The sequence below is a fragment of the Fundulus heteroclitus genome, chromosome 19 (genome assembly GCF_011125445.2).
Source record: "Fundulus heteroclitus isolate FHET01 chromosome 19, MU-UCD_Fhet_4.1, whole genome shotgun sequence".
In the NCBI taxonomy this organism is placed as follows: domain Eukaryota; kingdom Metazoa; phylum Chordata; class Actinopteri; order Cyprinodontiformes; family Fundulidae; genus Fundulus; species Fundulus heteroclitus.
Window position 1 is genome coordinate 22,363,146 of NC_046379.1, and position 129,077 is coordinate 22,492,222.

The 129,077-nt window shown below is 42.0% G+C and overlaps 3 protein-coding genes across 4 annotated transcripts; 2 read left to right on the top strand and 1 right to left on the bottom strand.

Moving 5' to 3' along the window:
* Positions 1-321: 321 nt before the first annotated feature.
* crip2 (cysteine-rich protein 2) lies at positions 322-30,210 on the bottom strand. Its single transcript, XM_012871554.3, has 8 exons — positions 30,039-30,210; positions 13,978-14,072; positions 7,383-7,440; positions 7,019-7,150; positions 4,178-4,246; positions 3,954-4,048; positions 1,383-1,440; positions 322-1,141 (listed from the first exon to the last, which is right to left on the bottom strand). Exons 1-8 carry the CDS (start codon positions 30,202-30,204, stop codon positions 1,074-1,076), a joined length of 741 nt encoding a protein of 246 aa, XP_012727008.3. The 5' UTR covers positions 30,205-30,210; the 3' UTR covers positions 322-1,073.
* Positions 30,211-46,298: 16,088 nt separating this feature from the next.
* Positions 46,299-100,354, top strand: mta1 (metastasis associated 1). Of its 2 annotated transcripts, XM_012871582.3 has the most exons (18): positions 46,299-46,425; positions 63,846-63,913; positions 67,726-67,819; positions 79,635-79,761; positions 82,754-82,817; positions 84,749-84,866; positions 86,191-86,293; positions 88,085-88,184; positions 88,290-88,478; positions 90,434-90,508; positions 90,624-90,682; positions 92,718-92,872; positions 93,039-93,190; positions 93,422-93,611; positions 93,710-93,799; positions 94,631-94,786; positions 98,644-98,793; positions 99,471-100,354. In XM_012871582.3, the coding sequence occupies exons 1-17, from the start codon at positions 46,398-46,400 to the stop codon at positions 98,751-98,753; spliced, it is 1,878 nt and encodes a 625-aa protein (XP_012727036.2). In that variant the 5' UTR covers positions 46,299-46,397; the 3' UTR covers positions 98,754-98,793; positions 99,471-100,354. The 2 variants fall into 2 exon arrangements, with proteins under 2 accessions (XP_012727036.2, XP_036006493.1); XM_036150600.1 differs by lacking the exons at positions 63,846-63,913; positions 67,726-67,819.
* Positions 100,355-106,313: 5,959 nt separating this feature from the next.
* On the top strand, positions 106,314-126,349 carry tmem229b (transmembrane protein 229B). The gene is made up of 2 exons (XM_036150990.1): positions 106,314-106,613; positions 125,046-126,349. The coding sequence occupies exons 1-2, from the start codon at positions 106,447-106,449 to the stop codon at positions 125,686-125,688; spliced, it is 810 nt and encodes a 269-aa protein (XP_036006883.1). The 5' UTR covers positions 106,314-106,446; the 3' UTR covers positions 125,689-126,349.
* The last annotated feature ends 2,728 nt before the right edge of the window (positions 126,350-129,077 follow it).

The window sequence follows — 129,077 nt, forward strand, 5'->3', positions numbered from 1 at the left end:
AGACTTGAGACTGGGGTGGATGTTCACCTTCCAGCGAGTCGGTGACCCTTATCAGCCAGAGCTTCCAGGAAACTGTTCAGAACAAAGAACCTTCCTGTGTTACATTGGCCTAGTTAAAGTCCAGAACTAAATGCAGGTGAAAACCTGTAGTAAATCTTCCACTATTTTGCTACAATGCATACTTTTATTTATAAAAGTGATTTTGAAAACCGCATTGCTACTTTCATTCCTATTCACTATTATCCTCTACAGTAAAGCTTGTGGTTGTAACGTCACAAAATGTGAAGAAAAGGAAAACTTTGGCCAGGCACTGTATTCTGACCTTGGTAGTTGGCTTTATTCTCCCCAAGTGAAATTAAAACAAAACTCTTGTTTTGCACCATATGTGACAGGTAAGAGTCACGTGTGAAATGCTTTCTCCCCCCCACCTTTTTACAATATGTTCAGACTTCATTCCCCTCACAGCAGGAATGTGGTCAGATGGTCAAACTACAAATACAGCCTTTCTAAAATAGAGATTTATCGATATAGCGCTCCATTCCTGAACACCATCTGTGCGTGCAACAGGCTCCCAGGTTGAATTTCTCAGTCTGTCATCAGGCAGCAGTAAAGACGCACCCGAGAACCCCTTATCGTCTGATTTTTATTTCCTCACATTCATCCTTGTGTAACCTTAAGGACAGATTCAAGTTTTGCTGGGTGAAATTTTGAAATTTAGGGTCTGAATAGTTTCCTGTTATGAAATTGCATGCGCTCACATACATGAACAGTGCAAACGTGGCAAAACTTTTGTTTTGGTGGGTGGAACAAAAAAAGGGGTTTTGTGGGAAATTTCGATGCGTTTTCCGCTGTGTAGGAAGCATCTGAGTTCAGTTAATATTTATTCATGCTGCCTAATATGATCCAGGGGAACAGGAGAAGAGCAGGGAGGGGATCCGCAGCCGACAGGACAGCTGCCTCAGGTACGAACGCACATGTATGGAGGAGAAAGAAACACTTCAGCACATAATACTGCGGGCGATGGTCAGTGTTGTGTTGAGAAGAGGAGGGGTGAGGCTGAGGGGGACAGAGGTTCAAGGCTGGGTCACTGCACTGGGCTCCTTGTCATAGACGTAGCTGCCCACACCGCCGGTGTTGACGCCTGGAGAGACCAGAGGGAGAACAGTGGGGAGGGGGATGGGGTACAGTTAGGAGGGTAGCAGAGAGGAGGGAGGGGGGTGTAAGGTAAAACATAAGCAGGACGGGTCTCTAAACATTTCCTGTACAGCTGGCTTTCAGAGCGGTGGAGCTGCATACAAAGTCTTTTCACAACCACTCGCGTGACATTCTCTTTCAAGTGTTAGTTGGAGACTGGTGGGTGGACAGCACCCCCTAGCGGTTACCTTTGGGTCCGAAGAGGACGGCGTAGCAGGGCTTGTGGCAGTAGGGCTGGCCGTTATGCTGGAAGGTGGGGAGGGAGGGGGAGAAAGCAACAATTAGTCACACAGAGGGCGAGGCTGATCACTTTAATGTCTCACGGGTTTAGCCCAGTTCAACTGAAAAAAAAAAGAAAAAAAAACTTCATAAACCTCCTCACAGAGGCAAGTTAATAATGCTGCAGAATGGATAGAAATCAGCCTACAGCTGATATTGGCCTCTAAATATGGTAACTAAAAGCTTAGAAATAAATTAATATGGACGTTTTAGAATATCTTTTTATCAGACCTTTGAATTTACAAATTTATGAGTCATTAGATTATTTCAGATTCAGTAATGTTTTGCATTTTCTTTTGGAAATTGTAAACGTTTCAAAAACTACCATTCTGTGTATTTTTCCCATTAAAAATGTACACGGACAGCAAAAACACGGCTGGGTAATAATAGAGTAATGGATGCCCACCATGGGATGTTACATAATACAAAGTTTTTACAAAGCACGCTGATAAACAACCCTCCCCTGCTTATTCTGCTTTGTGTGCGTTTGGGTTAGCAGCTCAGCATTCATTAGCAAAGATCATGGCAAATCAGTGATTTTTGACAAATTTCTGGAATAAAAGAGTCTCAACATGCAACCCATGTAATGAACCACTTGCTTTTTTTAATCATAAATTGGCTTGAGATGATCACAGAAGGTGTTTCATCATGAAATCTGGCCAATCAGCCCTCCTCCTCCTCCTCCTCCTCCTCATCACAAAGCTCTTTTATGCGTTTTATTGTTACAAAGTTCTCCTGAATCAAGGCAGAGCTTCCAAATGTTTTCTTCTATCCCTACAGAAACACCTTAAAAAGAAGGAATTTGGTTAAAAATGGGATGTGAAAACAAAACCTAGCAGCTTCAGCTTTTTTTGTTGACATTTTAAGAATCTGTGTAGGCAGCTAACGTTTAGGCGGAACAGTGGAGACATTCATAAAGCTGATCAGCAATAGTGATTTAAAAAATTAAAAAAAGTCTATTTTCGAGGGTATAAATAACTTTAATATTCCATTTTTTGTTAAGATGTAAATAAAAAAAGAATATTTTTATTCCAAGCAAATCTTCTTTTTTTACATTGCTTTTTAATCTTTTGGGAGATGTCCGTGTGATTTTGTACCAGAAACAAAACTTATTGGTTGAATGAAAATGATGTTTAACATCTAAAAATGCTAAAGCTGGAGGCTTTTAATTGAATGTAGAATATAAAAATGTTCGAAAGACCGGATAAATTGACATTTTCAGAAGGAATTATAAGTTAAAACAGCATGAGGGGCATGATAAAACTACACTGAGTGTACTTTTGTCATTTTTTAAACCAAATGTTAAATTTTCTGCACTATATTTAGAACTTGCCTTGTTTTTAAAGTTTTAAATAGACTTGTTCCTCTTTCTTTAATGGATTTTATTAATCAAAAAACAAGTAATAGAATAAACACTAGAATAAATAGAATAGAATAAAAGCATTGATCAGAGGAGACTGCAACGTACAAAAGCACAGGACTGAATTTGGCCAGATGGTGGCGCCCATCAGAGGTACGCAGCTATGGACCACATTGCCAGCTCATGTCAGGAACAGTGGCACTTACTCCAGCTTTAAAAACACTCTGAAACATGCATTCACATACATGATTGTCCGTTTCCCTGGACTTGTTTACTGACTTTACTGTAAATTAGTGTTATTGGTATTTTGTCTGCATGCACGTCATCTGTGTTCTCTTCAGTATGTTGTCTCCTTTTAAGTTAACGGTCCTGACCTGCCTTAGGATAGTGGATGAAAACTAACTCTTGTGCCAATTCCGGCATATCTACATTGATGCTTAAAGCTGACATGTTAATTAATGTGCATTTTCCTAATTTAAATAAATAAATATCCCTTTGCTTCTACATTTTTAATTTCTTAGCATGTATGGATCGTTTTGTATGCTCTGACATGTCAGAACAGATAAGGACGGTTTATCGAGGCTCTTATTGTACAGCACCAGTGCTGTGCAAAAACACACATGTGGGTTGATGGTAGAGTTCAACATTTGACCTTTGAAGACTACTTTTTTTTTTTTTTTACATGATTGACTTGAACTAAGCAGTTATCCACAGTGTCCCTAAACATTTAAATTCAGGAGGGAAGACTTTCGGGTCAAACTTTATGCAGAAAAGAGTCGCCCTCGTGCTGTGTGCATGTTTAACGTATTGCTTTAAACGGAGCACAACATCGACAGCTTGTTAGCTGGCTTAGATTGTTTTTGTCCCATCATAAATTAAGTGATTATTTTATTTTAGATCATCATCTGATGTCTTAAGGATTTGATAATCTGAAACATAAAAAAAAAAAAAAAAGACGAAATGGAAGAAATCTGTAAGTGGGCGATTATTTTTTCACAGCACTGTACATCCATGTCATTACACATCGGTATATTAAAAGGTTCTTATTCAATTATGTATGTATATTATAAGAAACATTTTAAATAGCACTGCATTATAACTATATGTGATCTGCTGTCACCTCTGCGTGGCTGCCAGGAGCCAGAGTCTTGCTGCACCTCTCGCAGCGCAGACAGGGTCGGTGCCAGTCCTTGCCCAGGGACGTCACCTTCTCGGCTAACGGAGCAGAAAATTAACACGTTTCATACATCTGCGAGACGCCTTTGCAAAACATCTTGCATGTTCGTGCCTTTTACTGTGGCGTTCTATCTGATTCTGGTTACCCGGAGGCGTTTAACGACTTACCGAAGTACACCTTCTTGTTGCATCGGGGACAAAGGTTGGCCTCGCCGGAGAAAGTGGTGATGCTGCCAGCTGCAGAAAAAGTGACGCAGAACTTTTAATAGAGGCAAGTCTCTGAAGAACAAATGCAAATAAAACTCACTTTAGTGAAAACTGGTAAATGAGTATTTGTCTGGGGCCAACTAGGTGTGAACGCCAACAGGGTAATAATAAAAGGACATAAAATCTGTGAAAAAACAAAGCCGAGAAATACTTTTACGTGTTTCAAGGGAAACTCGTTTAAAAACCCAGTTTTGGCCAAGTTCAAACACTTATCTCATTGCTTCCTATAGGAGTCAATGATAAAGTGTGCTTAGCAGCAGTGTGAAATGACAAGAGACATGCTTTAATTAAACTGCAAATTACATGTTTTCCTCTCATTTATGGGGCACAGCAGAACAACAGACGCAAAGCCTAAAGTATTCACACTCACAGGACATTTCCACATCTTATGTTACATGTGACAGACCAATATAAAGTAAAGTGTAAGTCAAAATGTTAGGACAATGATAAATGCTTTTACAAAATTCATCACATCTAAACATCTGCAAGGTGCGGCCTGCAGTTTATTCTGATACCCCCTAAGTTCAGAGCAGACAATTAACCCCAGAAGGGTAACTGGCTGCACCAAATTTACTAATTAGGTGCCAAATTAGGGAATAAAGTCCACCTGTTTGTTATTAAAACTGTGTAAAGAGAGAGAACATTAGTGAACAAACAGCATCGTGAGGACCAGGGAAGATAGCTGATAGATCAGGGATCGAGGTATGGAGACAGTTGAAGCACGGTTGGCTTAGAAAGTGATATTCCAAAGCTTTGAACATCTAACAGAGCGTTGTTCAATTCTTTATCCTACACAGAAACAGTGACATGTCAAAACTCCAGACTGTTCTCTAAAACTGACCGGCTGCGCAACAGCAGAGTTAATTAGAAGAGCAAAAATGTGGAAGAAGGTTCTCTAGTCAGATGAGACAAAGTGGTACCTTTTGGAAGGCTGGACCATAATTCAATAACAATATATATCGATTGATAAATGTATAATGATGATAGAAAAAAAAGGTCAATAAAAGTTCAATAGAATAACAGTTTTCCTTCATTTTGCATTGTAGCCTATGATGTAGGTTATATTAGTCATTACATCCTCCCAACCAATCACAAACGCAGACCCAGGAATGCTCCACCCCCCAAGCTCCGCCCCCTTCAAAGAGTTTAGAGAGCATGTTTTTTTTTTTTTTTTTTTTTTTAATCCTTGAAGTTTTGATAAAAAGTTGGCTGAATAAATGGTTGAGTTCAGTGTTTGTGTGTCCTGTATCTAAAAATAGGTCGCTAAGCAACAGCATAAAATGGCCAGGGCTGGACTTAAAATATATGTTTTGAATTTGTTGATAATTATCGATATCGATCAATACGATTTCTACTGTATCGATATGTCCAGGCCTACCTTTAAGCCTACATGTGACAGAAAACTTACACTTCCCTGAATATGCTCCCTTCACTGTGAGAGATGGTGGTGGCAGCATCCTGCCATGGGGATGCTTTCATTCAGCAGAGATAAGGAAGCTGGATGGACCAAACTACAGGGCAGTCCTGGAATAATCTGTTATAGAGGCTGCAATTAAACCCTGGAGCCTGGGGTGGAGGCAACAGCCGTAACCATCCAGCAGGAGTTACCATGGTGCGGTTTAGATCAAAAGATATTCATCTGTCAGAAGGGCCTAGTCAAAGTCCAGACCTAGATTTGCATGAGAATCTATGGCAAGACTGGAAAACTGCTTCTCACATAAGGCCCGTTTACACTACACCTAAAAACCGAGCCATGCCAAGACCGGTCCGAGCTTGGTCCAGTTAACTGAGATAAATGCAGCCGTTTACACACAAGAGTTATCTCGGTTTTTTGTTCCTTGGTTGCTCCTCGCCCCCTAGTGGCGATCTGCGGTACTACCGCTCTTTGGGATCGAAGGCGGGACCGAGCAAATCAAAATGGCGGCACCCGTAATATTCAGGATGTTATTGTTAGACATAGAGTCGGCTTTTGGGACGTGGATGAGACAAATGAACGTCTAATAAGGATTTACAGACGCAGGAAACAACAACAGACGCTGAGGTTCATAAGCAGAGTCATCACTGGAAACCGTGTGGCACGGTAAGGAAGCTAGTATTATTATGAATGTCTGAAATTTGTCTGAATGGAGTGTGAATCGGGACGTGCAGCCAGACACGCCGGGAAACCCGCTGACAGTCAGCTGACTGTAAGGGGATGACGCGGTCTGCTCATGCGCCCCTCGTTATCAGGGAACCGGGCTAAAAAAAACCAGTCCGAGACCTGGTGGGGAACTGGTCTGCAGTTAGCGCGGTCCGGTTATCGTTAGCGCGGTCTGGTTCAGTCTGCTGACCGTTTACACACAAGAGTTATCTCGGTTACCGAGCTCGGACTGGTCTCGGCTCGGTTAAAAAAGTGTAGTGTAAACGGGCCTATATGCTCTCCATTGAACTTTGAGTTGTTTTACTGTGAAGAATTGGCAAAAACGTCCACGTCAGAGCCGAGATGGTAAAGACGCAGCCCAAAACATTCGTAGCTGGGATTGCAGGGAAAGGAGGCTCTACAACGTATTCATTGAAGTGGCTAAGTACCAACGCTCATCACACTTTTTAGATTTTTATATGCAAAACAAAAAGGTTTAAACTTTACACTTTACAGTTACTATGTGATGGGCTGTCACATAAACTCAAGTTCGAAAATTAAAAAACACTTTTACACTTAAAACCCACAGCTGATTTTTTTTAAATGAACACTATCTGATGTACCTTTTGATGGCTGCTTTGGTGCGTACACGCGCTTCTCCTCAGCTTTAGAGGCTGAGTCCTCGCCAGTGGGAGACGTGTTGTTGTTGGCTGGAGCGTCGTACACATAAGAACCTGCTCCACCAATGTTGACACCTTGGGCAATTTAAGAAGATGTGACAAAAAAAAAAAAGAATGAACAAGTCTGTAAATAACACTTATTTGATAAATGATCTGCAATAAAATCTTGCAGCTGATGTTTTAGTATTAAAAATACCTCTGTAAAGAGCTAAACATGGAGAGTTTTATATAATCAGCAGAGAAAACGCGCATAAATAAATAAATGGGCTTTTAATAATGCAAGGACGTGAGAGGGCATGCAGTTCACCTTTTGGCCCAAAGAGGGCAGCATAGCACGGTTTGTGGCAGTAGGGCCTCCCGTCGTGCTGAGGAGGACAGAAAATATCATGAGCACAGACAAATACAGCCATCTGAAGCAGAAGTGAAGCTGGACATGATGCTTAGGTGAAGTCATGATGTTTAAACAAGTGCTCTGGTGCCGGACGGAGAAACGTGTCCGAAAATGGAGCAGATGTTCCCGTTTTTTTTTTTCCCCCCCTCCTTCCTCCATCTCACTTCCACCCAATGGTGAAGTCATTGTCACAGGGCGGTTTAACCCAAAATAATGAGCACGGCTGTAACCAGGGAACAGGTCTCTGTTGATGAATTCACACAGTTTCAATGGGAGCTCTGTGCCTGCACATGTGTGACAGACACAGTGTTTCCACTGGGGAGGGATGCAGGGAGGGGGGGGAGGTCCAAAGCATGACATAAAAGGACTGAACCCGATGCACACTGGGAATGTGGCAGCCGCTGCGGAAGCATGTGATTGGCTCAGGGATCTGGGCTGAGAGGCATCCGTCCGTGTCCGGTCTGGATGCCCATAGATGAGTAAAATCAGGGGAAAGGAGTTTAAGTGGGCAGGTGGCAGGACCTGGGTGAGGAGTGGAAACTCAGCCACTCTGCACCCTCTGGTCACTTTGCCTTGGCCACCTGAGCTCTTTTTTTTTTTTTTTTTTCTTGGACGACAGCGTAGCAGGAAGAAAAGATCGTTCTCTGACTTTAATAATGCACGACCTGTCACAGGATCGGCTGCTGTTGAGGCAGCCACACACTCCTCCTCTCACCCTCATGTCCGACTTTCATGAGATTTGCAGAGGTGCGACTGCTGGATGGCCGGACTCTGACTCTGCACTGATGACTTTCTCAGGACTCGCCATGCAGCTCTACAATCTGAGGAGAATCTTAAAAAAAACAGGTTCTCCACTGAAGTTAACCTGCGACACCCTCAGCATATTTAAGATGTGCTTTAGCCCTGCGCTCTGATTTCTAAACCACGGTCCACGTTGCTGCTGGGACTCTGGGAGACACCTGAACAGAAATAAATCGGCTCTGAAGGGTTAACCTGGTTTTCCTCTCCTTCGTGTTGCGTTTTATTTCTGCGGCCAAGCTCAGACATGCATTTAAGGATGAGTTATTGTTCCACAATGCTCTTATTTACTATGTTAAAGTTCATGTTTTTTTCAAGGATTTCCTCTATGTTTGGCCTGAAGAAACCTGGAATCAGCAGCATTTCAGTCCAGCAATGACCCGTCAGGCTATGTAAACGAACTGGACCGGATTTTACCCCCTGTATTGTCTACATTTATTCATTATATTCATTATGGGTGAGGTTCATTTGAGGGCAGCAAGCTGTTTTTTCCTAAACTGTTACTAAACGGATTTTGACTGACTTGAAGTAAGCAGCTCTAAGTTGTATCAATACTTAGCAAAGTTGATTCAATTCAATTCAATTTTATTTATATAGCGCCAATTCATGAAACATGTCATCTCAAAGCAAATCTCAAAGAGTTGAAGCATTTAGACACCTGGAACCTTTTCCCACAGTTTGTCATGTAACAACCACAGACCTCTGTGCATTTTATCAGGGTTTTATGAAACTTCCCCATTCCTGCTAAATGAAAGCATCCTCACAGCATGATGCCGCCACCACTATGCTTCACAGTGGAGAAACAGTGGTGGGGATGCTTTAAGGGGACGCACAAACAGATTAACTTTGTTCATTAATTAATTGGTCATTTAGATGCCTATTTTACTAATTAGGTGCCTAATTAGTCAATTGCCCCTCTGAGGGCACTGGACTTAGGGGGGCTGGTGCCCCCTAAGTCCAGTGCCCACTTTTCACATTTGGAATACAAATGTGTAAATAATTTTGAAATTAAATAATTTTGAAAACCATAATTTCCCTCCAACGTTTCAATGACGCGACCCTTTACGTTGGTCTATCCCGCAGAAAACAACCAGGATGTCCTGCATTAATCGCCAATTGTTCTTTACTGAAATAATTGAATGCTTTCCTCCCCCTAAATAGCCTTTAAAGAGAAGTGGAGGAAACCACAGGGTAGACAGCAGGAACCGCCTTTGTTTCTGATGCTGGTCTGGACGACCGGCTGGCGGAGTGCTTGGCGAGTGGCGGCGAATCAGTTGAACTGTTAACGCCAACAACACATGCGCAATAATAAAACCACGCAGTGAAAAGGTGCCGGCAAGCACGAAACAGACCAATTAGAAGCAAAAGGTAAAAAGAAGAAAAACACCAAGGGTGCTGGTTTTATGGGACGGGATGACTGATTCCTCAAAGACGACAAGGACAAAAATTCCTGTTATGAAACCCATTAAATCTCCAAGTTCACATAAATGAGTGAACATGGAATTTCAGGAACAGGACAATTAATGCAATAATGAACACCAACACTCATTCTAAAAGGAGACGTCGAAAACAGAGAAAAATAAATAAAATCAAATATTTTTGCAGGAGTAAACCAGGTGGTAAGAGGCTGCTGCGGTCTGGTTGACTTGAGAGGGACCACAAAGATACAAAACTGTTCAATTAATTGTTAAAAATGCAAAAAACTTTCCATCTTTTCTTTTGGATAAAAGTCACCTATTTCATTTATATCACCTCTTAGACCTGCAACCTCATTGGCAACATTTTTAAGATGGATCCCATTGCTCACTTGTTAAAAATTATAATAAGTCACTTTATTGTTAATGATCTCGACGTGGATCTTTGCACAGACCATAGAACTGGATTATGGAGTCAATCTGTACCAACCTGTCCTTTCTGCTAAGTTTCTATTTTGTGTTTTTTACCTTCATTCATAGCACAGACTAAATGTATCAGCAAAAGTATTGCAATTAAATGGTCTAAAATAGAAAGGAAAGTGGGATCTTATGAGGATTTTTACCAGCAGAAACGTTTTCTTTTTCTTCTTTGACGTCTCATTTTAATTGTGATTTTTTTCTTCTAAGGTCTAGAAATGGGCTGGGTCGCAGGAGGAAGTAAAGAAACCCTTAGCTTGCCCACCCATTGCTGCACACTACTGGTCAGCTGGCTGAAACATTTCAGATCACAATATTCAAACTCTAACCCTTGTGGAAAGTAAAGGAGCGTCATCCATCAGTCTTTACCAAGTCAACACCACTTTAAAGCCATTGGATCCCGTCGTTTATTATTGTTTGATATTTTTGAGTGAACATCGCGACGCCTAGGAAACTCCGCTGCTTTTATTTGCCTAAGTATTTTTAAATGCCTATTTCTATTTAGGAGACAACAAAAACATTGTTTATTATAGATTTATGTTGCGTTTAGACTTTGCAGCAACAGACGAGCTGTCCATGAATGTAACACCGCCATGTGCATGACCCATACTGGCAGTTTTAGGGCATCATCAAGGCCCATTAGGCTGATGTGAACACTGTAGACCCCTAAGTGGTGCCCTGTGGCGCAGCTGACCCTGCAGCAGCAAGAGCTCGCCGGCAAAGGACCAAAAACGGAGACGAGGGGCACATTCTCAAGTCACTGTAATCGAAAGCAGCCACCAGTAGCTTTTATTTCATGTGCAAGAGAGTGAATAGTCGAACATAAGCGTTTGACGTTAACCGGATTTGAAGCCGTTAAAGATTAAAACAGGCATTTAAACCAGCACGCGTGCCACTTTCCTGACCATTAGGATTTATAGACGCTAACCGAGTCCAGATGGTTCTGATGTTTCGGCGGTTTGCCTTTAACGCGCCCCCGGCGACGTGAGCAAAAACCTCGCTGGGACAAATAAAGCCGTGCTCTTTTAGGGTCAGCGGCGGAGGCTCGTCATGTCGGGTCTCCGAGGTCGCCCGCGGGGAGCGACTGCCCTCGTTTGGCCCACAGACGTCAGGCCGGAGTGGGCTGCGTCCCCGTCCCTCCGTCTCCTTTTAAAGCAGCAGTCCTCGTCCCTCTGAGGTTCAGAACCTTCCACATACCAGGCCTGAGAGGACCAACAAACAGCCTCCGCGGACGACCCCTTTTTAGACAGACTTTCATAAAGGGACGTCACACGTTTCCATGACGACCATCAAGCAAAGAGTTGCGGCACGGCGCTTAAGCGTGGGGAGGGATCTGGACGCCCTCCACGGAGCGGAGGATGGAGGAGGAGAAGCAGAGGATGGCGGGCCTCAGAGAGATCGTGTGCGACTGTGTTCCTGTAATCATGCAGAGATTAAACAGCAGACCAGCATCCTTTGGGGTCAGCAGGGGGGGGGGGGGGGGGGGGACTGCTTTTGTGTCTAAAGAGGTTGAGATCACATGTTATTTGACCGAAGACAAAAAAGCAGGAGATCAAGAAGAGTGTATGCGTTTGATATTCATGCCTGAGTGTAAGTAAGAAAAGAAAAAAAACCCTGTCAGCCGGGTCATGAAAGGCTAAATCAAAAAGGAGAAGATAAGAGGAGAGTTTGGGACAGTGAGCGAATAGTGCGGTCTGATTATGCAGGCCAGAGAGGAAGGATCAGAAAACAGCTCATCCTGTAGCGCTAAGGGAGTAAAACATATTGACAGACACCACGAGACGCGCAAAAATCAGCCCGGAAAAAGGAAAGCAGACACAGATATATCCTGTGAAAGTTCCCCAAGGACTGTGACATATCGTAGAGCAGAATGAAGGGAAAAGCTTCAGAAATGTCACACCACTTTTAGATGGAGACTACAGACCGACTTTACAAAAGAGTCAAGGTTCAAAAGGCCAAAAGTGAGAGATTGTGCCTGTAAGTCAGATAGTCGCCAAGCAGCCGTGCATTCCACTTTTTATTTGTTACAGAGATGCAGGAATACTAAAGTCCTTAGTAGACATCTCATACTGTATGAAAAACCTCTGATCCATCATCTTTAATGATAAACATGGTGGGATGTCTTTCCCCGATATCCTAGAGACCCAACTCCGTCCGTCCGTCCGTCTTCTTCCGCTTATCCGGGGTCGGGTCGCGGGGGTAGCAGCTTCAGTAGGGAGGCCCAGACGTCCCTCTCCCCGGCCACTTGGGCCAGCTCCTCAGGAGGAATCCCAAGGCGCTCCCAGGCCAGCCGGGAGACATAGTCCCTCCAGCGTGTCCTGGGTCTTCCACTGGGCCTCCTCCCGGTGGGACGTGCCTGGAACACCTCTCCAGGGAGGCGTCCAGGAGGCATCCTGACCAGATGCCTGAACCACCTCATCTGGCTCCTCTCGACGTGGAGGAGCAGCGGCTCTACTCTGAGTCCTCCCCGGATGACTGAGCTCCTCACCCTATCTCTAAGGGAGAGCCCAGACACACTACGGAGAAAACTCATTTCAGCCGCTTGTATCCGGGATCTCGTTCTTTCGGTCACGAAAGAACGAGATCCGATCCTCGGCCGCAGAAGCTGGCTCTTGGGAGACCCAACTCACCTCCTTATATTAGTGCAGCAAACATAGAGCGGTCACACTGTCTCCACTCCTTTAACCAGCACCTTCTTTGTTTTAGTTTTTTCTCCATTAAAATCAGTCCACAAACTATAGCCGTTGTTCTCCCCCGTCATCCATGTTTATTTACTCTGAACTCATGTTTGATCTTTAGAGGTTTCGCAAGATTTCCGATTTGATATCCGAATGATCCCGAGTGAAATCTGTCAGCGTGTGGTGTGTTGCATTTGCCGTCTGACCGGACACCACACACTGTACGAGCGAACCCGTTTTATCCGAGATTTTTATCCGAAATTTTTATCCGAGAATTTTTTTAATCACAGGCTTTGAAAATTGCCTGACAATTTTAAAATCCTGCCGTATGAACCAGCCTTTAGTCAGGCTATCTGCTCCAGTACTGAGTACTGCAGTCTACTGATATATGTTATAGATAATGGTATCATAATTGTAATAATCAATGTTATGTTTATTTTGTACCAGTTTAGTTAATATAGTATATTTTCACTTTTCATTTTTGTTTAAATCCTACGAGACTGGGGTATATTCACTCCAGGTTAGCCCCACTGTAGGAAACTGTTTTCTATGAAGCCATAAATAAATGCAATGTAAAAGCAGAATTACATCTTGAATATGCTGGAGGGGAAAAAAAAGCTTTCTTCACTGATCACAGTGCGCCCTTCAATCAATGATCATCATTGATTTCATTAATAAGTTTCTGATGGGATTTTTAATTAGCTCTTTTTGATGACTGTACTGTTTTTTTGTATCGTGTTGGCTGTACCTTGGCATAGAGCTGTAGATTTAAAGAGTACAAAAAGAGAAAGAAAGTTCTATTCTTTGGTTTTTCATTCTGTTTGAGAGGAATATTTTAGGTTTTTGTTTTGTCATGTTGCGTTGGTCAACTATCGTTTTAGACTATATGAAAAGAACAGGCTAACTGGACGTTTCATTCCCAAACGGTTCATCGTAGTAACAATCAACGTAGAACTACCAAATGCTCTTTTCTCCACTCTGTCCACACAGAAACTAATTTGAGGGGGAAACAAAGAGATTTCTTCCTTTCAGTGTGGCCCAAAAAAAAATCCACATTAGTAATGGTTACACTGCCTCTGTGTGGAGGACTTCCACACTGATGGAGGTTCCTCTGGGCTCCGTTTAGCGTTCGATCCCACTGACCTCTGCGTGGCCTCCTGCATTCAGCAGCTTGTTGCAGCGGTCGCATTTGAGGCACAGCTTGTGCCAGTCCTTCCCCAGCGAGGACACCTTCTCAGCTGCAAATCAAAGACAAAAGACAGAAAGACGTGGGATCAGTGCAAACATTCACAGCAGCGTGTGTGCAGATTACTGTGAATAATACCCCCTCCCTCCCCCCCACCACCCCATCCATCGTGTATGTTTGTATCACAGTGCGCCCTTCAATCAGTCACTGCAGGGAGGAATGACGTCCCCCATTGCTTCACTATCTACAATAATGATTGGTCTGTGCTGTGTGGCCTCTGGCCTCGATGGGATCCTGTCGTCGTGCCAGCGCAGGGATTGTTTCCTTGGAGGCGGGAACAGTGGGGTTGCCTGTGTACAAGACAGGATACTGCGATGATGTCATAGCTGGGATGACTGACGGCGTTAACCCCAGTCCAGTTGGAACAGCGGGGGGGAATCCACCTAATCCAGATCCGCATAACCCAGATCTGATAAAAAACACCAAACACACGCTCCCATCCCCCCCGCCCTGATCCAGACGACCCATCAACCCCCTTTCCGTCCACTTTTTCTACCGCCGCCCCTCCAGACAGGCCCGGGACCCTAAATACACCCTTTGAACAACAGATCGCCACTGCTCCCACACAATGGGCCCCAAGGAGTCGTGCTGGCAGCAGAGGAAACACCTTCTCTTATCAAGGCACGGCAAAAATAGCCGGATACTTGAGTTTGTTTCCTACATGCCCCGACTCCAAAAACACACAAACACGTACGCACGCAGGCAGACATGAAGGCATTCCTCTAGTTTATGCACTCTTTAACATAACTCCCAGCTGAAGCTACTAATCCTGTGTTTGCAGTCAAAGAGGAAAAAAACGACAAGAGCCTTAGAGGGAATTTACATTTTTGGAGTGAATTTTTTCCGACGAACAATTATATGAAAAGCAAAGATCCAATTTGTGTTCAATTTCTGATCTTTGGATTATTTAAAAACTTGACCCGTTGATACCGATTTTAGTCGATTCTCTTTAGGAAGAATTAGACAGCATTCAAAATATGTCTTTCAAGCTTTTATGATTAGCTGTCGCTTTTAAAAAACAGGCTTTTACTCATTTCAAAACAATCTAAAACAAATCCAGACATGACATTTTAAAATTCCTGTAGCAGGATTCAACGGCCTCTGTGTGAACAACGTAGAGCTTTATTCAAACTCTGCGATTTCAGGCTGCCCTCATTTTCAAATCCATAATTTTCCATTAAAAACTGAGGTTGGGAACTCAAGAGTACAAACAGGGCAACTTTGCTTAAGGAGTTCAAACCTCCTGATTTTTCCACGACAACTTGCCCTTTTGCTAGTTTGGTTACAAATTGCTGTCCCATGACAGACGGCTCCATTTCATACCTAACAAAGCGCGGCACCGGAAACTGCTTAAGAAGGGAAATGACCAGCACCGACCACAGGCTAGCGCTCCATCAGGCTAACATACTGGATCTGCCCCACCAATCTAAATGAGGGTAGGTTTTTTTTTTAAACAGCTTCCGACACCTCTGCACTTCTCTAACCTCATTTTGAAAACACCTCACCGATACGTAAAATAACTAACTTCGAGTCTTCCTCCCTCAGTAATCACTTCCACACTGCAGACTGTTGTGATTAATGCAATCTGGTAGCAATCCAGTCACCAGTCAGGGCAGAATGAGATGGAAATGGTGAAAGCTGAAGATTTTCTGGCACATCTTTAAAAAGAAAAAAAAATCCCATTGATCGTGTAGAATTGTCTCTTGTCCTTCAGTGTCTGAGCTTTAGCTGTACTGCCACATGACTTCATTAATCTTTTTCTTTTTTGGGGAGGGGGGGGGGGCTCTTCCATTAAAAATGCATTAAAACATTCAATAGACTCACGTCACACTGCTTGAATTAACAAAATAAGCAGACTTATGGCTCAACCGTGTCTCCTTTCCCCAAGTCTCTCAAAGGCTTCTTTGTATCTTTCCTTGCAAACCAGATTAAATTAACTTCAATCTTTGGGTAATCCAGTTACATTTAATATGAATCACAAAGAGATCACATTAAAGCACCAAGTGGGAAAATGCCCGCAGGGTTGCTTTGAGAGATCTGATTTTCCATCTCTGCCAATTACAATAAATGGAAGAGAAGACTTTGGAAAAAAAAAAAAAAAAGACGCCCACCGGGTGAAGAAGCGGGGTCGATGTGCACTGAGTGACCAAGTTGTCTTGTGTTTACTTCCTTATCCAAAGCTGAGAAAAATGACATGTACAAGCAAAGGTAGCATGTTGAAAGCAAACATACTTACTGTGGAACTCGCCAATTAGTTCAGCTTTAGCTTTAACAAGTAAAAAGGGATGTTTTCAGATTCTTTTCATATGAGAGCTGTGTTACATTTCCTCCCAAGTCTGAGCTCAACCACAGGCTCGAGAAAAACCCTTCAAATGTCGAGAGCACTGCAGAAATTGAGCTGTGGAAAACTAAGTTACCTATAGTTCATCTGCGACATCCATCTGCCAATGACTTATTCCCAAAAAAATGACGCAAAGATTGAGAACTCGGAGCATGAATGGAAACAGACCAGAGGGAGTGCTGCTTGTTCTCAGCCCTCTGTCACAAGTAGAAAAGGACATTAGTCTACTGAGAAGGGTGGCCCAGATAAACAGAGTCACCTTATGTCCTCATCATCCTTATTTAGTCCAGACTAATGCATTAAGACAGAAAAATGTGTTATATAACAATAAAACAGTCACAGTGGCCTAAAATAGTACACACACACACACGTGGGAACAAATGATGCAAATGGAAACGCTCCCGCCTACATCTGTGTGGCGACAACGTGAGGGTGAGTGGCCCCCACTGGTTCTGGCTCGACAGAAGCTGGAGTTTGCTTTGTCAACATTGGCGAGGATGTGCCAGGTCCTGTCTGCCCTCCACTAAAAGCTCACAAGAAAAGGGATTCCTGCACAGTTTGGTGTAAATAAAAGGAGCTCTTTCAGGAAACAAATCCCTGCTGAAAGGTTCTCATACATCTCACCTGACCTCCCCTGTCAGACAGACGGGGAATAGAACAGATCAGTCTACTGGGCATCTCCTTATTGTCCCCTTTTTATATAAAAACCACAAAGCTCCATCCTATTGGATATCCTACATAAAATATGCAGCAGGATGAATTTAATAGCGTAGATCATTGTAGGGGTTTTTCACACAGGATGGATGACATTTAAACAGTCCAAAGTGTTTCATGTGGGCCCGACAGAGAGGTGTATGGATTTGAGAGAACGTTGCCGTTTTACGTAACCGAGATCGGGCGTCTGTCAGGAACGAGAAAGTCGGCGCTGATTTCAAATCCTGACTGATGGAGACTGCAGAGGTCGACACCAGAACCGTACGATACCTGCTGCCCCTGAAAGCTGCTTAACTTCATTTGCAAATTCCTGATCCAAGCTCTTCAGGATGCGGCCGGAGTGTCGGTGTGGGTTTAAAATCACACGGCCAAGCGGCCTCTGACTCAGCCTCTCCCTATCAGCGCAACATTCACAGCACCTAACAAAAGTATTCACACCCGCTGAACCCATTCACAATTTGTCATGTTACAAAGGCGCCCTCTTCATGAGGGTTTTATGTGATAGAGCAGAACAATGCAGTGTAGAATTTCTAATTCTGAGGAACATTTTTTTAAAATCTAAAAACAACCGGACCCCTTTTACTCATTTACCACTCAATAAAATCCAGCACATAAAAAAAAAACAACCTCTGTTTTAGAGGTTTGCTTAAGAAACCAAACCAAGGAACACACCAGACAGGCGAGGGATGAAGTTCAAAGCAGAACACGATGGTGGCAGCATGATGCTGTGGGAAGCTCTTTTCCAGGAGAGACAGGGGAGGCTGTTCAGAGTTAATGGAAAGACATGGAGCTAAAAGCAACAGTCGTAGAAAAGCCTGTTGGACGGTGTAATAGACTTTTCTATGGTGACACATCGATTCTGTTCCACAAGGGTGGTTAAGGGTGGGCGATATGGACCTATAACCATATACGCTGGATAACGAGAAAAGTGATGATAAAAGTCTATTTACAGCTTCTTGCAGTCTTTTGCAGGTAACTGTGCGTCTGTATGTCAAATATGGCCCGATAAGCACAAATACTGTCCCTAAAAAAAAAAACAACAACAACATTATGTTAGATAAAAAAGTGTTATATTAAAACAAAATTTTAAATAGGTTTGGTCAGGACACTGGTTCCATAAAGAAGTGTAATTTGTATTGCCTAACTGCACACAGTAACTGTATTTAATTATGTTTTTGAATTTATTGATGCTCTTAATAAACCAACAGTGGAGAAAATTGTAAATATAACCATCCTGACAAAACTGGCAGTTTTCAGACACCGCTAGTTAGACTTTATTGTTGCGAAGATAAATCCAAATCCTAAGAATTATTTACGATAATAATAAAACCATATAATAAAAGGTGTGTGTGTTTTTTAATATGGCGCGTCGGATTCTTGTTTTGGAGTCGCTCTTGATGTCCAAAGGGAGAATCAGCGACATATAGCTCTTCGACGCTGTTGGTGTTTTTTCTTATAGTCAACTTTGCTGCCTGGAACACTTGGAGAGCCAGGCTCCGACTACAACGTGATGTGACAGGTTTGCTGCACTTTTTCAACGTTCAACGTCACGGAAAAGCCCGAAAAGGAGCATTTGAGACTGGGCCACGGGTTCCACTTCCACCAGACTGACGCCAAACTTAGAGACGAAGCTTCCAGGTCAAAGCTTCTTCTGGCCTGTCACATAAAATCCCAATAAAAACACATTGAAGTTTGTGGTTCGAGCCTGAGCAGCACGATCTGCAGCGAACATCACAACGAAACCAAAGCATCTGCGTGTCACTAATTTAAAAAAAGGACAAACAAAACTCCCACAGTTCTAGAAATATATCTTACATAATACTTCACCAAATGGTTATTTCTGGCAAACTGAAGTCAAATGATTTTAACTGAGGAGAATAAAAAAAAAAAAAAAAAAACATTCAACATCAAACGGATTTGGCATCAGCACACATGAACGACTCGTGACCGGATTTCAGATCGTATCCATCCCCTTTGCATCAAAGAAAGCCTCCTGCAGATCCTAATTAAATTCGCCCGGCTTGTTTTGGTTACGAGATGCGCTTCATACAGTCTAGACTGCGTTCAGACTGGCTTTCCACAAAGACAGCAGCTTGGGGACAGACCTGCGACAAATGGTCTGCAAACACAGCGTAATTGGACAGAAAACAAAGAAACAGGACGCTAACGAGCGTCCTTCTGAGGGGAAACATTAGGCCTCATTGCTGCGAACGACTTAATTACCTTTGCCTGATCGTCAGCAGCGACGGAGAGGCTGCACTGAAGCTGCCGGTGGACTTGGGAGTTAGGGGGTAAATTAAGACTCCGGTGTTTCTAACGTTGGATAAACAAGCACAGAACATTTCTTGAAGCCTGAATTCTCAGCATTTAGAAATGACAGGAAGCTCCGCTGGGAGGTCTGGTTTTAGGAACCTCATACGGGTGTTTACATATCACTCAATAATTCGATCAGGGCGCAACGGGCGGAAATGTAATTTGCCTGACAAAGAAGAGGAGCCGGTTTCTAGAAGGGGAAAATCTGTTTAGCGTTTGGATTCGTCAGCAATCTAATTGCCAGATAAAGTCCCCCATGATACGCATGTGCAAATTCTCAGTTGTCAGGGTCGTCGCGACAGCAAACAGGTCTCGACACCTATCCAGGACTCCTTTTCAGAAAGAACTGAGCTAGAGGCCGGGTGCCTCTGACTTAAGCCTGTTTGCTGCCCCCCATGATGTTTCTGCCGTAACCGAAAGTGCTGGAGATCAAGGCTGCTTTGTGTGCCGAACTGTAGCGGCTTCTGCTCACTTGGACCCATCTGTTCCGCTTTTTCTCCAATAAACCCACCCAGCACACAGACACACAGCCGCCCCTTCGTCCTACTGGACACAGCTGGGTCCATGTTGGCGTTTGGGATTTCTGGCTCGGCTTTTCTGTCCACACACACACCTGAGTAACAGACTCAGTTTGAGTCCCTGGAGAAAAGAGAGCTACCAAAGGAAAAACTAAGCCCCCCTGTGTTTCTCCTGCCTGCGTCCTCCTTCTCTTCCGCTCTCTGGAGGAAAAGAAAACACCCTTAAGGACTTCTGACCTTTTCCATGACATAAAGACAATGGGCATTCATGCACCAAGGGAAGCTCTCAACAGATAAATATGCAGCGAATTTACCACGTGTTTTTTTTTGTCTGCTCGTTTTAGAAACAATCAAGACGCCAACTTGGTACGGAAACACCAGTGAAACCTTTTCTGTTATTTAAGATGATATGGATGGATTGGCAGAATCGTTACATGACAACACCAAAGTGTTCATTTTCTAGAAGATCTACTGTCCAAGTCGGACTATTTAAAATATTTTCATCCTTTTAAATAAAGGCTTCCCTCACGTTGTACAGAAACGTTGAATTTTCCCTAAACCTTCCCGTTCTTTCTACACATTTTCAAATATAAAAGAGAAAACTACTGCTAATTTCCGGCAGATACTGCAACAGGCTTTAAATACAAAACCTGCACAAAGAAGGAATAAAAAAAAAAAAGGAAAAACAGGAAGGAATAAAGGAAAGACAAAAGGAGATAAGGATGGAAAGATACAAGGAATAAAACAAGGACGATGATGGATGGAAGGAAGGATGGATACCAGGAAAGGTGATGAGAAGAAGGGCTCAAGGATGGACTAGGCAATGATGGGCGAGAGGAAGTTCTCAGAAAAACAGATGGAAAAAAAATGAGGAAGGAAAGAAGGAAGGACACAAAGGAGGGAAGAAGGAAAAGAGGAAATACAAAATACAATGAAGAAAGGACGGAAGGTATAAGAAAGGAAAGAAGGACATATAGGAGCAAGGAAGGGAAAAAAGGAACAATATATAATATCCAAAATGCTGCGGCAAGAGTTCTGATGAAAATCAACAAGAGGGATCATATTTCTCCAATTTTAGCTTCCCTTCATTGGCTTCCTGTTAAATCAAGAATATAATTAAAAATTCTCCTTCTAACGTATAAAGCCCTTAATAATCAAGCTCCATCATATATCAGAGCTCTGATTACCCCGTATGTTCCTAACAGAGCACTTCGCTCTCAGACTGCAGGTCTGCTGGTGGTTCCTAGAGTCTCTAAAAGTAGAATGGGAGGCAGATCCTTTAGCTATCAGGCTCCTCTCCTGTGGAACCAACTCCCAGTTTTGGTCCGTGAGGCAGACACCCTGTCTACTTTTAAGACTAATCTGAAAACTTTCCTTTTTGACAAAGCTTATAGTTAGAGTGGCTCATGTTACCCTGAGCTACCTCTATAGTTATGCTGCTATAGGCTCAGGCTGCTGGAGGACATCAGGGTCTAATTTTCTCACTCTACTGATTTCTACTGTTCTCCAGTTTTGCATTGTATTACATTGAAATGACTGTCGTCATTTCAGCGTTTAACTTTTTGCTCTCTCTCTTTTTCTTCATAGTAGGTACACCTGGTCTGGCGTTCTGTTAACTGTGACATCATCCAGAGAAGACGGCTCACCTGCTACTACCATCTAATGTAGAACAGATTACTAGATCAATGTGTGCTTCTGTGCTTTTTGTCTCTCTTGTTGTGTCTCTGTTCTGTCTTCTCTAACCCCCAGTCGGTCGAGGCAGATGACCGTTCATACTGAGCCCGGTTCTGCCGGAGGTTTTCCTTCCCGTTAATGGGGAGTTTTTCTTCCCACTGTTGCTTCATGCTTGCTCAGTATGAGGGATTGCAGCAAAGCCATGTACAATGCAGACGACTCTCCATGTGGCTCTACGGTTCCCCAGGAGTGAATGCTGCTTGTCGGGACTTTGATGCAATCAACTGGTTTCCTTATATAGGACATTTTTGACCAATCTGTATAATCTGACCCAATCTGTATAATATGATTGAACTTGATTTTGTAAAGTGCCTTGAGATGACATGTTTCATGATTTGGCGCTATATAAATAAAATTGAATTGAATTGAATAATATAAAAATATGTCTTTTCTAATCGCCCAATGAAAGAAGGAAGGAAAGCATAAAAAGGAGGACACAAAGAAGGAAGAAGGGAAGGTTGGACAAAGGATGAGCATGAGACCAGACAGGATGCACTGTATAGGAACATTATAAAAACCTAGCATGGACCACCACTGCCTTCATTTGTTAGTGTGTAATGAAATGTCAATAAGTTGCATTAATTTCAACTGATGTGATAAAGCAATTATATTACAATTTCCTGTAGTCACAGATCTTGGAAGGAGAACTGTGAACCTTCAATTAACTCAGAAAAATTAACGCAACGTAATTTTTGTCCCATCTTTTAAAAAGGTTCTAATGGATGGCAATGTGGAGAATCACTCTTGTAATTGTGGACCAGGAAACAAAACAAACCAAAAAAAAGTCATCAGTCAACCTATACTAGAAGTTTAAAAGAAAACCAACCAAACAAAACAACAACATAGAGTCAACTCATTCAGGAAGGCGTTATTGCATCAGGCAGACATTAAGGACATCTGGAAATCCCCCTCCGTTTGTGTTTAGTCAGGCGGCCGTTTTGGGACGCCGCTAACTCTGGTCCAACCAACAGCGAGCTGACCCTGATGCTGGTGGTGACCGATTGATTTCTCGGCAGCGCGGCTCACTGCGAGCCTCACAGTGACGGTGGTTCTTCTGCTTCACGGCTACAAACAAACAAACATCTTTTTTTCAGACCCGGCTCCCTCCCTGTGGCCGATGAAGCCTCCCAACAAAACTGGCTCTGGAGGTCGTCCGCTGCCTCAGACAAGGCCATGTTTTCTCTCCGGACTCTCCTCTCCCTTAGCGCATAGGAGAGGCAGACCTTGTGAATCCAGCTGGTGGACGTAAATCGACTGCAGCCAACTTACATCCTGCCTGTGCTGACCAGCAGACATCTCTCTTTGACTTCGTTCCTTTTTCTGAAGCCGTCAGCCTGCTGTCCCTGCGCCACGCCTCCGAGGAATGGGGACACTGTGTCCAAGCTGCACGGCCTCCAGAAAGATCTAGTTGTGCCCCCACCCCTCCCCCCAACAAAGGAAGCACATCCGTTTCTACAACTTTGTGCTCTGCACCTGATTGCTTTAATTTGATAATCAGTCCCTAACGGGGAAATCATCACACGAGAGACGCTATAGAACGTGACCGAGTCTGCATGGCGGGACGGTGCAGTGGAGACGCTAGAGTCCAAAAGCTGAAGTTCTAACTCTTACTCCAGTTTGATTTCTTTAAAAAATAAATAAATAAAAAAAAGAGGGGAGAAACTGAACAGAAATACCTTCATCCACTTTTACCACAAACAAATCACGTTCTGTTCTACAAAAAAAAGCCTGCACTCCAAAGACAAATTAAAACCTGGCGTGTGGAAGGTGGTGTGTTCCCAAATTGATCTTTCCATGCGATCGATTGGATGCTTTGTTGTCGTGTTTGCAAAACGGGCTCCTGCTATTTCTCTTTACGGTCATCGATAAGCGAGCAAAACGGGGAGCAAAACACAAAATATAAAACCAACACCCACTTCCGCCTGGCTTATAAAGCGCCTCAAAGCACGCGTAGGAGACCCTGAATAGCGATGCTTGGGTTAAATCAGATTTCACCTCTTTTCCATCCAACTCATTTTAGCGGATTACAGAGCCAGGATGTTCGCAGATGTCGTTCCCAAATGATTTGTGCAACAGATTTCATTCTGGTAAGCCGTTTGTCATCTCGACGTCTCATTTAGACACATGAGAAAAATTGAGGCTTTGTTGGAGCTACATGCTGATTGGCTGATTAGAGACACACGAAACAACAGAAATACACACAAAATTAGCATAAAAAGCTCATAGAATTCTGGGTAAAAATACTGTGGCTCCGAATATTCTGTCCCGCTCTTTGCCTTTGGCAGCCTGGAAACCATGGAATCTGTTTTTTTTGGGGGTTTTTTGTTTTAAAGATGCTAGATGTATACATTTCAAGTGACTTGTGTTGCAGTTTTTTTTTCCAATTCAGCAAACCACTTCTTCTGCTGTTCTGAGAGTAAAATGGAAATTCTGGGGAAAATATGGAGGGAGCAGCATATATACAGTGCATTATTCTTATACTTATACTTAAAATTATATATATATATATACATATATATTTTTTTTATTTCAGTTGCATATCAGAAACATGTTCTAGAAAGCAAACCTTTATTTGGGGATGAATCCTTTGTTGGGAAAGTAAAAAGTTCTGCTAAGAAAAAGCGGTTCTGACAATAAGTTTAAAATAAATGTCATTGAAACTTTTTCAAATTTATAGTTCTCTTTTTTTTTAGGTCCACTAGAGCTTCTCAGCACTTCTAGTTATCAATCCGTGACTTCCCGTTTCCCTGGGGCATAAATATGACGTGACGCAGCCTTTTTCTTTCAGCCACTGGCACTAGGCATAATTTGTCGAGGCATCACACAGTAAGGGAGAGGTAAAAAAGAGCATCCTTGATCTCCCACGCTAACAGTGAACATCCAATGAGTATCTAAGGGTGGCCGGTGTGGAACACATTCATAGGAGGACATTTTACAGCATCAGAACAGCAGTTTGTTTGTAAGTCAGCGTCACTGGATACCGAGCTCCGCTTCTCAACAGGAAGTCTTGACTTCAAGGGGTGTTCAAGTTTATTTTCCAACTGGGTAAAACCAAAACGCACCCCAACGGGGGTCACCAAGTCTCCATAGCGACTGGATGCAAAGGTAACAGACAGACGGATCATACGTGCCCACCTGGTTTGTGTGGCGAGTGATGCCAAGAAAAAGGCTTTTCTATCAAACCATCACAAACGTGGCGATGTGGAGTTTACTAAACTCCGCCGGGAGTTTAACTGGAGCCAAGTGCTTTGAGAACAACGTCGAGCTTTTCAGCAGCCAGCACTCCGGCTGGCAGGAAACACGGGAGGAGTGCGAGGAGAAGCCCCTCAAGCCCACCGTGAAGTACGGGGGAGGCCCCGAGATGCTGTGGGCCTGTGTCCCTGGGATCCTAGCTGAAAATAGCAGGAGATTTTAAAAACTGGAACTTTTAACAGCGCAATGATCCAACACATTCGGCCAAACCAACACTAAAAACCCAGAGTCCACGGGGATTTCAGTTCCCAGACCTAAAGCCAATAGAAAACCGGTGTTGTTTGTTGAAGATAAACGAGGTGGGTCAAAGAGGAACGTAGAAAGAAATCCCTCTCTGCATCCTCCCACCTTGAGAAATTTGAAATGAAAAGTCCTGTGGGTAGAAAAGGATATCAGCGAGGGTACCAATATTTGTGCCGACCTCACCTTCCTCTCCATTTCACCTCAAAACAAGGAGAAAACAGTACGCATTAGGATGAACGGAGCGCTGTGTTCCTCTGCGCTGTTGCGTAACAGGTTAGACCACAGCAAAGGCTGCACCTGTGTGGGAAGCGGTGAGAAAAGAGGAGCTTTCAGCGCCGTGCTTAATGTCATCTCCATTAGAGGATCATATTGGTGCCTCAAAAAGGCAGAGAGAGAAAGAAAAAAAAAAAGGACCCTCGCTGACTGGCACACAGGAGCTGGTGGGTTATGCAATTCCTAAAAGCAAGAGGGGAAAAAAAAAAACTCAAGAAAAGATGTTGCATAACCGACAGGGTACATTCACCCAGGCTGATGTGAAGCCAGGCGGAAGACAGGGCGCTCTCGCTTTGACAGGAAAAACGAGGTGGGATTTTAAGAAAAAGGGGGGGAAAAAAAAGAGAGCGTATTGTGTGAATGTTATGGGATAAAAGTGGGAATAAAAGAGGAGAGGGTGGTGGGAAACGGACCGCTGGCCTGTATAGCCAGACTGAGGGGGACAGAGGACGGCACTCGAGCTCTCTAGAAAGACAAACGTGCCCAGAGACAGAGAGAGCCCTGTGTGAATAGAGATGTCGCTTCTCATTAGAATGCATGAAGCACTCGGAGTCTCCGCTTAAAGAAAGGCAAAACCATCTCACCCCGCCCGCCTCAGTCCGAGCAGTCACAGGGGAAAGGAAAGAGGAGGTCCTGGGCCGACCCAGAGATGGAGAGGAGTCGGTAGATAAAAAGGAGAAACCCACAAAGGAGCGCCATTAGTTCCCCATTAAGTCCTCGTTTATTCAGTTAGCCGCACCAAGACGGATTGCTCCCGTTTGCTGGGCAAACGGTACTGATCAGCTGGAATCGGGAGATGGACTCCCATTGAGGGCCACGAATTTCCACAGAGCCGGGCAACATGTCAGTTCAGAGTCCCCCGTGTATCAGTACAAGCTTTTCTGTCCCCCAACAGATGTGAGGTCACACTGTGGACATGTGGAATCTGAATTCAACCAACCAACCATACCCTCGTCACAATCCCCCCCAAGACATCCACATTCTTTCAATTCCAAGTCCGAGGAGGGATTTCCTCCCCTCCTTCCTGGCATTTTCTTTTTTTTTTTTGGTCCCTGAAAGCATATCCGCATTTTAGGTCGCAGAGACTTCAGAAGCAGAAGTAACATTTTCCCTGCAAGTTGCAATTAAGGCTAAAACGTCAGCGCCCCATAAAGCTGCAACGGAAAACCATAGGAATTTCCATCCCAGCCGTGGCTCACCGCCGCCCTTTGAAAGAGCATTTGTTTTTAAGAGAAAAAAAGAATAAAAAAAGAAAATGTTAGGAGTTAAATAATGACTCTACTGTTGCTTCGTTCCTATACCGAGGGACCCAGCTGCAGGGCCAGGTGGGTTTCTGCGGGGTGCGCCAGTCGCTGCTCCACAGAACACGCCCCAAACCACCGACGTGGTGAGGAGGAGAGCAAGGCAAGATGGGAAATATTTCCACTGAAGGCGCAGTTGTGGAGACGAGGGAGTCCGGGTTTGGTTTTTGCAGACGAGGTGGTTCTGTTGGCAGCTAAAGCCGGTGACCTTCAGCGTGGACCGAAGCAGTTCGCAGCTGAATGTTTAGGAGGCTACGATGGAAAATCTAAAGTCATGGTGGTGCTCTCTGCTTCGAGTGGTGGACTTCAAGTTCCTTCCTTCCTCGTGTGTGCGAGTAATTGAGGTTGCTGAGCTGAAAAAGAAGCAAACCTCTTGATTTATCCGTCCGTCTGTGTTTCAATCAAACAAGATCCTGAATGCAGACGGCTGAAATGAGACGCCTCGGCAAGGTGGTCGGGCTTACCCCCGGACAGACGATGGAGAACTCCACCCTCAAGGGGGAGCTCCTGAGAAAGACCTAGAGGAGAAAGCGAAGCTCTCGACCTTCCCATCCGTCTATGGTCTCGAGGTTAGGACCGCGAATGAAAGAATGAGATCCAGAACACCTGCGAATGAACACCCCGCCAAATAAGGTGCTTGGGCTGAGTTTAGTGTAGAACCGCTGCCCCGCCGCATCCGACGGAGTCCGTTGAAGAAAGGGCCGAGCCAAAAAAGCGAAGCTCTCAATTTACTGGTCCGTCTAAAGGCCCATTCATACTCTACGTTTGGCCTACACGTCCGTATGTCTGTCTGTAAGTTCTATCCGTTGACTCCTTCATACCTCCGTCCGTTGAGGTGCACAATAACCAATATTTCCTCTAGGTGGCAGTGCTGGGCGCCAATGATTCGTCACTGATCAAACATGGCGACGGTCCAAGACATGATTTTGTTGTATTTGCTCCGTAAATAAACTTTTTGTTTGTCCCTGTGCCCCGGACACGACACATCATATGTGTGGGTAGTAGCGGACAAGCTCCGAAAGTCGTTCCTCGAATCCCGCCATTGTTTAAAGCCCAGAAGTCTAACTTTCGTGATTTTGTTTACATTTTGTACTACAAACTCAATAGCGCCCCCACCGTTTCCGGTAGTATTGCTCCGTATTGATCAGTTTCGTCCGTAATCGTAAGCTCCCAATTTTCGTGTCAAAATACGGACGAAATCGACGGTTAGAACGTTTGAAACACCGTCTTTTACGTGAGGTATGAATGGGCCTTAAACCCTCACCTGTGATCACAATATCCATGGATCATGACCAGCAGACACCTGGGGTTCACCTTTCCAGGTAAGGTGAAGATATCCATTATCTTGGGGTGGGGGGGTGGGGAGCTTGAGGTAGAGCCACTGCCCCTTCAAATTGAAGGGTCAACTGAATAGTTCTGGGTTTCTTATTCAATGGTCATGAGAGAGGAACGCAGTGGACAGACGGATTAATCATCACACCCACTCAGGCCTGCTTTGTGACTTCTGCAGACCCGTAATAACCCCCCCCTCCCGGCACTGAACGCCTCACATCTTTCAGGGGCCAAGTGAGTGCAAGAAGTCTGTGTGAGAGTGCGTAGGTAGCGCCGTTGAACCCATCTTGCAGTATCCGGCAGTCATTAGGCGTCCCGTTGATGACAGATGTTCCTCCCGCCCTGCCCTCTCCCCACGCATTCCACAGCCTCCCTCTAAAATAAAAAAGGCCCGAGACGTTAATACAGTCATGAACACCTCCCTGCGCTCCTCCGTGAACTCCTCATCATCTTCGCCGCTTACTCCGCCCCAGCTGGACACGCCTCACCCAAAAATAACTGGCCGGCACCAAACTAACCGTCTTACGTAAAGAAAAGCTCCACAGAGGAAGCGGGTGACTCGCCCGCTGCCGTGCAACGAGAGTACTCATATCTCATATGTTCGAAATCTGTAAATAAATCGCATTTGTAGGGGATATTATCCCGCGCCAGTGACTCCCGCGACCCAAAGGATGAGGGAGCAGCTGGGACGTGCGCTGCGGGCCGCTCCTGTTACGCAACAGTCCTTCCATCCACTCAAATAATTGCTTTTGACCCCCCCGCCTTTCTGATGTTGTGCTTTCTATGTGGTTTTCCCAACACAAACAGTGGATTACAGCACAATTCAACGTGCACCAATGCACGTGAAGCGCAGAGGATGTAAATGACTGTTTACGTTGAGGATCTGAGCTCCTTCTGATGTGGGCACACCTCCAAACCGTGAGCATCTCTTCTATGGAACAGAGCATATAAGCAGCAATCATCCCTGCTGCAGGGAAGCAAGAGTCAGAGCCTTCCTCACGTGGGTGTTTTGATTTCTCAGCTTCGTTTACAAGGAGAAAAAAAAAAAAAAAAAGGATGCACATTTCCTGGTTGCCATCCCACTTGACGCAGCGTGATGTTGCTGCCACACTCTTCAGCAAGTGGACACTCTCAGCATATGGCTCTCTCTCTTACTCTCTCTCTCTCTTGGCAGTGGGTCTCTGGCAGCTCCGATCCAGAGCCAACCCGTCGCGCCTGGAGCTTTACCAAACACAACAAATTAAAAATGGCACAGATCGGACTCGGGGTGGGATAAATCCTTGGTGTGATCTGCAGCAGACGGCAGAAAACGCATCACAACTGTCCCCACTGATCCACCCCTTCATGATGTAATGAGGGAGCGCTACTTGCAAAAATAGAAAAAAGGAAAAAAAAATCATAAAAAATGTTTGTTTACTTTTTGTTTGTTCATTAACCCCCATGAATCTCCAGCTTTTGGGTTTCCCAAAGTTTGCTCCTGTGAATCATTTACTTGTCCCAGTGACTCTGGCCCCTAAAAAAATGGCTCAGTGAAAGGATTGTTGGGGACTCAAAAGGAATCCTTTGGGGAAAAAAACAAAAACAAACAAAAACTAAAAAACAGGGAAAAGTTAAAATCTTTCCCACCACTAAAATGATCCTTATCACATCTCAAATATGTAGGAGCATTGTGTGGAAATATTGTTTAAAAAGCAAAGAGGGAATCAAAGTTTCCCTCTCATGTCAACTTTATTTAAAAAAACAAAAACAAACAAAAAGACAACATCAGTAGCCCATGTCTCTATAGTCCACATCTATTATGTTTCCCTAACACCTAACAGCAGCACTGCATATACCGAGTTGACCCAAATGCTTCTTTTTTTCCCCCCATTGATCAGAGAGACTGCCAGTAAAAGTAATTTTGACATAATTAGCTCCACACAGTGTGCATCACTCACCGAAATACACCGTCTTGTCGCACTTGGGACACTTGGAGGCCATGCTGGATCCGTGGGAGCTGTGGGTCTCCTGGTTCTGTTGGTCCACGCGGGGTTTCTGCTCTCCTCGTGCTCTGTTTCTCTCAAAACAGCAAGTGTCCCGCCGACCACCGCAGCCAGAGAGCATCTATTCAGGCGACCGAGTCCTCATTTGCATATCCCCGCCCACTTCTCGCAACGTACCGCGATGACTTCAAGGGCTGTGGGAAAAATGACCACTTGGCAGCAAAACTGTCCGGAAAGCTCCTCTTTCTGGGTCGCAGCGGTTGAAGAAGTGGTTCAGAATTGTTATTATTATTATTATTATTATTTTTAATAAGGTTGTGTGATAAAGAGTTAATATCTAGTATAAATCCAGTCTGAATAATCTTCCTGTGTGAATCAGGACCCAAGATGCAGTTTAAGCACCTGTGCTTTTCATTGCAGATGCAATTTTCTGGATTTCTTTGAAGTCTCACATGCCAAATCTGTCTTTTGTTCAGCTTTAAGATTCCATACCTTGTTTCTGTTGTTTCGTTTATTCTGAACAAAACTGAGACAGAGACCTAATTCGGTCAAATTAGCCGCCTACTAAATACTGACAAAGCCGGGGGTTTGTTCTGCAACAAGCAAGCTGCATATTTGAAAAAGGACTAAACAGCCCCTCGGCAGAGTCAGCTGAAGGTATAAGCAAACTATGCTCATGGCTTCCAAGCCTACACGGGGCGCCCGTGAGCCATATCAGTGACAAAACTTAAATCTACAAGTGAGACAAATTTGTTTATTGAGTGACAATTGGGCAAAACACTCCTACCCAGACAAAATGTTATCAGTGTAGTTAAGGATTTTAAGAACGGGATGGAAATGCTTAATCTGACTAATTCGGTTTATCACATATGATTTAATAATGACCTTTAAATGACATCATTGGTTGACACAAAGCTACAAAAACTGGAAATTTATAATTCTTTGACCCTCCTGTAGTGTAAGATTATCTGGGACGATGTGAGAGAGCAAAAACAAATACCAATGGATGTTGCCCAGTGATATTTTGGGTGCTGCTACAAGATAAACACAACCTGTACAAAATCGATTCATAACAGTAATAAAATTTATGAACATTAGGTTTTTTTTCTGCGGTTTCCTTTCAGTAACGTTCAAGCCTGCCGAGCAGTACTTGAAAGCATCACATCTCCCTGTGTGCATCACAGGGAAATCTTTAGGCCAGACCAATGGTCCAACTCACTCCCACTTCCTTTTTCCCCTCTTCCACAAGAGGTGTAGGCAGCCTTCGGTTGAATCACAATGCTCTCTTTCAGAGAGAGGGACTTGTAGGAATTTGTAAGGTAAAACAAGACGCTGAAACTTGGCTCTGCTGGATCTGCTTTCCTCCCTCCAAAGCTTTACTGGCGTCTACACAAATTGGGCCTTCTGAGAGAGGCAGGTGGCGTTGGAAATCAGGTTCTGAATATCTCACGATGCAGCAGTGCGTGTGACTGCTGCATCGACTCACGCCTGATTAAAAGGTTGAGAAGAGACGACGGTTTCCTCCAGCAACACAGTCTGCCTCTTTCCACTGGGCCTGTTAAGAGAGACCGAAATAATCAGTTTCACACATTAGTGCTGTCTGCTCTGTCTGTCTCGTGACACAGAGCAGGTCCAGGAACAGCCGAGCTGATAAATTCCCACATCTGTACAGCAGCTGATTAAGCCCCGTCAGCGTTTATATCTGCGACCACTTCCTCTTTATCTCAGAGTGCACTTTTTTGAGAAGGCGTCAAAGTAACGGTCGACCGGAGTCTGAGAGGGTTACTGAGGGCAGCCAAACTGTACGCTGGACAGTTCGAGTGGATAAGCTTTGAGGTTTCGCAGAGTTCATTACTGTTTTCCTCTTCAGCTGTTTGCTGTGGTTGCAGGTTTGTTGCCAGTTCAGCTCCAGACCTCAATCAGGCCTGCAGCAAGGATGTCAGATGTTCTACCGAGTGAACCTAAAACCTTTGGCTCACTAATCTCCGGTAATAAAGACATATATCGAGTGTATATTATTCCAAGCATACACCCGAGAGCACATTATTGTGACAATTAATAAAAACAAATACACAAGGGGAAAAAAACTTTGCTGAAAATACATTCAGAAATATGATCTTAATATTAATGGACAACCCTGAATGAGTTAGCAACATGTTTTGAGGTTTTTGGGGACTAGATGAGCCAACGCTGCTAGTTGATCTGCAGGAGGAGGGAATATCACATTGTTAGTACGTAGTGGCAAGGTTCAGAAAAAAGTTGCTGGTCCAATACGTGAGAACTGACACTGCATTCCAGTCCTCTCTTATGTCACATTGTATGTGGAAAATATTATGTAACAATCGCAGGCATTGAGAGCAAAAGTTTTTATTTTTAGAATTTGTCTGCAGGTTTATCTTTAGCTAGATTAGGTGAACACCTGAGAGTACATCGAAAAGTACTCTAACATTCAGGGTGAAATTCCCAGCCTCAGGATTTTAAAGAAGAAGTGTCTTACTTTTAGTCCAGAGAGTCTCCACTTCAAGTTCAAAGACTGAAATCTAAATTTTCACTTGAAGTCAAACATCTGGCATAATCAGTGAGCAAAAATCTATTTTATCAAATTTGCTTACAACTTAAAAGTAAAAAAAAAATCTAACTTTATCCCCACTGGTGTATTGTTTGTGAGCCTTTCAGTTTTGACTGTAAAGTGAAATGAGTGCAACTCAATGAGAAAATGTAACATACTTCATTGCTTTGTGACACCACAGCCTCAACATGCAGTGTCTTTCTTTTCAAAAGAATAAACCAAATAATTGAACTTAAAGTGCAACAGGACACTGTAGATTCGGAACAACTTTGGAAGCACAGCTCTTCTGAGGACTTTAGCACAGGGAGAGGTTTCCAGAAGTGCTAGCTGGTGTTCTCTACGTTTTGTGCGTCTCACTAATACTTAAAGCTTGAAAAACTTCAATCATGACTTCTTTGCATGTCTGGCTAATAATGTACACACCTTACAGAAAGCGATGATGTACTCATTCATTAATTTATCGTAGTGCTGCGCTGCGTTCAGGTCACGCCCACACAGCTGAGTATTCCCTAAAAACAAGGCATGTCTGGAATGACTTACACTTTGGTCTGGATCCGGATCTGAGTTCAGACTTAGAACAGCTGCTTTACTTGCTAGGCGATCAAACACTTCTCAAGGCAGAAGCCCAACTTAGGATCAGAAATCAGCGAGACCCCTTGGTCAGCAATGTCTCTTCTCCAGGCCACATTCGGTCTGCACCGTGACCGACTGATGTAGTAAGAGACGATGTTCAGAGACCTGTTCCTGCAACAGATCCTGGACAATGACCCTATTAGATCCTCTCACTATCCTCTGCGGGGCTAACCTAACTCCGCCAGATGGATTTGCTCCGCATATCCATCTGGAAACCTTCCGTTGAAGTAATTTTGGGAAGGGGCGAAAATACTGGTTAGCTGATTGGCCTATGTTGGTGATAGACGGGCCAAATAAACCAATCAGATCAACGAAGCATATGACGTACTAACAGCGACGACGAAAACACAACCACAAGCTCTTGCCGAAAACAGTCGGGTGAAGAGCAAAAACATCTTTTCCTCTGAGAAAAGCCTCCAGAGCAGTGTTTTGCTCTTCTTTCAGTGAAGAAATACTCTGTAATTCCGATAAAACTTGCTCGATAGCCACGCTAACACTAGTTTCATCGGCTGAAGCCAACATGTTCTTTAGACTGAACTGTCGATCTTCTCGTTGCGTCACACCTCAACCCGCCTCAAAGCCAACGCTGATTGGACGTTCGTTTGGTGAACGGCTCCAAATTTTCTTTAACGGAGAGTAGCCAGACTGATCTGCGAGTGAAACCTTGAAAGCTCGCGAGATCAGGAGGGTCTCACGAGGCTACAGCGGGGCCTGCAGAGACGAAGAACATCAATGGTCTCTCCATCTGGGTGCTGTTGGGAGAACGGCAAAATTACGTGCTGTCGGAATTTTTTCCGATTTTCTCTTAAATGTGAAAAATAAAATAAAAATAATTCAGTGGTATATTTATTTGTTCATATTTTGCTATATATATACGTAAGGTTAAGTCAAACTGATGTACGCTTCATAACCGGTTTAATTCGCTTTTTTTTCTAATTCTAAGATTAATGGGAAGTAAGCCTAAGGGCGACGCTAGAGGGCGCCCCCAACACATTTGTCGCCCTAGGCAATTGCCTAGCTCGCCTATAGCAATTGCCGGCCCTGATCGTGTGACTTGGGTCAGATGAATGAATGAAACGATTGTGTCTTTTTTTCCTGATACGTGTCAGAACTCCAGCTTCAAATAGACCATCACCATAGGCCGAGTGGTAGAGCTCCATAGGCAGGCAGGGCTGCCCTTGTAATCTCCCTTTTGAGTCAAGTAAAGTGAATTTTAAGATTTTTTTTTGGTCTTTATAAATAATGTTTCTGTATAATTCATCTGTGCACAATACACTTTCATTTGCTAGGGGGAAAAACATACAAAAATCAAGCAACACCTGTGACTTTTATCTCACCCTGGGCTACTTAGGTAATCAGGTTTATCAGGGGAGTTAGTGGGATTTCTTGTTGATTACCAGCGTCCCTCGAGTACTTCTGATTTCTGAGCTAATTTTGAAACGTTTCACAGACATTGACTCAAACATGAAAGCAGCAGAACAGAAAGCCTTTGAAATCTTATATCGCATCACGCTCTCAGTAGGAACCAACTTCTCCCAGCGTTCAGCCTTTTTATCCTCGTCAGGACAAACCAGCTGCAGAGATGTACCGCAAGAAGCAGCAGGAGGGGGTTGTTTTCACATTGCAGCAGGACACCTGTCTTAAACACAGCTATTCCAAACATCCTACACACGGCGTGTCCCCGTCAAGGTCAAACAGGTGCCAACAATGGCCCACGGCTGGTGAAAGTCCCGTGTCTCCTCGTTTATGTCCTTCCTTTTCCTTTCGAAAGGGATGCAAACGGCGCCATAATCCACCAAATGCAGAGGAGCCTGCGACACAGCTGGCCCCCGAAGCGACGGCGGGGAGCCCGCCTCTTCTGGCGAATGGACGCCAGAGGAAGAGAGCAGCAGCCGCACGACTCAGTTCTGAGGCCTCCGTTTAAAAAGGCACAAACACGGATACTTACAGGACCCGCCACAGCTGTGGGTCTTCTTTAACAGCTGATCACGCGTAACACGTGATCAGCTGGGGGAACACGTGCATGTCCTTCAAAAAGACACAGCAAAAAAGAAAAAAAAAACAGGAGCTTTAATTAATTATTCATGTGTTCCCACAGAGTACAATCTAGAGGGATTTCTTTCTAGAAACAGAAGTCGGCGTTTATCGCCGCTGAGAGACAGTGGCAAGACGGGATGTTCTCAGCAGATGACAGAATATAACCATTGTGTGGGTACCGAGCAGTCAAAGTGACCTTAACAAGCTTGGGTCTATATCTGCAGGATGGGACTGGGGCTGTTTTATTTTTATCCTTTCTTTATGGCTCGGAGGAGGATGTGATTTTTGGCTGTCTTGTTCTTGAGCCACAATAGAAAGTGGTTCACAGGAAGTGAATCATTTGCCCTTTGCTCTAAAATTTCCTGGTTGGATGGCTGCATTGACGCTGGACTTCAAAAGACTCCGTGGACCAACACCAGCAGATGACATGATGCCTCAAACCATGACCGGCTGTGTAAATTTCACTCTGGCTTCAACCAATGTGGATTCTGTGCCTCTTCCCTCTTCCTCCAGACTCTGGGACCTTGATTTCCAAATGAAGTGCAAACTTTGCTTCAGTCCACTCCTCGTGAAGTTCCCCCAAATTTATGAATGGTTTTTACTAGACAAACTTCTCATGTCAGCGTTTATCCCTGCTGCTGATGTACGTTTTTCTATCATCCTTCTTCCTTCCACTCAACTTTCTATTAATATGCTTGGATACAGCACCGTTTAATCAAGGACCTTTTGTGTCTCGTCCTTCTTGCAGAGGGATTTAATGACTGGTGGACAACTAACAAGCCAACAGTCTTCCAAACAATTGTGTAGGCCTTAACATGAAATTTATACCCAAAACAATCAGTTCTTTTTTACAGTTTTCAGAAACATTGTTTTGGGTTTTTTAAATACATGTAAGCCATAATCAGCAACATTGGAAGAAATATATTTTTTTAATAACTCACTCTATATTCACTCTTAGTCTATATGTGTGATTTTCCCTCTCTGAAATGAGTGACGGAAAAGATTGAACTTTTTCACAATATTAAATTTTTTAGAGACGTAGCAGTAAATGGAAGACAGACTTTTCAGATTGTCATTAAAAAAATAGATACATTTCCTTTAACGCCACAATTTTGGTGAAATGTTCCACTGAGTCGGTCCGTGATATAAAATCCCAACTTGACAAAAAAAAAAGCAAAAAAACTATCAATTTTCTTGCAGCTTTGTATCTGTGCTAAGTGATACTTCATATATCACTGGGATTTTTACATTTTCAAATTAGTCTTACCTTTTTTTATGTCAATAGTAAAAATAACTTGTGTTGAGTAAACAGAAGGAAAAAAAAAAAGACTTAGGTAATAATAACTGAATTGGCCAGTCTTACATATAACACAGAGTTTTTCCCCAGTCTCGTTGACCAAAACAAACACTTGTATACTGTTATTAAATTAGAGTAACAGTGTGGTAGGGATATGGACAAAAACATATTTGTAAATTTGCTCTGCATTTAGTCCCAGTCTAAATTAAGGCTATTTAGCTAAGGCTCTGTCGTTAAACATTCAGATTTAAGTCAGTCTATGACGCGGTTTACTGATAAAATTGGTTCCCATCACCTCCAGGCCAACCTTGTGTGACACCCTCTCTGAGCTGTTTAACCTTCACACATCACTGTGTGATCACTCTAGGTTATGACTCTAGCCCAGGAGGTGCATATTTGCAGACAAAACTTGTTAGAAAAGCTTTTAAGTGTAGAAACGCAGAGCTCCACAGTGTCTTTAGCCTTGGACAGTCAGCTTGGAAGCGTTATATTCCCACAGTGGGTGTGGGTGGATTTGGTTCCATCAGAGGCTTTTTTTAAGTGACACGGGCACGCTGTTTTACTTGGCAAATGGCTTTCCAAGTTGGTTCATACGCTTTCCCTGACATCCCCGCGTAATTCCATAGGCTTATTTTTAGCACAGCATTTCCATTCAAAAATGTCATTTTATTACCCGTGTTTGTTATGAGTATATTATACGGTTCTGGAGGAACACGCGGCACACTGAGGCAGGGCGCATACCCAGACAAGCCCAGCCGGGGCCCCTCTGTGGAGAGCGGGTGTGTTGGAGGCAGCTGGCAGAAGGTTTTGGAGGTTTTGATCCTCCCTTTTATGGTGCTCCCCTTTCATTTTCAAGGGAAACACATGGGAGCTGAAGCCTAAATGCGGAAAATCCATGCAGCGCCGTAGCATATTGAGCTGGATAGGCAGTGGATAAAGTATTTTATTTTACAATTGTTATGCTCTTTGAGGTTCTAATGGTTTTATATGATCCGGTTCCCCAAACGTCTGAGTAATCAAGGTTTATTTTTCTGTTTGTGCGGCAGCACACTGGCAAAGTGCAGCTGATCAATAAAGCCTCCGATGCATTTGTGCTAAAACCCCTCATTACTCAGCAGACGGCCCAGTGCTGGATGTGTTGTTTAAGCTTCCTTCATCAGGCAGCAGTAAGCAGACTCATCGTTCAGCTGGGAAAAGACATTAAACTACATAGCCAGTGCATTTTTGGCATGCTGTCTTTAGGTTTCTGTTCCAAAAAGCCATTTAACACACACACACAGACACACACAAATAAAAATAAAAACAAGTATGATTTTTTTGACATATTTTAGGGAAAATTTTCAGATTTCATGTATTCATGGTCTCTTTGAACAGCTATGTCCAAGAGAACATGAAAACAACGTCCTAGTTGTTTGAAAGACAGTTTGTTCGTAAATGATTCCCTCTGTGATCCATCTATTCTTTAGCAAGTTATCTTCTGACAGGAGCTCCCATGATGAGATCTCCACCCACAGGAAGCATCAGTCACTGTGACAACCACTTGCCTGCTTGGCTTTTTAGATCTCATCACGGAAATTTTAGCATTGAAAATGTTAGTTTACCTCAGCAAGTACCCCCTCCTTCCACATGAGCCGGATCAATAGCCTCCACTGCCATCCACACATGCGCACAGATGTGTGTTAAACAAAGTGGCCCAGATTCGAGACAAGAGTCTGAAACGGTTCACATAGTTCCACACTGCAACGGCAAATTTCAATCTGTTTTAGTGGAATTTCACACCACAAGTCGAAAGTTTGACAGCAAGATCAAATTTCAAGAGAAATGTTGGAACGCTTTGCCGCTTTACATAAGGCAGGCTTCACCCCTGGCCGTTTTTAAATCTCTTTTAAAAACAGGCCTTTTCTCTTGGCCTTTTAATATTTAATGGGGTGTTGGTTTTATTTTGATCATATGGTGTTTGTTATGTTAGTGTATGTTTCTATATTTTCTCATTTTATATTTTGCTTATGTCTGTACAGCACTTAGGTCCCTGTGTTAGGTTTTGAGTGCTTTATAAATAAAAATGGATTGGATTGGGGGGGAGGGGGGGGGACTCATTGTCTCATTTTAGTATACTTTGTAACAAAATAATAATAAAAAACCTTTATTACAAAAAGACTTACTTGTCAGAAGAGTTTGATTATAATTATAGGCTAGGGTTTAGGTAACCTGGTGTATATGCAATATGCACACTGTGATTTGTGTGTGTGTGTGTGTGTGTGTGTGTATGTGTGTGTGTGTGTGTGTGTGTGTGTGTGTGTGTGTATTGAGCGTAGTAATGGAAACACGCAATGATCATGCTGCAAATGCTGTATTTTTGCAAATACAGCTGCAAGTTTCTGTGGTATTTCTTTGCAAACTTTGCTCACCCAGAGACTGAAGGTTTGTGCATTGTTCTTCGCAAAATAAGAGTTTGTGAACATCAGATTTCAAGTCATTAAAGGCATTTTAATTGCCCCCCCCCCCTATCAGCAAACAGGGGGCGCCATCTCCTTATTGGCAGCACTAATAAAATAAACAGAAAACTTGTTCAGCAGATTAGCTCTATTTCGTCATCAGGTGTCTAAGTCCCTTTTCAACCCTTTCTAATGATGCCCATATGGACCACATTAGGTACCGCCTCTATTTGCTAGAAATTCTCAAATGGATTTAGGTTTGCTGTTTCTCCTACATACCTAGATGCAAACTGCATATAGTAGTTCATGGCTCTTTCATAAATAATATTTGTGTGCTGCAAAACTGATCCTCTGTCTTCTCTAACCTCCAGTCAGTCTAGGTAGATGACCGTTCACACTGAGCCTGGTTCTGCTTGAGGCTTTCCTCCCTGTTAAATTGAAGTTTTCCTTCCCACTGTCGCTTCATGCATGCCCAGTATGAGGGATTGATGCAAAGCCATGGACAATGCAGACAACTGTCCACTGTGCCTTTACATTCTTTCTGTAGGAGTGATTGCTGCTCGTGAACACTTGATACAATCTACTGGGTTTCCTTAAATAGGAAACTTTTTGACCAATCTGTCTGTATGAATTGATTGAATTTGACATTGTAAAATGCCTTGAGATGACGTGTTGTGAATTGGCGCTATTTAAAAAAAAAATTAATTGAACATACAGCCTATTTGTTTTTTTTTTAGCTCTAATTTTCTTGCAAGTTTTTTAACTTGATGCTTCCAAAGCTTTATGTGAAATATATTGTATAATAACCTATAGCACTCTTTCATTTATATCTATTATTGTGTGATTTCCGACGCTCTACGTGATTAAAAATGATCCATAAGTTGTAAAACAGCAAGTGTTCTAACAAAGGAGACTAAAATCTGCTTCATGGTGCGTTCCAGGCGTCCCCCCAACCAACGTCTGTGGGGTCGCTTTCCACCCCACATGGTACAGACTTCTCACCACTTGGAAGTGGCTTTCTAAAGATGCAGACCCACTTGGTCATTCCCCAGCTGTCCCCTCCCCCTCAAAAAAAGAGAGAAAATGTGACGCTCTCATTTGGTATTTTGGCACACATGGTTGAGGGCTTAAACCTGCCGACAGGATTCCCGGGCGAGGTGGGGCCTGGGAGGAACAGAGGGCATCTTTTGGGGTGCCACACATTCCAGTGTCCGCATCCATTTCTGACATTAAATTCATCTTCCTCTCACTGATGCTTCTCTTTCATATTGTGGAGGTCAGAGTATCAATGACCCACAAATATAATATGGTTAATCCCTTTGAATTAGAGCCAAGGGTTCTGTGGGTGTGTGCTTCTCAAAGCCATGTGGCAGATGGCAGACTGAGGAGCTGTAACAGCAAATATGCTCAGATATCAATACCAAAGTAGGCTTTGATGAAATTATTCCATTATATTATGTGTAAAAGTTGACAAAAGTAGAAATTGTTCATGCAAGAAATGCATTTTTCTCTCCGGGAAAATAAAATTAGAGAGCAGATGAGAACAATGGGAAAATCTCTGTGCATAGTGACCCCTGCTGGACGAGTGAAGTCAAGGCAACCCAATCTTATTAGTTTGTTTGCGGTATTAAGCAACAACAAAACCCAAAAGGACCACCTCTAGGAATGAATTTGTAAAATGAATATGAATATTAGCGCCACATTGGCAGTAAATTCATAGATCCAGATTTCTCTTTGTCTTAACAGGTTTTCTTTATTTGCGAAAACAGAGACAATACTTCCCTCTGCTGACGGATTCATATAATTACATCCTTACATTTTTTTTAATCCCTGAAAGAGTCATTTTCTTCAAAAACAATATGACCAGTTGCTGTTGCGGTCAGATATAAGGCTACACAAGGGGGAGCTGTATCCATCCATCCATCCATCCATCCATCCATCCATCCATCCATCCATCCATCCATCCATTGTTCCATGAAAAATAAGACAGAATTTATCCTTAAACTATTTTCTTCAGACAAATCAGAGGAAAACAGAGGTAAGGATTCAAGAATTTAAACCTGCAGAGAGACTGCCTTGGTGCAGGAATCAGCCCTTTATAAAGCAACCCCTCAGGGGTTGTGTCACATATTGTGCTTTAATAAAAGTAATCACATTTCTTCTTCGGTTAATTAAGAATACACCTAATTGCACCAAGGTGTGCTGGGGAAAGTGCCTTGGCAATGGTCCCTTTATTGCCACTTGCCTCTAGTGTCTGTATGCGTGCACCGTCCCCTCACGAGGGAAGTAAAAGTACAATGAAAGCTACGGTTTGGTTTCTGTGGGGGAAACGGGACTAATTGATTTCCTTTGTGTCTTCGTCCCTCCTGCCGAACGGGAGGAAGGTGAGGAAATGGGAGAGAGGTGAGGAGAGAGGAAGAGAGACGGGACCACCTGAAGATGTGCTGCATCCAGAGCCAAGCTCTCCGCACAGACCGGGATTCAGCAGGGAGAACACCTGCAGAGCACGGCTCCAAACAGAGCTCTGCACTGATGCTCATCTGCTTCATCACCCTGCCTGCAGAACATCTGGCAGAGGAGCGATGGATTCAAATTCAACATCTGCACTGCAGCACGCTGCCAAGTAAACAGTCCTAATAAAAGCAGGAACAGCTCCCAAATACAACACCACAGCTTTACAATCCATTTTCCTTTAATTGGGACCATATGAAGGATTGGCAGTGGGTTTTTGTCCATCTAATTAGAGAATGTTGTAAAAGCAAAAAAAAAAAGAAAAGAAAAAAATACCACACTTGTACACATGAGGGAAATACCCTGCAATGTGATGCTTGTTACAGCTTTATGCTGAGTACTGTTAATTCAAAAAAAATATATATAGATTAGTTCATATAAAAAGATCATAAATCAATTAAGCAATCAATCTTCCACTAAGATTAAGATGGGAGGCAATGAAAAACAGCAAGAAAACACACAAAAATCCAAAACAGAAATACAGAGCTAAACAAGGCTAATTGTGGGGAAGATGTAGAGAAATGTGTTTTTAACAGAGGCGATGCTTGTTCGGGGGACATGAGGAGGAGGAGGAGGAGGAGGAGGAGGAGGAGGAGGAGGAGGAGGAGGAGGAGGAGACATTAGAGGTAGATGTAAAAATTCTAGGAAGCAGATGCTCTAAAATCTTTATGTGTGTTAAAACTAAAAGGAGGAATGAAGAATGAAAACCCAAAAAAATAAATAAATAGATAAATAAATTACAACTAACAGAAATTTTGTTAAAAAAGAGGTATCAAATCTAAAACAAAGGCACAAATCAGGAACATAAAAATTTAACTAATTATAATTGCCAATAAATTTATTATAAAAAAATATAATCTACATATGATTCAAACAACAGCACTTTCACTGGAGCAAGCCATTAGGCTTCATTGATAACTACCATAAGACAAAACAAGTAAAGTGAACGCTATTATTCATAATCTGTATAAAGTGAGACTGAAAGTGCAATAAAAACTACTTGAGATCAGTTATTTCAAAATTAGTTCAAAAATGCATATTATTGACTCCTAAAGGTCAGCGAAAATACCAATAAATACCATTTTAAGTTTGCTTTTAAAACCCCTGAGGGTCCCATCTGCCCTCAGGTCTTCAGGAAGGCTGTTCCCCAGGCGAGGGCTGTAAGAGGACGTCTCACTGCGGGGTTTTGTTTAAATATTGGGTCTTATAAACAAAAGACCTGAGGGTCCTGGATAGCTTATACTGTAAATATGTGGAACTAAGAGCCACATATCAATGGCTATGAAAGCAAATGAAAAGCAGTTCTAAAATGCCCATGTACCCAATGTGGGATAGGTAAAAGTGGAGTTATGTGAGAGCCTTCTCACTCTGACAAGCATTTAAACTCACGATCATTTCATCAGAAATTCAGTGTGTGGCCAACACTCATGCAGAGAAAACCCACTCTTTTTGTCATGAAAGGGCTGCAGGATACAGCAGGATGGCTCCCAATGCATCGCTCTCACAACACTGAGACTGCACAGCAGTAGGAGTTCATGCGGCACAAGTGCCCACGATTGGCCCGCAAGAGTCACGTGACTGCAGACCGTAGTCCCCTGTGTTAGGCCACAGTAACTGAAGCTCCCATATGGTATAGATCAGATGGAGCTTTTAACCACAGCATTCCTGCAGCAAAGAGGCTCCACGCTTGTAACCCGCAATGAAAACTGAGCAAATGCATGTGTGGATCACTAAATTATATTCTCTTTTTGCACTGGCACAAATGTTTAACACCTCTCACTAAGAAATAATGGCACAGAAAACCCCTCTAGTGATTTTTTTGAGAGGAATCTTTTTTTTTATTATGATAAAATTATGCAGCAATACTACATAATCTAAGTAAAGAAGCAAAGCTTGTTTATTCATAAAAAAACAAAAAAAAAAACATGTCTTGCTGTATAAGCCACGACTAACCACTAATTATTTACGCACATGTTTGCATTTTCTTGCAAATAACTGTACTGTTCAAAGCCAAAGTCTTAAAAGACCCAAATATGAAATGTGTTGCAAGAATTATGCGTGTCCCAAATGATTATTCCACGAGTCCCTGTGAATTTCTGCCTTCACTAAATACTCTGGATGCAAGTTTGTGCACAAACTGATATGCAGCTATAGTATATACTCACATTTTGGGTCCTACTTGAAGAACTACAGTCTTGAAAATCTAACTTCTACTACAATATTTATTACAGTATTTATTCTCCTCTTTCAGAACAAAATCGAGCACACAATTACAGAGTGACTGGATAGAAGAAAGATATACAGGGAAATTCAAATAAAGTCCATAGGTTAAGACATCTATAATTAAAGTTCCCTGACAACAAGGTAGTGCTAGATTTTATCTTCAACAATAACACATAGAAGAAGTGGAGATCCTAAAAAGATGGTGCAGGGGTAACCACTTCCCCCTGAGTGTCGGCAATACCAAGGAGATGCTGGAGGACTACAGAGGGGCAGCATCCTTGTTCTGCTCTCTCCTCCATTCCGTAGAAAAGGTGAGCAACATCAAGTTCCTTGGGGTTCGACCTGAAGATGATCTCAACGGGTCCACCCACATACACGCTCAGGTCAGGAAAGCAGGACAACACCTTTGCCACCACCGTTGATTGTAGATGGCCTCTTTATCAAGGTGATGAAAACCTTCCACGGGAGCTGCTGCTGACGGTGTTCGGTCCATGAGCATCACACCGTGGGTTGGTTATAGAGCTGTACAGGACTGTTAACACCTGCAGAGAGTGATCAAAGCGGCCGAGCGCTACATCACATCACTTCTCTCGTCACTGCAGCGAGCTGTCGAGCAGAGCCCTGCGCTGGTCATTCTCACACGTCTTTTCCTATTAATATCATTTGTATGCCCCTTTTCACTCTCATCTGCTGCTGTTTGTTAATTATTTATATGCACTTATAATTTTAACTGCTCCTTTTTTTTTTTTAGAAGGCATATTTTCAATACATGTACAATCTAACTCTAGTTGATTTTTCTGTCCTTTTTTATTGTTATGTGCAAGCTGTTCTGAACAAAACAGGTAAATAAAAACGGGTTTAGCGCTTTGCCAGCGTGTGGTACCAAAACATGTCGTTCATTCAAGCCATGTTTGCTTATCTACTGGAAATGTTATAAAGCTGTAGGGTAAAATAGAGTTAATAACAAGCCCCGTCAGAGCCTGTAATTCTGTTAAAATTCATTAATGCGCAGGAACACGTATAATTTTCTGTAAGCACAAGTTTCAAATTTGGATGTTCATGCAGCTTTAGAGATCTGGAAAGCCCTTACAACTGCTAAGACGAGGAAGCAATTAAAAACAAGAAACAAAATAGAGTTGTTTTCATATAGTTCAACAGCTGCTATGATTTAAGAACAAAGTAAAATAACTCCAAACTTTGTGGTAATGTGCAACAAGAACAGATTGTATATTGAAATAGTCATTAAACTACGACTGATGAGTCTGTTACTGGAGGAGTCACAATTTATAACTTATGGCAATGCACTTCAAAAGTAATTAAAATGTATTAAAGAAATACAAGAAATTAGCCGGCACATCTTTTGGTTTTGAAGTGAGGGGAGGAAGCCTTAGAGTCATAAAACATAACCTGCTACCCTGGTTTATTACACAGCAATTACGCTCCAAAACAATGTTAATATCCCTGCAAAGTGAGAGGTACGTTAAACGGCCAGGCTATAGTGGAAGGGGAAAGCCCACTCACGGTTTCACAATTGAAACACATATTTTAGCAATAACAGATTGTAAATTCCTCATTTCTGCTTTCAGCTGTCTGTGGAGATAATGGTAAAATATTAAGAAATATACGGCTAATCGTAAACAAGGTCTCAGTTTTCTAATGGGCCGATTGGACTCTTGAGCAATGGAGGAAGCTTAGGTGGTCTAATGAATATAAGTTCACCCTGTTCCAGACTGAGTTCTCTTGCATTGTGCCTTTGTCATTGCAGCAATCCCTCATACCGAGCATGCATGTAGCGACAGTAGACAGGAAAACTCTCCTTTAACAGGAAGAAACTTCCAGCAGAACCAGGCTTGCCACGGCCAAGTGGGGGTTATAGGGAAAACAGAGCTTACACACAAAAAAAGAAACACATGAGTGCTGATTCAGGAGTGCTAAATTTTTAAGAAAAGTAAAAAGTTAGTTGCCAAGCCAGCTGACCGCTTTGCCTGGGTGGTCCCGGGGAAAATGTGTCTTTAATGGGTCTCTATTGTTGACATTCGGTAGCTAAAAAAATAATGAAGATTTACCATTTAAAGACTCGATTATTGCATGCATTCTATCTCCTTCTTTCTTTTGCCATCTTCTCCCATAGTAGGCTACTCTCCGCTTCCCTTCTCTCCGTGTCTTTGCATTTAACACTTCACATTGATGTGTTTGGGAAGAGGTGAGGAGAGGGGATTCATGGCAAGAACAAGTAGGGAGAACTTAAAATATCACCTATAGTGATCGGTGAACTGATGTAAACACAATTATAAATCAAATGTATGGTGTTATGAATTATTTAAAAATGAAATAAATTCGAGGCTTGTAAAAGGCGGCTTCCCTGGTTCCATACGGAGACTACTCTGGTTCCTGGAAAAAAAAAGGTTCCTGCAGAAACGCGCCTTTTGTTTGGATCCCTCACCCCCGCCAAAGTCGGGGTTGCGTCGAGGTGTACTGTCCCTTTAAGAGCTCTCTGCCTCTGTTTCGTATTGATCAATCCTCCATTTTCCAACACACAGCGGCGGCAGCGGGAGAGAGAAGAGAGCCACCCCTCTACCTGGAGAGGAAGCCAGGGACCGGGGGCAGTCATGGCAGCGAATATGTACCGGGTTGGAGGTAAGGCTGGAGGATTACATTGTTTTACAGCGGCATTCTCTGAAAGTCGCCCTCGCCATGATTCGCGCAGACTCGTTTTCTGTATTATACAGAGCGTGGTCCGTCGTTGCTTGCCTTCGTTTTTTTTTTTTTTTATTCCCCTAAAGCTAAATAGCTCACTGAGATGATGGTGAGCCTGTGAGGAGGAGGAGGAGGATGGCGATGAAGACTAAAAACTGCTCCAAAATGTCCACACTTCCTTTGTTTTGTTTTTCTCCCTTTAATTGAAACTCGGCACTAGCGCGGCCAACTTAAATACGGCGAGACGCACAAAGTGTTCATTGCTGTCGGCTGCTTTTGTCTTAAGAAATTACGAAAGTTTCGCCTTCGTTCAACTATTTTAATGCAGCGTTAGGAGCACTTCACTGACCTGCGGGAACCGCTCCTGGCTGCAAGCATCCAGCAGTGCAGGCAAGAAAAAAGGCGACAGGGGCGCAGAAAAGTTGAAGGCTACACTTAGTTTTAACGGATGGAAACCAGGGAAAATGCCCCCCCCCCCCTAAATAAATAAAATAAATAAATAATCCAACATCCTTCCGGATCCTTTGCACATCTACAACTAGGATGTCCTCCTGTTTTTTTTTTATACAGGCGATCACTTCTAATACCTAATTAAGATTCCTGATTCCTCCTCCCACTCTTCCCTGCTACATCCTGATGCAGCTCAATAAAAATACTCCTGAAGGAAGTTCTAGTATATATATATATTTATATTAGGGCTTCAACTAATTATTTGAATAAAAGATTAATTAGTCAATTATTTTATTAATTAATTGGACCAAAAAAAAAAAAACAACAACAAAAAAATAGAACATTTGGACTGATAGAGCAAATAATCACACAGAAAACAAGTTGCTACTTAGGTGTTCTGTTACAATAATATTAGGTAAGAAATAATTTTGCTTCAACAATTCCTGTTAACTAGATTGTAAGTCAATCATTTAATAGTCAATGTTGTCTATGTGAACAGCGATTTAACACAACAAAAGTGTAAAACTGTAAAACTGGGGTGTTAGATGTGGTTTTGTTGAGCACCTAGGGGGAAATAATTGGGCATAACAATGCAACCAGTGCAGAAACATCACTTCTGATAATCAAATAAACCACACAGCAGCACAAGCTGCGTTTTATGTAAATACCACATGCTGCATTTGGTATATATTTTTCTTCCAAGGATGTTGATTCTATAAGTTTTTCAAAAATTTTCTTTGAAGAGTTAAAAAAGGGCGATACATTTATAAAAGTGTCCTTTAGGATTGCTTATGTCTCCTTTTGTCTTTAAGTGTTTTGAATCTTGGGTCTGCCTCTTATCATTCTGAGTGTCTCAACAAAATGTCATTATGGTTACGGAACAACAATAGAGACTCTTGAAAAGTTAGTTTAGAGCTCCGCTCCTCTTCCATACAGTACCTTCGCTCAGACTTTGTCAGCAAATGAAAATCAAGAAATGATTACCATCAGAATAAAACTATTCTGACTGAGAGGACTGGTTTATGATCCATACTCGGATCAGCGTCCATCTAAACACTTGTTCTGATGAACTCATGAACTTACAGCACCTGCATGTGGAGGACGGGGGCACACAGCGCTGTGCAGCACACAACATTTTGGGAGGATCATCGTTTTCTCCCGCTCTCTCACCAGCAACAGCGGCAGTTCTCCACCATCACAGAACCTGGTGCGGGTCCATTCTGTGCGCTCAGAACCGTCAGAACCAACGCACCTCTGCGCTTCTTTCAACACGAAGAAGTATTAAACTTCTGCGGCTGTTTTATGGAAATTCGACAACTCTGCTAATGTCAGAGAGTTTCTACTTTGGATAAAGCAAAAAAACGCACGTCGTGGTTGGATTATTATTTGATTTGTGAGCCCATATAAACGGCGCATTCAGAATACTTTGTTTTCCTTTTAATCCGAACACATTTTAATCCGATCGGAGAACGTTGCGCATGTAAACAAGCTCCCGTCATTAACCAGCTAACAGCCGCGTTAGACGAGCTACCAGACTGACTTTAAGGCGGCAACCTGAAGCAGGACTCCGCTCACAGCCAAGAGCCAAGCGAGTTTCCTCACTTTGAAATGGATCAAACGTCAGATATAGGAACCACTTACCCGCCTCCGCCTCTTAGCATGCGCCGACGCAAAGAACAAAAACCCGGCTGATTCTACTTTTTGTATGTTTGGGCCGATGACGTCGCAACAGGCAGGGGAATCGAGCTGATTGGCTGACGGGTACTGTGTTCTGGACTTTAGTGGGTACAAATCTGATGTATTTGGGTTGGTTAGCTTTTGTGTGTGTGTGTGTGTAAGGTGTGAAAATGTATTCTCCTTGTACTTGCCTAAATGTCGCACGATTGCCTGTATGATGGCACTGCATGTAGGTTGAACTTGTGTTATTTAGCCTACCCAAACAACTCCTGCTGCATGATGGGAGGTTTTTTTGTCTCTGGTGTTGACTGGAATCATGGTGATATTATGGGCTGTACTGCAGGTGCATGCATGGTTTGGATGACTGGTGCAGTTTTGTTCACCTTCAGTCTGGCGATCAACTTTTGGCGGAAATAGCAGGTGATGCTGCAGCTCTGCAGACAACGGAACCGGCTCCCTGTGTTTTAAGGGTTCTGTGGTGTCTTTAAAGGTTAGTTTTGATCATCAAAACCTTTACTGTTTTTTTTTTTTTAGTAAGGTTACAGTCTTCAAATGGTCTTATTGCATGTTTAAGTAATTCAAATCGAAGCATTCTTACTAAATGAACCGCTACCAGCTCCTCCGTCATTGGATAATCTAATTAACGTGGTTTGGTTTATAAGCAGTGACTTGAATAGTTGGCTTAAGCCCTTTGGTTGTAACCATTTTGATGCATACTTTTTTAATGTTAGAACGTAGGGAAGCACGGTATTCGGAAAAGTTGCAATATACGATAATATTGGTAAATGTTGTGATAACTGTATAGCCTACAATAAATACATAAAAAATTAAAGTGTTAATGTCTCTCTACTTTAGGATCATTACAGACATAGACCCCAGATAAAGATTCATCATTTCCATCTCAAACACAAGGTTTTAATGAAAAGTTCGCCTCTGTCCGACTTGTGATGTTTTAGCAATGAAACAGCTTAGCTGTAGTTTCTTATGGACTTTACCACCTCTTTATCTCCTCAAACTTTTTATGTTACTTTAAAAAAACTAAACACATGTCACCAAACATATAGAGAGCCTGGCTGCACTCAAAACCGATTAAAAACACCAACATCAGTTCTCACTACCTTACATATTATTCATCTGAATTTGAAAATAAAGTTATAACGTTTTTTTGTAAGGGAAGTTGGTCCTCTATTTGAACAGTTTGCTAAAAATATTTAAATAGAACTTACTGGAAGTAGCAGTAACCTTGTTTCTTGTCGGGATATTTCCCTGAAATCGCACATCGTGTGACTCAAATTTTCATCGCAGCCAGACACAGTACACCTTACCACCTTATTAAAGGAGGAACTGGATGAATTAAACTGCAAAAAAGAAGAAAAACGAAAAGAAAAGTACAAATGGATACGCTCATAAGAGGCCCGATCGGTTTCTCGCGCCTCGTGTGATGTCACCAGAGGTATGTGCCTGTGGAAGCTTGTTTTTTTTGAAGGCTTCGTTTTATTTTCATTAGGGTTCGACTGGCCGTAAATGAGGGGACAGACTTGAAGTGAAAAAGGTCGTTTGGCCGTTTAGGACCCGTTTCCATTCGACGGCTGACGACGGTGAAACCGGACAGCGGAGACCCTGTGCTCGGCTCGGACACACGTAGTGAACGCCACGAAATTAGGATTTGAGCCTTCTAGATGAGCGAAAAATGAACACCTCTCCGGCCACGCATTGCTTGAATTGCTCTATGTCTTAATGCTGCCAGAAAAGCTGGATTCGGATCTCCTGTGGCAGCTTCTGTCTGCTGTGTAGGTTTCCGGTTGTGCTGTTCCGCTGCACGTCTGCGACTTTTAACACAGTTAATGAAGAAATGCTAAACTGTTTTGAGTAATTCTCTTGGTTATTTATTTTATAGGACAGCAGAGACGCACCTCTCTTCCCATTTCCACTTCATCCGCTGTCATCCGCAGGTCGAATATGGAAAACAACTTCCCTTGTTTCATAAAATGCATCAAAACTAAAAACATTTCAGTCTATTAACACATCAACCAGTAGCTTAAAGTTTTGCGCTGCATGTTTTTCTCTTGTTTTTGGGTGTTTTGGTCCCTTTCTTTTTGAAGGTAAGTTCTGAATTGGCAGATCAGGCCTCAGAGAAAACCAGAACCCAGCGTCAGCCAGAAACGTCTGGTCGGTGCACCTCTCAGCGTGTTTGGTCTGTATGGGAAACAATGGGATAACTACATAGAAGTATTTGGATGGAGCTCAGGTTAGGCCTAAGAAGCAGATTTCTATCCGCGCTTTGCCAGTTCCCAGCTTTCTTTTCTTCCATTTCATACCCAATCATTGTATTTAAGCCATTGGGTATTAGTTTATTTGGTAGTAGTTTCAGCCATTGTGGAACTAGAAGGCTCAAATCTCAAAAAGTGGCCTCCTGCTGTAAGATACAAGTTATTTTGTTTACAATAAAATATGAGTAGATGACAGAGAAATACTTTTTAAAAACCAAGGTCAAAAATAGGTCCTGTTGAAGACAAATCTTTTTATTCACCCCGAAAAGTCAACGGCTGCAAAGGTAGACAACGGCTAATGGGACGAAACGAGAAGCACCCACGCCTCATGACTTCCTCCCTGAGATCATCTGAACTTAGCGCGTGAACAAAGCCGGGTCCCCGAAGAGACGACCGTAACGGGGCGAGACAACAGGACCCATCTTGGGAAGCCAGCGGCTCCCCGTTGAAAGAGAGCAGCGGACAAAAGCCGGCTTCTTAGGGCTTGATGTCTTTGTTTTGTTCCCGTGCCGGCCGCACTCTTCTCATCCGGCACATGCAACGCCAGCGCTGGTGCTTGAAGCGACAATGGCCAACAATGAGCTCATACAGCCAATGACTCGTCATCTCATGGGAATTAAAGGTGGCCATGTTAGGTTCTCACTGGGTGGAAAGAATTTCCTTGTTTTATTTGTTAATTTTTTACTTTTTTTACAGACAAACATGCAGGAACTGAAAGCATGATGGGCTTGTTATCCGAGTGAATGTCTGGAGTCCATGAACAGCTGTTTTGAGGTTTTAAAGTCAGACTTAATATGATTCGGGTTTGGACTTTGACTGGGAAATGTTGCCACGTGAATATACTCTGATCCGAACCGTTACATGTAGCTTGGGCTGTAGGTCAAGGATTGTTCTCCTGCCGAAAGGGCAACCCTCTCTCTCCACGCTCGTCCTGCGTTTAGCTCCACCTCACCAACGCTCACCAGCTCCTCACCACTCTCCGGCCACGGTGACATCCATATACACTGTAAATTAAAGTGTATGGTTGAAAGGTGAAAGTGGATAAATCATTTTACAAGGACAGTAGCACAGTGTTTCTTAACCCTACCACTTTATTATTTTTGCCAAAGTGACAAAAGGAATCTCCGAGTGACGTCTACCAACAATTGTAACCTCTCTGGTTTAGAGCCTAAAGCTGAGCTGGTTGCCTCCCTGTAGATCGATACTCGGTCCCTTCCGCCGTCATTTTATCAGGATGCAGGATACGTATTGGCTTTGTGACCTGATCTGATGAGAAAACGGTAACGCAAGAAGGACCTCCACGGTTTTTGGCGAGTAGAACAGCGTCTCATGTGACAAACAGCTGAGAGCGGCGCTCTGAAAGCCTCACATGAACCAGACGATCGTTGGCTCCTTCAGTCGATGGCCGCATTACAGAAGTTATTCCTTCTTGAGGGTTCGCGTTTATTGTTCATTAATCCTACACTTGAGAGACTTCGGCTACTGAAGATTAGCTCTTTTAGATATGTGTGAGGAACAATCCTGCATGTGGGCCGGGCCCCTTTGAAACCATTTAACAGGGAATTCCTAATGAAGCGGGAGGAACATTAACCAGTAATGTGGCTTATGTGTGAATGAATAAAAGACAATCACTTCGCCTTGAGCGCTGCTGTCGTCTGATGGGAATGCGTGGTCAAACCGAGAAAGCATCGCTTGAGTAAAACTTTGATTTTTTTTTTTTTTACCCGATTAGCTTTCAATTGAGTTTTGTCCAAGGCTATAAAAGTTGCTTCAATTTAAGACTGCACAACGTATTGCGCAATATTTATGGTCGTGGCAATGTTCATTTGAAAAATGGCTGCAAAAAACTAGTACTGGTATAGTATTTACAAAATTATTACCCATAATGCTAAAGGTAACAGAGTGATAGAAGCACATGTGAGAAGTGGAAGAGAAAGAGGGGAAACATAGGCATATATACTGATACTTTCAATTTAATTTAAATGATAAGTAACATTTAATGATAGTAACATTAAGCGTAACCATTAACAGTCAGCCGGTCAGTACTTCACGAATGTTTGAAAGCAACATAGAAAGTCCAGTAAAGGTGCATCAGCGCAGCTATAAATCTCCCGGACAACGTAAGCTAACGCTAGCTGCCGTTAGCTTGATGAGCAGCCTTCTTCGTGCGGCGCCACGCTACGCTCTGCTGCGTGAATGTATCCAGAGAAGCAGCTCAACTTCCACACGACTGGACTGTTCTGGCTCTTCTTGTCAACACCTCGATTTGCTGTGCCCTATGACTTTTCTTCTTTCAGGGCACTAATATTTATTTCCTCCCAGCAATGTCCTTACCTGTAACCGAAGTCAGAAGCTACAGCTGCACTAACATTAGCCGTTAGCACATCTGGTTCCTACTGTACTGTCTGTATCAGCCTGACTTTGCATGGCTCTATTGCCGCCACATGATTGGTCGAGCGCGGAGCAACTATTATTACTATTGGCTATTCATCTCCTCTGTATATTGAATGTCTGTATTGACCCTTTCTATTGAGGAAAAAATATTTTGTGCTACATATTGCTGTCGTTTTATCGGCCAGCTTTACGTCATTGCAGTATTTACTAATAATATTGCCATCATAGTTTTTTTTATTTTTTATATATATATATGTCATGCTGACCTGGTTTATCCTCCCATGGCCTGCATTGTTTGTGAACTATGGATCCGTGTTTTACCTTCTGTTTCCCCCTGTAGCACTACGAACACTTTCAGGCTTCCTTTCTGCTCTTGTATTAGAACGTTTCCGCGGGTGAAAGTGGCGGGAAAAAAAACCAAAATAGTAGATGTTCTGTGCAAGGTAGACATCTAACCTGCCCTTTTTGTATTTTAGTAAGGACAGCGCCAAGAAAACAAAGTATCTACTAGACATGTACCGATCAGTTACTGATTTCTGTTTTCTGATTTGTCGATTCGGATTTTCATTCCAAAGACTTGGATGTTTACAAAATTATTTATGAACTAGTTTTTTTTTTTTCTTTGCAATTTAACATTTAAATGCTACCAGTGTTTCTTCATTCTGGAAAAGTAGTTAATTTAAGTATTCTGCAGGTACAGATAAGTTAATATCAGATTATATTTCCTATTCTGTCTCTCTGTCTACCCTTTTATTGTTTCATCTATCTGTCAATCTAGCAATCCATCCACTCGTCTGTGCATCTGGCGTTCTGTCCATCATTCTTTTTGTCTAGCCCTCTGTCTATCCATCTACTGTAGCTGTAGTGCATGGATGGATGGGAGGTTTAAACCCCGACACCTCTGAAAATACCTGCCTTAAACTCAAGGTGAGATTAACCATTTAAATAAATTGGCTGATAAAGGATTGGAAATTTCGGGTCTGGAAACGCGTTGGAAGTGTGACTTGAGCTCCCGTGTAACAATGATCGACCCAAGAATAAAAGGAAAAGCCAAATGTTCTGCAGGTTCCTTGCTAGGGGTGGTAATTCTGGACTCGCCTTAAAAGGGATGAAGAGATTATTCCCGTCTATGCATTAAAGTGCACGTCCCACAGCTCTTCCTGATTTCACTAATTGCAAACAGAGTGCATCAGTAACATGTAATTTAAGGATGTGTTTACAAGCTGAACAATTGTAGGCTTAGGATATTGGTGCATTTATTAAAAGCAGTGGAAAATGAGAGCGATCAGTATTGGTCCGGCCAGTTAAGGGAAAATCGGCCGATTGATTTGGGCTTCCCCAGCAGGGCTGTGAACAGCTAGAGCTTTGAGAGGAACGGGCGAACGTTTATAAAAGAGTACATGCTCCGGCTCGGCTTTTATCATCGGTGCGCCGCTACTCGCGCTTTCTGAACCTGTTCTGGTCGGTTGTGAGAGAACCCCGTTTATATCAGAACAAAATGTCTCACAGCTGGAAGGCAGCGGCGCTGCTCCGAGTGGGAACGTGGGCTCCAGCCAGAACAGACATAAGAAATGATTAAAGCTCGCGCGAGCCGTTCAGCCGTCACGCTGTGAATAAATACTTTTGTGTTTAGCTGGTTGAATTGTAACAAACGCTGCTGTAAGTGGGCTTTTCTCGCGTTCTCCGAAGGCTTGCTCCGCGTTTGCTAGCTGTGATTCATCTGGTGCGTGGAGTTATTTCCTGATATACGAGCTGATTAAGAGGAAAACTTTGACAGAGCTCATGCTGTGCTCGGCTGACGGCTGGTGTTAATTTCCCGCGCCGGCAGTCGTGCCGGTCGCTGCGCCGGGGGGGGGTGGGGGGTTCGCTCGCAGCCGTGAAAGTCGGAGGTTTCATCGGGGCCTTCCAGCCAAAATCAGGACAGATGCACAACAGCAATCGCATTCTCTCTACAGCGTGGCCCCATCACTGCATCTCAGAGGCCAAACATCCATTTCAGCTGTAAATGGCTTTAACCAAGAGCTAAATTATTATTTTTTTTCTTCACTGACAGGAGCAGAAATATTTCAAATTTCAGAACAGCTCTGCTTTGCAATAAGCAGAAGTTTGCAGATGTTTCTTTTGTAAACTGAGCCATCAGGGAGAACGTTGTTGGCATTTAAGTGTGGAGGAGAGAAAAAAAAGTAGTTTTTCTGAATATTACGTCTACCAACTATTACCATAGGAACCTCCATCTGTAGGACGACAGCCGAGGCCGCAGCCTCATCTGTGGCCGCCGCCCATGTCAGCAGACGCACCTCGTCGTGGGAGCAGCAAATCTGGGTTAGGGGTCGTGGACCAGCGAGGGCAGATCGTCTAGCTCCTCGTTTCCTGCTCCTCAGCCTCCCTCCGTACGTTGGCCCGGCCCAGCCCTCCTTCTTAGTTCCTCGGGATGCTTATTTCCGAACGCAGCACGTTTATTTCTTCCATTTCTCAGCTTAGAAAGCATGAAACTGCGCTCGTCTTTGCCGACTGCTAACCGTCGAGGTGTTCGTGTCCTTGAGCTGATAGGTCTCTCCTATCAGGCGTAGCTGCTGATGCGACACACGCTGTGTTGTGGCTTTTAATTGGAGCGACGTGGTCGGGGGGGGCTTCTGGATCAACCATCTAAACAATACCAACCCAGCTGTTACACTCCCGTGGAAAAGTATTTGCACCCTGTATTTTGTGCCGCGGAGCATAACTGTGATGTGGAGGGAATATTATACACGGCAATTAACCCATAAAAATCTGAAAAAAAGCTTCATACAATTGTACTCGGCTCCTATTATTCTGTTTGCCTTAAATGAAATCTATCGCTTCCAACTCTCTTCAGACGTCGCCTTATTGGTTAAATGGAGTCTAGCTGTGTGTCCTTTTTTCAGTACAAATGCAGCAAGGGGCCTGATCAAGAAAGCAACAGAGAGGTAGGTCTGGAAGAGCAGCACACTGCAAAAAGAGATCTGAAAATAAGTCAGATCTCCAAGAAATTAGCTTATTTGTCCTTGTTTTGAGCAGCAAAATGAGACTATTTGCCTACGGAATAAGATTTTTGCACTTAAAATAGGAACAATTCATCTTCATCATCTTATTTCAAGTGCAGTATATCTAATTATCTAATTATAGGGGTAAAAATACTCATCCCATTGGCAAATAGTCTTATTTAGCTGCTCAAATCAAGGAAAAATCCAAAAATTTCAAGAAAACTTTACTTACTTTTAGTTCCCTTTTTGCAGTGCAGAGACCCACGGCTCAGGTGGGAGAAACTGTTGACGTCGTTGTCGCCTGTGCGCTCCAGATCCCTGGACCTAATGAGACCGTAGCCATAAGATGTCCTGCTTGTGGGTCGGAACGATCCATTTTAATGGGAAAAGGCAAACATGCGGGAGAAGGCGCTCTGCTCAGCTATACCTGTTGGAGGGAAGACGTCAGACTGAGGCGGACGTTCACCCTCAAACCGACCCTAAACGTGCAACCACAGCTGCAGTGGAACGGTTTTAGGTAATTTAACGGGTAGAAGATGAGTCAAGATCCAAACGCTACTGAGAATATGTTGGAGACCTTAAAAAGTCTTTGGGATCTCCCTCATTGGGTCTGACTGACTAGATAAGTCTGTGAAGAAATATGGGCAAAAAATTCAATTAAGGCTCCACGATATATCAAGAATATATTGTTATCTTAGTCTTGCTGTGTCCTTTATTCATATTGTAAAGGTTAGAATATGCTGGCCAACATATTCAAACCTGCATTTTACACGCTGAGGTAATATTAGGCCAGGTGGACAGAGTCTTCTGAAAGTTAATCTCAACAAACTAAGTCGTATTTTATGGTTGTCACTTGGAAAAATGTGTGTTTGTGTGTGTGTGTGTGTGTGTGGGGGGGGGGTTCTAAGGGTGTGAATACTTTTTGCTACATGGTGTATTTAATCTAGGGGCCGCTGTGTTTAGTGCCACACATCCATTCATTTTCTCTACCTGTTTAATCCTACTCAGGGTCATGGGGGTGGCGGGCCTATCTTTAGCAGCCAATGGGCAAAGAGGAGCGGCGCGCAGTAAACAGGTCGCCGGGCCACTGCGGGCTATTAACCACCTCCTTGTGTAACCATCGGATGAGATAATATTTGAACGTACGCATAAGGACTTCCAGCCGCCGTCGTGGGAGTAGCTCTGTTTGGGTGTAGCTTTAAAAAAAAGGAGAAAAAGTAAATATCTTTGCAGATTGATGTCAAATGCTCTAATGTGGGCCTGCAGGATCTTGCCACCGCAGTGTAATTGTTTTAATATTGCAATCCTGATTTTTACAATTAACCTGCATTTTCCTGACTCTTCTTCCTCTCCCCCCCCCCCCCCCCCCCTTTTAGGATGTCCTCTCTCTGTGAGCTTTAGCATCTCAGCCTCTAGAATCTGTACCAAGTGTAGGGAGAGTTCATCCAAAGGCAACACAGCCGAACAGGCACGAGTCCCTGCTCTGTGAAATCTAAAAGCCACCCCGAGCTTGCATCTGATCAGTACTTCGCAGTCGCGGTATTTATTGTATGCGCTGATGGTGTGCCGGCGATTCCGTAAATCGTGGCGATTTCGGAGAGGCCGCGATTAACGGAAAGGCGTCGTTTAGTTGCACCCCTGGGTGTCTGCGGATGTTTGGGCTTTCGTCCCTCTGCCGTCTTAAGGGGCAGACGATGCGCTGTGCTTCGGTTGCTGAATGAGTGTGAAGGTTTTATCGAGCGCTTCGTGGTACGTAAATGTTTTTCAGCAACCGGGAATGCTGGTCAAGACAAAAAAAAAAACAACAAGGTTCTTTTGTCTGCAGTCTCCTGGTGTAGGTTTCAGTCTGAGTAACTCATCTGCTATGGCTGACTTGTCCTCCAATGAGCTCTCTACTTCCATATACAATAAATGATTTCATATAGTTGCATATGGTTGCTTCATTTTTTTTTTTACAGCCTTTGCCAATCTACCTACTTTTTCAAATCTTCGTGGCTCAGTTCCTGCTGGTTTTCCCCTCTTTCCTTTAAATGCATCTCGGAGTCTGCGGGTCTCTCTCTGGCCTGGTTTCGATCAGGCTCGCTCTTTTGGGGCTCGGGGGGGTGGAAAAGAGAAAAAAAAAGCCTTGATTGGCTCTCGCAAAATTTGCCTGCACCGTGACATCACAGCCGCCGGAGCCTGCTGTTTGGCTGACGCTGGGAGTGGGGGATGGATGGTCGGGCGGTTACACGCTGGGTGAGGCGGCGGGAGGGCCCACGGGGAAAACGGAGAGACTGAGCGACGCTTGCTCAGTGCCTACAGGCCCTCTCTCCCTCGCAGTTGCTCTCATTTTGAGTTCCTCTCCAGGCTGTTCTCCACCAGGCTTCAACTCCTCTCATGGTGGAAACTCTCAAACAGCCTTCTCGCTGACGGTTAACCGTTTCCTTACTGGAGCTGCGTTTACCGGGGGGGAGGGGAGGGGAGGGGGGGAGATCAAGTTTTAATCCTGAAGGAGGATTACATTCTGGGTAACTTTATTCTCTCTGAGCCGGGGGAAAAGGGAAGACGTCCAGCCGTACCCGAAGTCTCCCCGTCTTTAGCTGTAGGCGGAGACATGCTGTCGCCGTCGTAGGATGCGTGGAGGTAACTTTGGCCCTTCGTCACGTCAGAAGTTTAAAATGCGGTCCTGCTCCACATTTAAAAACGCTCCCCGACACGTTTTTGGCTCCGCGTTAATGAGCGGCAGAATTGGTCCCCACAGTTGGTAACAGCGACCTTTCATGATGTCGCCGTTTTCATAGCTCTAGGTCTGTCACAGAGGTGTGCAATTATCACAATGAAATTCACCTAAACTAAGCACGTTCCCCCCGTGGCAGATTCATCATCACTTATATTTTTTCATGGGCTGGAAAAAAATTTAATGAATCTGTTTTTTACGTGCCAGGTCCATGTTTGTTTGGTAGCACAAATTATTTTAGTTTAGAAGGACTTCCGTGGTAAAATGTAATTGTATGAGCAGCAAATGGAAACAGGGGCACACTAAAGATAAGCAGTTTATAATAAAATAAAACATGGCAGGACTGAATAAAAGGGAGACATGTTGACACATCTTGACAATAGGTGGCTCTACCAAGTCAAGATCCTATACACTAAAGGTTTGTGATCGCGTGAATACTTGGGCAAGGCAGCGTGAAGCTTTCTGGCCACCTAGTCTGTTTGGAGTGGCGCTCTTGGGTTAATTAATTTGCCAATCAGCAGAGAAAATGACCTTTTTTTTTTTATTTCAACAACGTGAAAACATCTTAGATCTACATCCCGATCTTCTATTTTCAGAACATATTGCCTTCTGTCCAGGCAAGGCAAGGAAAGGCAAGTTTATTTACGAAGCACTTTTCAGTAATAAGACGATTCAAAGTGATGTACATGAACAAACCAAAAAAAATAAATAAAAGCATTACAGAGACAGAGGTAAAACATTGCAGAAGCAAGCACATTGCATTAAGACAAGTTGGACTACAAGTTTCAACATTAACATTTAAAGGCAACTCTAAGCAAATAGGTTTTTACCCTTAATGTAAAGGAACTGTCCGATGTCCTGACGGCGGCTTCGCTCTCACCAGGAGCTAAGCCTCCGTCAGGACATCCTTTCACTTTTGTATTTTAGGATAAAAGTCTCCCATCCCGCAGACCTTCAGTCTGCCGCCTCGCCTGGATGTCTGAAGGCGAGTTACTCGAATATCTCGTGATCGATTTCCACCTCTCCAGCGCTCCGTTTCACCGCGGCCCGTTTGATATTCAGCAGCGTGACGAAGATGTCATAGTGACAGCGGAGTCTGATAACAAGCTGTTACAGCGCGAGGGCCGACGGGCCTCGTGTGCACCCCCACCCCCTGATGTGATGCAGTGATGTTCAGCAATGAAAAAAAAAAGAGTCCCTGAGAGGAAAGTACGCTCTACATTTCTTCTGAATCACTGCTGCTGAGCTCACAAAGGGACGTTATTGGTCGCTGCATGGAGGATTGTTCAGTTAGATTGCTGCTGCATTCTTCTGATTCAGTTTGGGCTGCATTAATTGAAGATACTTTTCCTCTTAGATTTTCTTTTGGAAACGTTTTTGGAAACGTTTGTGGTTGAATGGGTGAAATAAAAATTGGCCTAGTCAAAGCAGATTATTTCCATCTAAGAATCTAAATACATACTAACCTGACTCTCGCCTGATGGGTTTCGTTCCGCAGAGCTCCACACATCCATCTGGGATCGCTCCATTGGAGATGTATTTCAGAAGGAGGGGCCTTATCAAGTCCTTGCATATGACTGGATAAACCACTTGCTCATTGTCTTTACTGTTTTGCTACTTCAAACACTCACATCGAAACCGAAAACATTGTTTCCACTAACAAAAGCCTTCAAAGCTGTCCTCTGGTGTTCTTTTACAGAGAATTAATATTCGGTAAATTGTACAACACTGATGAAATGGCAGCATCAGTGTTACCGTGGACGTCTCTGATTTTGCTAAGTGGGTGGAGGTTTTTTTTTTTTTTTTTTTTTTTTTTTTGCCCTATCTGCAACGCCGACGGGGTGGGGAAGGCGCGTTCGGCTCAGCTCTTGTACTATGCCAGGACAGCGGCAGGACCGGGTAAATACCTCTTACTGTGTTACACTTTTTTACTCCGTCATGATGCACTGAAATCGGGGACGTTTCCGGGGACAGCTTTTGCTGGGGACAGGTCATCCAAAACGGGGACACACTCGGGGACGTCTGGTCACCCTTGCTTCCGCGCTGCGAGCCGCCATTGTTGTCTGAATCCAAACAGTTGCATCTCTGATACGTCACATCAGCAAAAGTCCTGCCCGGCGATCCTGATTGGCTCGTCCATTTTATGTGGTATTGAAATCCCTCCCAATGGCAGCGAGTCCAGATGGATGTGTGGAGCTTGGCGGATCAAAATCCATTTGACAAGAGTCTGGTAAATTTATCTAAGGGTTTAAGTATATATTTTGTACTTTTTGCAGGACTTTTAATTATAATGATTCTGATTTAAAATTTTCTCTTTTCAAGAAATCCTAAACTAAGAAGTCCCAATTTATTCGTCATGACCAAGAAGCAAATTCAGACAAAAGCCACTTGGATGTACTTTAATCATAATTTTGAAATGCTAATTTTTGTAAAACATCAAAATATAAGTGTAGTTTTATATCAATTTGGGCCACTTCCATACCTAAATAATGTGACCTTCATTCTTGCTGCTTGCATGTTTGCATCCCAGATAAATTAAAAACACAGAAATGTGCATCATGGGAAAACTGCAAACTAACGACGAGCAAGAAGGTACGACTACAGTCATCGGAGGGCAAGAAGTTTTCCCAAGGAAGTGCATGATTAGGAACTGCTTGTTGATGAGGGTCTCCTGACGGGCAGAGCTTCCTTATTCCAAAAATGCATCTAATAGAAATGCACGCAATATCTGACAGCTACGTTAGATTATCGTACTGTAATGGATTGTTTTGCAAACAGATAATTGTCGAGAAAAACACTTAAATTGTGCAGGTTGTTGGTTTTTCACCCCGTCCAGTCTGATGGTAGTTTAAGCTGCAAATCCCAGGGACCAGCAGTCTGCTCGTCTCAACCAGAGCCGCTGTTTGTGTTAATTAATGGCTGCTCCATACAGGAAGCTGGATGGGGACATTGTTTTGGCTTCCAGCACTTCCTTGGACCTGTAGCATCTTGGGAAATCTCATCTGTCAGGTGTTGGCGTCTACGGCAGTAATTATTCACACCCCTGGCGGATTCAATTTTAACATCATTTTCATTCAGCCAGGAGGCCCCTGATAGAAAAGACTGTATATTTATAAAGTATTATTACAAAAATGTATAAATTAAAAAGTTTTTATTTGACGTTTAAAGAAAAATTGACTTGTTTATTATTTTAACTCTTCTCAATGGCATTATAGCAGTTAAAGCCGTCCTGTCATAGCTGGTCAGCTTTGTGCATGTTTCCATTTGACCACTAGACGAGCCTCCCAGCCATTACCCTAATCTTTAGCTCCATCAGTAGGTTCTCTGTCAGATTCAACTCTGGGTTATGGTTGGGCTCCAAAATGTTTATTACTTCCAGTCAGAAGAGACCAGTAGTTTGAATAGTTTTGGGCGAAAGGAGCTGGAGAGTCTTGAGTCGCTGCCCCGGGTCTGTGGAACCAGCTACCAGATCACTTTTTCTTCCCTCCGTCGCCGCCTTCATGTCCAGGCATAAATCCGATATTTTCTGCAAATTTTCCCAGAAAGTTTTCCGGCTGTTAATTTTCTTTTTCTTTTTTTTTTTCCTTATATACTTGCAGATTTTAATTCGATTGCTTTACTTTCATTACTTCCAAACGGATGCCGAGCTTAAAGCGCGTACCTTCCTGACGGGTTCAGTCTCACGCTGACGTCGGCTGGATCTCGCCTGCGGCTCTACTCGACGGTGCTTGTTAATCAACGGGATTCCGCTGACCTAAATCTACTGGATTTAGTCTATTAAAAATAAAATTAGAACAACAAGGAGGGAACGTTCTTTCAGTAACGAATTTTGTAGCCGTGATAATTGTTTATGTTCTGTTATAGGTAATTATTTCAGTGGTGGGTAGTTAGTTTTTTTATATACTTTCCCATCACACCCTGTTTATTCTAATGAAATCTAGTCCAAAAATACCAGAACTGGGGACGTTTTTATTTATTCCTGGCTCTTTGGGAATTTAATTTAATTTAAGGATAGTTTTGGCTGTGAGTGTTTGGTGGGTCGGTGCCTAAACCAGTTTGCATTGGGACTTTTCTCACTGCGCGAAACACAGGCAAGAGTTTGGGGTCTATAGTGGTTTTGCTGGTGGAAAATCGTCCGATCCCCTGGCCTTGGTGGTCAAGAGTCCAGCACCTGGGGGTGTGGCGATATGCCACGGGGTTGATCCAGAAAACGACTGGAGCCGAGCTCCAGAACCAGGCGGCTTCCCAAGCGCTGTGTATAATCTGAAAACACTCAGCCAAGACACATGCAGGGCTAAGACCAGGCACCCTACCAAGACCGGGGCCTGCGGGGACGTCCTGGTGAGAGAGCTAAGCCTCCGATGGGCCTGGAGCTGCGCCAGGAGCCACACACACACACGCACACACACACATGTTGAAGCTTATACAGGCCCTCATCACACCCACACAAGCCCAGACCCAGTGCGCATGCAAACAACACTAAACAGAAGGAGAGTGAATGGAGCTGAAGACAAAGAGAGCACGAGGGTTTGAGGGAAATTCAAGGTTTTGCCGGCTGAATTGAAGGTTTGCAGCGGCAGATTTGTTTTGTGTTTCCATGCGCGTTGCTGCGTCAACATCTCATTCAGCCGGCCTCCGCGGCTACAACAGGACCTTCTGTGTATGAAATGAGCCTAATCGAGTTAAAGTCACATTTCGTAGACATGTCTGGACACTTGTCACGGTGTCCAAATGGAGACACCCCGTGTAGCTGAACGACTCTGTAATGCTGATTGACTTTTCTTTTTTTATTTATTTATTTTTTTACATCTTTTCTTTCTTTGTCCTCTTTCTCTTCCTCTTGTGCCGCAGATTATGTTTATTTTGAGAACTCATCCAGCAACCCACTGCTGATCAGGAGGATAGAGGAGCTGAACAAGGTGAGTGGGTGTCAGAGGTTGAATGTTCACCCTTGAATGTGGCGCTAATCCCACCGCCGTGCACCGGTTGCTGAGGCTTCAGCCTCAGTGCAAACGACGCAAATCCCTTTAACATCATTCGTTGTCTTTCCTTCACCGCCTAAAGAAAATCCTGGCTCCAATGCATGTGTGGAAACATGTTTTTTTCTTTATGTAACCTGTTTATTGTTTTCAGTTTAAGAGAGTAATAGGAACTGGAGGCTGCTGTGTGAGACTTGTAATAAAATGTAATGAGTTGTGTTTCACTGACAGCCGTCTGGTGCAGAGGAGGTCTCACTAAAGAAAAGGCTTTAATTGCCGTAACGTTCTGTGCAAAACGCATGGCTCGCTAGGTTGCAGCTAAAATGATATTGTGGTAGTGCAACCAAAGGGACTCACTACTACTACTTCTAGAGTGTATTGGGACGGCGGTCAGATTCCTTGTCTTTAAAAATCTGGACAGGCCAACATATGCTCCACAAGGCAAGGGAAAGAAGTCTCCCTCAGTAGGGCTGAACGATTTTGGAAAATAATCTAATTGCGATTTTTTTTTTTTCTTAATATTGCGATTTAATGCGATTTTTTTTTTTTTTTTTTTCCCCAGTTTAATTTATCATGTGTTTTTAAAATATATACAAACAACAAATCAATTTGTTTCCTCGCCATGTGGATTAGTTGCTAAAAGACCCACAGCGTCTAAACTCAGAGCAGAAATTATTGCGTTCTGCCTACAATATATTTCAACCAAAATTGCAATTTTGAATTTTCTCCGCATTAACCACAAGCAACAAAGATGGCCTCTAAACAAAGATGTTTGTAAACAAGGACTATTTTAAACATGAACTTTTAATGTTTCTATTGATCAGAATATTATTCAAGAGAACAGCTTTTAATTTAATTGGACATCAATCCTTGTTGAACATAAAGTGCAAAGTCCAACCAACAAGCAAGTCTATGTATTAAACTGATTGACCTGTACTTAATGCTTTGTATGATTATATAAACTCTAAAACAAGTAATAAAATTAGATTATCTCACTGCTGCAACTGTCTTCCCTTCCATGTGGAGGTAAACCCACTTCAAACATTTTACCGACACCTAATGGACGTGTCTAATTCCCTGATTGTTACATAGCCAAAATCTGCAGACCTCTGCGATTTGGAAATTGCGTTTTTTTAAATCACGATTATATTGAAAATGTGATTAATTGTTCAGCCCTATCCCTCAGCGCTGCAGACGCAAAACTGACATCTTTCTTTTCTTGCTACCCTGGTTTGGGAGTTCCTGCTGTTTGCTCTTGACACAGATCAGGTCATAACAAACAGGTTCTAATTTTGTTTTGTCCGTGTATGACATGAAATGGGTCAGAAGTTTAAAGCAGGTGTTGTTACTACACTGATAAACATTGCAGTGGGGGGAACCTACGACAACTTCCCACAACTTCTGGACTTACGAAGTATGAAATGTCCTGAGCAGAACTTTATTCTTGCTCATGTTACCTCGTGGAAAAGGGTACATTTCATCTGTTCTTGCAATGGGTGTAATAGACATTTTCGGTTCTTTAATTTGTTCAATTTGTTGCGAAGTTTATACAAATGGGTGTTTTAAGGAACACTGTGCTTTAAGGCTTTATAAACCTAATTGCCTAAAATGCTGTTAGCTTTGCAGCTTGTCTCTTTATAAATTGAATATGGTAAATTAAACTATCAATAATCACTAACCAAAAGATTTTCATGTAAATATAAAAAATAATTGCAACCTGACATTTAAAATCCTTGCCATTAAACATTGTGTGCTTAAATTGGGTTTATCTGATTTGCACTGAAAGCAGTAAAAACTGTTTTATATTAAGGACGCGACTGAAAGAGGGCAGATGGATGTGAGCCGGGAGTTTTTGACAGGAGCCTGGTGTGGAAAATGTGGAAGTTGTTTATGTTTTCTCCACATCAGCCTTGTTTTCTGTCGGTGTCTTCGCACTAAGGATTGGGAAGTTCAGGGAGAAATATCCTTCCAAGTCAGACACCTGCTCAAAACCAAAACTGAACTAAACTGGATGAATCCGCACTCCCTTTATATAAGACATAAAGATAGCTTTGAGTATGTTTTGGAGAAAATGACTTAAAGTAACATTATAAAGTTTCTTTTTTGATGAAGTTAAACATTTTCATCTAAAAAAAATAAAGTAACCTGGCTATTTATTCACGACTCTCGTTTCTCATCGACGACGTTTAATTTCCGGTGCTTTAAATCACATCTTCTATTAGCAGCGACACATTCTCCAACTGTAAATTAACACATTAGAAAACCATCTCCCCTACATACAGCTTATATTGGTTATATCCACACATTTTTGTTTTATATTACTGCCTAAAAACCTTCTTGATCTTGTCCGTTTCTCTCTGTTTGCCTTCCTTAATTATTTGGCAACTGTTCAAGTCCATATACCGTAACTTGAATGCACATTTTTATTAATATTTTTAAACTCCCAGGTTAGTTGTAAGATGGATTCCTTTATGGAGGTCCGCCATTGTTTTATTTCAGATGTTTTGTTGCTTGGATGACAGGCATTTAGATGTCCCTTGTGTTTTTGAAATTCACAGTCATTGTCCAGGTATTTAGTCTATGACCCCAAAGAGATTTCTAATTTTTCTTTACAGACAATTATACAGAAAGATTTAACGGTACCATTCAAATGTCTTTTCTTCTAGCCTTGCTGCTGTAAGCAGCCATTATTTACATTATGAGCAGAGATTATGTCACCCTGAGAGAGAGAGAGCGAGCAGTTTATACACTAAATCAGTAATGAAATACAAGCTAATCTAAATAAGGTCCATAGCAACAGAGAATTAACTTATCAGAAAGGCAATATTAAAATAAAAACAGAGTGTTGCACAATTATTGAATATGGCATATTCAGATAAAAAAGAAAATAGTCAAGTTAAACAGAGGAAATACAGCAGCTGAAAGGCTACCAACATTTCCAAATTCAGCATTTTTCATGACAGAAGGAGGTTAATGGCTCAAAAAGAATAAACAGCAACTTTGCTGTCATCTGTTCAACCTTCCCGTTATCTGCTGTAAGTGTTGCTCTCTCTCGCTTTCACGCAGACTCAATAAAGCCAATGAGAAGGGCTGGCGTTTCATTTTCTTTGCTCAGTAACGGCATCCACACTGAGGAATGTTGTTACAGTGACCTGGTTTTGTTTGGAAATGGTACATGAACGGATTCTGATGTCGGACCGGCCGGTCCTGTAAGAGGATGTTAAAGTTAAGTTTGCCCTTTCTGCTCACCAGGATCTCTACTGTCTAACGTGCAGCTTCGTTTCAAGTTACATACTAAGAATGGTTTAGTTTTAACTTTCTCTGCTGGTGCACAGGAACCAATTATTAAGTTTAATGTTCCTTTCTTACATTGAGGGTTCTGTAAAATAGGATTTAAATAATTCAGTGAATAACAGAGAGTGCAGTCCTCCTTGCTGGCAGAATGCTGACAACTTCCCCATTCAGTAAAAGTTCAGAATTTGATTCAGTTACTTCCTGTTTTAAGCTTTTAAAACATTATTCAGCCTCAAATAATCAAAACACGAAACCATTCTATGATCTCTGTTTTAGATCCCTTTGTTTTTTAGGGAAATTTGCTAAATAAAAAAAAAAAACAGGGCTATGGTCTTATTTTTTGTTCTTTCTAATTTTCTGTGTGTGTGTGTGTGTGTGTTCACACGCCTATGCGTGTTGGTGTGCTCTGTGCGGCACCACTTGTTGCCTTGGTAACGCCGATTGTCTCTGGTTTGCAGACAGCCAATGGGAATGTGGAGGCCAAAGTGGTGTGTTTTTACCGGCGCAGGGATATCTCCAGCACACTCATCGCTCTGGCAGACAAACACGCAAGTGAGTGACCGACCGTAACCCAACCAGCAAGCATCAAAAACACGTCTGCCAGCCGTGGCATGATCGTTCTCCCCTCCGCTGAAGACCCTTTGTCTTGTTTTTACCCCGCAGAGGTAAAAACCACTAACATTAAACCGCGCAAGCTTGAAGTCAAAAGGTCTTTTACTGCACTGGTCCGGTCTGCAGACTTGTTTGTAGGGACAATTGTTTCTTGTATGCTTTGCAGTGTGAGGACCACTCTCTGTGTGTGTGTTAAGTGCTGAATAGTTCATATGCAGCTCTTCAAATGCAGGAGCTGTTCCCAAAAGCAAGTTCAGTAATCCTCAGTGCAGCCCTACCTCATGCTGCCTCTCAATGTTGTCGTTGATTGGATATTTTTCTGGGAGACAGGTTGGCAAACGGGGATGCAAATGACCTTAAAGGGAAGGCTGTTTAGCAATGTGGCAAAACCAACAGGAGGATGTGCAAAAAGAAAGATTTGTGACAGAAGACTTTGCTGCAGGTAACAAAAACCTGTTGCTAAAAAGCCAGAACCAGGCTGCCGTCATCGCCAGAGGAGGTCAGTTTTCCCTCTATACTCAGTATTAATCCTGGACTAGGCACGTGCCAGTATGAGGTTCTGATCATTGGATATGCTTGAGTAAGAATACCACCATATTGCTAAATTATACATCTATAATATGAACTTCATGCTTTATTTCAAACAGACAAACCACGATAATCCTACTGTTGCTTGAACATTGTTTAAAGCAACAATCATTTATTATTGGTGCTATTATTGTCACTATAATATTAGCGATACTTATCAGTTGTTAATTTTTTTTGACATGCAAACCAATTTGCCTTCGTGGCAGGTGAAAACTATATCGGCCGTTTTCAGCCAGCTGACAGGCAGTGCACAGCAACAGGGGGGCAGCGCTTTAGAAACAGCCACTCACTTTGTCGCTTTCTCTAATCTAATTAGAAAAACGTTAAACAGTAGGAACGGTGTGATGAAAGATTTTAAAAGCGTCTATTTAAAAAAAAAAAAACTGTGGCCTGCTCTGACACTGACGACCTGCCCATGCATTATTCTGCTGTTGAGCTAAAATAGAGACGGCCATAGATGGTTTGAAATGAAACGGTAATCTGGGTGCTCAGTGTCCTACTAATTTTTGTCTGTAGGTTGAACATTTTGTTTTCTTATGGGCAAACCGTTTCTGGAAGGATTGGTGATTGAAATGTAATTTTCTATTTTCTTCCTATAGAACAACTCGCCTTGTTTGGAGCTGGCTTTGACTGTAGGGACTGTCGCTGCTTTCTTTCCATCCTGGCATTGTTTCAAAACATTCAGCTGAACATGACCGTCAAACGCTTCTGAGTTTATAGGAAAATAGAAGAGCCACTTGGTCACCAAAACCACTTATCCAAGTGTGCATACAGATAAGGTTTCGACTCTATGAACTGGATTTTAAAGGTAAAATAAAAATAATGGAGTGCATTTATTTGATGGTGAAAACATGTACTTTAACAATTCAAGCATTAGTCAGTTTTCCTTCAGTTTTTATTAAACAGTTTAATATTTCTTTCTTTTCTTTTCTTTTTTTTTTTTTGCTTAACTTTGGCTCGGTTGTCAATTTTTTTTGTGTTAAGACCCAGATCCCTATTTAAGTTCATCATATGTAAACCCTTATAGCTTAGCATTAAAGCTACACCCCCAAAAGGTAAATACTTCTGAAATATTATATGATAAAATTCTGAATTCAGAGTCAGCTTTAACTCAGTTTACCATTTCCAGTAATTGGAGCTGTCATCCACACTCTCAGACACGCTGCCATCAACTAGGGGAGGATTGCGAGCCAACTTCTAGACTCCGGCTGGGTGTGGCAGCCTGCGTTGGCTCGCAGGGTGTGAAAGCACTCGTGTGAGTCTGAAAGAGACCGGCCGGGCTATTTGGACCGCGCGCTCTTATATAAATACAAGTTTCAACCGCAGTGTCCACAGAGGAGCCACGGGGGCATATCTTTTCCAGAGCAAGATTGTTTGTTTTTTGCCGGATCACCCAGCGTTGGGTTGTGATGCAATCAGTACGTGGCACTTTATTGGCTGAGCTGTTTATGCAGGTTTGCTGTTCAGACTGTTGTCTGTCTGGGAAGAATGAAAGGGTGTTAAAAGCAACAAAAAATAACTGTTTTTTTTTTTTTTTTTGTAACCGCTTTGGTAAAAGTCTAGAGAAAAGGTGCGGGTTAGAAATTATTTGTAGTAAATACTAAAGTACTCTGCAGGATCTGAGTAGATTGGTACTTGGTTCAGATGCTTATGTGACAGCTGCAGTGTGCTGATGGGCTGTCCTGCCAATTTCAACATTTCTTATAAAAAACAAAAAGAATGGCAAGAATTGCACCCTACCACATGGGCGTGGGTAACATCCCGTCTGCATTTCTGTAGCTGCAACCTCACATCCTGCAAGCCAAGTCTGCAGATATATACCAGAGCGTGCATAATAGACTGGAGCTGCTGCCTCTAGGTGCTGCCACGGGACTTGAACCTTTCATTTTAGTTTTGCAATGGATCTGTAGGGAACAGTTCTTCGTGGTCTGTTCGTAAATGTAAGCCCGGGTGTCTGATGTGAGTCATTGATCAAGTATTTCGCTTTGCAGAGTGCTCCTTCAGTGTGAGACTATCAACTCCAGCTTTAGTCCCTCCCTGTGAGTCGAGTCGGGCTCCTGAATGGACAGCCTCTGTGGAGAACTTGGCATTTTGGCTCTGAGGCTCCTCCTTTCAAACGCATGAATTTGCCAAGCTTTCTTTTTAAGGTGGTGCCGTCTTCCTGTAAGCTCTGGTCTTAATGCTAGCTGTAAAACAATTCACAGAGGTAACGCTGGTAAAGCTCACACCGTTGAAAACAACCCAGTTCTGCTTTTGTTTTCACATTTAAATTGTGTTCATCATCACTGGGGACTGAAAACATTGTAGAATTGCTTGTAGCGCTTGTGATAAAGCGTTTTCTGCTCATACAGATGAATGTAATGGAAGATGACGGTTTCAATATTTTCTGTTGAGGGAGTCAGCCCGCAACCAAAACCTATATGCAAAAAGGTAATGCAAACAATGTAGATAAAAAGGATCCTTTATTAGTGCTGTCGTGTAATTTTTTGTTCTCTGATTGCTGAAGACGATCCTACTTTACAAGCCAAGACTGAGAAGTTTCTTTTGATTATTTATTTATTTATCTTTTTATTTGAATTTGAAATTTAAGGTATTTTACTATTTTGCGAGGCACAAGGCAACAAGCTTGTGTCCAATCAACAATGAACTATTAGTCTGTTCACTGAACAGGGTTTCGTGGCTATATGATCTTATGTCAGCGGTTAGGTCAGTTGGCACGGTCAGTTTCACAAACTGTAAATTGCAGTTTCTGCATATTCTATAAATAATGTAGATCCCTACCTTCAGCTTCAAGGAAGAAAACAAAGCAACTTAGATGTATCCCGATTCCCGCTCAGCCGTCCTGTTGGTCAGTGAAGTGAGCTCCAGGTCAGTTCCTCAATGCAGGTTAGAATTGAAGACCTGGGGCAGACGGCCCACTTTGCTGCCTGGAAGTTATGGTTTGTAACAAAGATTGTAAAAGTATTAAAATTGCAAAAGAGAGAAAATACCAACGCTCTCTAACTTCTAGGTCTGTGTGCCTTAATGAACGACCAACATGCCTCCGTAGACCGTAGTGACGTTTCTGTTTTTAAACACGCCAAAGTTTGTGTTAATACACCTACTTCTGTACCAAAGAGTGTTTTTGGCTAATGTGACCTGTTGGATATGGTGCATTCAACAAGTGGAAAACATCCAATTTTGTAGTTTCCATTATTCATTTTTAAGAAGTAGAAGTTTTATATGCTTGTCAGCAGTCCTGCCACATTAGCACACTGCATATGGAGTATGGCGAGTTCATCAAGGCAATAAATGTCCGCTGAGCTCTCCTCACCCTCAGGCCTGCTCCTTTCTCTCCCACACCTCCTCCTCCTCCTGTCTCTCAGGCCAGTAAGGCGACCCATTCATCAATAATTGATAATTGGCCGGGACAGTTGAGACGGAGAAGCAATTTGTAGAGAGTATGGTGTGGGTACATTGCGAAGTCGAGGACTCGCAGTGAGGCGCCAGCTGGAAGGTCCAAACTACCGGCGGACTAGATACTCCCGGCTTGTGTGTAGGTCTGTGTATAAAGTCAGTAATGCGCGCATGAGACAAGCATCTCATACTAAAGCGCTCCTGCCTACTTGATGTACATGGGTGTCTTTTGAGTCATGTTAGGGTTATTTAACTTGTATAAGATCACAATAGACTGAAAAAAACACTTTAGAAAGTGCTTTAAAGTTTTTCCTTGTCTCAGCTGGTAGCTGTCATCGCTCTAATTTTATCGGCACTTTTACGTTTGGTTAATATAAAGTTTTGCTTCAGTCATTTCAGTCTTGTATTTCTGTTACAGACCTGAGGAGGGGATTCTAACTTTTGTGACTGAGAATGTATTATTTTCACAGATGCAGTGAGAGATTAGCTGGTGACAGGAGTTTCTATGCCAGACCAGACATGTCCAGGTTGTGCTGACGCTGCTTGGTGTGGTAGTTTGGTCATTATTTCCATGTGAAGACGCCTCGTGTAGCTTTTAATACCACCAGTATTCAAACAGGAAGTCCAAGGAAGGCCAACAGCTGTAAGACGTGCTTAGAAAGGAAACTCTATTTTCAATGAAGGCCTGTTGGCTGCTCAGACGGCTACAACTGAGAGTTAGACGTCAACAGAGATCAGGAAGTTGATGGTATTACAGGAAAGTTGCTTTGTCTTATTCTTTGGGTGATTTTATGTGTCGTGCAACACGCTGGATTAGGAAACGCAGACACTCTTCTGGAAATCTGTCTGTGTCAGCATTAGGACTGACTATTATCGCTGCAGGGGAAAAATACATAAAGAACACCATTATAAGGCACTGAAGACGGATTAAAATTAATTTTATTTGAAATGATAGTGAAATTGTCTTTAAAGGCAGAGCTGTGTAACACCAGCTGCTCTCTCACACGTGGCGTGACGCCACCACTGGTTCTAATAAAACTATGAATAACTGAAAGGCTTCATGACTGTCCTGTATAGCTGCAAGAAACAAATAAACCATAAGTAACAATTTAACACGTGATGTTCAACGAAAGGACAAATCTTTAAGAACTATGTGTCTAATTTATTTTAGACTGGTTTTACGTTTACTGATAAGTCTCCATAACCTGGAGGATTGTAGATGTTCAGTAATACAGGAACAGGTTTATAACTTCTCCTATGAGCCGATGTGGCAAGTGAATTTCTCCAATGTGAGATCAATAAAGCCCATCTTATCTTATCTTAACTTTGGGCTGTTTTTTTATTCTGTAGTGATAGTTTTGTTGTAAAGACACACAAGTTTCCAATTCAGTAGGAAAAAAAAATCTAAGATTTTGAAGAGAATTGCAAAAAAAAAGCCAATGTGATAGGTTAGAGTGTTACAAATTCAACCAATGGAACTTGGCTAAAAGATCTGACTGGTGCATCGCAGGTATTTTAAATTTCTTTTTTACTTAAAGGGCCTTTCTGCACATTTAAACTGCTTTATTTTGCCACGGTTGCAGCTGTTTGAGCTGTTGCCTCAGTCTGCGCGCCGCTAGATCCAAGGTTTCCGAGCGCTGACCGCCGCCTGCGACATCTCAAGTTTGCATCCGCAGGGAATGATCGGCGCATCTTGGTCATCTTCTCCGTTTTGAGTGAAATCGGTCGGCTGCGTGCAGAAGAGAAGACGTCATGAGGAGTAGAATCCCAACTTTATCTGTTTACAGGATTTCCCTCAGGTTGTTTGATTCAGCCTGGCAGGCGGGGTCGGCTGTAGCTTAGTTTACATTGCCTTCGCTATACCTGTATGCCGATAAATGGAGACACAAGAGCAATGCTCTGTACCTCAGATAAACACTTTGATGACGGAGAACTAGATGCGTTGACATCTGCTGGCTCTTGAATGTGTGCGCTTTCATACAACCGTGTTCCTAAGTAAATATGGGACCTTTCTGGTATTGTTTCATAACCAGTTTCTGACAAGCTGCTCATTGGAACAACACATGCATGAAGAAAGTAGTGGTTTAAACAGACCTAAACTCTGGGCTAAAACTAGGCACTCATTGGCTCAAATCGCATATAAGTTACACTTTAATTTACATGCATAGTTTACATGCAGCCTGCAGCCCTGCGAGGCAGATGGTGGTGAAAAGCCACCCAGTATACCAATGCAGGAAGTCCGTCACATTATAGCCGTATTATCAGTTGCTTATATCAGTATAAACTGTGTTGTATTGAATCTTGGTGCGTATTGCTGCAGAAGTGCAGGTAGTGTTGAAATCATTTTTTTTTCTTCACTTCTACAACTTCAGCGGCTGTGTGCGGCATCAGTATACTGCATGCGCGTCACCCACCACCGCATACTCATTTTGAAACTGGAAAATGTTTCTACAGACTGAGTGCACGGCTTTCACCGCGTAAGGGTCAGCTTCTGGCAGATTGATCAGTGCCAACGGCTGCAGCAAGGTGGGCTCCTCTTCGTCTCGCCCCTGTTTCTTTTATTTCTTTCTTAATTGTTAATCAGCTGTAAATATTTCACCATTATTCTGCCGGCGCAGCAAGCGGCTGCCCGTCTTCTAATTAGTAAGAGTGCGTTTGAAAATCGCTGCTAAAGAAAGTAGAAGAAGCCTGGGTCTGACTTCTTCCCTTTGAGTCATCTGGGGGTAAGTTGTAAATAAGTTGGTTCAGTTTTAAAGTCAAACAGCAGAAATGGACTACACTTATTTTGGCCCTTTTCAGTTTGTCACTTAAAAAAAAACAACCTTTAGCATGACGATCGGAGGAGGGGAACCTACATAACTCTGCTTGTTGTTCCAATGCACACTGGGATTTGTAGTTTGTGCTTGTATGTGTACTGAACGAGTCAGGTTGTTTTCAGTACAGATGATGGGACAGAGAAAGTTGTAACACGTTGTAACCAGACGTAAACCGCAGGCCTTTAGCTTGCTTTATGCTACTTTCTTAAAGCTTCATTAGATTTAAAGAGGAAACATTTTTCTTTTATTTCCTGTTTTTTTTTTTTTTTGTGAAGGGCCTTTTAATGGACATTACACTAACAACAACAAACATGTTGAATTTTCTTTTTTATTTGCTAATTAATTTGTGCCCTTAGAAAATTAGATTTGTGAAAAGGAAATTAACATTAGCCTGTTGGCTGTTGTGCGTGAATGATATGTGAACTGCTTAAAATGTATATGTTCTATGCTCTCAATACTTGGTTGGCTCTGCTCTTGCCTCAATTGCTGCATCATCGTGGCACGCAATGAGGAGATGAGCCTGCTTGAAGCCCAGGTTGCTTTGATAGCTGCCTTCAGGTCAACTTCCTTCTTGGGTCTGGTTTCTCTCGTTGTGACAACAGCCCAGAGATCTTCTACAGGGTTCAGGTCAGGGGAGTTTGCTGGCTAATCAAGAACAGGACCACCATGGTCATTGAACCAGCTTTTGGTACCTTTGAGAATGTAGGCCGGTACCAAGTCCTGCTGGATAATTAAATCAGCATCTTTGTACAGCTTGCCAACATGAATTGCTCTAAAAATTCCTGGCAGATAGTGGCATTGACTGTGGACCAGAAAACCCAGTGGTCCAGAAACAACAGACAGTGGACTCCAAACCATCACTGACTGTAGAAACTTCACACTGGACTTCAAACAACATGGATTCTGTAGCTCTCAGCTCTTCCTCCAGACTCTGGGACCTTGATTTCCAAAAGAAATGCAGAATTTACATTTATCTTAAAACAGGACTTTGAACCACTGAGCAAAAGTCCAGTCTGTTTTCTCCTTAGCCCAGGTAAGACGCTTGCAGCCCATGTCTAGTATTTGTCTGTGTGGTGGCTCTTGAGGCACCGACTCCAGCCTCAGTCCACTCCTTAAGAGGTTCCCCCAAATTCTTGAATGGATTTCGCTTGAGCATCCTCTCAAGGCTGCGGTTCCCCCTGCTGCTGGTGCACCTTTTCCTACCACACTGCTTCCTTCCACTCAATTTTCTATTTATATGCTGGGATCCAGAACTCTATGAAATTTTCATCAGCAATGGCCTTTTGTGGTCTCCCCTCCTTGTGAAGGATGCCGATGTTTGTCTTCTGGACATCGTTCCAGTCAGCAGTCTTCCCCATCACTGTGTCGCCTACTGACCCAGAGTGAGAGTGCGTTTAAAGGCTGGGGAAACCTTTGCAGGTGTAGTGAGTTGATTAGGTGATTAGGCTATGACGCAAGTTTCCAATAATTAACTTTTTCACAACATTCTAATTTTCTGAGACACTGAATCTTGGATTGTCATTATCTATAAACCATAATCATCTAAATACAAGAAACAAAGGCATGGAATAGATCACTCTGTGTCATACTTTATTCCCTGATTTCAATATTTTTTTTATTTTTTAGGAAAACTATGTAGCTATTTTTCTGTTGATTTGTATTTAAATGCTGTCTTACGTTTGATTTGGCAAATTACATAAGTATTACTGACAGAATGCACAGGTAAATGTACCCTTATTTAAAAATGACTGCCTTTTTTGGGCCTTGGGGCTCTTTTTAGCCATTCCTTGTGGTCTTTAAAGTCTGGTGCAGAGCCCAAACCAGCAAATTAAATTTCTTGGAATTTTTCTTACAAACAAAATAATGGCTCATATAGTAAACTGCTTTGAAGTATTTCCATTTCTTGTTAAGATTTAATATTAATTGTGTAATATATTTTCATATTGAGCTGATCTGAGTTGGTGTAAGTGCCAAGAAAAGCAGCAAAATAGCCTTTGACTGCTTGTCTCAGTCAGAAGCTGACGGCAGCTTTGGGTTGTGTCACGATTTGTGGATCAAAAATATGACAACATCAGGTCAGGTTATGGTTTGTTACCGCATGGTGGGAAAATATTGACATTTTAGTCCGGAAATCTGAAATGGTAAATTTGTTGTAACCTTGACTGGACACTTCCTGTCATGTTGGCTTGTATGTTTCCTGTGTGGTCCGTGGTCCTTCGCCTCCACAAGAAAGCTGAAGAAGAAGAAGAAGAAGAAGAAGCAGCGAGGCCAATGTGGAGTGTATCCATGAGTGAGCGCTGCTCTTCCTAACCATTGATAGTGATTTGGCTGGCTGCTGAGTGCTGAGTGCTGGGCAGAGTGAGGGAGTGAAGAAGTACTTATTGATTTTGGCCACACATCTCTTCTCCTGAAAATCCCTTGATTGCTTTTGTTCTGCTCCCAGTCTCCATCTCTCCCGTCTCCCTCTCTCTCAGCCTCCCTTCCTCTAATGAAACTCCAAATGAATTGGAGCACCTACTGACTGTTCTCGTGCTCTTCGTTTTCACTTCTCCTTTCTCTCAGGCCTCCTTCCTCTCTCATTATGGCTGTCTCTCACTCTGGTCAGTTCTTTACACCCACTCTTCATTTCTCAGGATTTTTATGCCCTTTTGTTCTTGATACTTTCGTGGTTGTTGTGATTCTTTCCCATGATTAAAAAAGTAGATCTATCATTCAGGTTCTTTGGTTGCTACCCCTCTTTTCTATGCTTGTCTTCCCCGTTGCTTTCTTCCATATTTATTGCTCATAAACTAACCCATAGAGACTTTGTTTACAGTGCATGCTGACCAAAAATAGAGTAACACTGATTAGTCAAATAAAACCCCCGGGTCGTGGGGCAAACCTGTCCAAAAGACAAACCCAGATGTCCCTCTCTCCAGCGACATCGTCCAACTCATTCTGGAGAACCTCAAGGCAGTCCCAGGCCAGACGGCATTATGGGTCGTGCATGGAAGACCCCCAAAGGGAGGCACCCAGGGGGTATCCTTGTCAGATGCCCAAACCACCTAAATTGACTTCTTTCGATGCGGAGAAGCAGTAGCTCTACTTTTAGTTCCCCCCAGATAACAGAGTTTCTCATCCTACCTCTAAGGATGAGCGCGGCCCACCCAATAGAACAGGGGTCACCAACATGGTGTCTGCGGGCGCCACGTAGCCCCCATGAACCATATGTTGTGCCCTCAAGCCTGTTCAACCCTCCAGAGAGCTGCATCTAAAATGTTATTTTATTTAGTTGCTCTTCCTTTTCAATCATACCTGTATTTGCATAGATTTAAAATGATAAATGCTTTAAAAACATGTTTATATTACATAAGGTTAAGGTGAACTCAGTAAAGGTAACCCTTTGTATGACACAGTACCAATGAAGTAGCTCCCAACTTCTCAAAGGTTGGTGATCACTGCTCTAGAGGAAGCTAATTTTGAACGCTTGTATCTGGGATCTTGTTCTTTCCAATCTTGTTTCACCATAGGTGAGGGTCGGAACATAGGCGCACCGGTAAATCGAGAGCTTTTTAGCTCTTTCTCCACCACAACAGACCGGAGCAGTGTCTGCATTACTGCAGATGCAGCCCCAGTCCCGCTGTCCGTCTCCTACGCCTTCCTACCATCACTTGTGAACAAGACACCGAGAACTGAACCTGGTGTTTACAAAACCGAGGTTCAAACTTGCTCTTGTAGCTGCTGTTCGGAGGCAGAAGAGCTTCTGCTTTTGTACTGTCGTCTTTGCATAAATCCATCTGTCTGTCCATCTATACCCGCTATGCTTTCCTTCCTGGCATGTGAGCTGCTGGTATTTCCAGCGGTCATTGGACGAGAGATGCCAGTCCATCGCAGAGTAACTCAGTGAGACGCAAGATAGACAACCATGCGCACACACACACACACACACACTTGTCCCTAAAGACCAAGAGACCAATTAATCTACACAGCAGCTGGAGTACCCGGAGAGAACCCATCAATGCACAGCGAGAACATGCCAGCTCCACGCCGAAAGACTCCAGGCTGGGATTTGAACCCAGGACTAACAGCGCAACTGTGGCCTGAACTAAATACGAAAAACTTGAAATTTGATCTCGGTTTGAAATTTGCTAAGAACTTCCTATTGTAATTGCATGGTTTTGCCATGTAGTTGTTTCAAAAATTACTCGTACCCCGCTACAAATTAGGTTTTATTAGAAGGAAAAAAATACAAACTAGCTGCTGCTTGCAATATGATTAGAGACTTAACTCAACCAACATACATGGATTCTCTATATTAAACACAAAATGCTACTTTTAATGACAACTGCCATTTGAAACTTTTTCAAGCCCTTCCTGACAATCATCCTTAGTACCCAGCAGTGAGCCGTTTTGCTATTTGAGACTTTGTGTCAACGCCATTCATAGCTGCACAGGAAGCTTTTCTACTTTTATGTGCACTGTTTTGTCTTAAGAATGTCAGGTAATTGTTATAAACTTCATTATTGTTCTTCTGAGCATGTTATTTCTTCCGCGATTAACATGTAAGACCTAAAACAGCAGCTGTACACCTACACCTATTTGAAGGCCATACAAGGTTCCCAGGGTTTTCATTTAGACAGATGGCAGGATGAAAAGTGAACTTGTTTCTTGTGGCTTTTTTTCTTGTAGACAAAATCGGTGAGATTCCCAAGAAATCTGTCTGCGATGTTTAAGCACCGTTCATCTCTCTGGGGGTGGGGGGTGTCATTGTTCTGGCTCATCAAGTGCCCATCTCTGTGTCTTCCATCTTCTCGCTGGGCACCTGAGACGGTGTATCCACAGCCAGCCGACAGATTTTTCATTGCCACAGTTTTCCCCAGGGGACGCCATTGTTCCGCCTCATCTGATGTGCGTATGTTTGACCTCTGTGACCCATTTCTTTTTTCTTTTTTTTCCCCTCTCTCTTTCTACTCTAGGGGAGCTTGAAGAGGAGATGGAGAATTCAGAGATGGCCGATCTCCCCGAGAAGCAGAAGCACCAGCTCAGACACAGAGAGCTGTTCCTGTCCCGCCAGCTGGAGTCCCTACCAGCAACACACATCAGGTAGTCTACTGGCTGGGGAAAAAATATGTTAAAACCGAGAACATTTTGATCATTTGTAATAATTATGATGATTATCTTTGAATAAGACTAGTAGCTGATTAACCCTGAGGTGTTGTGTTTATTTTTTACCCTTCTAAGTCATTGACGACAACGATTTCCGCTACAGAAAATATGCTACAGATGAACATCTATAAATTTCACAAAATGTAGCTCTTAAAATAACAAAAAAAAAAAAAAAAATAACACATAATATTGGCTAAAACTGAAAATACATTTATTTATACATTTTGTTTTAATATGAGTCAGTGACATTTTTGGCACAGTGAAACTAATAATACATTCACATTTTTGGCTAATATCCAAAGCTAAATACAATATCCCACCCCCTCAACATTTGTTACATAGAAAATAGCTCATTTAGTCTTTTTTTTCTATATAAACATTATATCAGCCTCTACTATTGTTCAATATATTATAAATGTTTCCCTTGTCATCATATTGGAGGGGTGCCCCCTTAGACGGTCCAGTTCATAATTATACCACTTTTGTTTTCTAAATTACCTAGATCTGACCAAAAGACATTGAAGGATACCTTTTCCAGATGAAACAGGTCTACACATTTCCCTTTTATGTAACAATGTGATCTTACTGGTTGCTTACACAATACTACGTCATCTCTGCCTCTACAACTGTGTGCTGTTTGTGTCATTTGCAGTGGAGTCCTGCCCTATTGGACACACACACAAACACACTCCCCCACCAGTAGATAATGATGGCGCTGGAAAGCTACAATATCTGTGGTTTTTAAATTGCCCCCGGAGTCGTCAGGATAACAGCGCTCACTCGCTCTCATTTCGAGTAGCAGCCATACCTCTCCTCCTCCGTCTCCCAGGGTTTCAGGCTCCGCCCCTTACAAGCGGCTCAGCCTACCCCAAAACGCTGTATAATTGTCATGATCAGTATTGATATTTGGGGGGAAAAAATAATTCACTTCAAACATTGGAAAAAAACATTCATCTCTACTATTTTTTTTTTTAAGCAGTTTGGATCCAGATTCATGTCCTTATGAGTTAGTGGTACATTTTAAATGGGGTGCGGAACAAAACCCATAATGTATGAAAATACAGTTTTTGACTCTTGCATAGCTTAGAGATTGTTTTTTTTTTTTTTAAATAATCCCAATAACATCAAGTAATCAAACTGAGACTTAAAGGGTTAATATCGTTAAATTGTTAAATGTTTCATAGTTTTGAGTCTGGCACAGGGTGTTTGAGAAGTTTAAAGGAAAACAATAAGTTGAGAAGGAGAAAGGTGTTCAAATAGAGGAAAATGTCTATAATGACGTCTGAGGGTTAAAAGATTTCATGCTTTTCATTAAAAAAGATACTGGCGCTAATTAAACCTCATATTCGTCATGGACAAACCGAGCACTAAATGCCAACAGTAGACTGTGTCCAGACTGAAGTCCACCTTTACTCATCAGTAGGCCCTACTCATCAAAACATCATAACTTGACATTTCTGAGGAGAAGCGAGGAAGGTTAAATGTTAAACAAGAGAACTCTGTGGAGCTAGTTTAGTGAAAATCCAAGCCTGATTAAGACTTCCGACTCAACGCTGGTGTGCCGCTTTTTTCACCGGGTGTGTGAGTTTGTCACCCTCTCGAATTATAAATAGAGGTGTTAATAATTTCCTGTGAAATCATCTAAACTTAGAAAGTAGCAATTAGAGGAGGCAAGCAAGCGGATGCAGTAACTGACTGACCTCTGTGCTGTGATTCATCTGATCCTGAAGTTTTTTAAGGATTCTGTACGACTGGTTTTTCCATGATACCCTTGCATTTCACCATGTTACAACCCAGACCATCAATGTGTTTCATTGAGATTTTAAGTGACAGACCAACTCAAAGGGTTGATTGCTTTTTTTTTTTTTTTTTATTAAACCAACAAAGTGTGGCATATATTTATATTTTACTCTGTAGAATGAGTACTTTGTGGAAGCAGTTTTCAGTACAGTTATACAGTACTTGCAAGCCTTCTGGGGTATCATGTCTCTGGGGGGGTTGTCTTAAGGGGAAGAAAAAAAAAACATCTGCGCAGCATGATGTTGCCACCGCCACATTTTACAGTATGGATGGTAAGTTCAAGATGATGTGCCATATTATTCCCATAGTTTTTTTTTCTTACATGTAGGATAAAAATATTAATTTAAAGAAAATTAATATTTTTCTTAAATGACAAGCCACATGTCAGTCTCATGTGGCTTGTTGCTAACTGCAGACAAGAACAGGTTTCTTCTTGCTACTTTTCCCAAAAAGACCAGATCATTGTTCTGCATGACCAAATAGGGCTGGACGACATAGGAAAAAAAAGCATATCGATAAAATGGAAATCATATTGAACGATACTGATAATTATCAGAAAAATAAAAAAAATATATATTTGCATCCCTGGCCATTTTATGCGGTTGCTTAATAACATATTTAAATAATAAACACTGAATTCAAACGCTACCCTTTATTCAACCAACGTTTTACCAAAACTGTTAGTCTTAAAAAAAAAAAAAAGTTTGTGACGGAGCATTTCTGGGTCTGCGTTTGTGACTGGTTTTCATTTTCTTTAAACTTTAAACAGGTTCTAAATGCATTGGATTTAATTTGGGGTATCAGCATAAAAAAGCTGGATACACACAAACAAATGCAGTTTAAACGGTTATTTTGTTTACATTTGTTTAAAGAAATATATAAGGTGTATCTTCTTACTTCCACAGTGCTAATCTCTGTTGGTCTGTTACATGAAATTACAGTAAGATACATAGAAATCTTTGCTTTTAACTTGACAGTGTTTCCTTATAGGGGTATGAACACTTTTGTACGACACTGGAAATGTTCTTTCTCGTCTTTTGTTTCCTCCCCTGCCTTTTTGTTTTTGCAATTTCTTTCATCTGGTGCATCTTTCTACCTTGTTTTTCTGCACATTTTCGCCAACCTCCAGAGGAAAGTGCTGCGTGACGCTGCTGAATGAAACAGAAGCCCTGAAGTCCTACCTGGACAGAGAGGTACGTGTGTGTCTACGCCCAGAACGCTGCCATGCGCGTCTTCTTGCAAACAAACAATGTGCAAATGAAGAATGCGTGAACATAAAATGTGCACCGTGCATAAAGCGGTTTTAAAAACGATGAACACTAGAGTTTGGGTCCGTTCACTCTTTCCTTATAGGAAAGGTTTGAGGTTTGGTTTTATTGCCTGCAATCATGCATGATGGTACCTGTAAGGATAGCAGTTTTGCGTTTCACTCAGACGATGCTAATATGAATACAAGGTTAAGAAATGGATTTAGAAAATGTTCTGAATTTCTTTAGCTGTTTGTTGAACTGAATCTAGTTTAAACGACCAGAAAATGAGAAGCCATCACTCTTGGTGCGGAGTCAGACAGAAATCATGGAATATATTCTATTTATGTTGCTGTTTATATAAAGAAAAGAATGCTGAACTGTGATTGTTTTTGTACAAGTTTAATCTAGATTTTTTTCATTTCCTGCGATCCAACTGCTGCGTTAACATTTTGTAATCTTCTAATCGGGACAAAGAAATACACTGACAAACATTTTAATTGTTCTGGGGTTCATCTCGAAAGGACTTGTTGCAAAAAGTAAACCAATGCTTAAGTCTACAGTGCTGATATTGCTTTTAGTTTATTGCAATCACAAACCCAAATAGTGGCTATTCCTTCTAGGTAATGAAAAAAACAAAACAAGAAAAAAAAAACGTTTCCTAGCAGCATGTTTTTATTGAGAAACTTGCATTGGGCTGCTTTATTGGCAGCGGGAAACTGAGTTGCATGGCAGTACAGTTTCTCACTTTCTCTACCAGAACATGCTGTGGAGGACCAATCCTGCCATATTTCAGAATGCATACAGAAATAAACAAATTACTCAATAAAATAAAAACAGGTTAAAAAGTAGTAAAAAATATAGTTATGTGTCATTAAATGCAACAAAATAATAAAAATACATTTATTCAATAATTGATCAATTAATCGATAACCAATATATATTTCTATTTCAATATTTAACTGCTTTATTTTATCTCTTTGCTTTATTCCATGTTGTTTATTTAAATCTCTCATTTTCAGTTTTTCTTGATTTCTTGTCTCTTTGTGTATTACATGTGATTTTCCCTTTTTCCCTGTTGCTCTTTTATTCTATCATATTTATTTACACCCAATATTAAAAGCACGTTTTCCCCTCAAAAAACATAATTTTTCCCCCAAATTACTTATTTTAGTTCTGAAACACGGATATATTTCTGCCTCTAATATATCTCTATCTCTGTGGCATTTATATTTATATCTGAATTATGGCAGGACTGGTCCTCCATACTGCTTGGTGCCCTCTAAAAAATATTTCTTCTTGCTTTAAACAACTAACATTACGCAATATGTTCCTGGTATATAGAGCATGAATATGTTGCATTTGTCTAACTAGCTCCTAGTTATTGAGTCCAAGCAGTTCTTTACTATATTGATATTGTGCTATGTTGTGCAGCCCTAATGTGAGTGAAAATCAGACTTGTGCCCATGGGAGCAATTATAGGCTGACTGAAATGTATAAAAGGGATGCATACACGTGCACAGCCTCATAATTCTGAGAGTGCATTTTTGTGTGCATGGCAATGAAACTACTTTATGCATCCAGCCCCAGGTGCAGATGCCCTGCAGCATCCTGGGATTTCCAAATAAGTGATTAGGTGTGTTAGATTTGTGGGCTTGTATAAGGCTGTGTGCTCCTAAGTGTTATGAGTTTGAAGATTCCTGTTTCCAGATGAATTATTCAGCATGTTGACCCAGAATGTTCTGTTCTAACACAGTAATGAGGAGACGAGAGACTAGTAGAGAGGAAGCCATGCGCGCCCAGTCAGAGATAGCGCACTCTCAGGTCTGGTTGGCCATCTTTACTGTCTGAACCTTCCTGCCGTCTGTAATTCCCAGGATGCCTTCTTCTACTCGCTGGTGTATGACCCCCAGCAGAAGACGCTGCTGGCGGATAAAGGGGAGATCCGCATTGGGAACAAATACCAGGCGGACATCACCGACCTCCTGAATGAAGGTAGTTTAATCGGGGCTGTTTAAATCAACATTGAATTCTAAGAGAAGGTTGTTTTTTTTTTTCTTCAGGGAATGTTTTTTTTTTTTTTTTTCACCCACTGAATATTGATGCTATGTTTCTACACAGCACAGTAGCCCAATAAACAACTTTGATTTAAAATGAAAACCCCAGCGCTATCCAATGGTTTTATAGTTTTATAGTGGATAGTAAAATTATTCACACTTCTTGGACTTGTTCACATTTTTGACAAATTACAGTCATTATCTTCAGTCTAGTTCAACGGATGTTATTTTATTTTTTTTTTTTTTGATAATCCATCACATAGCCTGGTGTTTATTTAGCTGTTTTGCTATAAATGGGTCTAAAGACAAATACCACACTTTTCAGATTATTATTTGTAAAAAAAAAAAAAAAATGTTGAATACTACATTATATTCCTTCTACTTCACAATTAGGTGCTTCTTAGTGTTGATTCAAATGGTATAAATTAGAGCTTAGATGATGATTTCCCCCCCCCATGATTGGCTCTGATTGGTCATCGGCAGGTGAATCACAGAAAATGCAGCTTTTTTTTCGCCTAATTAATTAATTGCATCAAAACCAAACACTTCCACCATAAACCAGCCAACCAACAGCAAGTACTTAGATGCGGCTTTGTCAGTTTTATAATAGATCACAGAAAAGTAAGATACGTATGCTTTGACGGTTAACCTGGGGTGATCTTGCAATTCTTTAATTTGCCTTTCAGATTCAAGGCGACAACCTCCATGTAAGAATTTGTAGCCCATTTTACTCATTTAGAAAAAAAATCAGACCGGGGCAAAATCCGAATCTGACAAGAAAAGCTCCTTCACTCTCCTATGAATTATTTTGCAAGGCGCTGCTAGCATAACTTGTACTTTTATGGAAAATATCATGTAACGAGTAACCACATCCCTGATTTGATTTGTATAATGTGATGTAATATATACGTAATGTAATGTGATATAATGCCACAAAAAAATCTTAATTTAATGCACTAAGTTGGTATTGGATATATTGGGCCATGTTATGATTTTTTTTGTTAATAGGTGGATTTAAAAAAATTACCTGGTTGCTGAATAAACCAGCTTTAATGAAATTGTTTCTTCAAAGCCTAAGCACGTTTTGTGCGTTCGTAGAAATGCACTGTGACCAGTTTTTACATCCTCAGTAGCAATTTATTTTTAAACAGCCTTTCCTCAAAGCTCTGTGTTGTGTTGATGTGTGTGACGATCAAACGTAATCTTGTTTGAACTTATCAGAGAGCATGTGTGGTTTTCTTTCTGTGTGTCGGTGAATTTAGACGAAACGGACGGCAGAGACCTGGCGAAACTGGAGGAGAAGGTCTGGGACCCCAACAGCTCGCTAACAGAGAAACAGATCGACCAGTTTTTAGTCGTAGCCCGGTATGTCAACAGCGATGCTAACAAAACAATTGTAGAAGGAAAAACTAATATATAGAATACTTTTTGAGTGTCCATCCTAGGTAGAGTTACTGCTTTTGTATTATACACTAAAATGTGTGAAATGTGTCACTTTTTTTGCTTCTCCTACTATGCAGATATGTGCATGTTTTCCCTGGGCCTCCTCAAGATATTACACCCAACATTTTCAAATGCAGAGTTAGTTTTGGCTTTCTTCACCTTAATGTCAGAAGTCTGCAGCCAAAACTGGATTTAATTAAGCTCTCTGTTATTATAATTGACCCTGATGTGATCATACTGCCAGAAACCTGGCTAATAAAGCCTTTTAGTGGCCATGTTATCGCTGTTTGGGGCTACAAAGTTTATAGAGCTGATAGACTTGGTAAGGGTGGTGGAGTAGCAGTCGATATCAAGTCTAAATGTTGTATCTTTGCCAATTACTAACCCTGTTTACTACCTATGAGATTAAATGTCTGAGGTTTTACACCTCACCATAGTGGGATGTTATAGACCATCCTTAGCTTAAACAGAAGCACTTTCCTCTCTTTCTGACATGCTTAATACTCTTGGCAACACAGAAATATTATTGATGAGAGATCTCAATTGGAATTGGCAATCTCCTCTCACTAATGGTGTTAAGAAAATTTGTGACTCTTTAAATTTGACTCAAATCATAAATAATGCTACTAGGCTAAACTGCAAAGACTCAACTAAATCCACTTTGTTGGATATTGCATTAACCCATAAGTTCAGCTCTTCTGGTGTTTTCTGCAATGATGTCTGCGTTCACTGCGCTATTCTATTGCTGTTGTGAGAGATGAAAGAATGCCAAAGTCTAAACCCCGTTAAATCTTTAGAAGACATTTCAAACATTTCAATGTCCAGGCATTTATAGAGAATATATAGAGAATGAAAATTCTCTATATAACGGTGATATTGGATGCTTAAAATTAGTTTGTGACGATGACTATGCCTGGGAATACTTTCAAAATTCCTTCTTGTCCGTTTGCTCCAGCGAAAAAATATGGGACTTCAGAAAAGGTTAATCCTTGGATTTCTCAAGATCTCTTAAATCTACTCCGAGAAAGAAATCTTTCCTTGTCTAAAGCACGGTTAACAAACTCTGTCTCTGGCTGGCAAACATTTAGAACGTTGAGGAATAAATGTACCTTTTAAATTAAGAAAACAAAACTTGCAGACTTGCATAAAATCTATTTCAGAAAATCTTAATAACCCAGCCAAATTCTGGAAGTAGATAAAATCTCTCTCTGATCCCAAGTCTAAAGCAACTCTACCCAAGAGTATAATAGTTGACTGACTCTATGGTCATTCAGCAGAAGGACAAAATTGCAAAACAATTGAAGTCAGACTTTCTGGACATCAGCAAAGGAGTCTGACAAATGTTAAAACTCACCTCTATGCAGACGATACCATGATCTATTCAGTTACATCTTCCATCAGCCAAGCACTGGTTGAACTTTAGACTCCCTTCTAACAACCCCAAATTTCACTTCTGCAACTGAAGCCACACTGGTCCACAATGCCACTTCTTTGAGGTGTATGCTGGGAAAAAATCCTGTATGAAACCATTACGTAAACTCTCACTTTAACTAATCATATGGTTCATTACAAACATTAGACACAAACAGAGAAATCGAGAACGTTTGGTCAGCATATTTTCCCCCCAGTAGAAAACATGCAGGATCCCTTTAATAATCACAACATACATCAGTTTTTTTGCGACTTTTTAAACCTCGAATCTTTGTCCCACAGGTCAGTAGGGACATTTGCCAGAGCTTTGGACTGCAGCAGTTCTGTCCGGCAGCCGAGCCTCCACATGAGCGCCGCCGCTGCCTCCAGGGACATCACTTTGGTGAGACGCGTAAAAGCCAGTATCAGGGGTGTAACTGTGTCCCTACAGCTGCTAACCGTCAACGATTGTTTAACACTTTAACCCAGTAATTTGGATTTCTTCCAGTTTCACGCCATGGACACGCTCCACGCTAACGGCTACGACATGACTCGAGCCATCGCGGCGCTGGTGCCTCAGGGTGGGCCCGTCCTCTGCAGGGATGAAATGGAGGAGTGGAGCGCCTCAGAGGCCAACCTGTTCGAGGAAGCGCTCGAGAAATACGGCAAAGACTTCACAGACATCCAGCAGGATTTTGTAAGCGAAGCAACGAGAAGTAGCACCTTCATACATGTGCTCATGTTTCTATTCTGCTTTTTGCGTTTTCCATAAGTAAAAAGAGCGGAGTCGATCATTCAGCACAAGCATGGTAACCCTAACCTACTGGATCCTGGTTTAATTCTGGCTGGAAATGTATCCACTCACCAGAACTGGTAGAGTTCATTGAAATTAGCTGGTCTCCTGCACCTGGAGCCAGCTTTTAGATTGTCATAGATTGAGGTCAGGCCTTTGGGAAGTCTGTTGAATCTAGTTTGATGCATGTTTGTGATCATCGTCCTGTGAGAATACCTAGTTGTGTTGAAGCATCAACCAATATGACCTTAACCGTTTTAAATGAAAAGGAAATTAGAATCACCGAGGCTCAATGGCGATGCTGAAACACCGTTTGCAATCAAGTTAGAGTGAGGCGAGACTTACACCACGGACTCAGACGGTACCCATCAAGCTGCTGATGTGGACGAGCCGAATTCCCTCTGGAGAGAAGCTCTATGTGTTGGAGGAGCCATTGTAAAGCTTTCGATCTTTCGGTCGAGCACGGTGGTGGTAGCATCATGATGAGGGATTTGTTTCACCGTCAGTGCTACTTACTGGTGCATTGAACAATCTGGGTTGAATCACTAAGAAATTCTTCACCTGAAATCAACGGCTAGGTAGTTTTAATTTGATGTATAATATGATTGAATTTGACTTTGTAAAGTGCCTTGAGATGACATGTTTCATGAATTGGCGCTATATAAATAAAATTGAATTGAATTGAATTAAATCAACATCACAGTCCCAGTCATATACAAAATAAATGTAAAATGAATACCAGGTATACATCAGCTGATCAGTGACAGAATAATGTGATTAGAAAGAATAGTGAAACCTAATGGGAAAAGTCAAAATTGTTCTGACCTGTCATGAACAGGTAAATGTACAGCACTTTGAATCGTCTTGTTACTGAAAAGCACTATATAAATAAACTTACTTTACCTTTTACCTAAAAAAAGATCAAATGAAATCAGCAAAAGTAGATGTAAAATAAGTGAAGCTGAGTAGAACAAAGGGTTAATTTGAATTACATCATTCGTATATTGGACATGTATTGATTTGAATAAGCTAGTAGTAAGAACATTAATTATTTCTCAGCTTGACTACTGTCAGACAACATGGGCAGGTATGTTGTATCAACAAAAATCAGCTCAGATGCACAAACGAAGGCCCAAATTACTGACATTAATGCTCAAGATGCACCGAGGAAAACCACCAGATCTTGTTAGGCGTATTTCAGCTTTCTGTTTTAGATATGAACAACAACACTGTTGTATAATAGACACAAATGTTTTCAGACACCTGTCTGTCGGATAGGTAGTGCATTTCTAAACACCACCCTAAGGGGATCGCTGCAGATGTCTTTCATGTTTAGTTGATTATTTATGAACTCTGTAGTGTGCTCGGAAAGCGGCGCCGTTCTGCTGGTAGAAACGGCAGAAATGTTGCTCTAAGACGCAGTGATCACACATCTCCAGACGCATTTCAAATATCGGGCGGGTTCTACTTAGGAGGCAGGAAGAAGATGCTGCAGCTCCTCATGTTCTGGTTGGCTCTGAGCCTGAGAAGAATGGGCCGGGTTTTAATCCACCTTGTTATGAGCTTTCACTGTGAGCGCTACTCCGCCACCTGGTGGCCAGCTACTCTCATTGTTGCTCACTCTCGTTTCCACTCCAGCCTTTTCTTTAACACGCCATGGGTGGGGCTGCTACTTGCTACAACTTTATTGCATTTTCGTTTTAAAATTCCTCAAGAGATCTTAGGTCAGCTTTGCCCAGACAAGAAAAGGGGTACATGTTGCTTGAATCAGTTTTTGTTCTGTAAATGTTCCTTAACCTTTATGATTGTGTCCCTCATCCTGTTAACGATGAATCGTCTTTTTTTTTTTTTTTTTTCAGCTGCCCTGGAAGTCGCTGACAAGTATAATTGAGTATTACTACATGTGGAAGACCACAGATCGATACGTCCAGCAGGTACGATCACCCTAAGGTCTGTAGTGTTTGGCTGCGTGACGCTGAGGAGCTGCATTCATGTAATCCCGTTGTTTTCTCTGCGTTGTCTCTCCTCCTCACCCTGTTCCTGCTCCAGAAACGGTTAAAAGCAGCCGAGGCAGAGAGCAAACTCAAACAGGTCTACATCCCCAACTAGTGAGTGCTTTGTCTGCACGTATTTTGTCTGTGTGTTCGCTTCGCTTCGCATCAAGAAGGCAATGCAGCGACAGAGATTGGCAGCTGAAAATAGCTGAAGTTTGAAAACTCAAATCAGCACCTTCTCACCTTCAAGCTTTGTGAAGCTGCAAACAAAAGCCTAAATATATTTTATTTGGATTTTATGTGCTGGACCAACACAAAATATGTCACAATTGTGAGGTGGTAGGGAAATATTACCTGGGTTTCAAATTTGTTTGGCGCAAAAAAAAGAAAAAAAAACAATAAGTAAAAAATGTGGCCCTCTTTACTCTGATACCCCTACAAAAAAATCCTGAGAAGTTAACTAACAGGTAACCGTATCAATCCAGATGTTCTGTAGAGGCCTCAGAGAGAATATTGGACAACATTCAGCATCATGGAGACCCGGGAACGCAGTGGAACGGTCAGGAATAAAGTTGTGAAGACAATTTTTAAAGTAGGCGTAGGATAGGAAACCAATATACCAAGCCAGGTACGGGCATTTATCGTACCGTCAATCTTAATTGAGAAAAAATTCTTATCATGATGACAATTTAGATTTATCGTGACAACGATAAGTTCCAGGTAATGATTTTTCCCCAAAAGCTGACTGTATTGTCAGGATTAGATTTTTTACTGTTTTCTATACATTTGCTCATGCTTCCACGAGAGCATCAGTAAATGCAGTTATTGTGTGCAGTTTAGCGATTAAAAACCACTCATTTATGTAACTGGTGTCACAAAGAAGCCTTTTTAAAAAAATGGGTATGTTTTTATTTCTAAGAGCAGCAATCGTGTTTGTGCCGCAATGATGGCTGCCTTAAGCGGCCACAGCCATACAGGTACGTTAAAAAAAGACTGCAAAGAAGTCATAAATAGTGATTTTTAATCTAATCATAAATTTTATCATCACAGAAATTTCCCAAAAATCTAACATTTCAACTTTTGAAGCACTATTTAATTACCAATCTGTAAATGTAAGAATATGGCACAACTGAAAACTACAGATGCTTGAAACTGTGTAAAAAGCCCCAAAATTACTGTTTTATCCTCAGCCTTCTCCTTTCCCCCCCCCCCCCATCATCACAAAACCCCATCTGCTCTCCATAAGCCTTGGATTTCAATGAACCAGAGCCTGCAGAAAACATTATATGTTGCACACGTGACAATGTGGTTAAGCTAAACAGAAGGGCCATAGAAGGAGTGCATTAATCAGAGATGCCACCTAGGCCCCTATGTTATCTCTGGAGGAGCTGCCGGGGTACACAGCTCTGGTAAAATAATTTGTTGATAAGAGAATATAACTATTATATGCTGGGGCTTATGGTAGGTTTAATTATTGCAATTAAAATAAAATCAGTAGAACTCTCTTTAAAGTTAAATTAAGTAATTTAGCAGAAGGTCATTCAATCTAGCTCACAAGAAGTCTTTTGTTTATTTAATTTCTGAATTTTCTAGATCATTTTATTTGAAAATGTTGGGTTTAAATTCTAAAGCGAGGGTTCATAGCATGGTCAGACGGCGTAACATCCACACAGAATAACCAAACTCCAGTTCAGACCTTTGGGATGCTGTTGGATGATATCTGACAGCTGTCCAGTTTCTGCCATCAAACAAAGATCCTTGTAGGAAATGAAAGCTGCAAATTTAAATGTTGGGACGCTGCATAATCAAAGGAATTTTGTAATTGACGTGTGCCAGAACACCCAAAACAACAAAAAAATAACTTAACAGAAATGCTCCCGCAAACTCGTGTCTGGTGTTTTGACTTTTCTGGGTCCGGGCAGTAAAAACGGATCTGTAAGCGAACACTTAGACAGGAAGTCATTTCTTCCCATAATTAAAGAGTTCAAATGTGGCAGTTTTTTGGTTGTTGCATCCTCTTTTTATTTCTTACTTCGCTAAATAGAGGAAGGTTAAGTTGCCTGTGACCGCGTGCATGTTCTGTCTGGGTTCTGAGCCGGGCTTTTTTATTTGCACGTCTGACTCCGTCTCCGTTTGCCTGAACTTCCAGCAACAAGCCCAACCCCAACCAGCTGAGTAACAGCGTAAAGCCGGCTCTTCTAAACGGAGCCGCCGGCTCAAACGTCCCGGTACCGCCGGGGCCACCGGGACCACCAGGCTCGGTCCAGACCCCGGGTCTGGGCAGGGCCTGTGAAAGCTGCTACAGTAAGTCTTTCACTGCTAGGATCTGAGTCTAATGAAACGGTGAAGATGTTTGTCTTTACGCCTCCAGCTATTAATAGGTGGCCCTTTTTTTTAGCCCTGACAGTGAAAGTGAAATGGTTCTGGCTTGCTGATGTCTCTGTTTGCTTTGGTGCATTTCTGGGTGTAGCCAGCAGCTCCTACCAGTGGTACTCGTGGGGACCTCCGAACATGCAGTGTCGTCTGTGTGCCTCATGCTGGACCTACTGGAAGAAGTACGGAGGCTTGAAGATGCCCACAAGACTGGACGGCGAGAGGCCGGGGCCCAACCGCAGCACCCTGGTAAGAACGGCCGCCTTCCTGGACAATTACATTACTTTGATTTGTCCAACCTATAACAATTATTGGTAACCAATTCTTGCTTTTTTATTTTCCATGGACACTGATTTAAACCTGTGCACATGCAGAACATTTGTGCATAGGTTCTGCCAAAACACAGCAGAGAGCAGTCCCGGCCAGGCATGCCCCATCGCCTGCAGTCTTCATTAACCGAGCTGCCGTTTGTGGTTTCAGAGCCCACACAGCCTTCCTCTGCGGCACAGCGGCAGCCCCAAGTTCGCCGTCAAGACCCGACAGGCGTTTTTCCTGCAGACCACCGGCCAGACGCGGCTGGCGCGGCGCCTCTGCGAGGACATCATCCGACCGCGATACCTGGCCCGCCACCCCTACCTCCCAGTCAACACGGCAGCCATCAAAGCAGAGTGTATGTAGGAAGCTCGGCGCTCCCGGCGCTAAAAAGCTTTGGTCACATTCAAACGATGCGCTGTTAAGAGCCGCTGTTGTTTCCGCGGCCGTCTGCAGGTGCTCTGAGGTTACCTGATCGGCCGAAAAAGCCGTCACAGTTGAAGCCAGTGGAGCGTAAACCTCTGGAGTCTGTGGTTCGGTACTTGGGTAAGAGGCCTCTTGGCCAGCTTGCCGTGTTTTCACTGATCTGTTGTGTGTGATATAGTTCTTGTTCTTAAAAACATAACGCGGTCTGGGAAAGTCTGAAGTTTATTTCAATATTTTCTAGGAAAAAATATGTGAAAAAAATTGCTTTATTCCTTGTCCTATTGTATAAATATCTTCCTTTTGGCCTTTTTTCTCTTTTGTCTTTACTTGTCTTTTCTTTCTTCTTTCCTTCCCTGCTTCATGTTTCCTTTTTTATGCTCTCCCTGTATCCTTCCATCCTTCCTTCTTTCCTTCTTTCTATCCTTCAATGAGTCAATCCTTCCTCACTTTCTTTCCTCTCTGCTTGCTTTCTTCATCCTTTTGTCATTCACCCTTTTGTTCCTTGTATCCTTTCTCGCTCATCTTCCTCCTTCTTCACTCGCTTATTTGTGTCCTTTTGCCCTTTGTATTTTCCTTTCCTTCCTTTTTTGTCTGTGGGGGTTTCCATGTTCCAAGTCTGGTCACTGTGGAAATGTCTGCCATTCATTTTTAGAAAAATTCAGTATTTTATATTTTTGGAATTGAGATAAAGGTCCAGAAACTCTGAAAATTAAAGTGTGGAGAAGTGTGGGATTTTCCCCCTCGGAATGTGTAGGAATTAGGACTCGGCGATAATTCAATAACAATATATATCGATCGATAGACTTATATCGATGTCCAGACCCAGCAGGAACCCAGCTATAAGAAAAGGGTTCAGATGTTTGTCCATCTGAAAGTATTTTTTTAAAGTATCTATTTTTTCCATCTTGCTCCTCCTCTCTGCCTGACCGGCTTTCTGCTAAATGCGTGCAGAAGCACATCCCCGTCCATCCAAGCCCAACCCGCCGCCTCGTGGAAGCTCGATCTCAACAGGATGCTTGACGCCCATAAAGTCCTCTCCCATCCTCAACAACGGCTCGCCTACCATCCTGGGCAAGCGCAGCTACGAGCAGCACAACGGCCTGGATGGTGAGTTTCTGAGCTTTCACTGCACATCCTCCTACGTCCATAATGAGACCTTTTGACAGCAGCGGTCTCTATTTTTACTCATTTAAATCTCTCTGCTAACCGTGAGACTTTAAGTTTATCGGCCATTAGGTACGTATCAACAGCTTGACTACGTCTTGTCCTCGTTTAAACTTCTCCACACCTTCATCCCTGACCTGTCTGCTGCGCTCCTTGGTCTTCATGATACCGTGGGTTCTCTAGCAAATCTCTGAGGTTTTTTTTTCAGATCAGCTAGATTTATGCAGCGCTTAAATTACACGCAGGCAATTTAAAAAAAAAAAAAAACTCAGGTATGTACAAAAAATAAAACTTCTGAAGCTAAACTAGATTTTATTAGTGTATTACAGTGACATTTAAAAAAAAAAAAGCTTTCCTTAAACTTCACAATCATGAACTACTTTGTGTTATGTATTGCATAAAATCCTAATATAATGCAGCCGGAAAAAGTTCAAGGGGTATGAATGCTTTTTCAAGGGATTGTGTACCGAGATCCCCTATATATGAATGCACATCTCAGCCCCCCGCCCCTTTGGATTTATGAGTGGAGAATTTGCAAGGAGCTCTTGGTTATTTGGCTTGAGGCTTGTGTTGTGCAAGGAGTCGGGGGGGGGGGGTCATATGAAACTGACGGATCAACAGAGTAGGAGAATGCTGGGGAGAAGAGATGGATTTGGTCAGGATCTGATCAGCGGTGCTGTTTTAGCTAGAGGCCATGCTCTGTGTTGTCATGGCAACGTGGTAACGAAGGCTCTTTGAGGGTATCCTGAGGGAGACGTTTCCACCGGACTGCAAGCCCTCCTCAGACCCATGCTGGGTTGGGGTGTTCTGGGGGGGGGGGGATTTGGTTCTGGCAAGTCAGCCAGGTCTGTGTGTAAGCATCAAACTAAATGCTAATCAGGCTGCAGTCGGATCAACTTCAGCACAAGTTTGGGTTATTATTTATAAGGTAAGCAAAATGCCAACGGCAAGTTATTCATGAAGTATTTTTTTCTGCTGGATCATGTTCATAATTATTTCAGCTTTACATTGTTAGACGTGCAGCTAAAAGTATCTGCAGTAAATATTGCATCAAATCACTAGAGAGTCACTGCTCAGAGCCTGGGTCGTCCTCCTTAGTTTGAAAGTAATGTTTTCCTCAGGACCCGGTAGAGGATAGAACCTAGTGGGTCAAGAAACACGATCAAATGGACTTCTCTCAGATTTCATCCTTGATGTTGTTCACTTTGTTTGTGTCCTCTGCACCAGTCCTAGTCCAGCAATTCTTAAAAAAAAACCAACCCTACTTAATGTTTAAATCAATATAATCTTTGTCGACTTATTTAAATGCTCCATATATAAACATATTTAAAGCTGTGTTGTAGTTCAAAGACATAAAAAAATACACCAATGCAGGGAAATTCACCACTCCTTGTTGCATTGATCTTGTTTGACGTAGACCAAATAAAGCAAACAAATTAAAAACTTTTTGTGGTCTAATGTTTATGGATGGTACCTTTCACATTTGAAAAAAATACCGATACTTGTACCTGGACATTGGTATCAGTACTCAATGGTACCTATTTTTGATACTTTTGTGTTTATTTATGTGGTAATAAATGTTAGTATAATAATATAATCTAAATTGTTTTCGTATAACATATTTATATCTCAATATATAAAGTTGTTTGGATACACAAATTAACCTTATTAAATAACTTGTGAATTTTATTACATTGCTTGAATCCACACCACATAAAACACATTTTTACCAAGTGGACAGTTATCAGAGGCACAGAGTGAACGAGGTGAATGCAAGATCCAAGCTGTGTGTGTGAATCAAATTCAGGGAATTATTTTAGTGCAGCAGTTTTTCAGAGGGGAAAAAAACTACATTATTTGTCCCACTTTGTAATCCAGGGTGGGATACATTTGCAATGTGGAGAAGGAGTGGATCTCCTCTCTGCTCTGACTGCAGGTGGGATCAGGACGAGGCTGCAGCTGCCGTGAGACAGACGGTGCCTGAAGGGGCTCACAGCAGAACTCGCTGCTCCCACAAGACAATAACTGCAGAATGATTGATGCTTTCATGGGAAGTTACCAATAACAGAGAAAAAAAATCACTAGATTTGTCACTAGTTGCTTTTTAAAAAAAAAAAAAAAAGATTGCCACAGGGGTCTGAAAATTCACTAAACTGGCAGCAGTGACCAGGTGCTTCCTCAGATTAGAAGTATTCCCGTCGCTGGCATTGTATCTCGCGTTACAAATATTGCTGCCAACGTAATCTGCAGCTCATTTTGCTTTCAACCGCTTTCTATAAGCCATGCTTTGTTGACTGGACCAGCGGCTACTAACGCCATCACGCTCCTGTGCGTATGATAATGTGTTCATGTCCGGCATGGAAAATCGCCCACTCTTCCTCTCCGATGCGTTTAGGTAGCGAAACATGGTAGCGTTTAATTTTACGTGAATCGGTGTAGTACTGATGGGATTCAGTCAGTACCTATAAAAGTGTAGAATTTGCTACCAAGGATTTAATTCTTGCTCTGTTTGTTATAAGAATGAATTGGTGCAACGTATGTTTCATACCTCAAAGCATAGTAATTTTTAGCAAGTTGGTATTTGCTATTTAGTTTTAGAAAGATTCCTTAACAGGCGACTGTGGTTTGATGTGTTGAGTAGTCGTGTGTCGTCGGTGTATGAATGTGTGCACGTTAGTGAGAGTAATTGGGTGAATGTGGCTCTAGTGTACAGCACTCTGGGTGGTCAGCATGACTGGAAAAGCGCTATATAAGTTCAGTCCATTTACCATTTACCGTTTACTTAGCGGACTTGCAGTGGATACCAGACAGCTAGTGGGAAAGTTGAATAACTAGCAGCCTGACAACCTCTTCTCTGGAGAAAGATGCACAATATAGTCAAATGACAAGACTTTATAGTGTATAGTAATTTGCTTTTTACTGCTCTGATGCTGACAAATTAGTTCTTTTTGAGCCAACAGGAAGCAAAGCAAAGCTTGCTTTTTTTTTCACTGCAGATATAGAAAGATCCTTTAATGTCCCACCGTGGGGAAAATCAGGTTTACTAGCAGCAAGTGAAAGGGAAATGAAAGCATGCAGATACAGACTAAGGTAAGAACTATAAGGGGAAAACACGATAATAAGAGACTGTGCAGTAGGGGCAAATTTACAACATAAGAAAAAATACTGTATAGTTATTAAAACTGGCCTACTCAGATTAAAGACGTGTGGCTGAGGAGGGCGACTTGAAAAATGGACAGAATATTTGTCCATAAAAAGAGACCAAACTAAAAAGAAATGAAGACACTGCAAAAATAGGAAGGATGTAAACAAACATGTTTGTTGGGAGTGTATATCTCAGTGTCAGTTCCCTGAATGCTTATCGGTATGGCTGGCCTGGGGCTGCCGAAATCTATCAATCTGGGTTGGTGATGAGGTGCGTGCCTCCATGGTGTTGACGTACAGTAACGACAGCGCTTAATTGTCTGTGGTGCAGCAGGTAAGACACTGGGTATAGGTGGGGGAAGCGGAGGATAGGGAGACATGATTATAATCCCCAGGGATCAGGAAAGGGGCCTGAAGATGTTTGCAGGCTGCCGGTGACGGCGTGGATGGCGTCGCAGGCGGCTGCAGCATTGGCAGAGGGAGGAACAGGTGTAACCTCCTGCGGTAGATGATACAGCCCCGTGCTAAAATCAGGCAGCTCAGTGTGTAAAACAGTGGAAGCCTGGCTGCTCACGCGCTCTCTGAAGTACCGCAACGAACGGGTCTTGGTGTTGGATAGCTGCCGCATCATTTCTCCTGCTCCGCTTCATTCGCAGGTACCAAATCCAAAGCCTTCACTCCACAGTGGGACATTATGGCCAAACGTGTTAGTGACGCGGGACGGCCTTCAGCGCCCCTGCAGGACGAGATACATGAACTGGACTGAACTCTCCGTGGGAAGCATCTCTACTGCAAACACCACTGAGGTGAGACTCTGGGCTCCGCTGCTGGATTGCTCTGAACACCAGGGCTTTGGATGATTTATTTATTAGGTGGTCTAGTTGATGGTGTTTTAAAAAAAATGTTGGGTTAAGAAGCAAAAATTCCAATGAAGATGAACACCAATACGAGCAAAAATCATCTTTAAAAGGTTTATTTGGGCATTGTTGGCACAGAAACAAAATAATGGACATGAGGCACACATACATTACACATGGAGTTTGAAGAGTTTTTCTTTTTTAGTTATTAGCTAATTTTATGACTGACTTCAAGCTGACGAAAATGCAAAGCCTTGGCATTTCTCAGAGAATATGAATCTTTCATAACACTGTTTAAAAAAAATAGTTTAATACAGAAACGGCACATTGTTTCTTTTGGGAAAACAACTGACTTGACAGCATGTGTTGCGTTTTACTGTCCCTGCTAACTGTAACCCTTTATTAACTTTAATTTGTTTCTGTTGAAAACTTATTCAACCTGGGATTAAAAAGTAAAAAGATGGATCAACTATCACACCGGGATATTTATAATCATACACAGCTGGAAGTCTTTTCCATGCTGCTTGGGTTACAGGCTGGTTCTGCTGCCCTCTAGTGGCAAGACATTTCCTTTCAAAGGGTTTGCCAACAGCTTAATAACCTTTTGTCTGCTCTTCTGTTCTCAGCGGGGGAGAAATGAAATGGAAAAGGCTTTTCCTAACAAACCATACATGCGGGCAGCTGAGAGGAGACGGCAGCATCGGTCACTTTTCATCAGTCAGTTTGTGTCTCTTGCTGCTGGAGACCAGTGGATGGGCAGAGGTCTCTATCTGAAGATGAAGCCTGACTGTACAGGACTGTGTTTATTACTTACATTACTTGTTATTACTGTCTTTGTAATTATTGTTTTTTTTTTTTTGTTTTTTTTACCAACTATAACTCAGTTTGTTTGTCGATCAAAGGATGGAGGCTTTCATGAAAAGTGCTTGAGGAACCCCTGTGGAGAAGGGTGAAAGGAACGTAACATAAGCCACTTGCTTCTTCTGTTTTGCTGATTTTTGGTTTTTGTTTCTTTTTCTTTTTTTTTTTTTTATCAAATCAAGTCAGAACACTCCTGTTTCACTTAGTTTGAATGCTTTACCTGAATGTCCTTCTGTCGTGGGAGCCGGCGCCGCTCTTCAGCCGGACGAGGTTTTACTTATCCAGAAAGACTTGGTGTTTTTTTTTTTTTTCCTACCTTTTTCAGCAATTAATGCATCTCTTCGCTTCGATAACGTAATTAGAAACGATAACCGGTTTTCCCCTCTTGTTTTGGTGTCCGTCCACAGAGGTGAGGTGTTAAGACATGCATCGAACGCTGCCGTTTCAGGCCGCCGTCGGCGTGTTTTTTCCCCCTACTCCACACCGGTATGCAAGCAGGGTATATGCAAATTTACAGCAACTCTTCATTCCTAATGGCTTTATATGTTGTCAGTATTGGAGCAGATTGAAAGCTCGAGACGTTCTTTGTTTTGTAAGCAAACATCTGAAATGAACTAAAAAGCAGGAATGCAGCCTGCTTTCATGTCCAGTCTTTTGTCAGTGTGTTTATTTTCGAAGACATCACGAGCAACGTCGGCTTTTTTTCCACAAAGATGGGACTCCACCATCCACCCAGAATACATGTTTACAGGAAGTGCTAACCCAAACCGTCAAGTCTAAAATACAGACTGGCCACAAAAAATAATTTTGTTCCCCAATTTAAAAACACAGACATTATGAAATCTGTCAGTTTGACCTGTTCCACAGTAAACTAAACACAATATTTGACAAAAACGTAGTGTTCAGATTTTAGAAGAATGGTCATAAACATAAACGGGACTCTGGGAAATGAAGTCATCTTGCAAAGGGAAAGTTGTGGGTTCCATTCCAGCTAATTCCTGTCAAATGTGCACACGTTACTGAGAGCGATTGGATGAATGTAGCTCTAGCATAAAGTGCTTTGGTTGGTTGGTAGAAAAACGGTAAAATTCAGTCCATTCATCCTTGCATTATTAAAAAAAAAAAAAAAAAAAAAAAAAAAAAAAGGCCATACAATGTCCTAAACTTTTTGGGTCAATGTTTTTTAAATATCTTTGCTTTTTGAGCCACATTCAATAAATGAGTGTCTTCAAGTCTGCTTCTTAACAAATCACTAGATATTCCTAGTCCACCTCGCTATGAACTTAAAATGAGTCCAAAAAAGATGGTTGATGGGACACGTGTGTTGTTGCTGCTCACATTTTCCATTTTGCCCGATTTTACCCCCTATTACCAGCTGGACTTTGTTGGGGGCAACTATGCTGTATTTGAGGCCATGCGGTGCGGCGAGTCAGCACAAAAATCTGTTAGCAGTGACAGGAAGCGAAAACCGGAGTCTGCGAGTTTGAGAAGGGAACCGACCCAACCTCAGTCACTGTCAAACGGGTTTAATGTTTTTTTAAAGGCAGATCTGGATGCAGTCGGGTCACGTAAACAGACCAACAACCCAACTGCAAATGCATTTTACAGACAACCGATGAAGAGTCAGGGACAGAACTGTGTAAGAAAAACAACTTGTAGTGCTACACTGTGAACATGAACGCAGATCAGATAAATCACCTGAACAATCGTGCTAAAAATACAGGATGGTCGAGACTAAAAACGATAATCAAGGTTCATTTTGCAATAAACCAAACATTCACATTGGGAACATAAAGGTAATTGAACTAAGTTTAAGGAATTTACATTTCTGAATAAAATATTTTCCACATAGAATAAACACATACATGGTAATTTTTTTTATTTGCACAATCAAGCCCAAACATGACATTAATATAGAAATAATTCTTCTAGATTAACGCCAAAATTTGCAGTCTTTCCAAAAGCCACAAATCAAATACTTGTTTTCCAAAGTCTCAACAAATATATGAATAAAAGAATGAATGCAGTCAACTCTGTTCAAATAATATCCACTTGTGGGTTATACTTGGCATATTTTAAATTGCATCTGAATCATTTTAGGAGGGAGGATAACATAAATATCTTGTCCATTGTAATTCACTAATTGAGTAATAACACAAAGTGTAGATTAGCTGCAGCCTGAACTACAACATCTGGGTTCAGTCCTTGGATAATTTCTCATGGATCTGTTGGGTAACCCATGCTTGGGCCTAACCTCTTCTGCTCTGGTTCCTTTACTCAAACAGCGGGGTTTACTGCTCCACTGCTCAGCTGTAAACCTGAATATTTCTCCCACTCATCTGGTTGAGTCATCTCAGATGGAGCTATCTGGGATGTTTGCGGTCTCTTAAGATTTCAGAAAGTGAACTTCGCGATGCGCCAGACACGCATCTCTTATGGAGCTTTTCTTTTTTTTTTCTTGGCTCAGCAACTTCTTTTATGGCCTCGTTTTTGACATCTATCCAACCCCGCGTCTGATGTTTCAGTGTTGGAGAAACTCAATATTTATGGTACCTACAGGAGATAACTGGCACTTACCACGGAGACATGAGCCGTTCCAGTCCAAGTGCATGCATGACCGGATCAATTCTGATGACTTTGAGAGAGCTCTTCATTTGACTCAGTGTCTGTAAAGAGTCGTCCTGCCTTAGTTTAGGTTCCCAAGCTTCTAGATTATATGACTATGAAGTATTTCTTTCATGAGTGGAAGAGCGCTTAGAATAGATGTGAATATTTCAGTCGTATCCTGTCTTGCATCACCTTGTCAGATGTACTGACAAGGTGATGCAAGACAGGTTCTGTAGAAATCAGTCCTTTAACACCAATATAATGGTCACATGCTCTGCATATTTGGACACCTGCAGTCTAGATGCAGCTCATTAAATGGAGGTAAACCCGCATGTTGAATACGGTGAGGAAAACTGCAGACTCAGCGTTTAGCCTGGTCCTTCCCTTTTATGCAGGACCCTTACGTTGTTCAGCTGAGTAAACACAGGGCTACAAAACACGTGTTCAAGTTTCCAGTGAGGGAAATGGTCCAGAGTAAGCATAGGAGAACCGGCACAAGCCAACTAAGCCTCTACCTAGGGGCCCCTGAACCACCCGGGGTCTCGACTGTTAACAAAGAACATAGATTTAAAACTTTTTATATTTATTTGCTGAGAATGAGAACTATTGCGGGCTGCACAGTGGGTAGCGCTGTTGCCATGCACCAAGAAGGTCCTGGGTTCAAGTCCTATCCTTGCCCTGGGTCTTTCTGCATGGAGTTGCCTGTGCATGCAGGGTTCTCTCCTGGTACTCCGGCTTCTTCCCACAGTCCAAAAACATGACTGTTAAATTCTCCTTAGGTGTGAGTGTGTGCCTGAATGGTTGTTTGTCCTGTTTGTCTCTGTGTTGCCCTGCGACAGACTGGCGACCTGTCCAGAGTGTTCCCCGCCTCTCGCCCAGTGAACGCTGGAGATAGGCACCAGCACCCCTAGTGACCCAACAAGGGATAGACTGTTAGAAAATGGATGGATGGAAGAACTGCTGCTTGATCTGATGGTTTAACAATATATAAATATAAATTAAAGGATTTAATGGGCAAGTTTTTTTTTTTTTTTTTTTTTTTGCAATCTGATGCTGTGGGGTTTTAGAAGGAACAGGTGCCCAAATTGAATCCTGCATAAGACTGTAAAAAAAACCTTGGAACAGCTCTGAATACAATATAAGACAAAAAGCTAAGCATTATTAGTAGAGGGAAAAAAACAGTCTTGGGCTGTTCAGGAGAGAACGGATGAATGTACTGGAAAGAATGACGCGCACAAAGCTTAAACAACTCCTGATCATCTCGGAAACAACATGAAGGATGTCTTATGGCATCGATCTGCCTGGCTTTCAATGGTAATGGCTCACTAGTAAGTAATTAATGACATAATATAAAGACCAGAGCAAGGAGTTTAACTGCAAAATGCATACATGAGTGATTATATTCAGACTGTTTGGCTCCCCCCTCCCACCGTTAACTCTGGCCTTACTGTAGCAGTGTTTAAAGTCCTGATCAGGAATAAAAATGCATAAAAACGTCTCGGTAGTAAGAACATCATCTAAAAAATAATAAATATTTTTATGACTAAATAGAGTTGATATTTGTGCTTAAACGAAATGGATTAGATTTTTTTACTTGTCACTTGGAGCCAAACATAAGAAAGCAACACTACTGCAGAGTAGCAGTGAAGGACTGTGTTTGGGTGGATTGCAGTTATCCCAGTCTGCACTGAACAAGGAGATGATGGTGCATCTGTTCGGTACAGGTCAATTAATTATATAACGAGGTTTGCCTAAAGGAAACAAGCACGTCTCACTGTCAGCGGAAAGTAGGTTTACTGATTATTTTGGGTAGTAATGGCTCTTGCCACACAAATAAAAACAATTTCAACAATGGAAATTCAATCTGCAAAGACGAGGTAAGCATCTGGAGCATTAAGTGCTCTAGGATTTCCTGGTATATGGCTGCTCCGACGTTGGACTTCATAAAGCATGGTGGACCAACACTAGCAGATGACATGGCACACCATGCCATCACTGACTGTGGAAACCTCCCACTGGAACTTAAGCAACATGGATTTGGTGCCTCTCTGCTCTTTCCCCAGACTTTAGGACCTTGATTCTACAAAAGAAATGCAAATGTGGTGGGGCAGGGGTATTTCACATGACCCTGACCCGTGTTTGGAGAGCTCATGTGGCATCCCGTTTGCAGACGGAACTCAGAAATATCAACTGCAATATATATAAAACTCAACTGTGCTATAGTCTGGCTCCCTCTGAACTCTTCTTTAAGGTAAGGACTCTAGCCAAAGTGGAGGAGCGTCAGTGGTCGCCTTTATAAGTGCTGTCCAAATAGTGCAGTCAGTAAGGAGGGAGGTAGGAGAAGGAGCTTCCTCTCATAGTTCCTTTAGCATAGGGACCTCACAATTTCCCTTAATGAAAGGACGTACAAGCACAGCCCACCTCACGGAAATTAACGAAAATGTGCGGAGAGAAGACAGTGTGCACTTAGTAAATTTTAGGAAGGCTGTAGGGTTGGATTTGACTCGCATCATCTATGTGCGTTTCCATTGCGTAACAAGGTATGAGTTAAAGGCTGTCCGAAATCGGCACAGCAGCCCGACGCCTCTTTCCTACCTACGATGGAGTTCTTACTATTGACCCCATGAAAGGTCAAGGAACAGGAACTAAGGGCTATTATTAGATGTTTTTGGATGGAGCCTAGGACTTTCTCCTCAGAAAATTGAAGAGATTTTTTCAAGCCACATTGTCAGATCCAATATGGCAGCTCCTCACATGAACAACAGCAAACTGTGATGAAAACACGATGACTTTACAATACACAATTGTAAGAGTGCGGCTGCAACTCTGACACACAAGACACGTGAAAGCTGTAGTCCATGTCCTGGACTGTTTGTATAGCAGGTCTTTGGTGTTCAGATTCCCGCTGCAGTCCCTGCCTTGTGATTCCTTCCCAATCTCTTTAATATGCGTTGCTTCACATTCCTCCCAAGGCTGCAGTTGGACCTGGCTCCAGAGGAATTTAGCTTAATTTTGGGGGCTCCCAGTAAATTAAAGTGAACAGATTATTGTAATGAAAACTGAAGACATCTAATGCCCCTAACATTTGTTTTCAATGAGAGGGTGGATTGATGTTAAAAGGTTAATAATACTGTAGCAAAGTGTCTCCTTTACCGCCTCCCAAAGTCCCATTTAGTAGCCTATAGTAGACTCTGCTGGTTGTCTTTGGGTCAATACATTGCATAGCTGCAACTGGACTTACAGGGAAGGGGGTCTTGGGCAGCCCGGATAACAAAGCCCACCTGTTTGCACTGGCCCTGCAGTTATCACCTAGGCTTGTGCACCCCTTACAACACCTTTTCCTTCCACACAATTTTCCAGTAATAAGCCTGGGTAAATGTTTTTGTGTGGAAGGTATTGGCTTTCCCAATGAGGATGTACGCTCCAGATGTCAAACCGCAGTCCTCTAGGGGTGGTGTATTGCAACTTTTTGATGTGGCCCATGTCCAACACACCTGAATCTAAGGACTGAATTACCTTCTTACGCACTCAAGAGTCCTGCTTATGACAAAGACCATTGATTCAGGTGTTGACAGAGATATAACAGTCTAAGGGCTGGAATTTGACACATAACGCAATAAGATATCTACATATAACTTATTTATTGGACTTATGTATCATATTAAAAACTTAGGAGGACTGAAAGATTGAGTTTTCATTTGCTGCATACAGCATTTGTCGTTAGTAAGAGAATAAGTTACAAACTTTTTAATTTAAGATAAGACAGTCTTTATTGATCTCACATTGGAGAAATTTATCAAGATGCACTTGTGTTCAGCCCTACAAATAAGATAGACACTATGGGAAAGCTGGAAGTTAACATCCTTGAAAGTTTAGCGTTAAATCACTGAGGTGGAAGGAGCACATTTACACTGTTTAGTGTTTCTTTCTGATGAATAAGTATCTTTAACTGTCAATGAAAGGAAGTTGAGATCAGCTGCAGTCCAAAGGGGAACCTGCAGGGACCTGTGACCCATCTAGCACCCACAAGCTGTCTGGCTGTCAGCAGAAGAGCTGCGGTGAAGAAACGGTTAAGAGAGGATGCAGGTCTGAGCATGTGCCGCCGGTGCCGCCGCAGTGAAGTAAGATGTGTGGATGTCCATAGGACGGAGCGGAGACGCGGCGCAGCGCAGGAGAAGCCGGGAGGACAGCCGAGAGCGGCGCAGACCGACAGCCGACTCGTCCTCAGCGACCTCACCGAGGGATGCGTGGGATCCGCCGGGGTGTGCGCCTGGGAAGACACCGCAGAGAGCCGTCGGAAGGTAAGAGGCTGTCAACGCGGTTGTACTCACGCAGAGTGACGTTCAGGACATGTGCGTGCGAGGGAATCTGTAGTTTCTGCTTTAACGCGGAATTTTATCAGGCGATTCCTAACTTATCAATGGTGCAGATATTGTTTTGACAATATATTGTCTTGAATTTACTGTTAAGTTGGTGTGCCCCCCCCCCCTTTTTTTAAATTAAAAGCAATATTCTGCGCAGTTGCACGTTGCACCGCTGCACCTGTTAAAATCTGGATTACTGTAAGTTTATTAGAAACTGCTCTGTCGTCTTTGTGGTTGCAGTGCCCCTTTTATATGAGACATCTAAGAGTTGTAAAGTAGCTACCCCGGAATTCAAACGGATGCAAGAGCAATACTACACACATACTTTTAATTGTAGTGTGTGCGGAGAGGATGCCGCACTGATGCTGCAGCGGAGTGCCCGCATCTGGGCCTGCACCCTCCAGTTTCCCGGGACAGGACAGGACAGCGTGAGCGGGCATTGATGCAACATGGATACAAGCATGTTCCTTTCCAGAGTTACATCTGGGTTTCTCGTCTGCAGCGTAGCCCCATCTACACTTAAAAAAAACAAACAAACCCTAATCGATAGAAACCCTGCAGTTCATTATCATTTGGAGTGCGATAATCCTTGCTGTCGCTTCTGTGGTCCATACCCCCCCCCCCCCCCCCCCAGCCTATTTATAACCCATGCAACAGCCTCCACTGCAGGGAATCCCAAAATGACCTTACTACAACGCTGCTAAAAGGGAGTAACACTTCTGAGCTGTGTGTGGACACGAGGGTAACATTTTGGTAGTGATTCAAAGAGCCTGTTTACCCCTTGGTATTTACATGCTTATGTTTCACAACTCAGGGGCATCACACTAAGCCAACAAAGTACCATAGTCTTTGTGTCTGACCGTCATTTCTCACCTTACCTCATTTAAAGTAGCCTTTTAATGTTGCACTTTGACACCAGTTGTGGTTTATGAAATGGACAATGTGGCTCTGGCCCAGGACGGCATCTCATTGGGAGCGCCCTTTTTTTTTTTTACAGTGCATTAAACAACAAGTGTACCTAAAATATTACAAAAAGTGGTTTCTGAGTGCATGGTACCTAAACAATTAGCTAACATATATTGCAGCCCAGACAGCTATGTGTATTGCATACAGTGATACTGTGGTAACAGCAAATTTACAATACTGTGAAGCCCTACCTCCAAACAAGTTTTTTCGACTTAAGCGCATTTTGAAATAAAATAACATGGCCACTATTCAAAAGTAAATAATGAGTCTAAACCTATGTTCACATAGCAGACAAATATACATATTTTTCTGGGCAGTGTGAATGGCCCAATTACCAATCTTTTCACCCCCCCAAAAAATCTGATTTGTGCCACTTCTGTATGTGGTACTAATTTGGATATGTATCGCATATATATATATATATTTTTTTGTATCGGATAGTTTTCAAAATGCCCGCAGTGTAAACAGTGATGGCGCATTTCTTTGGGGTCTTGAACCTTTCAGGCAGAAATCAAATCGTGGTCGCATTTAATTAGTAGTATGAACGACCACCCTAAAAAGAAAAAGAAACATCCGATTTCAGCGAAAAATTGGAATTGAGCATCAAGACCTGCAGTGTGAACGTAGCCTGAAATCTCTCCCTGTATCCGTTAATAAATGTAATATTAAGGGTATTCGGATGGAGCCTCCAGACTTTTCAAGGGGTCAACAGTAAGAGCATTATCGTGGGTAAAGGAGCTTCGCTGTGTCGATTTTAGACAGCCTTTTACACGACGGATGGATGGATGATTCTAGTCAAATCTGGGCCTCCAGCCCCATTGCACCGGTAAGGGACATTGCGGGGTTCCTATGCTAAATTAGCTGCTACAGGAAGCATACAGGTTCCTTTTCCTACCTCATTACATTTTTGGGTTTGGAATTGTTGGAAAGCTACAAATGAACGTTGTCTATGCCCACAGGTCACATTTAGCAAATATGCTCACTTAAAAAAAATCTTGACGTTTACAATATGGAAGTAAACAGATGGATGTAAAATCACACAGAGAGGTTGGGCTTTGGTTCATCTTTTAAATGTTGTGTTTCTCTTCTTGATAAGTAAACTACCCAACCTGTTATTCCAACAGACTTGAGGAGAAACCACAGTCTTCTCTAGTTCAGGTGGTTCACTTGTGCAGCACAGCTCTATACTGCCGTTGTTCCATAAAACCAGCATCAATTATGCATGACCAATGATTGATTATAAACTTTCTATGTCCGATAGTCAATTAAGACCTGCAAGGATCCCTCCATTAGAGGCAATCCTCTGAATGATGCTGCTCCAATGGTGACCATGTCTGTAAATCACCGTATTTTTCTTTAGGAACTCTAAGATTTTTAACCTGCTTGACCCACAGTTGTCTGAGCTTCAGCTTCTAAGGAGTTGCAATAAACTTCAATGCTGTGATGGACCTGCAAAACTATTCTTACCCCTGGAGCTTTTTCACTTTATCCCCTTTACATTCACAAACCTCATGTGTTTTAGCAACACTTTATGATATATATCAGCACAAAGTAATGCATAACTGCAGAGTATTCAGTCACCCTGAGTCAGTACTTTAAGTCTTTTGTTTCGATGTCTCTACCAACTTGGCTTATCCAGAAAGCGACATTTCAACAGCTTTTCTTTGCAAAATAGAACAAAAGACATGTCCCAGCCCAACCATTTTCGTCTTTGTTTTAGTTGATATACATTTTTTGATAATTGCTTGGTCTGTAAAAATTGCCTATTTTTGGTATGTAGTTTCTTGTAACCTTTTCCTCCCTTGTTTGAAAGGCATGTTGTCTTGTCTGTCCTGTTTATAGAGTAGCTAAAAAATAGTGGCAGATTGTATTACTTTATATTTATACTACAGGAAAAAAACTAATTAATTACTTTGAAAATCCCCAGAAACTCAGATCAGCCTAAAAAAAAAAGGAGTAAAAATTAACTGACAAAAACGTCTCAGTTTTAATTATTTTACTGCAATCACTTGGGGTGAAAGTAATTATGGCACCAATGATTTTGTTACAGAGATTATTTCTAGATATGGAATCCCCCACTCCCCAATGAATAAATTTACCTAAATTAAAGATGGGATTTCTATAATATTTCCAGCGGAGAGATTATGTTGCTGCATTAAAAGCAGAATTAATTTGAAGGGGTTTTATACATCTTTGCCAGCTGTGACCATAAATGTGGAGGGCACTGTAGGCTTTGGTTTATATAAATATTCACCATGCAGAAATAATAAAAATGGGTCACAGCATATCTTTCATGCTATTTACATTGTTTAAGCCATACATTTCCAAAATCTGGACAATAACACATCACTGGATGACATGAGCCCAATGAACTATAGTAATGTGAGTAATGTGCAAATTGGTTTCACACAGCACTCTGAGGTTGGGTCACTTTTGGTGCCTTCTGAATATCTGTTTTGTTGTTTTGCTTTTTGTGGGAGCCTAAAACAGAGATATTTCTTACAGTTTATCAAAGGTTCAGCCCACCAGATCACCCATGGATACTGATATGTTCTCTAGACAGGATCATTTGTATCAATTGAGAGCTATAAAGATTAGGCTTCAGTATATCAGGTAACATGTTGATAAAATCTTACTTTTTAATTGCTTGTGTGAACGTTTAACACAAGGAGCCTCCTTACTTCAGCGGCGCTTACAAGCATGACTTCAGGTTTTATTTCTTGCCAATCAATAAAAGCCTTTTGGACCTGAAACCCTCGGAGCGAGGCCCCCGCCTCTCGGTTGCCATAAATCCTTCCTCCTCCGCCGCTCTGCGTCGCTTGCTCAGGCTTTCACCTTGCAGTCGTGGAGAGGATGCCTTTGATGAAGTTATATGAGCGTCCATTGGCTGTGTGCTGCGCCCAGGCTCCTTTAGTGTCCACTGCTAGTGCCCTTTGTGGAGCATTTTAAGCCTTGTCTGAGAGCATGAATGAGGCTCTTTACTAATTATAGAACTTAAACATGCAAGGTGACGCTTTGTGTTGTGGATGAAACTGGACATGTGTCTGAAAAACATTGCACCATTAATGTTTGCAAAGTTTAGATGCAGTTCAGTTGCTACATGTTTGCATATTTGCTGAACCACAGTTATGTAAGATGACAATACAGTAACGTAATATGATCATATTTAAAAATAACCAAAAGGAACAACAGGCTGTAATGAAATCAGGAAGAAAATGACACAGCTGCAAAACTTACCAACACATGGATGTGCATCTAAACAGAGAGGCCTGGTAAGGAGAGCGTGAATGCCCAGAGAATCTTGATAACTCTTGAAAAGCTGCTAAGATCCTCGGCTCAGGTGGGGGAAGCTGGACAGGTAGTAAAGTTTGCCACTAGCTATGTTGAGGGCACAGCAAACAGGAGGAAGAAATTCATCAGTTTTTGGCCCACATGCCAAATGCTTTGTGCAAGGAAAACTAAGACCATGCACCACCCCCACAGCGAGGCATGGTGGTAGCAGCATAATGCTGTGGGGATGTTCCTCTGCAGCAGCAACAGTGAAGTTGGTTAGCGTTAATGGCTGGATGGATGGAGCTAAACTTGTGGCAGTCCTGGAAGAAAACCCATTAAAGGCCACACAAGACTAAAGTCCGAGGCGGTGGGTCATTTTTCACCAGGACAACCCAAAGCTACAACGGCCCAGTCAAAGTCCGGACCTAAATATAATTAGTAATCTTCGATAAGACCTGAAAAGTGATCCTAACAGAGATGGTCTCTGTCTAATCTGGCTGCACAGAGGAATGGGCATAAATGTCAGTCTGTGGAAGTCCAAAGCTAACAGAAATGTGGCCCAATTGTGGCAAAATGCTGATAAAATTTCGACTTAGGGGGCTAAATATGAACGCATGCCACTATTATCAGATTTGTGTTTGTAAAAATGATTTAAAACACACGTGTTATTAGTTTCCTTCCCCCTCGTAAAACATGAAATTCTTAAGAAATTCTTAAGGAATGTGTAATGGGTATGAATACCTTTACAAGGTACTGTTTAGCAACAAAGTGAATCTCTCCAGAAGGAACATCGCGTGAATAGTTGTAGCCACCACCTGCTGTGTTGCTCTGGTTCACATGATCACACAGGCTGACCCGACACGCCATGGAGCTGCCTCAGCATGCTGTAATGGACCGATGGAAAAAAAAACAGAAAAAAAAAAACAGGGTACTGTATATAACCTGAGGTCTAATGTTGTTGTTAAACCGAGCTGCTTACTGAAACTGTAAACCGGAATGGGTTGGAATGTCCTGCATGCTTAGCTGGAAGATGGCTCTCAAAGGAACGTTGTTTATAGGGTTCCGACGCAGTCTGCAACAAGTATAGAGTTTCTGTGTTTTCCTGGTCTGGATATGTAACCAAACTTTAATCCTTATTCTATAAATATTCCCTCCTTTCTTTCCATATTACCTTCCCTCTCTCCTTTCCTACCTTTCTTCCTTGCTTCCCTCCTAGTGTTATACCTCACTTTCTTTCCTTTCTTGGCTGCTTCCTTTTTTCCTTTCTCTCATCCCACCCTCCTTCCTAATGTCCTTAATTCTCTCCCTGCGTCCTCCTTTGTATACTTCCTTCTGTTCTTTAATAATAATAATAATAATAATAATAATAATAATAATAATAATAATAGTAATAGTTAATAGTAATAGTTACATTTTGGACAAAGAAGACAGATGGTTTGAAAGGGGTGTGAAGGAAGCCATCTACGTTAAGAGAGAAAGACCAACCTTAAACAGAGGAGGAGGCCTTAGGTTCCAACTCTCAAAAACTTACAACACAGCTATAGGATTAATTCCAGACAGTCATCTCCTTAACTCTCACCCTCATATGGGTGATCAAAACATTGTTCCTTTAAGCCAGGCCAATAACAACCCTAACGACTCCTCGTTACAGAGGAGTGGACCAGTTTCGGTTCAATCTGCTGGCTTAATGGCTTTAATGACCGCCCATTACTAAGGGATGAACCTGTTTAGGTTGAATTTGCATGTTGTCTAAGCCATTACAAGGCCTTTGTTTGGCAGTAGTATAAAGCTTGTTACTCCACATTACTCCAGACTTTTTGAATTGAGAAAGCTTCCTGGAGAGGAAGCGAACACCTTCAACTACGGAAAAAAAGTCCAGTTGCTTTGTTTTTTACTTTTTTTTTTTGAATGACCATGACCTGGATGACTGAGAATCTTCACCAGCAATAATAGTAACAATAACTTTTAACCAGGTATGTCTCATGGAGATGAAAAGATCTCTATTGCAAGAGAGAGCTGGCCTAGATGGATTTCCTTTTGTTCTTCTGTCCTCCTTTCCTTTGTTTCTCCCTCCATCTCTTATTCCATGGCTCCATTCTTTTCTTTATTGTGTCCTACCTTTAGTCAGTCCTTCTTTCATTTAATGAAATCCAGAATCCTTCAGTTTGTGATTTTCTTGCTTCCCTACTTCCTTCCTTCCTTCTTTCTTTCCTTTCTTGTTTTTCTCTTTTATTCTTACTAATTCTCCCAGTCCTTGGTTTTACCTCCATTTGTTTCTTTTCTTGCTTTATTACTTCATTCAGTCCTTCCTTCCTTTTGTCTGTTGTACAAATATCTGCAGTGAATTCAAAGGGAATTTTATTAAATTTGTTTATATTAAATTTATTTATTTAATTTATAAGTATAATCTGGTAAATCTTAAAAAAAAGTTGAAGTTTGAACAATGAACAATACGTGGGAGCCTTATGTTTACCTTAAATTATATTGCATTCAAGTGAAATTAGAATGCTGTGTGATTTTGGGACATTTAAAGACATTTATTTAATATTATAATTTACAGTATTTTTCATGAGCCTTTGCACCTGGTTAGCTCCAGAGCTCAGTGGGGTTTTATCACCAGAGCCTCCCCTCATTCCACCCTGGGTCGAAAACTACTGAAGTATTTGACTTCACAAAACAAACCTATAGCAATGGCTGTTTTTTTTTTTTTTTTTCATTTACCTTCAGATGGCAATGCTGCACAAAATTCAACCACTTGTTTGCACAACATCCTACGCAGGGTTATACTTGTGTAGGTTATAGTTTACAACTTAATGCAAGATGTGTGAAAAGTGACTCAGCACTGGTTTGTCCTTTCTGGGCCACTGTAGTAACAGCGCAGTACAACAACATGGTGTAACCTGCAAATCCAGCATGGCTTATTCAGTAGATATGAAGGCTCTAAAACTATAAATACAATTATACAGTAAACCACTTTCATTACAGTGTGTTTAAAAGTCAAACCATTATTTAACAGGGCTAATTCTAACACTTTGCAGAGGCCGCCATCCTGGCAATAAAATGTCTGTCATATAAATCCAGATATGTTTCATGTGTTTTTCCCAAAATAATAACAACATGATGTTATCAGAAGAAAAAGACAAAGCTATTGTCTTGTTTCTTGTTGTCTGCATGGGAACAATAAGTACAGTGGTCATTCTCTGTTAGTGCTTTCATGGTTTTTGGAGAAAAGTCAGCTTTTCACTGGCATCGTCATTAGTAGCAGGGCTTTCGGTTCTCTGGACGAGTCAGGATGAGATGGTAGAAGTAGTGCTGCCCTGGGGGTGGAGGCCAGGATGCTGTTTCAGGGCTAATCGACCTGTCTTTGCAATCGACCGGGTCGGTTTATTTTGTGCCGTCTCTAGGGGTTCTCCCATTCCACGGCTCCTCCATCCCCCCCACACCTGTCCATCTTTCTTCTCTCAACCCTTTCTCTACATTCATTCCTCTCCCTCCTGTCTTCAGCCCGTTGCTCATCATGGACGTAAAAGAAGCAGATGTGATCAGTGGCTTGTGAAGTATCTGAAAAAAGTAGAATTAAAAGTTTAAAGGCCATCTGTGTATTTGGCTTGCAATGATTCAAATCTGAATGCGCTAAACTTATTTTTACCTTTCTAAATGGATAAAACCAACTATTACAAGGCTTTTATCTATTGTTTGTTCTTTTTTTCTTCCTCATGTCAGAACCAGCACCTAATTTTTTTATATTTAACTGATATGACTTCATCATTTACCTTAAAACAAGAAAAGATTTGGTATATTATATGACTCAGTATTCTTCTTAGCGTGTGCATGTTTCCGAAATTGGGCTTTTTCTTTTAAACAAATCCAAGTGATGAAAAGGAAAAAGTGGCCACTTTATTTACCATCATTGAGTATTAAATGGAAATCTGAGTAGTTCATGACTGATGAACAACAATATAAGCAGACTTTAATTGTCTAATTTTATTTTAATATTTTAAATAAAAAGATGAAAAGATAAAATTTCGATGTATTTCAATTGAGAATTTAAGTTTTTAAAAAGAAAAGAACCCCGTTTTTTTGTTTATGATTACTCGTTTCCGGCGAGAACGTCCAACAACTTAAATATGCACGGATCCTTGATTTCATGATGTTAAACAAGTAGTTCAGGATTATATTTTTCAATCTGTTTAGATATTTTAATCTTTGAATATCTTACCTGCAGCAGATAACTCTCTTGGTATCTTCATTCAGCATAAATCCAGATTACTTGATCCCAGAGGATAAAGCCTTGAAGCACATTTCTGCCACATGATAACTGCCATTTCCAAAACATTGTAGCAGTTTATGTAAAAGGTGTTTTGTGAACTGTTGAAACTTGCTGCTTGCTCTGGGCAGCATTTAAAAAGAAGAGGATGATCATTTAGAAAGGAAATGGAAGCAGGAGGCGGGGTGCCGCCAAACATCACTCTGTGTGAAACACGTTTTGAACACGGAACATGCTAAGTATTTTCAGGGATTAATAGAAAGATAATGCACTGTAAAAATCACTGTAGCCTTTACGTAAACCTCTGTGAACTTATACCTTTTTCTACAATTTTCTCTAATACCATAAGTTACTCTCCCCCAAAAATGCTTCAGGTGTATTATTCTCAGTATGTGTTTCATGGCACACAGTCTGCTATCTCAATTACCTGTGTAAATAACAATGTTTCTTTTATATATATATATATATATATATATATATATATATATATATATATATATATATATATATATATATATATATATATATATATATATATATATATATATATACACATATATATATATATATATATATATATATATATATATATATAAACAACAACCCTATGCAAACGTAATAGCAGTTCATAAAATAGAAATTGCATAAACGGCAATGGCGTTATTGGGCTTGGGCGTCTTAAAGTAGGAGTAAGCTGCTTTGGCACCTGCTGTTGCTAAGATATACACTTTATATTATAAAGTGCTTTAGAGAAACTCCCTTCAAAGATCCTGTTACAGGCTGGTTAAACTAGTCGAGCGGCCATGGAGGTGGAACCCAAACGGCAGCAATGATAACAAGGACAAAGTGACAACAGTTTCTTTTTATTTTGTTGGCAAAAAGTGTTCCAAACCAAACAAAACCCACCAACAACCAAACACCTGAACCATGAATGACACACTACCTAAATAAAACTGAATCTATATCAGGGAAAACCATTACTAGAGCCGCGACAAATGAAGATGGAAAATACAACAACAATATTTACATTACATACGGAGCAAACAATACATTACTTACGAACTAATTAAAACTAAAATACCTTGATCACATTTCAGTAATTATTCCAGGAGCTAGATAAAGCCCCCATTTTGTTAGAACCACCCCCGCTTTAATCTTTGACTTGGCTTGTACCATCCCAGAACAGACAAATCGTGCGCCAACCCTCTGGGACTGTTTTGTCTGTGCTGGGAGATGGAAAATGGCAGAGGTAAGTATTCACCAGCAAATAATGAGCCTTATTTAAGTGAGCTACTTAAGAAATTTACCTTGTATGATATTGTCAAAGTTTGTTGAGGTTGGACCGAATTGCAGACAAGAGCTCAAGAGTTACATGTGGAACATGATGTTGATTTATTAAAAAAATAAAGGCTTACAGGATGACAGCAAAACAGGAACCAAGAACATGACGGGGAAGACCAGAACAGGGTAGAATGATGGATGAAGACGGAGGACCTAACAATGAGTGTGACAAAACAGGCTGTACTTATAGGGGAAGACAGAAGGAGCAGCAGGTGGAGTAAATTACTACAGGTGATCTGAATAAAGTCAATTGGTAGAGTAAGGACAATAAACTGGCAGGGGGCTGGAGGATAACAGAATCTAACAGGGAACATGAGAATAGCCAGATCTGAGGTAAAAACCTAACTAATGAAGAGCAAGCAGAAAAAAAGATCTAGCAGAACTACAGAAAGAACAGAAGCTGACAAAACAGGAACCGAATCTAACAGATACAAGAATAAACTATTAACATGCATACTGCACAGAAACTAAACTGACCTAAACAAGGGTCTCAAGATAAACAATACAAAGGTGCAAAACACGAACTGCAGGTTACCCATGGAGCTATAAAGGCAATCATTCTGACAGTTATTACAATTAAAACCAATCATCTACAGAAATGCTAAATGCTACATAATAAACGTGACACATCTACAGAAGGAGTGCCAAGATGTGGCAATTAACGGCCGTGACAAAAACTCGCCCAGTCCAATACACACAATCTAAGTACACAAAACAAAACAAACTGAAAAACCAGTTGGTGTATTCAACTGTGTTGTACAAACGTTTTCCCCATTGACATTAACGATGAGGATCTACAATATAAATATGACAGTGGCTCATTCTCGCATACCCCTTTAAATGCAGGAGTGCGTTTCTTGCTGATGCTGTTTTTGTCATGGTAGATGATTTGTTGCTACGGTCACCTTGGTTCACTGACTTTTGGCTGCATTAGATGCTGCCGGTTTCTCTGTGAGGCACTGCAGCCTCCCAAAGTGACCTTCCAAAAGTCAGTGTGGACCTGGGATCTGTGCCACAGACACACTCAGAAAAACAGAGGTGCAGAAGATCACCGGGCGATATCCTTTGTGGTGGACTCCTCGGTGTGTTAGGTGTCAGACCTTAGAGCTGTCAGCATACTGTGAGCTCTGTAAAAACATCTTCATTTTCGGCTTTAGCTTACCTCCGATATCAATCTGTTTTTGAGAAGCTGTTTTTTTTGGCTGTCCTAGAGTCTCACAACCGCGTCATCATTTCCCTTCACAATGCTAATTTTGTTTTCTCACGTTTTCATTTTGAAGCATGCAATCAGTGCCCTAAACAAGAGCCTGGTGCTCCATGGTCTATCTACTCTTTTTTTAGTACAGAGTCTATTTTCTGTTGCCTTTTGGCAAACTGTGTCATTCTGGAAGAGGTTTCAAAATAGTGCAATGGCCTAAACGGGGCCACCGGAGAGGGATTTGGCAGGAGCCCTAAGTTGATCAATAGATTAGAGCTGGTTGAGTGCTGGTGGTCAGGGTATGCTACAACATCTGCAACAAAAAGAGAATAAAATACTACGGGGAACGTTAACTGTGTTGTGATGAGGCAACAGATCCTCTCAGCTTAGGCTGTCTGGATGCTGATCATATAACCCTGCTGTTATTACCGAAGAAACCCCAGATTTGAGTCAAGATGGGTGGCTCCAAGTATGTCCCCATCAATATTCAATAATTTTTCTGTCTGCTTTTATTTTTTAAATTAAAAACAATAACTTTAGGTCTTGAGGTGCCAACGGAGGGGTGTTAATTTATGACAAAACATGAATTGGCTGAAAAAGTGACAACAGGCAGGACCCTTGGGATTTCATTAGGTTCCAATGTAGAACTCAATTTACTGGGTGCTGTATGGCTTTCAGATCATTTTGCAGTGCATTAACTTGCGTATTTGTTAAAACACTACTTCACACTGCATATGTGTTTATATTTCATCCCCGAGCCCACAGGTGTTGACTTGAATGTTGAAGTCGCCACCCTCTCATTCTATGGCAATGAAACCGTGGACAGTGAAACTTCATGGTGGACAGTGAAACTCCTATTCCATCACTTTCTAGTTCATGGGAGATTTAAATCTTGATTGTTCCTGGGCTGTTCCTCTGAGGATGAGAATTTGGGTCAGATGGTTGAAATTTGAATGCAGCTGGCTGTTCCAACAGGGCAATAATAATAATACATTTGATTTAGAAGTGACATTCAGGACACTCAAGGACGCTGTACAGTTAGAAGCCAACATACAATAAAATCAGACATTTATATATTACAGATTAAAAAAAAAACAGGAGAAGGGAGGAGGCTGATCTAATGGAGCGGGTTTGTTCACTGCTTGTATCATTGTTTTGTAATTGTAGCCATTAGAAAAGAGGCTTCACATAGGAAAGGACTGCCAATTCACCACTGTGTTTGGGTCTTTGAAATAGCTTTTGTTTGAACTATGTTGTACAAATTAACCTACACTGCCTTGCCTTTCCTTCCTATAATCTAGCACACACAACCAGACCAGATAGTAAAGAATCATAACCACATGAATCTCTTTTAAGCATAGCAAAGAAAACCATCGGTTTGGTCGGAATTAATTCCAAGCTCTGACGATTTCAGTTTATTTTGCTGTAAACCATGTTTAATCTCTCATATTTTTGTCTTCTTCTGCCCCCGCACATTTTGTGTGTTTGGCAGCAGGTGTAGCGTTAGACAGCCTCATCTTATAGTTTTTAAAAATCCTTCTCACTAGCAGATTTATATAAGTGTGGGCGATGTATTAAATGCGCATTTAAGGTGGAGAGAGAAGGAGGAAGTGTTAGAAGAAAAACAGGAGATCATTTCTATGACAAACTGGATCAGGGCAGGGTAACAAGAGAACTAAATAGTTATACTAAGGGTTTGGAGTTTTAAGAAAAAAAACAGCACAATTCATGGCTTTCAGTTCTTTATAATGTCAGAATTTATCATTATTGGTCCAAATTCATGTCAAAAAGCTGATCAGAACTTGAAAAAAAAATGTCATTGAACTTGTTAATCTGAAGTGCTTTAGGGAAAGGTAGATCAAAAAAGGTAGATTAATATTAATAGAAACAATGTATAGCAGAAGCTGAAACTGAAGCTGAAGACTGCTAAAGAAGATGAAGTCTGAGTAGTCTGAGCTCATCTATTTAAAGCAGTGTTGGAGTGATGAATTAGCGGCACAGGATGAGAAAAAGTCAATCTGAAGGCCTAAAAGGTTAAAGTACATTAGTAACTTCAGCTTCAGGCAAAAGTAGAAAACCATTAAGTATAATACAGTTAAAAAGTCTTTAAAAGGCTAAATATAGCTAACAGCAGTTCCTTTGCTAATAGCATGTTATACGGCAGAATTAGCTAATGTAACATAGGAAACTGCTACGTATTACTTACCTCGGAGATTACGTCGTCTCCAATTTACTGCCTTCCAGTTTTTTACTTGTCTGACAATAGGAAAAAACATGGTGCTCACCCTAAGCCATTGTTCATTGTACAAATGCAACTACCTTAGAGTGCTTATTTGTCACATTTTCTTGCAAAATCTTTGTCTTTTTTAAGATGAACTGTTCAACTGAACATAGAATGTTAAACAACAATATGATTCTTCAGTGCTCATTTAGCCACTATTGTATACAATAAAAATTACGATAACGCTGTTCTATGCGGTATTTTGCGCATATAAACAACACTGAAACATCCCATCTGTTGAACACTAGAAGGTAATACATGTACATATGCATAAATGTCAGTTAAATAATAAATAATTGGTGGTAACAGTCGAAGTAAAACATTTTACTCAATATTTTAAAGGGCACCGAGGTCTCCCATCATGCCGAGGCAGACAGTAGTTAGCCCAGAGCCCCAGATGTCTGAAAGGGCCCCCAGAGCACATGAGCCTAAGAAGGACCAACACAAGGATAGCTACATATCTCATCCCAGAGGAGAGAAAAGCCCCAGGAATGGGTGGGAGCAGACTGCCTGAGCCAAAAGCTGAAACCAGGGCCAAGCACCGCCCCAACCTGGGCAACCCCGGTCCATACCCCAGCCCTTCCACCCCAATCCAAGCCATGATGACCCCCAGAGATGGGGCCAACACAATCTGAATGAGCCAGCCAACCAGAGCCCACCCCATGAACCCAGAGGTGCCTAAACCAGCCGCTCATGCCTCCTCCACACGGCACACTCCTGCCACGAAGGCCACACTGAGCCAACCGGCCACTGTGGCCTTCATGCCAGAACCCCACACGCCATTTCTGGGGAGAGCAGAAGCACCAGCCTGAGCCCCAACTGACCTATGAAGCCCAATGCCCAACCCCAGCCCAGCCCACAGTTAGATGGCCCCCCTACCCCGCTGGACCTCAAATTCCAGATCACAATCAGAGAACGATCAGCTCTGTCTTCTGTAACCCCAGTCGGTCGAGGCAGATGACCGTTCATACTGAGCCCGGTTCTGCCGGAGGTTTTCCTTCCCGTTAATGGGGAGTTTTTCTTCCCACTGTCGCTTCATGCTTGCTCAGTATGAGGGATTGCAGCAAAGCCATGTACAATGCAGACGACTCTCCCTGTAGCTCTACGGTTCCCCAGGAGTGAATGCTGCTTGTCGGGACTTTGAAGCAATCAACTGGTTTCGTTATATAGGACATTTTTGACCAATCTGTATAATCTGACCCAATCTGTATAATATGATTGAACTTGATTTTGTAAAGTGCCTTGAGATGACATGTTTCATGATTTGGCGCTATATAAATAAAATTTAATTGAATTGAACGAGGGTGTGAAGAGAGAAGTAGCAGCCATCTTGAATGCACAGATCGAATATCGTCCTTGTGCATCTATGGCACCTTTTTGAATTTCGACATTAGGGGGAAGTCAAAATTTCCTACATAGAGATCAGAAATTCCCACTACCAAAGACAAATGGAACGCAACGCAAAATGAGCAAAATAACATTGCAAAAATAACTATTGTATGCTACTAAATGTAAGTTACCATTAATTATAGTAAATATCTGGTGCTATACTGTTGTTAAATGGTAAATGGATTGAACTTATATAGCACCTTTCCAGTCATACTGACTGGATCATTAGCCAATGTGCCAGACGTAGTTGATGTTGATTCCAAAATCTTAGATAATGTTAACATGCTGCTCTTCTAACATTTGCTAATGTGCTTATGTTCATTAGGTTATATGCTAACTAATGATATTTAAAAAAAAAATTGTATAAAATGCCCTATTCCAAAAACAGTCAACGTAACAATAGGTGTTTTATTTTATAAAAAGTACATATTTACAGATTGTAAAGGGTAAAAATAGCTGAGACTATTGTTGACTTAGGCTGAATATTGTGAAAGTTGAATAAAATTGCAGAACGTGTGCAGAAGTAATTCAGTGGCAAACACATATACAAAATTGAAGCAAGCTCATAATAGTGTAAATTCGTTGAGGCATTCACAAAATGTACTAATCTGACTGACTTACTCATAAAAGTGAAATTAGTCATGTTTCTCTCAAACAAAAACTCACATTTTTGTAACAGGCTGAACAATGACACTCAGAGCGCTTAAAGTACTGTTTGACCCAGTCTGACTTTCATAGATGAGAAGTGTTTTTTTCCCAGGAAGCCAGAGAAAAGATGGAATAAGGGGTTTAGGAAGGTCAGTGGCTCAGTTAATCACGTGAAACCCTTGTTCCTTGTTTGGAGTGAATGTGCTAATCCCCTTGGACTCTCTCTGGGCCGCGGCCAGGCTTTGAAGACAAAAAGAGACAAAAAAAAGAGCTTTGTTCTTCAAACATGCTTTTGTACTTGTAACCTCTTGCCAACATGCTATTCCACCAAGGGGTCGTAATCTATTGTGTAATCGTTGTTGCGAAGACAATTTCCTCTAGAGACATTGTATAGTAAAGGATATAAACTGAGCGGCATTATTGAGTAAATGCTCTTTGAATTAATCATTGTGCTGTTTGCATTCAGTGTTCTTCTAATTTAAGACGCGGTGAGTTAGAGCCATGAATGGGCCCGACTCAGCATGGGATCTTCTGATACCTGATACGGCAGCGCAAAATGTTTGTCAAGCTGCGGTGGTTGGATCGGATCACAAAGCTATACGTTACATAAGAAGCCCCCCTCATCTGTGTAAATAGCATCAGCTGAGAGAAGGTCGTACAGTTTCTGTGCTTCTTCACCCTCCAGTCTTTAATTAAACCTCCTGATGCCTGCAGTGTTTCACTGCCTCGGCTTAATTTAAAAGTGGCTTAGCACCCGACGCAATTAAGTTTCTAATCCTGAAGTTTTCACTTTTGATTTGGCCAGATGGCTGCCTACTGCGGATGACAGCGAATCCTGTTTAATTTCGGAGGCAGCAGACTCTTCGTTTTTGGACAGTTAGGTGGTAATCATCGCTTAAGATGGGACGTACTGTATGTCGGTGTTTATAATGAGGAACAAATATGGCAATTTTTAGAATATCTCTACAAGGAATCATAGTGTGAATAAAGTATTTACACAAGAGTAGGAGACTTAATGCTGGACTCACTGGAGACAGGTCATTGAAATTTAAAGGTTGTTATTACTAAGTAAACAGCGTACAGCTGGAGAAGCCGTAGGAGAGTGAAATCCAAAAACAACAACCTAGACGAACCACGGTGTCGCTCACATTCATTGGCACCCCCTGGTAATGATATGTGATGCTCTCTTTTCCACAGCTCACCCAACAGGTTTTCTGTAAGAGGTAGATCCTGATCACTGTGATAGTTGTTGAAGAAGTTGATTTATTGTCTGGGGAACCGTGTCTGTGGTTGTTTGAGTCGGTGTGTTTGAGCTGTCAGAAGACTCAGTAAGAAACCAAACTCAGTTCACTTGTGTAATTCTTTACGTTTGGTTTTTGAATTTAAAAATGTACAGAGATTTCACAGAGTTCATGAAGCCATACGATCTGACGAGGTTTTTCAGGGCCTATGGATGAAAAATAAACCCGCAGCATTACCGATCCTCCGCCTTACTTAGCGCTGAACACCAGATGCTTTCCCTCATCCTTTGTTTCACGTTTTTTGTTGTTGCTGAAAAGCTCAGCCCTCGTTTCGTCAGACCCTTCCAGTTCAAGTCCCAGTAGAATTTCCATTTCTGTTTCGATCTTTTATGATAGAACAAAAAAAGGATTTTTCTTTCTCTGGCATCCCTCTAAGCCATTTGGTATATCTCAGTGGCATGTAATGGTTGTTATGGAAACCTGGTGACATGTAGATGCCACTCTTTCCTGGGATTCTCTTACACTGAGCTTTGAAGATTTTGTTACATCTCTCCCCATCCTCCTCACTTTGCGTGACGGAAACTCGGTATCTACTTCCCACGGTTATTTCTGTGTTGGCACACTCCGGTTCACACATTATTTGCTGGACGTCTGATATTAATAACCCGTCTCTTGGACTGACAAAGCAACTAAGGGACAGATAAATTCTGGGGATTTGATTGGATCTGTAAGATTCAAACTAAATTTGGCGCAAAAAGTAAGGACATTTGTATTTGGTTCTTTGTCGTAGAAAATGCTTCTTTTCATAAGTTGTATACTCTTTTAAAACATTTCCGTTTTTCTTTAAATGGTGCCACATTTGTACGGAGAGTTAATTTGTGTGTTGAGCAACAGCGTTAACAGGGTTGACTGTGCCCAAGTAAAAACTTACCAAATCATCTCTGCCAATGCCAAACAGCGTTTTCTGTTAGTTTTTCTTGTTTGGTATTGTTAGTTGGATTGGATGATTAAATATTGATGAACTAAGTCATATACGCAATAAAACATATTAATTTACGGTAGTAGACATAGGCCCCAGTGGTTTGTGGGAGAGTCCTATACAACCACAACATCTTGATACCTTCCCCTCATTCTGATCAGCTGGGTCACATGTTGCTTAGGGATCACTATGAAGCCAATGTTGCTGTGTTTGTCCCTCTGACATACTGTAGGTGTTCAATGAGACTGAGGTCAGGACTGCAGGGAGGAAACTCTATCCTCTCTGCCACCAAGGTTTGAATGTAGTGTCCGTTAAACCCTGCTCCGTGGGGGGGTGGGCACTGGTATTTTGGGGGATGGATTTACGTCATAAAGAGTGGAGATATGGGATCTCCGCTGGTTGTAGAATGTAATACGGATACCTCTCTGCATTAAGATTGCCTCTGATGACGACGAGTCTTGTTTTTCCGGTTAGAGAGAGACTTGCACCCTACGGCATCACACTGCCTGGTTTTGGCAAGTCTTACACGGGAGAAACCCACAAATCAACTCTGCAGTTCAGACCAAAAGTGCGTTCTTCTTCCAAAAATTCTGCAATTTAAGGGACAATGAACAGGCTTTCCAGCGGTATAAAAAACACAAGCAAAAAGCATTGTTACAACGAAGAAAAGATAGCCTAAATACAAATTTCCTTTCCTTTTGTGGCTAGTGTATGAAGTTTGAAGGAGTAGAATAAGGTGTAGCAGGATTTTTCCAATGATAGTTTCTTTATTTGTTCTCTTTTCAGATCTGAATCCTGCACATCTAAATCGGAAATCTCTGTGAAACCCACAGGAGCAACAATGGCGACCATAGAAACCTCCAGGGAGCCAGTTCCTCTCACGGCCCTCTCCCGCTGGTACCTCTACGCCATCCACGGCTACTTCTGCGAAGTGATGTTCACCGCCGCCTGGGAGTTTGTGGTCAACTGCAACTGGAAGTTCCCCGGCGTGACCAGCGTATGGGCCCTCTTCATCTACGGCACCTGCATCCTCATCGTGGAGCGAATGTACTTGAGCCTGCGCGGCCGCTGCCCCGTGCTGCTGCGCTGCGTCATCTACACGCTGTGGACCTACCTGTGGGAGTTCGGCACGGGTCTGCTTCTGCGCCAGTTCAACGCGTGTCCCTGGGACTACTCCGAGTTCCGCTACAACTTCATGGGGTTGATCACGGCCGAGTACGCCGTGCCGTGGTTCTGCGCCGCCTTCATGGTGGAGCAATTCGTCATCCGCAAAACCTTGCGGCTGCGCTTTCACGAAGGGCCCGAGGACGGTTGGTCAAACCATCGGCGTGACGCTGGAGGTGGAGGAGAAACTTTGGAGGGCAGCAGGCGTAGAGAACAAAGGCGGGGGAGTGGCTTTAGTTCAAATGGCTGCCTTAAAGTTGAATGAGCCAGGGAACAGGGGACTTAGGGACTCTGTCATACCTCCGTGACTCGCCACTGGCACTTTTTCATATGCAATCTCACCCTTTAGTGCATGGGATAGAGAGCCAGAAGACGGTCTAACTAAGGCTTCAAATCCCGAACCACTCGGTCTGTTGTTAGCTAAACAGAGACTAGTGGTGTTACTGTTATAACTGCATTTCACATTGCATTCAATTATTTTACCTGGGGCTTACCCTACCAAGACTGGGATCTCAAATAATCTGGATTAAACGCTAAATCTCCTTCTTGGAGTTTGGAATTTGGGATTTAAAAAAAAAGAAAGCACTTTTTCAGAGATTAGTGTTATTTTTTTCTGTGAAACGACTTTTTCAGAAACAAATACAGTATTTCTGTTTTTCAAGTATACATCGATCTATTGTGAGACCGGGAGTCTTGCTTCAAAGAAATCTTGAATTAAAGTACAGCAACCATGGAGCATCATCGAGAGATGTAAATGTTGGTATTTCTTAAAATTCAAAGCAACGTTCCAATGTGTAACATTTGGGACAATCTTTGGAGTTTCTTTGGAGAAGTGTGAAACCCATAGCTGTTTTCATTAGTGTAGAATCAAAATATGTGCAATTTTGTCGTAGTAGTTTATATTAGAGTTGCATGATCAAATATTTTAATAATTGAATCATCCTCTGGTTAATCAAGAAATAGAAGTTTCCAGCCCACATGCGTATCTCTTTACAACAGTTGAATCAGTGATTTACTGATTATATATAAAGAAAACTAAATGCAAACATACGTGTCTTTATATAAAAAAATCTAACGGTCACCTAGGTCTTAAATGTCCTGCTCCACAGATAAGTTGTAAGGATTCCTGTAGCAAGGTGAAGACTCTTGTTTATTCCCGAGGTGCTAATGTCTCCAATAGAAGCAGGTGAAACCAGATATCAATGCACACTTTATAAAAAGACTAGGAAACACTTTTCCTCACTGACTGATATTAAATCAGACAAAAATTATCCTGCTTTAGGTCAGTTAGGATTATCAAAATGATTTCTACTTGCTAAGTGCCAGAATAATCAGTGATTGAATATTCTAAAAAATATTTTTCCGTAAAGTCAGTATATTATGTGCATAGCAATGCCTTTAAACAGAACGCCTTGCCTGGAAACATTAGCAGGTAAGCTTCCACAGACTGCTCACAATGGTTTAGCTGGAGTTTTGGCTCCTCCTTCCTGACAGAATTGCTGTAAATAATCAAATTTGTGGGCAGCCATGCTCACATACTCCTTTTTAGGTCTAGCACAGATTTTCTAGATCAGGGCTTTGCCACAGCCAATCCCAAACACTGATTTTCCTCACTTTATAACTAATTTGGAGGTATGCTTACAATCATTGGCCGTTTGGGGCCCCATTTGTCTCCCAAGTTTTTACTTCCATGCTGTCTTGAGATGTTACTGCAGTATTTTCACACACCATGGTGCTGCCACCCCAGCAGTTCACAGCTGGGATGATGTTTTCAAGCTTCCAGGTGTTCTCGTTTTTTATACCAAAAAAATAATATTGGTCATTAAGGCCGAACACTTGAGTTTTGGTCAAATCAGGCCGCAGGATATTTCTCTAAAACTCAAGGTATCTGCCCTGGCCCTGACTGCATTTGCAAACTGCACTCTGGTTTTTAGAGTTACGGAGGTTCGCGGTTCTTTCCTTGATGACTTTTCTGGTTTTGATTTAATTCATGATGACACACAAGGAAGCAATGATTTTAATTAGCTGACCTAAAATATATGGCAAGGGAGTGCTAGGTTTTGATTTTGTTTCAATGTTGTGAAATAACGGATCAGAAACTTACAAAGCTACGACATCATCGTGTGGGCTTGGCAACTTTTATTTAAAGGAAGAGTAATTTTGAATCTCTGAATATAAAGACCCTTATTGACGTTGATCTCTTTCATCATTCTGGTATTTAGCAAATATAAATAATTTTAGCAATGCTAATTGGCCTAAAGCAGGAAATATTTTGTCTAATTTAACATTAAAAAGTTAGAAAAGAAGATTAGGTGTGTTATTCAACAGTTTATGTAAATATGTGGTTTCAGGTATAAGGAAAAAATGACCTAAAACTCTGTGTCTGTGTTGCACCTGTCTTCAGAACCGACCCGTACCCTCATTTTTTTTTTTTTACATGACTGTACCATTTGGTCCGGGACTGACTTCCATTTTGTACAGCTCTTGCCCATGTGCTAAACCATTATGTCCCACTTCCAGGAATTGTCTTGGCAGTTGGATATTTCTGAATCTTACTTAGGATTTAGTTAACTATTATTTTCTGAAGAACTGTGGTCCAAGTCGCATTGATGGTGGTGCTGATCCCTCTTTGGGCCAGTTGACTTTATCGAAAAAAGGAGAGATTATAAGCCATGATCAGACCTCCTGCTGTGTACCAGGACAATTTCTGCAATCAAGTCTTTTGAGTCGGTCGATGAAGGTTACAAAAACACTTAGACCAATGTTCCCCTGGCTGCATTTTCTCCATTACATTCTGCAGCACAGAACCTTTGAGACTGTATCCTCCTCCAGAAGCGGAGTTTACACCACGAAACATGCTTTCTTTTGCATAGTCAGACGAACATTAAACAATGCATGGAAAGACTTTCTTTCAGTAGCCATAATGTGTGTCTGCTGAATCATTCTGCTGCATGTGTGAATACGATGACAGTAGCAGAAGGTCGGGTTGCTAGTTATCAGTGTGCGGTTTTCTCGTTGAAGTGTCCTTGAGCCACACGCTGAACCACCAACTGCAAGTAAGAATGACATGGCTTTGCATGGCCGCTTTCTTGCTGTGTTTTTTGTGCAAATGGACATATACTGTATATGTGTGTGTGATTTTCTGGTAAACATGGGGGCGACATACAAATCCATTCCACTCAACATCATTTTTAAAACCTATTCCTCAAGTCTGCAGTGACTGTGAGTCATGGCCATCAACATAAAAGCCTCATTACGATTTTATTGTCACGCTTTTCTAAAATAATCACATGGCGTGTCTCTGTCTGCGTCGCTGCTGTGTATGGCTCGATGGCGTCTTCGACATGACAAAGACATAATGGTCTCGTTATGTAACAGTAATTAGTGTAAAAACACCCACTTCACAAGGAGAAGTGTTCACATCTTCCCTTTTTTCTCACAATAACAAAACTTTTATGTATCTTATTGAGGGTTTGCGTGATAAACCAACACAAAGGTAGCCACGCTTGCACAGGGGATTTAATATGGCACACGGTATTAGACCTTTTTTTTTTTAAATCAAACATCTGTGGTGGGTATATGTATTCAACCCCCTTTACTCTGACACCACAAAGAGAATCCATTTGCCCTGAGAGGTGTGTGTGTGTGTCTGTG

Coding starts and splice junctions, on each gene's coding strand:
- crip2 (XM_012871554.3), bottom strand. CDS start 30,204: ATGCTCTCTGGCTGCGGTGGTCGGCGGGACACTTGCTGTTTTGAGAGA. Junction 4,049..4,177: donor CAACAAGAAGGTGTACTTCG/GTAAGTCGTTAA, acceptor CTGCTCCGTTAG/CCGAGAAGGTGACGTCCCTG. Junction 1,142..1,382: donor CGTCCTCTTCGGACCCAAAG/GTAACCGCTAGG, acceptor TGGTCTCTCCAG/GCGTCAACACCGGCGGTGTG.
- mta1 (XM_012871582.3), top strand. CDS start 46,398: ATGGCAGCGAATATGTACCGGGTTGGAG. Junction 46,426..63,845: donor GAATATGTACCGGGTTGGAG/GTAAGGCTGGAG, acceptor CTTGTGCCGCAG/ATTATGTTTATTTTGAGAAC. Junction 63,914..67,725: donor GGATAGAGGAGCTGAACAAG/GTGAGTGGGTGT, acceptor TCTGGTTTGCAG/ACAGCCAATGGGAATGTGGA.
- tmem229b (XM_036150990.1), top strand. CDS start 106,447: ATGTCCATAGGACGGAGCGGAGACGCGGCGCAGCGCAGGAGAAGCCGG. Junction 106,614..125,045: donor CCGCAGAGAGCCGTCGGAAG/GTAAGAGGCTGT, acceptor TTCTCTTTTCAG/ATCTGAATCCTGCACATCTA.